This window comes from Calypte anna, chromosome 6 (genome assembly GCF_003957555.1).
Source record: "Calypte anna isolate BGI_N300 chromosome 6, bCalAnn1_v1.p, whole genome shotgun sequence".
NCBI classification, from domain to species: Eukaryota; Metazoa; Chordata; class Aves; order Apodiformes; family Trochilidae; genus Calypte; species Calypte anna.
Window position 1 is genome coordinate 31,944,531 of NC_044252.1, and position 120,315 is coordinate 32,064,845.

A 120,315-nucleotide genomic window follows, 5' to 3' on the forward strand; every position below is an offset into this window, starting at 1 on the left:
ATGCCTCCTGCACCCTGTACAACAAGAGACCAGAGGAGAGGACTCAGTTTGTGATTTTCACTGGGGTCTTTCACAGCCTCAGCTTCCTCCTCTCCCTCGTAGTCCTGTGTTTCACATATCTCAAAGTGCTGAAGGTGGCACGGTTCCACTGTAAGCGGATTGACGTGATCACCATGCAGACCCTGGTGCTGCTTGTGGACATCCACCCCAGGTAAGGTGTCTGTGTGTTCAGAGAGTGTTCACAGCCAGAGTTGTGTTCAAGACAGCCTGTTCTGTGTCACAGAGGAGGATGGGGAGGGGGAGAAAAGAAGCATCCTTCTTGTCTGTTTCTAGTCTGCATGGTTATTTTAATTGGGGTGATTTTTTCCCAGTTGTAGAAGCAACACTTCATTGTTTTTTATGCTTGTTTGGGAGGAAGAGTGAAAGAATGGACAGTTTTCCCTGAGCATGCCCTTCCCTTGGAGGTAAGGAGCAGATCACTGCCCTTTTCCTCCCAAGATGGACTTGACAGTGGGTAAATTAGCATTTTCTGGCACTCTGAGCCCAAAAGGTCACCAGATCCCCGAGAGGAAGCAGGCTGAGGCTGCACAAGTCCCTTCTGACAGGCAGCTGGACACCCTGTGCTGCTCCTGTGCTCAGCAGCTTCCCTGCTGCTGGGCTGCCTGGAACTTTATCTTTCCTGAAGGCAGGATTGCCAGGGACTCAGATCTGCACAACACATAACCAGGAATGCCTCTGGGGAAATCCAAGTGAGAGAGACTTCGGTAATTAGACAAGCAAGAGATGGACAAAGTTCATTGCAAATGAGGTTTTAAGGAAAACCCCTCATGCCAGGACACAAGAGAAAGAGGAAAATGGGTTTGAAGGGAAGGACCAGAGGGGGCTGAATGTGTGCTGGGGTGATGTGCCAAAAAGTCACATCAGGGATTATGCACAGAGTATAAATCTTGTTTGAATAGGCTGTGTCTGGATCTGGAAGGGATGCAGATCTGGCTGGAGGAGAGACAGTTTTCCCTGGGTTGGGAGCAAGAAAGCTGAAGGAGGGGAAGCCTTGGTGGCTGGAAACCTGAGGGCTGGCAGGGATGCTGGCGAGGAGCTGGAGAAGGTTCAGCAGGGAGGAAGGGATCAGGGTGGGCAGTGTGGATGTGAGGGCTCTGCCCATGAGAAGTGGAGAAGAGGAAATGGATAGGACCAACACAGGCATGGCTGGAAGGACTTGGGAGCAGGAAGGGAGCAGCAGGATGAGCCAGAATGATCTGCCTGGAAAACAGGAATTTGAGAAACGAACCTGCAGAGCTGAGGCAGGATGGAGAGGGACAGGGTTGCTGATGGATCAGCATGTCCTGGCTGAGAGGAGTTGGGGTGGAGGGGGCTAAGACCCAACCATGGCTGGGATGGGGTGGTGGAGTCAAGGAGTGAGCTGTGGAGAGGGAAAACAGGGAAACACTGGGCACCATGTGGAAAGAAATCAGAAGTTTACTCAGAGGAACTACTTTGGCTCTAGGGCTCAGTGAGGCTGGAGCAGGTGATTGGGAAATGGAGAATTTGATGTATTTGCCTGAAAAAAAAAGGAAAAAAAAAAAGGAGAAAATAGTTTGCTGGGGTAGGGTGACAATGCTGCTGTGTGGGATGGGTGTGCTGCCTGGGAGACAGTCAGAGTGGATCTGAAGGTTCAGACTGTCCCTATTAGAGACCAAAGAGAAGGGAAAAGTCTTTCAGAAAAATGCTGGGAGCTGGCAGCACAGGGAGGTATCTGATACAGAGGAAGAAATCTTCCTGCAAGAGAGGAAAGCTGAGAGCAGTCCCACCCCAGAGATCCCACCTGACCCCTCTTGCTCTCCTTGGCTCTGCCAGAAGCAGAGCTGTGGGATTGGAAGCACATGTGGCTGTCCTCATAAAAAGGTCATATTTGGGGGATGCCTAAGATGAAGGCAAATAAGTCTGAAAGGATCAGGGCAGGACAGCACACTGTTAAAGGAACAGAACATTTGCTCAAAATGAAGCTGTTTGATCTGTTTCTTGACTGAGAATGTAGATCAGAACTTTTGGGTTAGACCCCGTCCTCTTCTTGAGAAACACAAATATAAATCCTATAAATTCCCTAATACAGAGTCACATAGAGGAGGAAACACCCCCCTGCCCTGCGTTGCTGTCTGATGGCTAAAATGTACCTTGACTGGTCTTGGTTCCTGCACGTACCATGAGATGTGGTGGTTGATGCCAGGGCAGTGCCACAGACCCACTGGGGCTATGAAATAGCAACTCTGATACCCAAGGCTTCACCTGTGCCTGGAGAGCACAGTAAAAGGGCAAAAATCCCAAAATCTCACTGGTATTTCTCCTCCTCTGCATTTTTTCTGGTCTAGGTTAATTTGAGGCTGTTTCTGCACTTTGTAACCCTCTCACAGAGGGGTGGATGCAATGGGGTTGGGGGAATTAAACCTTTCTTCAAAGTAGCACAGGGACTTGGCTGCAGTAGCCCCTGATCCTGGCCATTGTTTTTCTCTTGTATCAGCTTATTCTAATGCTTCTTTCTGAGAGCAGAGAGTTTTAGCTTCTTTTCTTGACTGCAGAAGCCAGGACTGATTCAGTAGATGGGGGTACTGGTGATGGTTCCCACCAGTGAAAGAGTCAGACCTTGGGTTGCTGCAGGTCTCAGTGATGATCACAAAGCTCTAACATAATAAAAGCATCCTTTGAATTATACATGCAAATATAAAAATAAACCCATACAGGCAATTTCAGTGAGATCTGAGAGATCTAAGAGATTTGATGTGGATGCTGGGAGAAAGCACATGGGAGAACAGTTTGCAATCTCACCTTAGACTGCCCTGACTTCCCTGTTTGGGGTTTTGTTTGTTTTTCACGGTTTAGTTTCAACCTTGAGAAATGTGTAGGGACAGTTTTCTGCTTCCTCTGACTCAGAATCCCCCCCAGAAGGGGGTCCAGTGACAGGCATTAGGGCAGATGGCTTTATTACCTGTGACTGGGGAAGCCAGGAGTGAGCTTCTGAGGATCATTCGAGATGAGTTGAAAGGAAACCTCTAAATGCCACACAAAATGGTGTGAATATTTAAGGCCTTCCAAGTTAGCTTAGGCATTTTTATCAAATCCTGCCTTTTCTTGACTTTATTAAGACCAGGATATGTTGGGTTTTGTGAGAGGTTTGGGCAAGACTTTGCTTAAGTGCTTAACCTGTGTATTTCTTAACTCCAATTATCAATGCTAAATTTTTGGTGTATCCAGCTTTACAGATCTTAAGGTCCAGAATCTCAGCTTCACAGATCTTAAGGTCCAGAATCTCATAAACTTTGTTTAAAATACCAAACCATCAAAGGGATATATCTCAGATTTTCCAGGATATGAAAATCTTTAAATGGAAGCTTAGTCAATAATCCAGTTCTAACACTTGTGTCACTATAGGATCTTACATATATGTTCTTATCTTGGAGCATGAAAGTGTGTGCCAAAGCAAACCACTCGTCTGTGTACATTGTCTGTAGGAAGGAATGAGATAAAATACCTTTTTCTGGGATGTGGTATTTATTAGCTGCATCTGGAAGGACTGAAAAAAAGAAATTGGTTGAAGTTTATCAAGGATTTCCCAAGTCCTGTGTGAGCTCTGGGTGCCAAAGACAGCTTTGTATATGCCAGGAGGGAAAAGATGTAATAGGGGAAATGATTGGAGACAAAAAATACACCATCCTAACAACATCCTTATAGAATCTACTTTGGAGATTTCTTTTCCTAGATCACTGTGTGCCTGGAAAAATAACACAGGTTTTCAGCAAAGTGTCAAACCTTTAAGATCATCTGTCTGCACCTAAAAATAACTCCAAGTCCTCCAGCTCCTGCAGAACAGAAAGCACACATTCTCCTGAAAAGCTGATTTTTTTTTTCCCTTTTTCCTTCTCAGCTGTCTTTCCTATCTGTAAATAACTCAGACACAGAACATGTAACACTTTCAGATGTGTTTTCATGCTGCTTAGGAATATTCTTTAAGACGAAGATGATTTGTTATTTCAAGGAGAACAAAATTTTCCCCTGGTATTAATTTCATTTTGCACATTCCGATAGCTGCTGTGAGGACTGGAAGTGTAAGACCATATGTAAAATGAATTAAAGAAAACATTTTCTTTAACACAACAGAAAGGGAATATTGGATCTCACTGCCACAAAGAGCACTGAAGCCCACTGAGATCCTCAGGACAGAAAGTGTTTAGATAATGAATAAATATTTGCAAATAGGTGAGGTTATGGCCACAAACCTTGTAGCTTTTAGCATGTGGGAGTATGGAACCTGCCACCAAGTCACCAATCCCAGATTTATAATAAAAACAGAGAGATAGAGCCAAGCAGTCACAAGATGCAACACACGAGCCACACCATTACTTGTCCAATTCCCTCAAAACCAGAGCCAGAACAGGAGTTACATGAGCAGGTAGAGGAGGAGGATGGATTTTCACATTATTAATCTTTTGGCAAGCAAATGTGAGGCTTTGTAAGGGGATTTCCTGCGGTGGAACTGAGGTCTCAGCTCCATGCTCCCATCTTAGCAGCTCCGTGGTGGGCTGGTGAAACCACCCCCAGGTAACTGAGGAGAAACACTTGTTCTAAAATACCACAGGTAGGGAAAAAAAAACCCAAAACAACAGGATATGACTAATTGGTACCTGTTTAGTCAGGAATACAGTTGGTTTGAGGCAAGGAGTCAGAGCATCACAACTCTGTGGGTTTGTTATATGATTCCCTGCTTTGCAAAGCGCTCAGCACAGGAAGCCAAAAGATTTGTGGCCTCCCTGTTCACAGCTATGGAAAACTGTGATTGTTCCAGCATTGGGATGAATGTGCAGAGTGTGGTTTTTACTGTTCTGATTTTGCTGTATTTTATTGCTTAACTTGCTGGGGAGTTTCTCCTCCCTAAGACAGGAGTGTTGGGGTTGCTGTTTGTAGGGAAGCTGCATGCTGCCTACCCCACTTGGGTTATTTTTCCACCTGAGGCAAACTCTGGCTTGCAAACCCAACTTTCAGTAACTCCAGAAAAAGAGCTGCAGATGAATTTAAGGCTGAATCCCACCATTTTTGCCATATAGAAATCAACATAATGGGGGTGTGTGTGTATAATAATGTATTTCTCAGTAATCCTTGTTGGAGGGTAAGATGCTCATGCACTGCATTAATAGTTGGGATTGCCCCATATAAGAGTACCTGCTACTGGTTTATGCAAATATATTTACTGGAACAGCTGATTTCCATCATTCTATAAGTAAAGCCATTAAAATCTGTTGCCTGATGTTATGATTCATGTTCTTGTTTGTGTTGAATGTCACACAGTGTAAGAGAACGTTGTCTAGAAGAGCAAAAGAGGAGGAGGCAGAGAGCAACAAAGAAAATAAGTACCTTTATTGGTACTTTTGTACTCTGCTTTGCACCTTATGTCATTACCAGGTAAGTTGGAACCTATGTACTGGAAATAGACCACTGAGATGTACTCTTTAACATGGAGAAGTAGGGCATGTTGAACCAGAAAATTATTCAAGTCTCCTGTGAAAAAAAATTGTGTGCACTGTTCCTGCTCCTTTGACAGAGATTGTGTTTACTGAGCTGACAAAACTGTACAAAATGTCCCAGCAGTGATTTTGGTACAGTCCTGCTGCAGTTTCTGGTCAGTCAGCCCAGCTGACTGATGTTGGTGACATGGCAGTGATTTAGGAAGTCAATTTTGGTGCATTTGTTTCTGGTGAAGGAGTCACCAACTCCTCAGATTCCTTCCCCTGCTCAGGGTGATCTGCAGGGGAAGACACTTGTCTGAACAGGTCAGGCTGCAAAAATCTGGTCAACAAGATCCAGCTATAGTGAGAACACAGTCCAAAGGCTTAAATGATAGTTTTATCTGACCAAAAAGAGTTTCTTAGTCCTTAACATAAAATATCAAAGCTGTTCTGGCTCATAGCTAAAATGAATTCTTGTGATTTATGGTCAGATGCCCTTATTTATCTGCAAGCTTATCTTTGGAAATGGCTCCTGGGGGAAACACAAAATTACTCCTTTGAAACATGAAGTCTTAAAAAACAAGTATATCCAGAAAAGTGTTATATAGTTATTGAAGGAAATTACCACATTTATTCCTTATTAAAAGTCTCTGGAAAAAAATGAAATGCTGCTTTGCAGAACAGAGAAGGAAAAAAACCACTATCAACTAGAAATTATTTGGGTTGACTTTGGTCAAGCTCAGATCCATTGTGAAATAAACAAACAAGTAAAGAAAACTAAAGATCACTGAAAAGTTAAGGTTCAGTATGGACGTGTAGCCAACCCCAAGTTTTCCCTGTTCAGTATAATATCTTAAATTTCTCTTCCCAACAAAACAACTCACAAGAAGGTCTTGTGGTGTCTCAGTGCAAAAGGGAAACCTGCATGTTATGTTGGTTTTGTATCCAGGAAAATAATAAATAATAGGAAGGGACTCATGATGTTCATTTCTACATTTGCAAATACATTTGTTGCAGTGTTCTTATATTTCCCTTCACTTTCATTTAGAAGAGCTGAGAACACACTCTATACTGCACACTGTAAAAGCCTATGAAAGGATTTATAATTATGGATATATTATAATTATAATTATTGAGCCTTAGCTCCCAGGCTACAAGATATTAAAGTGTTTTCCTCATCACAAAATGGTTTAAGTTTCATTTTCTTCTGGGTCTCTGGACTTAATGAAAATTGTCACACTCACAGAATTTCTCACTGCTCCTCCTCGAGTGGCTCTGATTGCTTTAGCCAGGACTGGCAGAAGGATTTTTATGCTCCTCCATCCCAACCCAGCATTTGGACACCACCTCCTCTTAACTCTGTGCCATATTAATTTGTGTCTCAGTAGCCTTAAAATCCTGGGAAAGGTTAGAAAAATCCTGATCCTTCTCCCTTGAGTCCACACAAGGATCACTCCAAGGTTCTCCTCCATCTTCAGTCTCTTGAGGATCCCCAGCCCTGCTACAGTGACCATGAGAAGAGTCAAAATGTGGGAATTTGGATGTATGGAAAGTTGGCCAGGCATTTCCAGAGGGCTGAATGCTCTCCCTTTCCTGACCTTCTTAGTTCTGACACTGCAGGGATTACTGCACATCAGGCAGCAGGGAATTCCCTCTTGGAATCCCTCTGGAGACCTTGCTGGACACCAGGCCACGTGGATGGGCATTTGGAGATGTGAATTCTTGTGCTTCCTTGTGCCCCCCTGACACTGCTGAGGGTGCTGAAGTCAAGGGGAAGTTTTTGAGTAGAATCACAGAAGCAAATATTATATTCTGGACTTTGTCCAGCACTTTGTGTTCACAAGAGAAGAGGGAATCCATCACTTGGAGGCAGTGAGCAGAAGTCAGCCCTTGAAGCGTGTGGCTCAAGCCAGCCCTAACCAGCAGTGTGCTGAAATCAAACATGCCTTTAAGTACTGCATGGACTGAGAGCTCATCTCAAGGCTTTGCTTTAACAGCATCTTCTGCTTCCCTACTGAAACCAAATACTTGGCTTTAGCAACCCCATGAACCAGCAAAGGATTTGTGCTTAGAGCCCCAGCCAGGGAAATTCTTCTCTGGATAATCCACAGTTTGTCAGGTTACTTTATGGCAAAAAACCATAATACCCATCACTTTTATCAAAATCCACCCTTCTACTTATTCAGTGGCTGACCTTAGATGTATGATTAGAATCTGATCCTCCCTGATTCATTGTTTCCACTGTACCACTAGGATGGATTTATTACCCCACATTATATATTTCTAGGCATAGCTTGTTTCTTGGTTTGTAAAAATCCTATTAGTGCACATCTCCACTTTTGCTATGTTTTTCATTACATGACTCAACAGCATTGTTCAAAATCTATTTCCTCCAAGGAGGTTTTTCACAAGAAAAATTAAAGTAACTCACACCAGTTTCTAATATTTGTTTCCAACTCCAGGCACTTCACACTGCAACACAGAACTTTACTCATGCAAGTTAATAAGTGCTGTCAATGTGTGAGGAAATTTCCCTTAAATTAAAAACCCTGAAGTAATATCAGGGAAAAGCTTGTAGCCCCAAGCCCTCGGGTTGCAGAGGATGGTGGCACAGGCAGAGGATGATTGAAATTCTCCTGCATCATCTCTGGGGGACAAGAGAGAAACTGTGATTTCAAACTGGTTCCCTGCCCTCTGTGTGTGCAGATCCTGCTCGGGTAGATGAGCAAGTTCAGAATTCCTCAGCAAGTTACATTCTTGCCTTGACATATTTGAAGAAAGTGGCTTTTTAGTGGCTTTAAAAAGTCTCAGCTGATGCCAGGTGCAGAGATCTTCCTCCTGGGTGGAAAAACTTCTTGGTATGAGCTGGCCAGTGTTGCCAACGTCAAATCTCTGTAGCTCCTTGCTACCTTCCCATCTCTGTGCTCCCAGGTGGGACCTGAAGCTCTGGGGAGCAGCAATGGCTGAAAGTCAAGATTTTCAATGATTTCTACAAGAGATTTGCCAGATTAGCTCCAAAAGTTCAAAAGTCACACTGCTTCCTTAAGAAGCTGGTGAGTTCTGCTTTGTGAACCACTTAAAGGAGAACTGTCAAAGGGTGAACCAAGTAATGATCCCTGGGATGCTGGTTTTGTGTTGAGAAGTAATCATAAAAATAATGATTTTTTACTAGTAAGACAGAATGCAAAAGATTCAGTTGACCAGGCAATAAAGTGAAAAGAAAACCAATTCATCAAGATAAAACTCATGGTCATCTTATTTATATAAGAGCAAGAGCTAAGGTCAAGTTCTGATACCATGGGGCTTGAGTGAAAAAAAATAATCAGAATTAAACACAAACAGAAAAGTTAGGAATGCAAACACTCAGAGCTGGTCACAGTTCTTGGGGAAAGGACTTGCTCGTCCTTCATCTCCCAGCTCCAAAACCTGCCAGCTTTGTTTTACGTCCAAGGAAGTGATTCTGCCCCTATACTCAGCCCTGGTGAGGCCACACCTCGAGTCCTGTGTCCAGTTCTGGGCCCCTCAGCTCAGGAAGGAGACTGAGGTGCTGGAGCAGGTCCAAAGGAGGCAACTGGGCTGGTGAAGGGACTCGAGCACAGATCCTATGTGGAGAGGCTGAGGGAGCTGGGGGCGTTCAGCCTGGAGAGGAGGAGGCTCAGGGGAGACCTCATCACTCTCTACAACTCCCTGAAAGGAGGTTGGAGCCAGGGGGGGGTTGGGCTCTTTTCCCAGGCAACTCTCAGCAAGACAAGAGGGCAGGGTCTCAAGTTGTGCCAGAGGAGGTTTAGGTTGGAGATTAGAAAGAATTTCTTTCTGGAGAGGGTGATCAGGCATTGGAATGGGCTGCCCAGGGAAGTAGTGGATTCTCCGTGTCTGGAGATATTTCAAAAGAGCCTGGATGTGGCACTGAGTGCCATGGGCTGGGAACTGCAGCAGGAGTGGATCAAGGGTTGGACTTGATGATCTCTGAGGTCCCTTCCAACCCAGCCAGTTCTATAATTCTATGATTCTACTCCTGCCCAACAAGACGTTGTAGCTTCTTTGAGACTCTGGCCTATTCAGAATGTTTTCCATAAATCAGTTAAATTCTTAGGTTTAAGCAATGCATGTCAGATATGTTCCCACTTTAGCAGCCTCCAGCTGGATGTATTCCTGATGAACAAAATATTTTACTAAAGTGATGAACTGCAGATGTATTTAAAGGGGTTTCAGTGTGTCTTATCTGCAGAAAAGATTAAGGTCTTATTCTTCAACATAACTTCTCCTTTGTTTACTGAAAGTCAAATAACCTATTGGGTACCTGACACACACTGCAGAATAACAAGTTTCTAAAGTATGAACAAAATAGCACAGCAAACAAGCTTTTACCTTTGAAATAAAAAAGGTATTGAAGATCAGACAGAAGCAGAGTGGTTTATGAAAGCAAGGCAGGGATTTATGCAGCTGATACCAAAGGTTTTAATTTACAGACAGCACTGAAATATTAATGCTCCTTCACTGAAAATGTCTTTTTTTCTTTTATTGTTGAAGCATTTCATGAAAACTGAAGCTATGCACACAGTTTTCCTCATAAATGAGAAAAAACAACAACCCTCTTTCATAGGAGGTTAATATGCTTTGAAAGACTGAGATTGGGTTGTTTGTACACCAAATGAAATTGCATAGCTTGGGGTGTTTCTGCGTTGCTGCTTGATATTTGCAAATGTGATTCACTATCCAAAACAATCCAGAGGAATTGCAAAACCTGAAAAAATACAAGGGACAATTAGGGAAACATAACCCAGGGAAATATTTAAAATTCTGTCAGCAAAAGCAGAGACTTTTTAGTTGATGAAGGTAAAATTAGCAAGTGGAGGCTTGCGACCCTGAAGTGTCTGACATGTTGTAAGTGGAGGTTAATGTCTTGCAGAACTGATTGACAGAGACTCAGACACAAATTTGGCATATTTTGGTGGTTCAAGGCATCTGCTGAAATTAATTAAACTTAATCAAATCACCTCTGTAAAGCATTCATTATGTCGACCGGATGAAATTCAACAGGATGAAGTTGAAAATGCAAAGAAGGCATCAAATATGTGGAGAATAATGAGAAGGATGGCTCATGGCAGATTACAAAGTAAATATGACTCAGTAGATGATTAATTTCCAGCAAGTCAGTTCTCATTTTAGAGCATATTAACGTAGGTGTCATAAGCTACATTTTATTAAAAAGGAGCAAATACATCAGATGAGACCCTTCAGCAGCTTGAGTAGAAGATAATTATGTCTGAGTTTGTATCCTGCTTTGTAAGGAAGATATCAGCCCTGGCTTACAAGGAGAGGTTGAAGGAACAACATTCATTTAGACAAGAGTGCATCAGGACAGGTCCTTGGTATCTCAGAGTTGTTTACAGGGATCAGCTGAGGCAAGAGGCACGAGTGGAGAGGCAAGAGCAAGTCCCAAGTGTTTCCATCAAACATAGCCTGGTTATCTCCTATGTCTCACCCATCTGTGGGCCCAAAGAGTACTTTGGCTAATGTCACCTAAAAGCATCATTGTGCACCTCACTTCCAATGGAAGTGATACACAAAGCCATCAAAATACAGAATCCCAGATTGGGTTGGGATGGAAGGGACCTTAAAGCTCATCCAGTGCCGCCCCCCTGCCATGCCCAGGGACACCTCCCACAGCCCAGGGTGCTCCAAGCCCCATCCAACCTGGGCTGAGACACTGCCAGGGATGGGGCAGCCACAGCTTCTCTGGGAAACCTGGGCCAGGGGCTCAGCACTTTCACAGTGAAGAATTTCTTCCCAATATCTCATCTAAATCTCCCCTCTTCTAGTTTGGGCATCCTGTTCTATCTATTAGCACAAAGAATACAAAACTATTCTCCGGATTAGAATTACTGACATGTGACAGTGGGTAAAGATTATTGACATGTGACAAAGGGGTTGGGGGGCTGGAGGGAGGTGTCATTGTCTTACAGTTGTGCTGTTGCTCCACGTTTTTAACACAAATGGTGACTCCCTCAACCTTCCTCTTTCCCCAGACTCGTCGAATTATCCTCCGTGGTCCACATCAATTCCCACTGGGGAATCATTTCCAAGTGCTTAGCTTACAGCAAAGTTGTTTCAGACCCTTTCGTGTACTCTTTGCTACGACACCAGTACAAGAAGACGTGGAAAGACATCATAAACAAAGTCCTCAAAAGAAGTTCCATCAACTCCTCTGCCCTCACAACTGAACCCCACAGCCGGAACATCGCGCAGCTGAACGAATGAGGAGCCCGGTATGGGACCTACAAGACCCATCAAACATTCTGTGGGGGGGGAGGGAAAAAAAGCACCTGGTCTATCCCTATCCTCAGCTGTCAAGGTTTTGGGAGGCAGGCAGAGGTTGCAGCCCAAGCTGTGTCCCTCCTGTAGCCCATGTACCACCTTGAGGGATGCTTTGGACCTCCTGTCTCCTGTTAGGAGAGCGCTGGGGAGCTGTGGTCCTGCAGGATTCCCAAACACAAATCTCCCACTGGTTTCCATCAGCAGTTGCATGTAGATATGGGATAGAAAAGGCTCATCCTCAGCAGGAGGACTCACAAAAGTAGCAGGAGCAAAATGGTGCCATTAGGAGACTTGTACAGAGCTGCCCAGGGATATCTGGGATTTTTTCACAGGTTGCAGGTAGCAGCACTCGGATGGAGCTGCCAACCTGGCTTTGGAAAAACCACCTCAGCCTGGTTGTTTGAGTAGGTTCTGTACAGAAAAAACACCTCTTACTAGGAGAAGTTTAATAGAAAAACCCTGACCTACTCATGCAGTGCCCAACTGGTACAACCTCTTCTGATACCTGTGTTTTGAAGAGTCCTGCAGAACCCAATGAAGGGAAAAATCACTCCTGAAATGCACCACAGCCTGGATTCAGCATTCAGTAAGGTTTTTAAGCAGCTTCCACAGGATCATATTAGTTTTCTCCCCATTAAATTTGAGAAAAAAAAGAAAATCATAGATAGGATGGAAAGGTCAGGATGCTTCCTGCCTCCCTTCCAGTATATCTGAGCTATAAAGGGATGGATTTTACTCAAAAAATGAAAGAACCTGGTCCTGTGCCCAAGGGAAAAACATATTGAAAAATTCCTTTTTTTCTTTTTTTTTTCCTGAGATGTAATTAATCTCAGTGATTTTTTATTTTTTCCTACAAATAAGTTATTTATAGGAAAGATGGGTCTAAGGTTGAGGCTAAAAGTGTACTGGAATAAATATAATAGATGTGCTCCCTACCAGAAAGGGCAGCTAATAATCTGAATCCACATCCAAACATGGAAATGTCAGAAGGCTTCAGGGTAAATCTTTATAGCACTTTTGTAGCTTTTCATAGCAACATTATTAACATTTACCATGCATCCAATTCAGCCTGCAGCTCTCACAGGCCCAAACACTACTCAAAGTTCCCAAACCAGGGCAATCCTACACGTCACACTTCCACAGACACCACCAAGGTGTTTCCATTTTTCCACTCATTATTTAGCTCACTGTAACAACTACAGGTGGTAGATGGCTTCATGACTGTCATGTAGACACATGATGCTGAAGCCACCCTCCAGTGACTCATGAAGAATTCTCTTCCTGGGTAATTTTCAGTGAGAACACTGCAAAACAAGATGGTTTTTCAAGTATTTCCTTACTAAGATGTGGAATATAAAGAGCAATAATCAATCAGGTGTCCTTTCTATTGCTACGTTTTTTAGGGATAATCCATTTAATAAATCAACTTGCATTTACAAGTGTTTCATCCTCATCAGCTCTTCAAACTATTGCTTTCAAATGCTTCATGTTTCTACTTTGATTGGCAAAAGACTGACTACCAATTCTGACCTGAATTCTGCACACATTATACTCCAGCAAGTGACTTAAAGCTCATAAAACAACAGCCAGTTAACATCAAAAATGAAATTAATTTTTTCTGGATAGATCAAGAAAGCTTCTATCCAGTGGCCATGAAGTACACAGTTTCTTTTGTGAGGGTAAATGGCAAGCAGATACCCAGAGTTTGAATAATCTTGCTTGATAGGGCACCCTAATTAAGCATAATGAGTTTAATTATGGCAGCTTAAATAACAGTTCACATAGCTGGCTATAGTACCACCTATCCTTGCTTGTATTCCTGCTGTCAAGACCATATGGAACAAATAAGGCCTGGAATACTATAAATGTGGAATTACTTTTTAGTTGCCACTTTCTGTGTCACAGTTGGATGTCAGAATCCCTGACAGCAAAACTTAAGGACCTAAATCACTGCATCCCCTATCACTTATGACAACTGATCAATACCTGCCCTGGTGCAAACATTGGCAGGTGCCCACCATGAATATCAACCTTTGACAAAAAATTCTGACAACCACAATTTCCTCTCCACCTTCCCAAACGTGCCCAGTGCTGAAGTTTCTGGCCAGAGATTCAAAGCTCAGAGAGGGAACCAGGGAAGGGGCTTCACCCCAAAGTTGGGTAAAACCTCAGTTTTCAGTCTGGAAAGCCTTGCCAGGAACCCTGCTAATCTATAAACTGACATTGCCACCTGATTTATAAATAGAATTAATATAACACAGGACATCAACCACCCCAGAAATAAAAACCTTCAGCTTCTCTATTCGAGTTATGAAGCAAGAGTGTAACTAGAATAAAATATTCACACCAGGATAGTCACAAAACTTAGGCAAGGTCAAAAGGAATTCAAAATCAGCCCTTAACCAGAAAAAAATAGTCTACCTCATCCTAACCATTTCATTTTTTAAGCTAAACACAATTTTCTCAGGTGCAATAGATAAAACCCACCCAGTTTAAGACTTTTTCTACAGAAATTCAAGTCATTCTGCTGACTTGATTGTACCAGAATGCAGGATATTAGAAAGTTGATTATTAGTGAGCTTGAAAAGATAAAAAGCTCTATATCAGATTGTTATGTTTTACTAAGAACACTTTTATTTAAGGGAATTGCAACAGGGTCATTGTTCAAGTCCACAGCTTTTGGCAACATAATTGGGGCTGCTGACTAAGTCAGTGGGAGGTTTGTACAGCCAGAAACTCAACCCCAGAAGGGCTTCAGATTTTCAACCAGTTCTTCAAATAAAGTGAGCTAACTTTCCAGAAGACAAACCAGGAAACAAAAAAACAACCAACCAAAAAAACCCCCAAACGAAGCAAAAAAAACCCAACCAAAAAACCAAACCAAACCCAAACTATTGTACATTTAGAATGTGAAGTGAAAGATTGAGAAGAATATAGCATTGGACTTGTCTCATTATGCTTGTGTGTCCCCATCAGTCCCTGATTGATTTATGTGTCACCATCAGCAATAAATCTCTCCCCTGGTATGCATTTAAAAATTTGTCTTTCTTTCACAGTGCCTTTCTTCTAGAAACAACCTGATAGCAGAGAATAAATATAATTTCCCCTTCCTTCCATCAGCTCTCTGTCATATTTCTACCACCTGAAGCAAGCAGGAGTTGTAAATGCTGCTAAATGCTTGATAAACAGACTCACCACACCAAAAAAAAAAAAAAAAAATCAAAAAATCCCCCAGCATTTCCTGATGACATTTTCTAAAAATATGATGCTGGGGCTCATTAAGTGCTAGATATTCAGCTGAATTCTTCTAGACAACTGGCAAAACCTCTTCAAGTGTGTGTCTAAGTGATGAATGTGGAGCTGAGTAACTCTGTGTCTGCTGAGTATTACGTCTGCTGTACAATGCTTTCCCTCCAGCGAGTTAGAATTATGGTGGCAAATGCAAGACTTGGTGAAGTGGGGGCTGTTCTTTTGTCTTGCCCATGTGTGGATTTTGTCCCTGTGCTATTTAAATATTTTTGGAGAAGTTTGCAAAGTCTGGCTACAACCTGTGCCCAAAATACAGAACTGCATGTGCAAAAAATAATCAAAAAACAATCCTGTGCAGCTGCTTGGGCAATATGTAATTGTCTGTTTGTTGGGAGCTGCAACCCATATGCAATATCTTTTTCTCACAAGCATGTTCAGATGGTATTTTCTTCCTATCTTGTGAATTTGGGAGGCAAAAAACTGGCAGATGAGTAAGAGAATTGAGTCCGCTCTGGCATTTCACCGATTCTGAGCTTTTTCCTCCCTTCATTTTATAGTTACTTATTATATAAACTCAGAGCTCAAACTGAAAACAGGATCCTGGTTTCTGTGACCTCTTTTGAGTCAACCCAAATGTGAAAATCTCTGTAATGGCAAAAACTAAAGGAAACTGGTAAGAGTTTATGGAATAGGTAGCAGGTAGGAGGTCCTTTCCTGGCATAAATCAGCACAATAAATGGTGTTTTCACCTGAGGATTGGGTCACACGAGATAACTACATCCAGGCTTTATAGATCTGCCTTCTAAACCTGTAGGATCCTGTTTCCATGGCATTTTCCAATGGGAAGATGGACACAGGATTCAATGAGTTCCTCACGTGCCTATTTGCAATGTCAAACAACTACAGGACTTTTCTCTAATTCACTTCTACCCCTGTTTTCACTTTTGGGGTAAAAGATGCCAACAAGTTCTGTTCTTATTGGCTCTTATTGAGACTATTTATAAGCTCTCTTATTTCTGGAAAAAAAAAAAATTAAAAACTAGATATTCAGAAAATTCCTGAGAAATCCTTGTGAGGCCTGATGGCTGCTGCAGCAGTAGCCATGCAAATCACAGCATCACAGACAGGCTGAGGTTGGAAGGAAGCCCTGGAGACCTTCTTGTCCAGCTCTCAAAGGCACATCCCTGCCTCTTCCTCTAGTTTATCACTTTTGTCAATGCTTCTATTAGCTCTGCTGGCAAATAACCCCAGTCCACTTCATGTAACAATAAAACCTTCTTGGAAATTAAAATAATAAAAATGTTGGGAGGGCATCTTAGACTTAATTTCAAAACCAGCTGCAGCAGAACAACTTTAGGAGTGGCAAAAGTGAGGCAGAAATAGATGAGAATGAGAGGCTGGGAACTATCAACTGGTTTTACTGCCCTTGCAGTCACAAATGTTACCTGGCTGCAGAAGCTTTTCCTGAAGAATCTTTCTTCACTCAGAGCCCCCCAGGTCTCTCAGCCATCCACTTACCCCAAAGCAAAAGGAAAAGTTTCTGTCCAAGCTCAGCAGCTGCCATCAGGAGCTTCCAAGAGGCTCAAAAGGATCCTTCCTGAAGTGGGAAGACTCCAAAGGTTTTCAGCTGGGCTATATGGAAACTACTCAATTGGTTTGAATGATGAGAAACCACCTACACCTGCATGAGCCTTACCCTAGGAGCAGCCTAATTCCTAAAGGTTTAGGTAGTTTGAAGAAAATCATGATTTCTTGACCTAAACAGTTTCATATTTTCCTTACTGATCTTAATCCTAAATGAGGAAGGCTCTAAGGGCTCCAAGTCCCTTGTCCTGTCCATTTTTACACGTGCAGTGAACACCTCTGAAACAACTTTTTGGAAACTCTTTGCTTTTCACCACTGTCAGAGGTGTTTTCTCCCTAAATGTGATGTTCTTGTGATTAAGGGAAGCCTGAAAGCCAACCCAGAGACTTCACACCTATGTCAGCTCGTTGCTACTTGACTCTAAAAATCACTAAATAATTCAGCACATCCCATTTGGCACAGAAAGCTCAGGTAGAGCCTGATCCTAACCAAACACTTTTTGTTTGTTGCAGTGGGTAGCCCTGGGTAGTTAGAGGATGATAGAACCAGGGTAACCTACCCAAGACTGAATAAATGAGAACAACAAGATTTTAGCCTTAAATATTAATTTTTTTAATTTTGCTTTTTATGCTTTCAGCATTCAGTATATCAAAAAAATGTTGATGGGCCAAGTTTCCTTATGAAAACCATCCTGCCCCAAATGGGGGTCTCTGCTGGGGGTTATAAAAGTTTACATGGAGGAAAGAGCTGCTGCAGCTTTTGTAAAATGTCTACTTCTTACCTGTAGTCCTGGTGTTATATCCTGTAAATATGTATTTAGGTTTGTGGGTTTTTAACCAAATAATGCTGATAAAATGAACTGGAGAGTTTCTCATATAGGTTTATATTTATAAGATGGTTTGTCCTATAGGCTGCAAGTGCACTTCAGAAACGTGTGTGTCAAGAATCAAATGCATCAGGTGTCTGAGAGCATGCACATGTAGTAATTTTGTAGTAAAATATGGTGGGTTTTGTTGCTGAAGAAATATTATTGCACATGGTTTCAATGTACCCAAATACACGAGCCACAGGGCTGCTTAATAAGCTACAAAAAAAATCTTAGGAAAAGTTTCTCCACTTGGAGTTACTACTGAGTAGTAGGAAATTGGTTTCTACTCCCTGTAGTTAGAGCTTTAAAGCAAAGCTTTAAAAAAAAAATCATACAAAGAGCAAAAAATGGAAAGGCTCCTGTAGTGAAATGAGGCAGCCAGGTGCCACTAATTGCCAGGGAGTGAGCATGAGCTTGTGTCAAGCCCACCTGTGCCTAATTAGGGTGGGACCCCACTGCGCATGAGCAGGACCAGGGGACCAATCCTAATTAGGCACAGGTGGGCTTGACACAAGCTCATGCTCACTCCCTGGCAATTAGTGGCACCTGGTTGCCTCATTTCACTACAGGCTCCATCCTCCTGGGACCTGGGATTGCCAGGGAGTAGGAGCAGTGCTTTCCCATGAAATGTCACTGCATCCCAGGGAGATGCTGGAGAGAAGGCAACGTGGTGAAAAGTTGGCTACAGCCTTCCTGTTGTGGGCTACCCACAGGTAGTCCTGTGCAGTCAGATTGCACAAAAAAAAAAAAAAAAGTAAAAAAAAGTAAAAAACAGCAAAAAAAAAAAAAAAGACCCTGTTGAATATCAGTGGTTTACACTACTTTCTGACCATGAAACCCTTGTGCAAAGAGAGGGAATTTCTGCTCCTCCTGCTTTGCTAATATGACCACTTCACTACAGAGAAAAAATAAAATAAAATAAAATAAAATAAAATAAAATAAAATAAAATAAAATAAAATAAAATAAAATAAAATAAATCTCATGAGCTGAATGACTTCTGCTAGGAAAACAACATCAGTGAAATACTTGGTGGCCTCAGGGTCACACAGCAAACATGGGACAAAGCTGAGGACAAGTTCTCCCTGCTCTGCCATCCAGCCCAGCCTCATTCAAATAAAACTAAAACTGAATCAGGCAGAGTAAAGAAAGGGTCTTTTCAGAATAGAAACCATAGGGCTTCCCAAGTAAAATGTTTGAAAAATCCTTATCACAGATTGCCTTGGAAAATAGAAATAGATAATTAAAAAGGTGCCTTGATTTACCTTTATCTACATACAGGGCATTTTCTAAACCTTAGTATTTTTTTTTTCTTTTTTTCCACAGTGTTTTGATTTACTTAAGATTATTTTAAGATTAAAAAAATCCCACCTATTTGGCAATCACTGAATTCTTACAGGAATGTAACATATTACCAGTCTTGCCAGATACAGCTCGACAGAAACACTGGATTTACCACTGGATTAGATTATTAAATTGACAATTTATTTTGAAAAAAAAAAAATATTGGAGGCTGGTTTTACAAATCCAGCCATGGGGTTGCTTGGATGAGTAGGGACCATTCATATAATGAGAGGTATAAGATGTCTGGCCTAAATAAGGTTTAAAAATCTTGTTTTGCATTGGTTTTTTTTTGTAAATAATAAAAACAGAGGATTTCCTCTTTCTAAAATCACCTCATCAGTCTGAAGAAAGTTCTGATATAACAGAATAGCTGCTGTAGATAGGGCATGTTTTGATTATATTATTTTGAAAAAAAACCAACCCATCACCTTACCATATGTTGCATTTGACTTTTTTCTGTTCCAATGGGATTTAAGTGCAGGGGGTATTCATTTAGGGGAAAAAAGAGGCAATATAAGTAAAATCTTTCTGAATTGCATGGATAGAGATGCACAAACCAAGCTGTAATGACCACATGCTCGAGAGTGCCAGGGGTTAAAATGGACTTTAGGGTCCCAGGTCAGCTGAATTTCAATTGTCTCCCAAGAGCTACTTCAGAGGCAGATTCCTTGCTGTAAAGGCAGATAAATAACATTCTGCTGCATTAGCACCTTGTGTTGAAAGGAATACAACAAAACACCTTTTAATTCTGACTTCAACTTGTTGAATGATGGAGCCTGTGATGTCCCTTCTGTTTACAATGGCTTGTGCTTTGTGAATACATATCAAATGGTGTGATATATTTTTCTTACATAGAGTTAATGGCAAATACAAAGTGAAATATATAGAGGAGCACAGAGTATATGTGTATATTGTGGTTTTGTTAAATTTACTGTTAATGAAATGTGATCCTGATTCAATGACTTTGTGTGAGCTATTTTTTCATATAAAAATCAACGTTTCAAAAAGCCTGCTTCACTTCATTGTTGTTGCAAAAGTTAAACCTTTGATGTTCCAGTCATTTTTGGTCAGTTCCAGTCATGTTCCTGGGCATTTTTGGAAAACAATTACAAAGTCAGTTGCAACAGAGCATCACTTCACTGCTGTCATGAGCACCACAAGTGGAACAACTGGAGAACCTAAGGCATATGTCTATTTTTAATGTCTTTTATGTCTTTTTTTCTGTCTTTTAATGTTGTTTTTTTTTATTTTATTGTCTAATTTTACTACACATGGCCCAGCTTAAATTTAGCTTTATCCTTGATGTCTTGACCTGGTTTGAAACCCAGGTTGGGGGGAGGTGTGGGGCTCCCTGGGCACCCTTGCCCACCTGGAGCTCCCACAGAGGTTTCAGACTCATCCTGAATCCCACCCAAGAGACAAACCCTGCAGAAGGGAAAGAGCTGGGAGTCCTCACAGGGCAGAAATCTTTTTGTTCTGGGTGTTCTTCTGTTGTCTGCCAGGGTTTAACCATGAATTCTGCTTTAATAACAACCTTTTAATGTTGACGCTCAGATGTGGGAAAGCACTCACTGAAATCCACAGTTTCTCCAGCCTTCTCCCTCTGATCTCGAGGCAGAGATTTGAGCTAAAGATTCAATTCCACTCCAGTGCACAGAATAGGCCTCTAAAGGGCTCTTGTTCTTCCCTTACAGGTGTTAAATCTCCACTGTAGCAAAACATGAGACCTCAGAGGAGCTCAAAATCCTCAGAAATTGAAAAATTCCTGATTTAACCAACACAACCAGTTTGGCTGCCAGTCACCCCCTTTATTTGAAACAGCTCAATAAATAAATTTCTACTAAATTTCAATTAAGCCCCATATTAGAATATGCATACACTGAACCATTAGATCTGATCATTAGGATTAATTAAATGTGATGCTAATTTTCAGCATAACACAGGGGAAAGTTCTTGAGAGCTGTCATGTTGCTCGTGGCTGGACACTCCTGTCCAAGTGGAATTAACAGATCCTAGAGAGATACCTTTGTTTTCCTGGTATGTTTTTAGGCCACCTACATCCATCCCCCTTTGTTTTATCAGAGGTTTGAGTAGTGACATCTCCAAGGCTTCAACCAGAAACTTTCTCCAAGACTTCCACCCCAAACTCCTACAGGAGCCACGTGCCTGCCAGGCTCTGCCCCCAAAGCCTTTTAGGGGAAAGAAGGACAAAGTGCCACATGTCCCCAGGGCAGAGCAGTCCCTAAATCACCCTCTCTGTAGCTATTTTTCTATTTTCAGGCCAAATTCAGCCAACCCCTGACCTTAGCAAAGCTCTCACTCTTTGCTTTACTTGCCAGGTTGGCCTCTTGGCAAGTTGGGATCCTAAAAATTCCAGGTTATTTTTGGAGATCAACATAAGAAGGATCCATAAGAAGGATAAGAAGGATGAAAAGATCCTTCTGCACGGTGTGGATGCAGAGAGGGTGGATCAGCAATCAACCTGAATAAAATGCCAGCAGCAGAATAAACCAGGAGGGAAGAGCAAACCTGAGGCTCAGCCTTGATCTGAACTTGGGCAGAAGAGGAGGAGCAGGGAGGGCACTTTGCTTATTTGCAAAATGATTTACTTTCTCAGGACAGCAAATTCTTGTTTTACCACTATAAGGAAAAAAAAAAAAAAGTGCAATTTAAGTTTTTAATGCACACAGAGTCATCATGATAAGTTAATTTTTACAAGGCTGCTTTTCCCTTCCATTACCCTGATCTGCCCTCATTTAATCCTTTTCCAAAATATCTGTGCACACGAAACACTGCCGCTGATCTCATTAAGTGTCTCTTAATAATTGTGGGTTTTAAGTGAGCTAAAGACAAAAACTGACTGAAATTAAGCTTGTAATGAAAAAGAACAAGAAGAAAATGAGTAGGAGGATGATAATTACATGCTTACGGCAGTGACAGCAGGCAAAAGAAAACAGAGGAGCAGATGGTATCTAAAGCTAGAGGAAAATGTAAATGGTTCTCAAGTCAGATGTTTCTCTAAATAACAGTATATTTAGCAGCAGGTAGATGTTCCATCTGAAGAGCTGCTGTCTGATCATTCAAGGCCATACATCCATTACAGGAGGGACACACTTATCTTAGAATCATAGAATCATAGAACTGGCTGGGTTGGAAGGGACCTCAGAGATCATCAAGTCCAACCCTTGATCCACTCCCACTGCAGTTCCCAGCCCATGGCACTCAGTGCCACATCCAGGCTCTTTTTCAATACCTCCAGACACGGAGAATCCACTACTTCCCTGGGCAGCCCATTCCAATGTCTGATCACCCTCTCCAGAAAGAAATTCTTTCTCATCTCCAACCTAAACCTCCCCTGGCACAACTTGAGACCCTGCCCTCTTGTCTTGCTGAGAGTTGCCTGGGAAAAGAGCCCAACCTCCCCCTGGCTCCAACCTCCTTTCAGGGAGTTGGAGAGAGTGATGAGGTCTCCCCTGAGCCTCCTCTTCTCCAGCCTCAACACCCCCAGCTCCCTCAGCCTCTCCTCACAGGGTCTGTGCTCGAGTCCCTTCACCAGCCCAGTTGCCTCCTTTGGACCTGCTCCAGGACCTCGATATTCTTCCTGAGCTGAGGGGCTCAGAACTGGACACAGGACTCGAGGTGTGGCCTCACCAGGGCTGAGTACAGGGACATCTATTTTTTTTTGGATGAGAAATCACTTTATCATCTCCAATGGGCTGCAATGGTCTTTACCTCAGTCTCTTGGCCATCTTTACAGATTTTCTTATCAGTAAACTTGGTGTCTCTCAGTGGTGGTCACACAAAACCTCACCTTCTCTGACCTTGGCAGCCTTCAGATGGCTCCTGGCAATGTAGCCTGAGTCAGGAGGAGCTGCCCTCTAGTTCAGTAGGGAAAATAAACACCCTAAGAGCCAACAAAAATTAGCAGCAGCATTTTAGAGCGTGCTCCCAGGAAGGCTGCTGAGCATCAGAATCAAAGTGTCATGTGAATCAGTGCAAAAAAAAAGGGAAAAAATCAGTGCAAATCAGCTCTCTCCAATTCCCCATGCCCATGCCAGAACATGAAGGACCCAGAGGAGCTGGAGCCAGCAAAGTGCTGACATCCACAAGACTTTTTTTTGGTTTTTTAAAGGATAGAAAGCAGGGCAGGTGTGCAGTCCAAATGTTTTACCAGCAAAAGCTCCTGTGTCAGGTCTGACAAATTCCTGGCTGAAGCAGCAGCTGCCTAAAAGCCTCTTCCTAGCTTGGAATTCTTGGGTGGGTACAAACAGAGTTAATAAATCTCCTGGGTCTTGTTTTCCTCCTGTTGTTGTAATGCTGGAACCAGCAATGTGCCACCACTCTGGGGAGCCAGGCAGGGTTTGGCTAAAGATATTTTTACTCTGACTTGCTTCCTCCTTTGCAATGCAAAAGAAAAGAAGAGGAAAGGCATATGTATCTATGTGTTTTACTTAGTTATATTCTTCTATGTTGCATTTAAATATGTGTTTTACAATTGTATTCCTCTGAAGGAATACAATACAAATACCAAAAAGGCAATTACATCTATTATCTGTTAAAAAATAATCAATTATTTTTAGGAAAACAAAATAGAATGTAGATATTATAGGTACTTTCGCTTCTCATATGTCAAAAGGACCCAAGGAATCCTGCTGGCTGCCAGCAAACAATGAATGCACATATGCAATGAGGTTATAATCACACAAGAACTTCTTTAGATTCTTCCCTCTATTTTTTGGCCAAATTCCACAGACTTCTTCCAAAGACTGGGGCATATTCTTGTCTATGGTATAAGTGAGCCCATGAGATTCATCATTAGAATCTGGTATAGACACACTCTGTGCCTTTCTGATTTTACTTTTTCTTCCTCCATAATCTAAATTCCATCTGTGTTCCAAAATCTCCACTGGTTTTCCAGGCTCTCTTGAGACAGGAAAGGACCCAGTGGGACCCCTTGTGCCTTGCTCTGCTCACCCAGGAGCTTCCCCACCCTGCTCTGAACCCCCAGCACCTATTTCTGTCCTGCATTCTGCTCAAAACCTTCAGCCACAAGGTCCCAGGCTCCTTTACCATCTCTTCCCCCTTTCCATCCCAGTTCCTACCAGTCTATGCCATGACCCACAGACGGGTTAACAAGTTTCTGCTTGATAATCTGGAGACTTTTTCCTTCCTTTAATAGATGCAGGTGCACAAGCTGCTGAAATGCTTTCCCCAGGAGCCCACAGTTCTTCATCATCCAAACAAAGTGATTGTGTATTTTGCCATAATTTTCCCATTAAACTTGTCTGCCTTAACTGCACACACAGAGCTGCTCAAATTGTTTGTTTGAACAGTTGGCTGAATGCAGCTCTGCTTGCTGCTGAGAAATTGTCCCCCCTGCCTGTTCACAGATTTAAGGAGCTGCTGAATCACTGAAGTTGCTCAAGATATTTCAGATATTTGGGGCTGGGGGCATCACAAGTGCTATTGCTTGCAGCAAGATCATAGAATCATAGAATTGGGTGTGTTGGAAGGGACCCCAGAGATCATCAAGTCCAACCCTTGATCCACTCCTGCTGCAGTTCCCAGCCCATGGCACTCAGTGCCACATCCAGGCTCTTTTGAAATATCTCCAGACACGGAGAATCCACTACTTCCCTGGGCAGCCCATTCCAATGCCTGATCACCCTCTCCAGAAAGAAATTCTTTCTAATCTCCAACCTAAACCTCCCCTGGCACAACTTGAGACCCTGCCCTCTTGTCTTGCTGAGAGTTGCCTGGGAAAAGAGCCCAACCCCCCCCTGGCTCCAACCTCCTTTCAGGGAGATGTAGAGAGTGATGAGGTCTCCCCTGAGCCTCCTCTTCTCCAGCCTGAACAGTCCCCAAGATGCTCTGAAACGCCCTGGGGCACTTTGCAGATCAGCACCTGACCTCCTGGGATGCTTGGTCCTCAGCAGCCCAGCAGAGTTTTTCTCAGGATTGATGCACAGAATCTTTACTGAAACATTAAAGCATCAAACCAGATATCAGCCCTGACTTCTGTTTTTGTAAAGCTTGTACCATTTTGCCTTTCCAAGCTCTGATTTTCAGTCTTCTGCTCTAAAAGGTTGATGTGCATAAGGGAGCTTCCATATACCTGTCCTCCAGGCTCACATGATGTGGTAGGACTGGTGTCATTTATTTACATCTCTTTCTTGCCTGGACAGGGGGTAGATTGCAGTGCTCCTGCTTTGGAGCAAAGGGATGAAGACAACAACCTCAGATACATTTTGGTATTTCTTAAAAATCAGTGCTAAGAAGAGGGTATTACCTACCACACTGACCATGAAGACCTCTCATGTTCCTTTTATTTTTTTAAATTGTTCAATATGTTTTTTATTCTGGGCTTTCAAGACCTCTGGGTTTTGTTTTGTTTGGGTTTTTTTGCCTGGCAGAAAGAAATGCCCTTGCATATGGGGTATGTGAAAAGCTCCATAAATTTAATGCCTCCTACTTAGGAATTCTTCTCATGAACCTGAATCCAAGAAATACAGTGCTGCTTTAGAATCAGTCTCTTAGCTTTTGCAAACTCCATTTGTTTATACCATTCAGCTATGTGCATTGTGAAAGCTCATTTAGCTTGCAGAACTTTGAAAATTGCTCCTTTGGCTTCAGAACTTCACTTCTTTTTCAGTGAATTGAAAAAAACCACCTCCCAAACACTGCTGTCACCATCCCCTCCCCTCCTAACCTGCCAGAAAAAGGGTTATAAAGATAAGCACTGAGGATGCTGCTGGGTTTATTTGGCCATGAAGCAGGGTTTGCCTGAAGGGATGAAAAACAGGGACATAATTTTCTTGCTCCCAATTCTTTTCTCCCCGGCTTCCTCTCCTCCTGGGATGTTTCCCACAAACACACTGCCAGCAAGTTTCTTTCTGCCTTCCTTATGTTATTTTATTCTCCTTTAACACTTCTTCTCTCCCAGTCACCTCCACCCTCCCAAAGGATTGCTCAGTTTTGGAGAGAGGGCTGAGGTCCCCATCAGTCCCTACTTCTCCTCACTGTGACACCAATCCCTTGGGACTGGCATCATCCTCTTTTTTCCTTCCTTTTGCCAGCAGAAAAACATTACAAAACCTTTTTGCACCCAAGCAGGGTGATTTTCAGCAGTAACTTAGCCCAGGGGTCTGTCTCTAAGAGGTCAATGCTTAACTCTGAAACTTGGTGCAGACACCTTGGGGAGGGAAGAAAGGGCAAAGGCAAAGGGGCAGGGTGAGTGCCATGGGTAGGATGATCACTTAAATACAAAAAATATCCTTCTAAGCTAAATATTAGTGTTAAACACACAAATTCTATAAGAAAAGCAGCCTTAGGCAGCAACAAGTGAGAAGAAAAACATCTTCAGCAGTTCAGTGTCCTCAAAATTCCTATTCTGGCTCACCCAAAGTCATGAGTTGAGTTGTAAATCAATGACATTAACAGAAAATTGTCATTTAGGGCATTGAGATCTGGCTGTGGCTTCTCCAGATGCTTGTAAACTTCTGATTTTTGGCTTTCTTTTACAAGTCTGAAAGCTAGAAATTTACTTCTTTTTTTTTTTTAAAAAAAATGCAAAACTGAGACCCTTCCAGGGAGATGTGCAGTATAAATAAAAGCATTGGCAGCATCTTACCTGAGCTCTCATTTTTATCTGTTACTTGTTTACAGCAGCAGCCACAATGTGCTGGACCTTTTACAGACATCCAAGTGGGAATGGGTCTCAACTTTTGATGTGGAAACCCCATAATTTTGTCACAGTCAGATAAAAATTAACTCTTGGTGAGCCACAACCACTGCCTTTGAACTACTGAGGAGGAGTTTTTAACAACTGCACTGACAGAAGGGGCTGAGGAATTTTATCTGGGTGTCAGTGGGTTTGGTAGGGCTTCAGCAGATGAGAATTGGGTTTTGCTTCCTCTGTACAAGCTACTTAAAACCTGACTCTTTTCAGAAACACGACCAAGCTCCTAAATATCTCATGCTTTTCAGATACAGAAGTCAGAGAAGACTTTGGAGTTTTATAGTGTTTTCTTTTTTAAAAAGATTAGAAGGATGCTAAAGCCCCTGTTTTACATCTTGAGTTTTTAGGCTGCAGCTCCATCACTGAAACGAGCTGGAAGAGGGATAATCAGGCAAGCTGAGAAATACTACAGCCTCCTACACTCTGCTCTGATTGTTCCTCTAACCAGGGTGTACTCAGAGGTTGGTTTCCCTAATGTCAAACAATTGGCAGCTCTGCAGTGTTGATGCTCCCCAGGGGCTGCCTGTCCCCCTAATTGCTTTTATCTGCTGAAAGGAAACAGATGAAGTGTACACAGCAAGCCCACACAAACACCTCCCCCCCCCACTATTGTTGTGGGGCACAGAGGAGGACTTATAATTTATTATTTTCTCATCCTTATTTGTTTCTTCCTCCACCACGCTCTGAGTTTGTTTTTCCCCTCAAAAGAAAACAGGAGAAAAAAGGAAAAGAGGAGGAAAAGGAAAAGAGGAGGAAAAGGAAAAGAGGAGGAAAAGGAAAAGAGGAGGAAAAGGAAAAGAGGAGGAAAAGGAAAAGAGGAGGAAAAGGAAAAGAGGAGGAAAAGGAAAAGAGGAGGAAAAGGAAAAGAGGAGGAAAAGGAAAAGAGGAGGAAAAGGAAAAGAGGAGGAAAAGGAAAAGAGGAGGAAAAAGAAAAGAGGAGGAAAAAGAAAAGAGGAGGAAAAAGGGAAGGGAAGGGAAGGGAAGGGAAGGGAAGGGAAGGGAAGGGAAGGGAAGGGAAGGGAAGGGAAGGGAAGGGAAGGGAAGGGAAGGGAAGGGAAGGGAAGGGAAGGAAGGGAAGGGAAGGGAAGGGAAGGGAAAAGAAAAAAAAAAAAAAAAGAAAGAAAAAATCCAGACATTTATTTGTTAATTTTAAATGGGGACTGAATAATTTCAGCATCCTCAGAGGTTCATGATACTGCTCTAAAACCTCTCCACAAACTCAACACCTCTCCAGATTCTCCCCTGTGGGACAGTGCTGATTCAGGGCCCTGCCTGCATCTGTCAAGGAATTAATAATAAATTTAAAGAAAGTGATAACCTGAGAAGTGCTCTCTGGAGCTGCTAAGTGCTTGAAAAATGATAGATTGCTTCAGAAGCCAAGGTGGAAATTCATCAGTTAATATGTATGAAGGCTTTCATTAGCAAGAAGCTGGGTATATAGCACTGCATTTACTCCAACTCGGGTATGTTCTGTCCTTAAACTGATTGTTGATCCCCTTCTTAGGTCAAAAGTGGCACAAAGTGAGCAAAAAAACCCTACTGTGAAGTTTCAGTAAAACCTGGAGAACAACTGGTGAACAAAGTTCTAACACTCAAGCAACATATATTGAAATTATAACAGAAAGCATTAGTAAAACCATTTAGAATTAAATTGAGGAGGAAGATTTAACAGCTTACATTTTGTTTCTTGGGGAGCTGCTGATGTCTTGATCCTTCAGTGCAACCACAGGGGCTTGAAATCTTTACAGAAACCACTAAGAATGGCTCTAGATGCCAAATAAAGGGATATAAACTTTGCATTTAGGCAGATACACAGGAGCAGAGTTTGTTTTCCTATTCAGTCCTTGTCAGATTTTATTCTTAATTTATTGGGTCTGTTTGGGAGAGCCTGGGTCAGCCTTGGAGCCACCACTGGTGGTCAGGGAGCTGGGTCCCAGCTGGGGAGTTACAGAACTATCTAGAGAATCCACAGGAATATGAATTTAACACCTTTTACATTAAAAATAAAAATAAAACCCCCAAATAAACAAACAAACCCCACAGCAACCCAAAGCCATGGAATCAGATCCAAATCCTTGTGGTAAGAAACAGATCTCAAATGTAAATTCCTCCCCCCCCCCCCAAGTCTATTCAAGGGAGATTATGCTGCCATTGATCCTTGTTAACCCAGGTATTGGATTTCTGCCACCTCTAAACCACAAAGACTCATTCCATTTTTCATATTTTCACCTGCTGACAATAAGGCTGGCTGAATTATTTTAGAGCCTGGAATAGGAGCTTACCTGAAAGCCCTTTGGGATGCTCCTGGGATAGCAGAGAGTTAATAAGAATGGTTCTGCTGGTAGGTATTGAAGTCTAGAAAGCAGCTGCTGCAAATTAAGTGGAGTTAATGGCTAGAATAATTAGAATATCAGGTGGCTGATATTACTTTATATAACACCAGGTGGGAATCCTTATTGTGATCTCTAAACATCAGAATTTCAGGATTCACAGCACAGCTTTGGAATAGAAAAACATTCAGAAGAAAAGAGAAAAACTTCTGTGCATGATTGTCATTTGGTACTGCTATTCATAAATATTATTTCCAATATGCAGAGGAGGAATTTCCTTGTTTATTTTGCTTTTGGGTGCTTTTTAGTTCTGTTTGGTGTTTGGGTTTGGTTTGTTTTTTCACAGAACAGCCCATTCTCTTTTTTTTTTTAATCACAAACATGGTTGGGCTTCCTCCATGTGGGCATTTCCCTACTTGGCACACTTGAAACTTCCCCCTGAGTTTCTATTTGTATTTTTCTTTAGCTCTGTATGTGCCCTGTCCCATAAACCTTTTCACAGCTTTGCAAACCACTGTGCACATCACTGCAGCTGGGAAGCACCTTCATGTTCATAGCCTAAGTTTTTTCCAGAGGCTTTCACAAATCCCATTCTTGACATGTTTTTTTACTGATAAATACATTCAGCTCAGGTAGTTAGGAATTGAAATGTTATACCAAAAACTGGGCAGTCAATCCAGCCCCTCTGAAATCCATGGAAGGCATAAAAATGTCCTTTTTTTTCTGCCTAACAACTGAGTCACAACTTGGTGACTTCACTGTTCCAGGCACTGTTTCGTGGTTTCATTGACCTTAACCTTTAGGGCTTAAAAATCATATTACAGTGTTACAGTGGAAACTCAAGCTGAATGACCTTTAAAAAAGGAAATTAAAAGCTAGTAAGCACATTAAGCTAAGGGTATAGATGTGACTTCAACTTTGGAAGTTAAGGAACTCCCATCATAAAGGCCAAAAGCTTCTGCAAGTGAATCACTGCCAGCTAAAAATATTCACACCCATTTATTAAGAACTGGAAAGGACTGAGAAAACTTCTTGTTGCTACAAGAGCAGAAAGAAGCCCAGGTAAAAAAAAGGGACTAAAATTACCCATGAAATCAGCTGTAAAAATCATTGACCCCCTCTCCCTGTATGCAACTGCCCTGCTAGGAGGTGGTAGGGGAACACAGAGGAGTTTTTCCAGGAGTTTGCTGCAGCAGGAGGTGATGCTGCCACAGTTTATAGGATTTGTGATTGTGTATTTCCTCCCTAAGGCTTCTGATGTTATGACTGAATTCAAACAGAGACTGGCATTGAATATAAAAGGTAAAGAGAGACTTTTTTTCCTCCAGCCTTGGGCATTTTCAGACCCATGGCAGTTCTGTGATGATTTTTTATAGCTTAACTAGTGAAAGGCATTGATGTGAAAGCAGTTGTACCCTGTTTGGAGTTAACTCATCTTTGTTCCAGTGTTTCTCAAAAGGGTCAACCCCCTACCACAGCATGCCAAATAAATCTGGCTGGGTAACTCCATCACTGCCTGCCAAAATCCACACTTTGGGAAGATATCCCAAAAGCACTGAAAATAATGAGCTGAAGTTAGAGGGAAAAAAGCCCACAGCCTTACAGGGCTAAAGGAAGGGAAAGAAGTTGGTGGCAGAAGCTGAACACATCTGACAGGCTGAAAATATCCAGCCAAAAGCTGCAGTTCTTCACCAGCATGGTTAATAACTTCATTTACATTCCTTTTTTTTCAGTTTACCCACACAGAGCTCCACACCTCCTAGCAGAAGGGATACTCAGACAACTTCTAACAATCTCCTGCTGCCAGCAGATTAAATCTGAGTGAGAGACTGCAAGGATTCAGTGCACCCATCCCAATGTGTGCCAGTAAATACATTTTTTGTAGCTCCACTTTTATTGGCCTCAGCATTCCCAGGCTGCTTTACAGATAACCAGAGCTGGCTTTGGGAGATCAAGGTACTTGTAGTTACTAAGATAGATGAGAAAAGCTGAGATATGTCTTGAGAAAAATGATGATAAACATATTAAAAAATAATAAATAAATGAGTATAACACGATAGGGATAACCAAGGAGGAACCAGCCAGCTCCCTCTGTATTTTATGATTACCAGGGCTCTGCATGGGAGCAGATGACTGACAGTTGGTATTTATTATCAAGGAGAGGGGAATATGTCCTGTTTTAACCTTTCATTTGTTTAACATTTACTGTGTGGGTGAGCTTGGGCAGCTGAATTACTTGTATTGGAAGGGGTTGTACTTTTCCTTTCAGAGCAGGGGTGAATAAAGTTAAAATAGAGCTGTAATTATAAGAGCATTTTATCCATCCTTAAGTTTTATTTTCAGTGGTTTCTGCAGGGTTGCCTTTTTTACTGCAACTCTACAATAAGAAGAGATTAAACTCACAGATTTTAGACAAAATTACCTGTTCTAGAGAAGTAGGAAAGGCAGATAAATAGAAAACATTTGTCTGGATGTACTGGTTTGTGATTTGCAGCTATCTAGAGGTTAAATAGGTGTGCTGCATATTTCAAAGGGCATGAAACTTTCAACTCCTGAGTGCATAACTAGAGCAGCAAACAGGGCAGGAATCAGCTCAGCATCTTTATACTCAGAGCAGGCAGCAGCATCTTATCTCAGCACAAGATATTCCCACATCTGCAGTTCCCAGGACAATCCCTTTGAAGGGGAGTGTTTTCCAGTGTAATGGGGATGGGCAGTCAAAAAAAGAATTGCACAGACAAGTCCATTTGACAGCTATCAGGCCATTTATTCAGGAATCCCTGGATCTAAAGTGGAGTGAGGTCACCTGCATCACTCATGGCTCTGCTGTGCCCATATGAAGGGCACCAAGGCCACTGCCTTCAGCATCTGAGGTCACTGAGATCTTCAGCAATCAGAGACCATCTAAGATTAGCCAAGAGACATCAGAGAATTTCCCATCAAAGCCACTTCTTGCTCTCAAGTAAAAAAATACCCTCATCAAAACATACTTGAAATGCAGAAGGACCTCCAGGTTGTGTCACTTAAATCTCAAACTAGCTTGAAACATCATTTCAAGGTAGAAAGAACAGACCTGCCAGGGCTAAGATAGTGGTTTCCACTTGCAATCTGATTTAAAAAGTGATTTTAATTTGACTAGTAGGCTCCTTATAGACCCCTAACAAGATGGGTGGACACAGGCACTCCAGAGAGAAGCCACCTAAGAAATTCCATCAGTTCCTAAAGCAAAAAATTCATGTATGACCCTGATCGCTTGTGGTGATGATAAAGTCTACAAACACCAATGAAGGAGCCAAATTAAATTGCTAACAAATTGTCTTCACAATCAAAGATGAAATCCCAACAATCTCTGCACAAAGGATCACAACTCCTGTCAAAATACCCCTTTTCTTTGGCAAGTTTGCTGTTCCATTTGCTGTACAAAAACATGTGGCATAAAGAACATTTTAAGGGTGGTAAATAGAGTGCAATAAGGCAAATATAATTTTCAATATTAATGCAATGATTGCCTGATTTTTTTACTTCTATTAAATGATGCTGGATAATTTCACTTACAGAAAATCAGGTATTCACTCTTCTCTTTTCTTTGAGCCCTGGCTGCTGAATACACTGCAGTTTTTAATGGTATCTACAGAAAAAAAGCATGGGCTGGAGTAGTCAGAGAAATATAAGAATACAGCTATTTATTATTCAAGGGTTCATGATCATATTATTCACTCTGCAATCTTTTGCCTTTTATGTGTTTACAAGATTTGTTGACAGGAAAAAAAAGGTTTTGTCCAGATGGCAGGTGGCATTTCTACAGTCAGCTTTCTAGTTGCACTTTTTGGTTTTTTCCCCAGTTTTGAGTGATAACTTGGAGAATGCCTTTTCCAAGAATCGGATCAAATAGGCAAATAAAAAAGAAAAAACAACCACAAAGCTGTACTAGTAATTAAAATGTTTTAAACAGCACTAGATTTGGAATTGTACACTAGAGCCTTTCTACAAAGCATATTAAGAATATATTTATTTTGCCCCAGATTTTTGGCTGGCTGGAATCATCTATCTGGCCCTTCCTTTGGTGTAATTAAGGTCATAGCATTGAAGCTAATGAAGCAAAGATGATTTTCACCAGTTGATAGCTTGACCAAGTGTTTATTTAGCTCATTCTTTCCTAAATCCCATCTGCATTTTTCCTGAAGCTCAACCCTATCATCCTGCTGTATGATTTTGGTATTTAAAAAGCACAAATCCTGCTCTCAGAGGGGCCAGAAAAGCAGCAGCAGCCAGAGTGAGGAGGTGAGCAGAGCACACAAGGAAATAAACCCCTTGGACATCATGGAAAACAGTGGCACAAGGTCTGCAAGAGCATAAAAACCTTACAGAAAGAGCAAAAATCCAGAAAATAGGTGATATCAGTGGATTTGTGAACTATACACACACACACCAGTGACCAAGCCTTTCCTTTCATGTATGATAAAACTGGATGAATCCATAAGAAAAATCTTCATTTCAAGTCCTCCAAGAAGGGGTGCAGTGCCACAGTTGTCCTTTTCTTGTCCCATTTTCCTTAGGTTTAGTTCAGGAAGTGAAAACTCAGCCTTAAAAACCATTGGAGGAAAGAGTTCCTGGCACTGAACTCTGCTGTGTCCAAGACATCCTTAAATATAAAATACCAAGGTGGGTTCTTCACCTCAGCTTTCTCTCCCAAGTATCAAGTTGCTTACCAAGATGTGGGCTTTCAGGGCAAAAGGGACTGAAATTTTGACACAAATCTGAATAAGATTCAGCAGTTCTTCCTGCTCAGCTTTCCTCCTATAAGGGAATAAAATATAAAGAGCATGAAAACTTTTTTGACTTGCAAAAACCAGACCAGTTTTATCCTTCTAGAAACAATATGTTTCAGTATTGCAGTTAAGACCACACCTCTCCTATATAAGCACCTCTTTTTTTTTCTTTGATCTATTTTAAAAGAAAACATTCCTTTTTTTCCTTTTCTTCTCTTTTATCTATTTTAAAAGAAAACAGACTTACAAAGCATTAAATAACCCAACAGGCAAAAAAATCTCATTTCGTCTTGACTCAAAAAGAAACCAAAATGCTTTCTTACATTCTTCCTGCCTCTCCCCATCAAAACTGGGGGCTTTATTTTGGTTCACCTGGTATTTTACTTTTTTTTTTTTTTTTTTTCCTGATTTCTTTTCACCAAACTGCAAACAAAAAAACCCCCCAAAAACCACACAAAAACCCCTCCACTATTCAATCCAGCTCCACTGACAGAAAGGCCTCGTGCAGAGCAATATGCATGAAGAGATGGGCTAGGAAATTCTGACTATGACTACAGCTGGGCTGGTAGAAGCAGAGCTGGTGGGTGCCATGGGTCCCCCCTCATTGCTGCCTCCAGGGCCGAGCCCTCTGCCTGAGCCTCCGGATGGGCAGGGTGCTGAGGGGCTGCTTCCCAAACTTCTTCATGATCTCCTTGATTCTCGCCAGGTTGGTTTTGGAGATGGTGAAGTCACAACGGGTGGCTCCCATGTCGTAGCCCACTTCACAGCTCTTGGTAGAGGTGGTGTAGCCCTCAGCCTTCACCCCCACCACGTATTCCCCTGGGTTCAGAAGGCGCCAATAATCCCCATCAGGTCCTGGGAGGAAAAGGAGATGGTTTTCAGGATGCTGGATTGGGAGGTGGTGTGGATGGGAAGGCAGAAGTGCTGGCACACGGATTGGAGGAGAGCCCTGGGGTCCTCAGAGCTGGGGGGTGGCAATGAGGATGCCCCCATCACATCTTCCCTCCCACCATCGTCCTGCCAACCCTACAGAAAAATATCCTCCCCCCCCCAAAAAAAATAGTGTTTTCCAAATGCTACTTAATGGGTTTCAATCACATGTGAGGCTTCTGCCAGCTGAAGTCAACAAGAACCTGAGGCAAAGACCACTTTGTCCTGGTTGGTGAGTCCTGAAGGGTACAAAGCTTTCCCTGAATTAATTCTACTCAGTGAAGAGAACCTCCACATCACACTTTTGGTCCTGGCCAAACCACCTTGAGAAGTGTTTTGGTGCTATTTAGGATTCAAAGCATGTGAATGCACAGTCAACCTGGAGACCTAAGTAACTATCCCCTCCCCTAAAATCTTACCTGGAGCTTTATTGTACTCATTTTCCTACAAACTCCAGTTCCTCGTGGTACTTCACCACTCACTGAACTCTTAATGCCTGAACAGAGCTCCCATAATCAATGAAATTACTCAGGCACAAAGCAAGATGTGTTTTAATACCTCATTAAACCAGGATTTTGTTTCTTCCCTATACACAATCCCAGGTTTTCCATATGTACACAAGGATGCTTTTAGACTCTTAAAATACTATTTTAACCAACAAGTCTGCTTAGCTGTGGACTGAAGAAGGTGAAGAGTTAAAATATTTAAATATTAAATAATTATATTCCTATATTACTATTACTGAATTAATATTACTATTAATTGTATTAATAATTATATTACTATATATAATCTTATAAAAAAAATTTTTTTTTACACTCTCTTGGGAAAATCCACTGTGAAATGAAAGCATGGATTTGAATGCATAATTCTGTATCTTGGTGGTTCTTAGCACTGATGAGAACTGACAGCTTTACTATCACTGGCCTTGGGTGGCTTGCAGTGCTATGTGTCACAAAAACTAAAGCTAATTGGCATGAAAATATATTTGGGGGAAAGAGCAGGCTTACTAGTCTGTGTTTCAAGAAATAAGATTTTCTTACAAAGGTTGGTAAAAGGAAAACCAAGTGTCAACAGAACTGAAGGTCAACTAAAACTGATATTGCAGTCTCTGAACATCACCCTGAACCTGGGTACCAGGCAGGTCACTCCTTGCACCCCAGCCTGCTCAGGTTTTTCTTTCAGCTGCTTTGATCTTGCTTGAGGTGATGATCAAGGTCCAGATTTTCTATTTCTGAGGCCTCAGGAATTCTTAGGAAGGGCTCTCTGAGGAGCTCTTTCCTCAGTTCTCCCTCACTCCTGTGCCCATTGGCACCTCAACCAAAACCCAAGACATGAAGCTGCTCATTTTCCTCAATTTATCCCCAAGGACTCAGTTTTTAGCCCAGGTGATGTGACAAGGTTGACAAAAGGCATTGTCTGGGAACATGTTCCTGTATCCCTGCTCAGAGGTTGCTTAAACTCCTGGACTCCAAAGTGACCCACATTTTTTCAGACACATTTGCAACCCCACACAGCTCCAGAAACAAAAAAATATTTGGGGGAAAGAGCAGGCTAGCTCTTGAAACACAGACTTGTGTTTCAAGAAATAAGATTTTCTTGCAAAGGTTGGTAAAAGGAAAACCAAGTGTCAACAGAACTGGGGGTCAACTAAAACTGATATTGTAGTCTCTGAACATCACCCTGAACCTGGGTACCAGGCAGGTCACTCCTTGCACCCCAACCTGCTCAGGTTTTTCTTTCAGCTACTTTGATCTTGCTTGAGGTGATGATCAAGGTCCAGATTTTCTATTTCTGAGGCCTCAGGAATGTTTAGGAAGGGCTCTCTGAGGAGCTTTTTCCTCAGTTCTCCCTCACTCCTGTGCCCATTGGCACCTCAACCAAAACCCAAGACATGAAGCTGCTCATTTTCCTCAATTTATCCCCAAGGACTCAGTTTTTAGCCCAGGTGATGTGACAAGGTTGACAAAAGGCATTGTCTGGGAAGATGTCCCTGTATCCCTGCTCAGAGGTTGCTTAAACGCCTGGACTCCAAAGTGACCCACATTTTTTCAGACACATTTGCAACCCCACACAGCTCCAGAAACAAAAAAATATTTGGGGGAAAGAGCAGGCTAGCTAGTCTGTGTTCCAAGAAATAAGATTTTCTTACAAAGGTTGGTAAAAGGAAAACCAAGTGTCAGCAGAACTGGGGGTCAACTAAAACTGATATTGCAGTCTCTGAACATCACCCTGAACCTGAGTGCCAGGCAGGTCACTCCTTGCACCCCAGCCTGCTCAGGTTTTTCTTTCAGCTGCTTTGATCTTGCTTGAGGTGATGATCAAGGTCCAGATTTTCTATTTCTGAGGCCTCAGGAATTCTTAGGAAGGGCTTTCTGAGGAGCTCTTTTCTCAGTTCTCCCTCACTCCTTTGCCCATTGGCACCTCAACCAAAACCCAAGACATGAAGCTGCTCATTTTCCTCAATTTATCCCCCAGGACTCAGTTTTTAGCCCAGGTGATGTGACAAGGTTGACAAAAGGCATTGTCTGGGAAGATGTCCCTGTATCCCTGCTCAGAGGTTGCTTAAACGCCTGGACTCCAAAGTGACCCACATTTTTTCAGACACATTTGCAACCCCACATAGCCCCAGAAACAAAAATATATTTGGGGGGAAGAGCAGGCTAGCTAGTCTGTGTTCCAAGAAATAAGATTTTCTTACAAAGGTTGGTAAAAGGAAAACCAAGTGTCAGCAGAACTGGGGGTCAACTAAAACTGATATTGTAGTCTCTGAACATCACCCTGAACCTGGGTACCAGGCAGGTCACTCCTTGCACCCCAGCCTGCTCAGGTTTTTCTTTCAGCTGCTTTGATCTTGCTTGAGGTGATGATCAAGAAGGTCCAGATTTTCTATTTCTGAGGCCTCAGGAATGTTTAGGAAGGGCTCTCTGAGGAGCTTTTTCCTCAGTTCTCCCTCACTCCTGTGCCCATTGGCACCTCAACCAAAACCCAAGACATGAAGCTGCTCATTTTCCTCAATTTATCCCCAGGGACTCAGTTTTTAGCCCAGGTGATGTGACAAGGTTGACAAAAGGCATTGTCTGGGAAGATGTCCCTGTATCCCTGCTCAGAGGTTGGCTTAAACTCCTGGACTCCAAAGTGACCCACATTTTTTCAGACACATTTGCAACCCCACACAGCCCCAGAAACAAAAATATATTTGGGGGGAAGAGCAGGCTAGCTAGTCTGTGTTCCAAGAAATAAGATTTTCTTACAAAGGTTGGTAAAATGAAAATCAAGTGTCAGCAGAACTGGGGGTCAACTAAAACTGATATTGCAGTCTCTGAACATCACCCTGAACCTGGGTACCAGACAGGTCACTCCTTGCACCCCAGCCTGCTCAGGTTCTTCTTTCAGCTGCTTTGATCTTGCTTGAGGTGATGATCAAGGTCCAGATTTTCTATTTCTGAGGCCTCAGGAATGTTTAGGAAGGGCTCTCTGAGGAGCTCTTTCCTCAGTTCTCCCTCACTCCTGTGCCCATTGGCACCTCAACCAAAACCCAAGACATGAAGCTGCTCATTTTCCTCAATTTATCCCCAGGGACTCAGTTTTTAGCCCAGGTGATGTGACAAGGTTGACAAAAGGCATTGTCTGGGAAGATGTCCCTGTATCCCTGCTCAGAGGTTGGCTTAAACTCCTGGACTCCAAAGTGACCCACATTTTTTCAGACATATTTACAACCCCACACAGCCCCAGAAACAAAAAAATGTCTGGAAAATCACTGCAAAGCTGGGTATGAAACTGTTAGCAGGATGCACTTTCCCTTCTTTCCATTTGCAAGTAAGTAGACATCAGTATTTCTGTCAGCTGTCATTGATTGGAATTTAATACCACACTAAAAGGGATTTTTTTTAAAAAGCAGATTAAATGCAGTAGGCAAAAAAAATTTCAGAGCAGATGGCAAGAGAAACACGATTTAAAATAGGGATAAATTTAGTAAATAATAGGTTGGCTAAAAGAATAAGTTCCAGTGGGAGCAGGCTGGAGGCTGACTACATCTGTCTCCTCCTATTGGGTCTGGGAAAGGATTGCCATGTCTACTGAGATAAAATAACAATGCATAAAGATATGAGGGGAGTTTTATTATAAATTGAATGTGTCAGCTGACTCCATAAACACTTCAGTTAAAAGGAACACTCCTTGAGCCTGGTAGGACAGACCTCTGCTAGAGTGAAGTGTCACAGTTGCAGTTAAATGTGCCAAATTTTACTGATTAAATACCTTATAAAAATCTATCCTAATGCTCTGTTGTTGCCTACAAAAGACTGCAGGAAAGAAAGCACCCAATGCATGTGACAATTAAATCTTAACTTTACCAAACATTCAGCCAGGAATGTTAGGACACCAGAATTATGCTGAACGTATCCAAATATTAATAAAAAATTGTATGAATGTATTGTGAAATTAAATTAATTCTGTTTTATTGCAAAACATCCCAGAGAAACCTGCATCTTTCTCTGGGCTCTGGTAGAGGCTGGGATACCAAAGTGTTTCACTAGAAAGAAAAGGTCCATTTCTTCCCCCAGCTTTGCTTTGAGACTCCCAAACTGTGCAATTACAAGAAGCAAGCCACAAAATTGCCTTTGCACCCTGGGGGAAGAGGTGTCCAGGTACATTTGGTCATCCAGTTGATGAAACTCTTTCCAAAAGGTTCTCTCAGAGAGCCAGGTCCCCATCTAAGTGTAACAAAGTGGGATCACTCAGACCTAATCAATAGTTATACCTGCATCAGGAGAAAATGGAATAATTCTCCACAAAGCTCTTGCTCTCAGAATCAATTACTTCAATTAGCCCAGTAATGTTGGTAGCTTAGTGTCAGCCACCCTCTCTTCCCAGAAGATAAATTGTACAGCCAAGAGAAGGTGAAAAATAATAAAGAAAAAAATGCACCTTCCATGAACTCTGATTCTTTTTTTTTTTGTCGACAGAAGGCAAAGAAATTTTCTCAAGCAAGTAAATGTTATTAGAAGAACTCTACAGACACCTTCTGTCTGGCTCTACAAGGGAGTCAATTACATTAATAAATCAAGGAATTAGGAGATACCTGACAGCCTGGCTCACTTTAAACAAAAGCTGCATGACTGGAGAGAGTGGCTTCTTCTACAGCTTGGCTTTTTTCCATATGAAGTAACTCCGGGGTTTAAATGGATATATTTTTCATTTTAAAAGGCATAATGAAAGAGGACTGCTGACAATTTAACTTCTTTCTCTGGAGTTGTATGTGTCATTTGAGCTTTTTGGCTCCAACATCACTTCTCTAGTTTTGAAGGCTAATGAGACACAGGTTGGTATCTATATACTGCAAACCAAGAGAGCACTTTTAGGGTCCCAGCCACAAAGTGATTCCCAAGCAGAGTCTCATCAGGTCTCATTAAAAAGAAGAATTGGAAAGAATTAAATAAGCATTATTATTTTTACTCACAATTACAGATGGCCTCAAGCCACAGAGGCTCAACACTTAAGTCTGAATATAAATAGCTCTGAGACCCCTGGAACATCACAAGGTGGGTTCTGGGATCTTGGGATCTGGGCCCCCTTTCCACATGCATATCTTTAAACTGTTTAATTTTTCTTGTTTCATGTCACCTCTTGCATCTACTTGGCCATTCCCACTGTCATCTCCCAGTGGTCCCACTTTGAGATGTTTAAGACAGAATCATTATTGCCTAATTAAATATCCATCATTCAAGTTTTTGTTTTACAACAGAGACACAGCAGGACTGAAATAGAATTACTGTAAACTAAGTTAGATATTCCAAGATGCAGTACAGGCTCAGATGAGCTACTGTAGCAAATATTAAAGATTTAGAAGTCTCTTATCTGAAGCTCTACAAGATTCTATAACCTGAAATCAGTTTACATGGCAACATGTGCCATAGCCAGTGGCAAAGCAAGTGAAAGCAGCAGCCAGTGAAACACCCAGAATGCCAATGAGGACTGAAATACATGAAATTAATGTCACTAATATTGAACCAGACCCAGAGCACACATCAATAACTGCCTGATTGCTCATCATGATGCTATTTTTCCATGAAAATCCAACAGAAACCTCAGTAACCACCTGCAACCAACACTTGGAGTGCAATCACTAAGGACTCCTGCTAACATCTTGTTTGATTATTACCTTCTTCACAGAATCCTTTTGGTTGGAAATATCTCTGGGTATAAAGCAAGACTGTGCTAACAAGGCAAATAGCTCTTTGTGTGTAGTTTGTTTTTTTTTTAAATAAACATATTGAAAAGTAATTCTCAGGGCTGAAAGCCCCCCCTGCAAAGCAGTGTCTCTACTGAGCCCCATTTACAGGGCTGTGATGCTCCACAGGGGCTCTTGAGGTTGGGAAACTCTCCCTTCCTCTGGACACAGCTGTAAACAACATCTCCAACACTTCCATCAACCTATGACTGTTACCAGCCAGGGAAAAACTCTTTGACCAACAAGGCATTACCTGCAGCCCTGCTTTTCAGAGCTATAATTATCCTGGCTTAGATTTCCAGTGACTTTACATGAGAAAAGGAGCACTAAGAGTCCTTCAGACACAATCAGCATCAAACTATTGATTTGGAGCAGATAAAAGGCAATTTGCTCACTGTTTGAGAAGAGGTGGAAAGAGGAAGAAGGGCAGAGAGGAAAGCTCTAGTTCTGAAGTGAGGCTCCGTATTTATTTATTTTTATTTTATTTTGCAATAAATCTGTGGATTTGCACTGATATGCTTGGTTTGTCCTTCTTACCTGTGCGAACATCATGGTTAACACCTTCTACTGAAATGATGGCATTTGGGATTCCCTTGCCATGCACATCTTTTACTATTCCCTTGATGCCCCGATGGACCTGTTGGGAGGACAAACACACAAATAAATAAATATTGCCCAGCAATGAACAGCACAAGCATCAGAAAAAGACCACAAATAATGAATTCCACATGTGAAGTATGTGGATTCTATTCCTATCTGATGGTTCACACAATTCTGAAAAAATATCATTATTAACCCAGTATCAGCCTTCCAGGCATCATCTGCTTCTGAACCAGCTTGCAAGTTCTGCTCCTGAGGCATCAAATTCCAGAGACAGATGAAATGAGCAGATAAAAGAACAGATGTAAGGAGTTTATTTCCTTTCTAGCAAGCTCCCTAAAATTTTAAGCAGCTTCATTGGTTTGCCCTAAATGAAAACAGCCTGGCTGAAGTGATGTGTGGCATTATTGCCTGTGGGTTTGGTAGACAATCCCAATAAACTTTTGGACATGCAAGGAAAATAGAAGAAACTTTAGTCCCCCTTTCACTCTGACTGGAATAATGAAGTTATTTGGAAGGTGCTCATTCAGTACCTGTTCCATAAAAACGATGAGGGACTCACGGTTGTTTTCCCACTCTTCAGGCAGCTCACTCTCATGGGGGTATTTGTCACAGCCTACGTAGATGGAGAGCTCAAAGCAGTTGGTGTGCAGATAACTGAAGTCATTTATGCCTGTAAATAGGAGTTAAAAAAAAAGAAGAAACTGTTTTACACTGTCTTTTAATCCATTAATAAGATCTGATGGTTGTAAGCAAAGTAATAGATTTTATTTTTTAAAAATGGGTCTTTTTTTTTCTAGCTGGTTTAGTCTGTAGGGCAGAGCAAAAGCTTTTTAGAAATGCCATGTATCCTGTAAGAAAGCATCAGAGAAACATCAGAGCTATCCATTTAACACAACAAAACATTATAGAGAAAGGGGCCCATCAACAGGTTTGAAACAGAGGACACAAGATTGCACCATGACAAGAGAGGCCACTGAGTCACCCAACATCACATCTCCAGTCCCTTTGCAGGAAAGAGCAGTGTCCCTCTGCCACCACAAAACTTAACAGAAGTAGAGATTTGGAGAAAAAAAGAAAAAGGAGAAGGGAAAGAAAAAGGAAAGAAGGAAGAAGAAGAAGAAGGAGGAGGAAGAAGAAGGAGAAGGAAGAAGAAGAAGAAAAAGAAAAAAAAGAAGAAAAGAAGAAAGAAGAAGAAAGAAGAAGAAAGAAGAAAGAAGAAGAAAGAAGAAGAAGAAGCAAGAAGAAGAAGAACAGAAGAAGAACAGAAGAAGAACAGAAGAAGAAGCAGAAGAAGAAGTAGAAGAAGAAGCAGCAGAAGAAGAAGAACAAGAAGAAGAAGAACAAGAAGAAGAAGAAGAAGAACAAGAAGAAGAAGAACAAGAAGAAGAAGAACAACAACAAGAAGAAGAAGAACAACAAGAAGAACTTACTTCCAGCCACGGTGTGCCAGGAGGCCCCGTTGACAGTTCCATCCTCCTTTTGGAAGTCCTCAGTGTGACAGGCTCTCCTCCTGGCATCCGTCATCAGGCGGTGGGTGGAGGCGTAGGAGTAGGCGAGCCAGCGGAAGACGTGGTCGTCAGGGGTAGGTGTGTAGTCTTGGGTCTTCCAAAGTGACCTCACCATATCGTAGGGATAAGCCACCACCAGCTCCCCACCCTGCAGGTTGCCACCCAGCACAAAAGGGATTTTTTCCATCCATGCTATGATGGCCCGGGTCTCAACTGCAACCTGGGAGAGCAAAGGCAGAGAAGGTTTGATGGAGGGAGTGGAGCATCTCTCCTGTGATGAGACTGAGAGCCCTGGGGCTGTTCAGCCTGGAGAAAAGGAGGCTGAGAGGGGATTTTTCAGTGTCTATCAATATCTGAGGGGTGGGTGTCAAGAGGAAGGAGCAAGTCTCTTTTTGGTGGTGCCCAGTAACAGGACAAGGAATAACGGGTTTAAGATGGAACATAGGAAGTTCCACCCCAACATGAGGAAAAACTTCTTTGTTGTGAGAGTGGAGGAGCCCTGGGTTTAAGATGGAACGTAGGAAGTTCCACCTCAACATAAGGACAAACTTTTTTACTGTGAGGTTGAGGGAGCCCTGGCTGCCCAGAGAGGTTGTGGAGTCTCCTTCTCTGGAGCCTTTCCAACCCCACCTGGATGTGTTCTGTGTGTCCTGCCCTGGGTGATCCTGCTGGGGCAGGGGGGTTGGACTGGGGGATCTCCAGAGGTCCTTTCCAACCCCTGACATTCTACAATTCAATTTGGGAAATTCAACCCTCTTCTTTCCAAGGCTGATTAGATGCAGGAATCCTGCTGTGAGTTTTTCAGCATGGAGTCAGGAACCACCACAAGAGACATGGTCAAGGAGAAGGGCTTCTTGAAATCACAGGGCCTGCCAGCCGTGCTTGGAAGGTCACAGAAAACCCATAAAACCCAACACAACCTCAAGACAACCTCCATGTCTGTAACACCACCAGCAGGAACATCTGTGTAGAGCGAGGCCAAAAGCAGCAGCAACAGAGATCACAGCCCATGACACTGCTCTCTCTGATGAAAGGAGTTTCCAAAATAAGGGATATAAACCACAGAAATATTTCTAAACCCCACACACAGTGCCACAGTTTGGTTCCTTCTCCTTGAAATGGAGGCATCTCAGCCAGAACACTTGCCATTATTTAAAAAGCCATGCAAAAATAAGTGAAGTTTTTGGCACTAAGACCCAATAAATGACTTTATCATAAGCCACTGCATTGGTTTTGCAGAGGTCTCAGCATTTACTGTGTTATTTTGAGTAAGAATATATTTAGAATAAGAACAGATTACAAAGCAGCAGAAATTTTATTTCCACTAACAGGGAAGCCCAGACAAGCAGTAATGTTATTTCTCCTACAAGTTACTCATTTCTTAAGAAATGTTGCAAAGCTCATTCTTACACCCTGCCCCAGCCTCTGTGTTCCCCTCTCTCTGGTCCTACTCACAGTGGCATTTTCAGACAGGTACCAGTCAGGGATTGGGATGTGATGGTTTGGAACTTTTCTTTTACTCTTCTTCTGGTCTTCAGACTCCCAGAGCAAAGAGTTTAAATCAGGGAAATTATTGTTGATGTCAATACCATCTTGAGTCCATCGTCCTAAAGACCAGCCTCCTAATTCTGAACCCTTAGATTTAAAAAAAATAAAGGAAAAAAAAGAAAAAAACCACATTAATTCAGAATAAGATAGCTTCAAGATGTCAGCTAAGTCTTTGGGAGTGTGTCAGAGATAATTCTACACAGAGAAATGGAATGATTACTTAATTAAATGAAATTAATAATTGGCTCATGAAAAATTATTTGGGGTTAGCTGAAATATCCTGGTTTGCTTTCAAGGTTTCTGTTTAAGGCTGGTTTCCCCCTGGGTAGCAATAGTGATGGGATCTGTCCCCTTCCATGGCTGTGACTGTGACTTTTGTATTCCAATCCTCTACAGAAACCCCTGGAAGATTTTCTGGTGCATTTGACCAGACCCAGCAGCTTTTCCTCCTGGTGTCTGGGTTCCAGACTGAATTATTGTGATGCCAAATAAATTATGCTCTCCTTAAAGATGGACTATTAAATTTCAGCTGTAGAGGAATGCAAATTTTTAGGTGCTCAACTTGGTTTTTCATGAGAAAGAGAGTGCATGAATGTTCCAATTTCCAGAGAGGTGTTGCCTTTGCTGTATACACCTCAGCACAGTTTGTTCTGGCAGTTTTGGGACCCTCCTCCCCATACACAACTTCCAGGGTCCTGGAGAATATTCTTTATTTCAGCTTTTTGTCTGAGTAAAATGGTTCAGTGGTTTATGTTTGCTTTGATGTGCTTAATTTTAGTTTGAGTGCTTGGGAATTATGATCTTTGGAAAAAAAATATAAGTAATGACATAAAGAGTGGGTTTTATTCATCTCAAAGAACTGGAAGTTCTCAAGGCCAGGTTGGATGGGGCTTGGACAAACCTGGCCAAGTGGGAGGTGTCCCTGCCCATGGCAAAGGGGTTGGAGTTAGATGATCTTTAAGGTCCCTTCCAACCCAAACTATTCTACAATTCTATGGAAATAAGTGACCCATCCAACATTTCCTTACCACTTTATAGGCCTTGTCGTATCCATCAGGGTTGACTGAGGGCAGGAGGTGGATTCTGGTGTCCTCAATGAGATGCACAATCCGAGGGTTCCCAGCCAGGTATTCCTGGCACATGAACTGCATCAGGAGAAGGATCAGCTCACGTCCCAACACTTCATTCCCGTGAGCTCCTGCAATGTACCGAAATTCTGGCTCTCCTGTTGAAAACACAGGGGCAGAAATGTAGGCAGAGCAGCAGCCCAAGAGTCTCTACTGCCAATCAGCAGCATTTCACTGAAAGAAGGCTGGAGGAATCCCTTAACTAAAAAAATGGAGAGATGAAAATGTAAATTTGCAGAAATAAATCTCTCTGCTTCTATCTGGAACATTCTTAAGTGCCGGCGTTATCAAAAACCCCTGTAAAACCTCCAAAACCCATTTTCCATTAAACAGATCTTTAATTATAGCCCTGATTTCAGCACGTTGCAGGTAGATTTGAAAAGTTCTTAAGAGTCTAAAAACAACATGAAAAATACATTGCTGCTATTTCCTTGGGGGAGATGTGAAGGCTCTTAAAAAACAGCAATTATTGTAAATAATTGATCTCTGACTTCACACAATTCTTTGCCTTCACTAATAAAAAACCAGGCTCATGGATAGTTTTCAAGGTGCTATTGAATGTCACAATATTTTGATTCAAAATGCTTCAGATAAGATCAGGAATAGTACCACCTAATAGAAAAAGAAAAAAATCTCCATAATTTTGTTGCCCTTTGGATGAAGAACTTGCAAATATCAACAGGACAGACCTGAACTGGCCAAGTTCTGGCTTCAGCCTAAATCTCTTTGCACATTTTCTGCAGGATTCTCAGACATGGGTAAGTGGACAAGGCAGATGAGATTAATTCTTCTGGTGTTAACCTCTGAGATCCAGAGGCTGCAGCCAAGGTCAGCCCTGAGTCTACTGAGGGGTTAAATCTGCCGAGTTCCATAGCAAAGCAGAGAGATGTCCTAAGAGCACATCACAGCCAATTCCTTAGGTTCCTACAGTTGTCCTAGGGACTATAACAAGATCTTTGTATTCCTCCACAGAAGATCCAAAGGTTCTGAATGAGTTTTTATTCTGAAGAAGCCTATCCCCACAGGAAATTGTATCCCAGCACTCACCTGTGAAAGATGATTTAGGAGATCTGATATGTCTATGATCTTGCATTCAACCCCAGATAAAAAAAAAAAAAAAACCCAAACAGATTTGTATCCAAAGCTACATAAATCCCCACAACTGAAATCCATTCCCCAGGACTAACATTGACGTTTGTTATCATAAAGAATAAACTCAGCATTAAAGAATTTGATCCCACATTCAAAATGCCTATTTGTGCTCAGCCTCCTCTTCCCAATATAGAAATATAGCACTGAAATTACTCCCACATGCATTTGAAATCCTTGCTGCTGTGAATATAATTCCATCAGTGATAATTGCTGCAGATACAGAAAATGAGGATTAAAATAATAATAATAATAAAAAAGCCAAATCCCATCACCCTTCAACAGATTCAGTTAAACTAAATCCTAACCAACTTCGTGCACTCCTGGGTTGTCAGAGATCTCGACAGCATACAGCTTGAGTCCTTGGTGGCTTTTTCCTATGTTATAAATTCTTGTGATATTGGGGCACATTTTATTCACGGTTTTCATCAACTGCCAAAATAAAGGAAAAAAACAGAAATAAATAGGCATAGAGTTAGACAACGGAACATCAAAACAGGGGTGGTAATTTCATTCAAAGCAGCTTAAGGGGGAATGATATAACCCATTTAAACCTGATTTTCCCAGTGAATTCTGATTGCATCTGCTGGGGCAGAAACCAATCCCAACCTTCCTCTATTAGACCATGAAAACTCTCATAGGATGATTGTTAGTTAAGGCAATGTTGATGTGACCAAAGGAGATATAAAGTGGATGACTCCATAAACACAGCCAGAGCTGCTCCTTCAGTAAATAACAGATACTTCAGAATTTGCTTACCAAGTTTTAACAAAAAAATAGAACAAATAATGGAAATACCAACAGCACATGTGAAGACATTCTTCCCATCAAAATCTATTCTGGTCATTGTTCTGCAGCAAAATATAATTAAGTAGCTTCAGTCCTTTCTAAAGTGTATAGTAAAGGGTATAGTCCTGTTTAAACCAGTGGAGCCACACAGATATCATCCAGATAAGAGTATCTGGAGCCTAAGTTATCCCCAAAACTCACAATTTTGGTCACGTTCCAGCTGAATGTTAAACTTTCCAAACAAGACTGAAAATCTGGGTGTTAATCATTAAGAAGTCACCACAAATAGCTTGAAATGGCAAGAATTTATGCCTTGATTTCTGATTTTATTCTAAGTCATTAAAGAAAGGAGTTGACTGTAAATTGGAGCCCTCGGGACTGCTAATGAGCCAATCTTTTCACAAACAAGGGTGGATACACTGTAGAAGAAATCCTGCAGCACAGCAGAACTCTCCCCTCACACACTGTTAATTTAGAAACAATATTGGATGATCACAGGGCTGATGCTTTTTAAAAGTGCAATAATTAAACGTGGCCAATTCCCAGGCCACCATTTAGCAAATCTAAGTGGAAAAACAATTCACATGGGGAAGAACATCATTAAAATTCCTCTGATAAAGGGCTTCACTTCTATTTATAATCATGTTTCAGAAATGTATTTGCATTCTATTTTTGTGCTTTTGTTTCATCTCACCTGTTGGTTTTATGTATATATATACCTATATATATAAATAAATACAATTTCTTTTACAAATCTAACCTCAGCATTGCCTGAAAAACACTCAGTTATGCTCTGTGTACTCTGTAGCTTCATCTCTACTGTTTTTCCCCACTGTCATTACCAGCACTGTGCTGGTACTGGGTTACCCAGACATTTCCATGGAACTGGGCAGACCTGGGTATTTCCTCATGTGTTGGTCCAGCTGAAACACAGAGGTGAAGTCAGAGGACACTGCTTAATATTTCCTAGTGTTTGGTTTAACTAAGTGCTTTTCTCAGGGTTTTGAGATAAAATGCCTTAAATGTTCATGGTGACCTCAACCCACTCATAATGAACCCAAAATACCATCAGTGGAGATGGAGCTACAGAAATCTTGTGAGAGCCTCAGAGACAAAACTCATAGCAGGTTCACAGCTCTGGGATTATGTTCTACTGACAAGAGGATGAAATGCATTATTATTGGATCAGATACAGTATTTTTCTCCAACAGAGATAAATAATACTTCTTTCATTCTGACAGTGAGTAAAGGTACTGAATTAAAGGGAAGCCTATTTAACAGGCTAAAAACATTTTCTGTAATTTACAGGTAGAGTTACTGTCTCAGCTATGTATTTAGCAGCTCCTCTTCCTACATTTTCTTCAAACTGCAGGAAAAATAATCCTATCCTTGCAGGGGAGGTCCCTGAAATCAGTTTCCCTGGAGCTGCAGTGGGCATGGGGATACCCAGAGCATCACTGAGGAAAGTGACTAAAAGTAGGGTACAAGCTGATTACTCTTTAGAAAAATGCCTAGAACCAAGTTCAACATATGGTGGAAATATTTGTGTTGGCCTCAGGAAACTCCCCATCATCTCTTTAATTGTGAGCCTTTGATTGTTTTCTGAGGCAAACAAAGAACCTCTCCTGAATTAGGGCCCCTGTGGCAGACTTCACTGTGGTTCTTTCATACCAGGCTGGATATAGGAATGTTTACATGTAAATACAATACTGGAAATGAACACATTTCATATTTGTTTTTCTCATACCAGCTTCCTCCAAACAGCACAACAGGTCACCTGAAATGTCACAGGGTTTGCTTTCAGCTTTGTACAAACTGTCAAAGACAATTGATGATTACAGTCACTCAGAGCTTTATTAACAACCAGCAGGGCTGGAGAACACTTCACTAACAGTTCTGATTTGACAGTTCCTATTTGTTTGTCACTACCAATTATTTACCCTATTAGGGCCCTGGAACAAGACTGCATGAGGTCTATGAAGAAGCCCCACAAAACTGATCTCTGAATGGCCAACACCTCCATTTTGCAGAAAAAGGTGCAGTAAATGTTGGTCTGATCATCATCTACAGTTAGAGGAGGCAAAAGGCCTCTCAATCAATGTCTTTTGTGGAGATAGTAGAATAATTTGTGTTGGAAAAGAGCCTTAAGATCAAGGACACCGGCTGTTAACCTAAAATGAGAAAGATCTCCATATATCTTGTTCTGTTACAAGCCAAACCAAAAAGTACCTCCTCCTGAGCTTGGAGAATGGAAATAGAGATGGATGAGCTGGCATTGCATGCAGCCTAGGATGGGTATCACTCCACTCTTCTACATTTCATAGTTTCACCCTCCAAGAAGCCTTTTCCATTGGTAACACATACACTGCTCTTCAGTGTTCTGTATTATCCTTAAATTGTGTCCCTAATGTTTGACCAAGAAGAGCAGAAGACTTCATGGATGGTTGGAAAATGGTTTGTCTTAAGGTCTGAGTCCCATCCAGTTGAATGGATGTCAAAATTAACACTTCTTTTTTCTAAGAAACTTATGGTCTGAGTTGGTTATTTTAAGGATAAAGGTGTACACAAAGGTCCATCTTAACTTATTTCTTGGGGTAGCTTTCAGTATCTTAAGAGCTTCCTATACAGCATGAATACATCACGTAAATATTTTGGACTCTAGGACAATCCTGACCTGCACACAAGATACAATGAGTATTCCCATTAATGGAAAAATAATCTTGGATTCTATTATCTTCTTCTTCAGTCTTTATGAGAAAGAATTTCAAAGATCAGCATTTTTCTAAGGTGGTTGGCAATGAAGTAGTGAAGAAAACTGAGAATAATGCACAGTGCCCAAGAAAACCTGCTCTGTCAGGGGGTGTTGGACTAGATGATCTCCAGAGGTCCCTTCCAACCCTAAAATTCTGTGATTCTAGTAAAAAAAAATTAAATTGACTCTGTGACTCTGGATATTGAGAGTTATTGTTCCATTTTACCCTCAGGAAAGAAATTAGAAAGGTCTAAGAGTAATTTTGGGGGTATAAACCTATCGCAACCCAAGCCACAGTCTTGTGGCAGATGAATCCCATTGGAATCCAAGAAGGTCTAAAGAAATAAACTATTTTGAGAGAAAAAAGCAAAGCAAACAAACAAACAAAACCCCCCAAAACACAAACAGAAATTGGGAGAGTTCAAACTGTCCATCTGTCATCCACAGTTGCACATTTTCTACGTGTATGAAAAGTGGAAAAACTCTGATTTAAAGCTGCAGTTTTCTCCCCCCCCAAGATATCTGTAACCTGAGCAACCTTTCAGAAATGAGAATCTAAAATCGATTTTATTTTATTGTTCTTGACAGTAATTATGCCAGTTAAGTTTCTACATGTCTAATCTCTGTGCTAAGAAATACAGGCCATGAAATCTCTACCAAAATAAACGTGTGACTCAGTAGACAATTGTTCAATAAAAATGAATGGTGATTCATGCAGTTTAAATACCCTGAAAATTCACCATACAGCAAATGATTCACTCACTGCAAGTCTAAACATATTATCTTTGTCCTGGGAGAGAAAGTGAGCAGAAATATTTCTTAAGGGCAGCCCACACCTATCCCTGTGGTGATCTGACAGGGAAAACCACTGAAATAAAGGAGATTTCTGATGCTAAGTCAAGGTCAAATCCAAAAGGAGAAGCCACTGGGACATCCACCACTGGTTTAGACAGGGAAGAAAAATGATGGCACCTTCTGTGTCAATATTCCCTCTGCCATGTAGTGTCATCTTAAGGGTAGATGAAATCCAAGTTATGAGTTTGGTATTTTTAGAAATTGCTGCTCTTAATAGACTAAAATAGTAAAAGAAAGGATTAAAAAAGCCAAAAAACAAACAAAAAACCCAACAACAACAAAAAAACCACACACAAACACAGACACAAAACCAAAACCCCAAACCAAACAGACTGCAGACACAGTGTATTAATATTTTTAACAGGTAGAATTAATTTCTATAAGACTTCAAAAGCCTGCACCCAGTAACCCTCCACCTGGGAGGTCAGACACCAGCCTCTGCCTACCTGCCTCATTTCCTTGTAGTTGTGATGCTTAAAGTCAAGGTTATCTGTGGTTGTCATTTCATTTCTTCTGTGGTAATAATTATTTGGGTCTGAGAAAAGAAAGAGAAAGAAAATTCATGTGCCTGTGAATTTCAGATCTGAAGATGTTAAGCTGCAAAGCATGCAAGGAGAATGCAAATCAGAATGTCACTGGCCTATAAGTATTTAAAAAGTTCTTCAATAGCAAAAAGGTCCAGTTTGGAAAATATTTTCTTTCATCAAACAGAGAATGAGAGATGAAGAAACTCAGACCACAAATTTAAACATTCTTGTTTACTACCTTTGGCTGTCTCTCCTTCTTCAATGAGAAAAGACCCTGCAGAAGTGTGGCACTCCCATGTACACAGAGAAATAGATACAGTTTTTCTGACACTGATCTATTCTGTATTACCAGTAGAATTAATTAAGTTTGCTGGTAAAGGTTGCTTGTAACCTTCATAATTTTATTATTTGTAAAGATGGCTGAGGGACTGGGAAACTTTGATGCTCCCAACTACTTCCCACCATGAGAGCTCCAGGAATTGCCCATAAAAGATAGCAGAGAGAACTGACTGCTCAGTGGATTGATGTACAGAAGGGATTTCTCATATATTACAGCTGTACCCAACACCTCCAGCTGATGCTTCCAGTTATTATGCTCCCAACAATATCCCTTGCTTTGTTTTTTCCTCCTTTAATTTTCAGTGTTCTTTCAACTTGGGTGTGAAGTGAGCTTTGCATTGACTTGAAGATGAAATCAACCCTCACAGCACAGTATTAGCAAACTGCTCTCTCACTTGGTAAGACAAAACTCCCCTCCATGCCCAACAGGATTTGTTCATAGGCTCCATGCTCACAGAAATCCTACAGTGGTGTCATCCTGATGGAGGCTGCAAGCTGGGACGTGCTGCTCATGTGATGCTCCAAACAGACAAGACAATGAAGTCTAAGTGGTTTAGATAAGGTTTTAATAAAAAAGAACATGCTAACCTAAACACTTCAGACTGCCTGAAAACCTTCAGACTGCCATTTTGTAAATAACTGATTTGTTCCTTTCCATGTAATAAAAGGGAACTTTGACTTGTTCTCAGAAAACTGAACGAGCCACAGACTGCACGGGTGAGCCTGAAAAATTCCACTGGCAGAGATATCAGAGGTTTGGGATATTTTTTCCACACCAGCTACTTCATGGTGGTCATGAGCATTAACACCACCCATTAAATCAACAATGAAAATGTTCTTCAGCTGTAGATGGATTGTCACCAATGTATTTTGATGTGTAGTCAAATACCAGAGAGTTAATGCCAGCTAAGGATAAATTATAATTATGGCAAGAGAAAACCCAAGCTCTTAACTTGCAGAGCTGCTTCCTAAAAGGTTTTCAACCCTCATCTCTCTAATTATTTCTTACCCTTTGATTCTGATAATAATAGCAATTGTGAGGATTGTTAATAATTCTTCAGGAGAGTATAAACTTCATTTTTATAAATAAAATAATACAGAAAATCTTGTAGTGACAACCACTGCATCGCTGGGGATGTTTCATATCTCTCTGTGGATAAACAGAATACATTGGCCTTTCCCAGAAGAATTGTTGAACTTGGTCTCATTTTTATTCAGCCTCTGCTCAAGCAAACTCCCCCCCAAACTTCACTTTGGCCAGAATTAAGTTTTAGTTTTACAATGACAAAAAGAGAAGCCAAGGACAGGCTGTCAACCTAGGCAAAGCTTTACTCTCACAAGTAGTTCACTGGATTTAATATTGCTGTACACACAGAGATAGATGTAGAAAGTCAGTTTTATATAAAATGAGCTCTCTCCTAGACTGAACCAGGTAGTAGACTGGCAGAGAGAAGTAATGAAAACAGGACTGAATGATGCATCCACTGCAAAAACCAGTTTTCTGGTACAGAGGAGTTCATCTTTTAACTTGAGTTGAAAATGATGATACAATCATTGTACCAATGATGAGGTTCTACATAAAAATTACCAAAAAAAAAAAGTAAATTTCATCCCAATTTTATTCCATTTAAATAATTGCCTTGAGTACTTCCCAGTATAAATAAATGCATGAAGAGCTCAGCTCATTTTCTCTCCTGTCCCTGGGTATATTTGATCATATGCAGCCTCTTTTTTGATTTTTCTTAGGTTTGAGGAAGAACAGGCAAGAAAAGTACATCCATCCCTCTGAGGCAACTGAAAAAGATTGCAAGTGTCAGTCCACATCTATGTAAATACCAACAGTTTGGGAAACTGGAGAGGGAATTAAATGCTGGTGCTTTTGTCCTCTTTTTCTCCAGCAAGAAATGGCAGCACTGATCCTCTGCTACAACAAGGAGTTTTTAGCATCTTTCCTCTACAGATAATTGTTTTTCCCTCGGTGAGAGAGCAAATCCCTTCTGTTCTCTGAAAGTCTAGACTGACATATGCAGGTTTGGGGGGTTTTTTTGTGGGATTTTTTTGGGGGTTTTTTGGGTTTTTTGAGCTTTTTTGTTGTTGCTGTTTGTTTTTTTTGTTTTCTTATTAGATGAACTATGTTCTAGAAAAGGTTGTTTCTCAAAACTAGCCCACAATACACCAAAAATGTATTTTATGAATAATGCATCAGCATTGCCCTGCTAAAAATTACAATAATCTTATATAACACTGATTAGATAACCAGCAGCTTCTCTGTCCCAACTTCATCCAACTTGGAATGAATCAGATGACACCAAGAAAAGGTGAAGAACCCAATGAAAGGGAACTGCAAAAGAGAAGCCATATCCTGCAGGAAGCAAACATACATGGAAGGAACAGTTTTGATTTGGGCTCCCTGGGTGTGATGAACAAAATGAGGGAGAAGAAAGAAATGTCAGATCTTTCCCAGCTCAAAAGATGGGTCAGAAGCTTATCCATTTCTTATTCTTTCAGCCCAATTACACTTGGAATAAATACATCCCAGTCCTGTTGTGTTTCTTTATGAATGATTCTGATCTTTTCTTTCAGGAAGAAACTGAATCAGGTAGTTAATAAATGACTATGATGGAGAAGAAGCTACAGTGTTTCCGTGTTAATCCAAGACTGGAAGAGGTCTCATTACAAGGTGGTGGAAATGCAGATGTATCTTTGCTAACAGAGTGTAAATAACTGCTGAACTTCATAAAAAAGACCTTTCTAAACCCAGACATTTTTCCTCTCTTAAGTACAGGTTTAAGGAACTGAACAGGATTGTAAGGATTTCCCTACAAATTGCTCTCCTAGGTGGTTTGGGGTCATCTTTGTTCAGGTGCAGTGGGAATCACAACCAACCACAGAGCTGGGGTTTTCTAAACCCATGGGTGAAATGAATCAGAATCCTACTGAAAACATCAATATTCACAGACACAGGACACCCCTGGTCACTGCCATTCAGGACCAGGATGGATCCCTTATCCCCAGAGAAGCAGCTTTTAAATTTCACTGGTAACACAGCTACAGAAGAAGTTTTATGTCAATATTATCCCAGACTTCTCTTCACTGGAGAATTAATCTTTCAATGTCCCAGATTGTTTTCGGGGGTTTTCAGCCATGAGTAAACATCTAAAGGACAAAAATGAGTGGAACTGGAGGCATCAAGTTTCTGACCAGCAGTAGAGAGAGTTAAAGCAGTAATGCTAATAATAAAGCAATTCTCTTTCCAGCTCTGGTATTTCTGAAAATACTATTCATGGCCCCCATATGGAAAAAAAAAAAAAAAAAAGAGAGAGAGAGCTGTCCCAAGCTGCCATAATTTAAGATCAAAGAGAGCAAAAGAAATAAAACAGATGAGAGACATGGAATGAGTAGTGGGAAACTGAGAAATAAACATTTTTTCTAATATTTATATACACACACACGTATAAAGACACAAATCCACTATGGGACTCTCAAGGTGCTGCACAGAAACATGGCTTTGCCATCATTTGCAGTACTGAATGCTTTTTTTTTTTTTTAATTGGCCTTGTATAAGGTTTCACCTTGCATATAGTTTAGCAAAACCCTAATTGTGTTTTTCACTTTTAAGAAAAACTGCTCAGACCTGAGGCTTGTGCTGAACATCAGGTTTTGTCTTTTTTTCACAGCCTTTACTGTGGATTGAAACCTTTACCTTCACTTGAAACTCACACCAGTGATGAGTCTGGATTTGATAACCCTTGAAATCTGATTAAAATTCTTTGCACCTTCAACTCCCCTTCTTCCCCCTTCTATTTCAGTCACAGTATTTTCCTGACAATTAATTCAGGGAAATCCTAAAGCTTGTACAACGAAAAAATAAATTAAATAATAATGATTAAAAAGCAGACCATGTAATTATAATGGTTCTTTCTTGCTTTAGAAGCTTCAGACTGTCCCAAGACAATCCTATTGCCTCTCTCAGTAAGTGCACTGCACTTCAGCCTGAACAACAGAGAAAATCTTGTTAAGACCATCCCTGCCACCTTGTTTTATTAATAAAGTCACTTATAGATATTATGTGATTGCATTTGAAGGATTATCCTGTTACTGTGTATCCAGATATTTTTCTTTCTTGTTTGCATAACTCGACTCACCAAGGACAGGAATTATATCAAAAGCAAAGATATCTAAAGGAAATAAAGTTTCTGGGGGAGGCAGCCATGACAAGATCAGCTGAAAAAGGCTCCTACCTGGCAAAGGACACCCCAGGACTTCCAATCTCATGCAGATGCTGCCTTCTTCAAACCAGGAGCGAGGGTTTATCCGGATGTAGCGGGCGACCAGAGGCACCGGCAACATGTTGAGAACTGGGATCTCCTTCTCACTGTTTCCTTCAAAAATCTGTGCAGGTCAAACAGAGGGAAATGGCAAGATCAGTTCTTCAAAAAGCCTTTTAGCAGCTTTGGGAATAGAAACAAAGTCACCCAGTTCAGCCTGGGTTGCTGGTGGTTAATGGGAAGAGCTGCTTTTGGATGAGCACAATCCCCTCAGGAAGAGCCAGGGTTCCACACCTCATCTCCAACAAAAGGCTCCAACATGGGCATGAGATGCCCCCAGGGACCAACAGGCTGCTGCTAACCCTCACAGGGGCCATACAACATGAAACATGTCACGTCACAAGCAACACCACTGCCAGGGTGGCACTGGCATCCCTAGGTGGACACATGCAGGTTTGTCACACAGGATGTCCTGTGTTCCTCTCTCTGTTATGTGATATTAAGATGAGCAGGACCACTGAGAGATGTCATGTTATACTGAGTAATCTGACAAATCTAAACTCCACATGGACAGTCCTCCCTCTCCCACTTCTGCCCATCTTCACCAAACATCTGCTCTGTGATACTGACCACATCTCCAGACTCGTTTCTGACTGCAGTCCAGGCATGGCTGTCATTGCTCACCAACACTCTGTAGGAGGTGACCCAGTTACTCCTAGAAAAGACAAGAGTACCCGAGTTATTTTTTCATAATTTAGAAGGGCTGTAAATCAGATTTCATGTACCAAAGCTTGTAAGACTGGTTGCAGTGGAAATCTCATTTGTCAAATCCACGTCAACTTGGCTGAGAAAGTGCCAGTAAACCTAGATTCAATAGATAATTAAAACCACCTAGAACATAGAGGCAAATAAACCATGATAATATTCTGGGATTCCAGGAGGTAAGGGATTACTGATCTTCTTTCCTTTTACATGCAGAGTTTGGGATAAATCTCATTTCATTAGAAACAGATGCACACAGAGTTCCAAATCACCTTTTCAGCTACAGACCATTTATTATTTCTGCTGTTGTTATCAGAGAGGATGGGAAAAACCCAATAAATCCTCTAGGATGCAAAGCCCATGAATATCAACCAGCAAAATTTCCATTTCTTTCAATGCAAAGATGCCTGGAGCCTGCAGTCATCCTTGTATTTATAAGAAAGAAACAATGAGACAATTCTGTCCCTGCAGAGCAGAGTCCAACTGATCACAGTTCCAGTGCACTGCTACAATATCTACATCAACCTTCAGCAGGCTGATCTTTAATCTAAAAAAGCATCATCTCCATTGCTACTGAAGTTGGGTCTTGTCTGTGCTCAGCTGAGTAGGAATAAAACAGATTCCTCCTTTCTGAGTGGAGTTAAAAGTGTGTGTGGCTTTTACACCACCTGAGCATCCCCTAGGGCAACGTCTGTATAGCTATGGAGAAGGTCATGTCCTGACTCTCCTCTCACATTTCTTGGCCTAAAAGGGCAGCAGAACTTTATTTTTTTCCCCCCCTAACACCTTCCTGGTTTCACAAGGCAGTGACTTGGAGGAGAGTTATGGCTTGGGGGTATCTTTGTACCATCAAGTCAGTCCAGGATGATTAAATTCTACTTGTGTGTATATGAACTGATGGTGTGGAACCAGAAATCCTCCAGAGCAGGATACACACTGTCCAAGGAGACTGCTGGGAGTGAAACCAAGGACAAGGAAAGCTCTTGAGACTAAAAAAAAAATAAAAAATAAATAGGGACCATTTGGGCAGTTATGGGGCAAGCAGCAGAGAACATGGGAAAGAGTTAAGGGAGTACCTGGAAGGACACACACACCTAAGAAAAGCTTCCCCTTGAACTGCACCCATGGAAATACAACTTCATTTGCTTTGCTTTCTCTTAAAAATCAATAATTAAGGTAAATCAGCTGTGAACGCACCTTGACATCACTGTGCTTATGCTGAAAGGGACAAACAAGCTTTCCTGTGGTCACTAAAAGGGACGCAGGCTTCTAATGAGGACTAAAAAAGGGGCAGGGATGGAGCAAGAGGAAATTCATCAGCCACAATATCAGGAAATGTTCACCCAGCTTCATCTGGTGCAAAATAATGACCTTCAAATAACACTTAAGTCAATGCATGGCAGCAGAAAACATATAATTGTCTAATAAAACTCCAGGAAAAAGAAAACTCTTTCTGATTCAAAAAAAGAAACAAGATTGAGAGCAAATCTCATGGGGTTTTTTTGTTTTGTTGAATATTTTTTAAATATATAATCTTGGTCATTTTTCAAACAAAATGGCCAAAAAGAGACAATGTCAAACACTAAAAAGCCATCATTGCTTCTGAAGTATTACAGAGCTTTTCTCACTTCAGCTGCCTAAATAAGATCAGGAGGACAAACACAACACATCCATATTCATTACACCCAAAATAAATTCTTAATCAGAGTATCACAACCACCTGAAAACAAGAGAACAGTGGACATTCTGTATGACTGAGAATTTTGGAAGAAAACCAGGGTGCACACAGAGAGATTTGAAAAGAACCAGCTCTTTTTATTAGCCTGGAGAAAACATTGCTGTTACACTAATACTTCAAATTTAGGGCTTATTTTATTTACCATACCTTAACTTTCTCACTCTCTACAGTTTCAAAGGTTCAGACTTCCCCAAGTAAGTTGTTTTTCCAGAGGCATTTTGCCAACAAAAATACAGATGGGATCACATCCAGACATGGACACCTGGAGTGCAGAAGGACTCCAGAGGGTCATGGAATGAGCTAAATCAGTGTAACCTTTTAGGTCCCACTCCGCATCCTCTTAGCTCTGCTTGGCTGGAAAGAATAAGCATCCACTTTGCATCTCTTGAGATGCAGAATAAAACCATCATGGAGGACCAGGAGCCTTCTGCCCAAAACACAAAACTCTCAAGTTCTTAAAGTTCTTCCTCCTTTCTTCCTAAGAAAAAACCAACACTTCTGCCAACTTTTAAAAGGCTGCTGTCAATTCAGATCCCCCCTCAGAAATGGCATCTTCTGCCTTCAAGCCCCATTCCCCATCATGGGGAAGGAGAACACTGTTCAGAGTACCTGGAAAGCTAGCAGAAAGCAGAGTAACCTTAAATCCCAGACATTTTTACAGATCCAGACCAGCAGAAGAGGCATTCACATCCTAAATCTTCTAGAAAGCTGCAGATTTTCTCCACATATGGGGCTGATGACCCCAGGAAGATGGATGTGCTGCACGTGCCACAGCCAGGGGGTTCCCAGTCAGCATGGGGCTTCCTGGAATGGAGGAGTTTAATCCCTACATGTGCTGGGGTTATTCATGCAGACACAGAAATCTAAAGCTTTCAGGGAAATCCATCACAGAAACACAGCAGCTGAAGGCAAGTCTGGTGCTAGGAGAAGGACTGGGGGATGGCAGCTGCTTCATGGTGGTACCTGATGAGAGGAAAAGCCCAGATCTGGGTTTTGCAGACAGGAATTGGTGCTCCATGTCACATCAAATCTCTTCAGGGCCCACCAGCACTGAAAAAAATAAACCTAAGGAAAGCTGAAAGCACTTAGGATGTCCCTAACTTGGTTTTAGAGAAGCTCTTCTGAATTCACTCTCTGAAACCTCCCTGAGACCTGTTTCTCAGATCTGTGCTGGGTTTTTAGAGTCAAGGAGACTTCATTCAGGCAAAGCCCTCTGCCAGCATTTGGGAGACACTGTTCTTATTATCCAGCTTCTCTTGTCAGGAATCTTGGCAATGCAGGAGTCACTGTGTGATGGGATCTTGAAAAGAATTGGAGGTTACCTCCAGTTCATTACCCCCTGGCACAGAGTGCTCCTTACAGACTCCCCCATCAAGCCCAGCAGTGCTCACAAAAGGATCACAAGGCACCCACTTGATAGGAATCATTGGGATTCAGGTGCTTCCCATTTATAATCCTTTTTAAAAAATTCATGGCAGCCTTATCCCTTCAGAAGAAACCTATCTGGAGAAAAAAAAAAGTCTCAGAATCTATTGCCAACATCAATTCATTTCAGAAAAAGTAAATGCAAAATATCAAAATGTGTCAAATTCACTTAATGTGATTGATCTTTTTATTATGATTAATTTATCTGTAATGCATTAGCTTTAGATGAGGCTTATTTGAACATCTTCAACTTTAAATTCAGTTTCTTGTTATGCATGGAAATGTCCAGCTTGCCCATTTCCATTAGAAAAAAGCAAAACACACCAACCAACCAAGCAACCAAACCAGAGGGATTAAGTGAGTTGCTCAGGGACAGGGAGCAAACCTGATTCAAAGCAGGGAATTAAAGCATCTCAGCTACAGCCTTGGCAAATCCTGAGCAGAGAATCAGCTTTCCCTTATCTAACACATCACCAGGTTACAGACACAGGGACAGACATCCTGACAGCACCAGGACAACAAATCCCCTTTCTCCCTGGATAATTTTCTTTTTTTTTTTTTTTTTTTTATGGTTAAAAGGAGGATTCCAACTCAGGCCAACCCCCAGGGAGTGCTAAACAAGCAGTAGTGGAGGGATGCCAGGAGTCTGGCTGCTCAGCCTCCAGCAGGTGAGAGGCTCTTTGGATAGGGTTTTATTTTGTTTGAGCAATATCTGCTCCTTGGAATATTTTAAGGTTTCAAGTAATTTTAAGCTGGATTAATAACAAGTGAAATAAAGATTATAGTTTTCTCCTAGGCTCTAAGGATTTTTTTTTTCCACATCAGTCAAGTTGCACAGAAATCAGAGAGGTTGGCAGGTGTCAATCTGGAGAAGTTGAAGCCCAAAGTGGCAGAAATTCTGGGGATGAGACAAGAAAACTCTGGCAGAGTTCTCATGAGCATCCTCTACATTAGACCTTGCTCCAGCTGACCACTGTATTCTTCTGCTGCCATTGCAATCTGATTTATCTGCAGTACAAAACTAATAGGAAATAGAGCCAGGCAGGCACACAGATATGTATCCTCTAATAATATATAAACTGACAAGCCAAAATATTTGAAATAGAAGAATCTCTGCACCAAAAAAAAAAACAAAAAAAACCACAACTTAGATTAAACTGTACTCATGCAACAAAATCAACTGCCAGCAATTAGATGGCTTTTTGCTTGGGAAAAAAAAGTAATTTGCAGTCTTCTGAAATTATAGGAAAAACCATTAATATTCCATAATAATATTTATGCTGGTAAAATTTTAAATCACCCACTGTGTGACAGTTTCAAAACCAAGCCAAGTCAGAAAATGCTTGGGCTAACCCCAGGTAGCTCAGCAAGTTTTACAAACTAATTAAAATAAATGGGATTTAAAAGATGGAGCTTGACTAGCAAGCAGGGCTATTTTCTTTTAATAATTAAAATCTGCATGTTTAATTTTTTAAAATTGCTTCTAGCTGGCTTAAATGAAAACACTGCTGTGAAACCCAGGCTCTTCAGAGACCCTGAAAGGAAAAAGCTCAGGGCCAGAATTTCATGTGCTCAGAATGAATTAAGCCCAGATTTTCCAAAGCTCTCTCCCCAGGGAGGAGGAGTTGGGTGGGAATCTCATTTGCAGCCCCCAAAGCTGCCACTGAGAGCCAGGTTTTTACAAGGTTTTAATCTCTGACTTCCTGACCTTTCTAGAAAACCTACTGCATCCAGAGAGTAACACCTGGAGGTGCCAGATCCCCTGCCTGGGGTCAAATTAAAGATTTTATGGGCTTAACACCTCCATTTCAGGTCACTTTTTGCAAAGAGATCTGCTGGTGTTTGGAATTCTTCCTGTGTCAGAATTTTCCCTTTTACGTGAGCTGGATAAAACATCACTGAATTTTTCAAGTTCCAGCAAGGTGTTTTTCCACAGCCTCTGTGTGGGGATAGGAGGATTTTTTTGCCTTCTTGCAAGCAAGGATGTTGAAACCCAACCTTGCAATCCTAGAATCATAGAATTGGCTGGGTTGGAAGGGACCTCAGAGATCATCAAGTCCAACGCTCGAACCACCATTGCAGTTCCCAGCCCATGGCACTCAGTGCCACATCCAGGCTCTTTTGAAATATCTCCAGACACGGAGAATCCACTACTTCCCTGGGCAGCCCATTCCAATGCCTGATCACCCTCTCCAGAAAGAAATTCTTTCTCATCTCCAACCTAAACCTCCCCTGGCACAACTTGAGACCCTGCCCTCTTGTCTTGCTGAGAGTTGCCTGGGAAAAGAGCCCAACCCCCCCCTGGCTCCAACCTCCTTTCAGGGAGTTGGAGAGAGTGATGAGGTCTCCCCTGAGCCTCCTCTTCTCCAGCCTCAACACCCCCAGCTCCCTCAGCCTCTCCTCATAGGATCTGTGCTCGAGTCCCTTCACCAGCCCAGTTGCCTCCTTTGGACCTGCTCCAGCACCTCAATCTCCTTCCTGAGCTGAGGGGCCCAGAACTGGACACAGGACTCAAGCTGTGGCCTCACCAGAGCTGAGCACAGGGGCAGAATCCCTTCCCTGGACCTGCTGGCCACGCTGTTCCTGAGCCAGCCCAGGATGCCATTGGCCTTCTTGGCCACCTGGGCACACTGCTGGCTCATGTTCAGCTTCCTGGCAATCCAGACTCCCAGGTCCCTTTCTGCCACTCTGTGCCCAGCCTGGAGCTCCCCATGGGGTTGTTGTGGCCAAAGTGCAGGACCCGGCACTTGGAATGTTGAACCTCATCCTGTTGGAATCATCCCAACTCTCCAGTCTGTCCAGGTCCCTCTGCAGAGCCCTCCTGCCTTCCAGCTGATCCACACTCCCCCCCATCTTAGTGTCATCTGCGAATTTGCTGATGATGGACTCAATCCCTTCGTCTAAGTCGTCGATAAAGATATTGAACAGCACTGGGCCCAACACTGATCCCTGGGGGACACCACTAGTGACCGGCCGCCATTTTGATGCAGCCCCGTTCAGCACCACTCTCTGGGCCCGTTCCAGCCAGTTCCTAACCCAGCACAGGGTGCTCCTGTCCAAGCCACGGGCTGACAGCTTTTTCAATCTTCACATGGAGACTGTCCATAAAATCTAAGCTCAGCTTTTGAGGAATCAACAGTGAGTTTAGCAATACATTAAAATCTGGGACAACATTTTGGGACTAAAGAGCAGAATATCACAGCACCAAAATGAGAGGCAACTCAACTGCAACGACCTAAATTTGGTCTCAGGTCTGGAAGGGACCCAGCTTGCTACAGACCTGCAGTTCCCTAAGAACACTTTGGCATGGGGGGTGCTGGCTTTCCCTGGACACAAAGGAGGCCAAGGATGATGGTGTACTATAAAACAAACCAAAAAACAAAAAAGAAAAACAAACAAACAAAAACCAAAAAACCCTAAAAGCAAAAAACAATAAAAAACCCAAAAACCCAAATAAACAAAAAAAAAGCAAAAAAACCCCAAACCGAAAAAAAACCAAAAAACCAAAACCAAAAAACCAAACAACAAAAAAAACAAAACCCAAAAAACAAAAAAACCCCAAAAACAAAAAAGCCAAAACCCAAAAGCCAACAAAAAACAAAGAAACAAAAAATAAAAAACAAAAACTAACAAAAAAACAAATAACAAAAAACCCCAAAAAACAAAGAAAAACCACAAAATACAAAACACAAAAAACCCCCAAAACCCAAAAAACCAAAAAGCCCTAAAAGCAAAAACCAAAACAAAACCATAAACCCAAATCCAAAAAAAATCCCCAAAACCCAAAAACCAAACAACCCAAAAACAAAAAAACCAAAAAACCAAAACCCAAAAAAACAAAACCCAAAAAACAACAACAAAAAAAAAGCCAAAAAAATCATAAAAAAAACCACAAAGAAAAACCACAAAATACAAAACACAAAAAAACCCCAAAACCCCAAAAACCAAAAAGCCCTAAAAGCAAAAACCAAAACAAAACCATAAACCCAAATCCAAAAAAAATCCCCAAAACCCAAAACACCCAAAACAAAAAAAAACCAAAAAAACAAAACCCCAAAAAACCCAAAACCCCAAAAAAACAAAACCCAAAAAACCACAAAAAACCAAAAAACAACAAAAAACAAAGAAACAAAAAATAAAAATCAAAAACAAACAAAAACCAAATAACAAAAAAAACCAAAGAAAAACCACAAAATACAAAACACAAAAAACCCCAAAATCCAAAAAAACAAAAAACCAAAAAAACCAACAAAAAAAACCCCAAACAAAAAAACAAAAAACCAAAAAAAACCCCAAACAACCCCTGCAAAATCATTCCCCTATTTCTGCAGCCTCAGAAGCCCATCAGCAGTTCTGCAACACAAATTTCTACCCAAATCACTTTGAAAATTGCCACCCTCCTTTTTTTTTTTTTTTCCTTGCATAAAATAAAATTTTTCCTGAGTCTAAAATATCTTGAAGGAAATCTATTTGGGAATAAATCTACCTTGATTTCATTCTCCAACTTGGAGCATTTTGTTTTGGAACCAAAGCATCCCACACATTGCTGTCATTTTTCTGTTTCCTGACAGGCAGTGGGACCACATAATTTAAGACAGCTGAGAGAGTAATCTTCATAAAATGCACGGTCACAAACACATCTTGCTCACTCAAACATTGCATCCTCCTCTTAAAAAGAAAAAATCAAAACAAATTGAAGCTTTATGTTACAGTCAGCACACACAGAGTCTGTTTAGACAAGGGGGTTTTTCTCTTGGGATGAAAGAGGGTGCTGGATTATCAGAAGCTAATTTCAGAAACGTGCTTCCTGTGCTGGTTTGATTCTTGCCAAAATGCTAAGAGTGATTAATATTTTCTTTCTGTCCTGGTTTGGGCCAGGATAAAGGTGATTTTCTGTCTGGTACTTTTGCTTTTAGCTCAGTCTCTTGTAAGTAGTTGCACTTGATGAAATTAACAGCAAGTTTCTCAGACAGTGTGTGCTTCTAGGACTGATAACACTTGATGTTTGTAGTTACTGCTAGAGACTGGTGTGCAGAGCCAAGGACACTGCTCAGCTCTGAGGAAAACTTTTACCCTCCAGAAGGAATAAAGAGGTCCCACCTGAGCCCTCCTTTGGGGAGGAACAGACAAGATAGATGCCAGAATTGACCAAACAGAGGATTCCATCCCATACACCTCATACTCAGTATAAAGTTGAGGGATCATGAGGGCCAAGCCATGATTTCCTGATTTCCTGCTTCCAGCTGCCTGCCCTTCCTGCCTTTCCTGCTTCCCTTCCTTCACCTGGCATCCTGGAAGGATTCCATCCCTTCCTCTGCCTGTGCTCCTGATCCATCCCAGCCCATATCTGTGTGTTCCTGCCTCCAGTTCCCAACTGCTGCCAACTCCAGGATTCCAGCCTGGACTTTCCCAGGGCTGCCCTGCAGCCTCGGTGGTGACGTGAGAGTTATTGGGGGAAAGGAGGGAGGAATGTGGTTTCCATTTTCCTGTATATTTGTATATATTTAGTAATTTTTCCTATTTATCATTACTGTTTCTTTAAAGTTGTGTAGTTCAGTTTCCAACCCATCAGTCTCTCTCCCTTATTCTCTCTCCTTTCTTTATCAAGGAGGAGAGAGAGATTAATAGAGAGCATCTGTTACTCGGTTTAATTGCCAGGCCAGGGTTAAACCCTGACACTTTCCCCTCTGTCAAGTGCATATTTTGAGCTAGCACATCCCTGCTCTAAATACAGGGCACAGTTCCACAGTGATGCTTCCAGTGTCCCACTCAACAGCCTTGAACTCTGATTTAAAGGTATTTGGTTCCTACAACTCAAAGATGCATTGGCAGGAATATTGAAAAATCCCACAGTGTGTTTCTCCCTCAGATATTTAGCTCTGCAGCTCAGCTCTGCCACTCAAATAATTCTAAAATAACTATTTAAAAATTCACTTATACAACCTAGGAAGGCAAAAAAAAAATCCCACTGCCCATCTGCAACCACCAGATAATCAGGGGGAAGCAAGGTGGTATCTGTGCTCATCAGAAAAAGGCTCTGAGCTCCAGATCTTTTTTGTACAAGAGGAATTATAATTTACTCCCTCTCAAGGTGTTTTCCATACCAACCCACACTGGTGGCACCTCTGCATTTTACAGACTCATTATAAAGGTCCAAAAGGAATCCAAATTTGTGCAGCTGGGACCCACTTGATCTGAGAAATTCCCCATCTGCAAATCTGGGTAATCTGAGCAGTTTTTTTTTTATTTATGATGTTCAAAGAGCACTCTGCCATGATTTCAGGTTTGGGCTTGAGGTGCCTGAACAACCCCTGAGCCCATGTGCTTTCTCTGGCTGGTGGGAGGAAAGACTCTTTAAATTCAGTTCTTGCTCAAACCCCTTTTTTTTTCTTATTAGAGGTGGAGAAAAGCAAAGCAGAAAGATGAGATTTCACGTGGCCCTCATGGAATTCACAGCCAGGCAGTTCAAGCACAAACTTTGACTCAGAAGTGTTTTTCCCTTAGAAAGGAAATGATTAAACAATCCAAATATTTGTTACACCCCAAACATGGTTTCCTTCTTACTCCAGTCAGGCCACCTGTGCTCTCCAGAGCTCTTTTTGTAGCTTGGACTCTTCCTGTTCAAGATTCTCATGTCTCAAGCACAAGAGCCAAGACAGACAAGCTTTGCCTGGGGAAGACAGACAAGAAATAGCAATTTTCCAGGTGAGATTGGGAGTGGAATAGCAGAGGGGAAGCAGTTCCTACCACTATGTGTTCTTTGAATTGTATCAAGTGTAATCTTCAATTCATCCATTGCCTATAAAGCTCAAAAAAAAAAGAACCAAGCCACCCATGAACAGGGCTGGAAGTGAACAGGGTGCCTCTGAGTGGGGAAAACCATCAGCAAAACCAAACCAGAGTCACCAGTGCTGCTAGAGAGGAGCAAAGAGTTGTCACCACCACCACCAGTCCTGGCTACAACATGGAAATTACAAGAATCAAAGGCAAACACTCAGGTGGGGCAGCCCTGGAATCAGGAGCAATGATATTTGCTGCAGGAGTCCTTGCCTGCCCTCCCTTGTCATCTTACACATCCTCCCTGACTCAGGATTAGGCAGATAAAGGGATGAGGAGAGGGACAAACCTGATCTAGGCAGCAGCTCAGAGACCTTGCAGTTAACTAATTTTTTTCCACTTTTTTGGTTAAAGTTTCTTTTTCAATAGAAAGAGGAAAAATATTTAAAAAAACCTCTTTTCTGATTCTTTATCACTAGCACATAATAGCACTGGTGAACTTAGCACATCTCTTGGTGCCTTGATTTTATTTTTATTTTTCAAATGTACTGCTGGGAAAGTCTCCAAGGTTTAAATAAAAACCTTACACTGTCTCTCAACCTTGGCAGGCTTTTGCTTCTAATAGAGCAGAGATCAGAGGGACGTTTTTGGGCTCTCCTACTTGAAATAATTTATTCTCCAATGTACCACTCTGTTTGTCATGAAAGCACTGTATCCTTGTCACATCCCTTCAGGAAGTTGGGGAGGTGCCTCAGGCAACAAATTGTCATCTTTTTGTACAAACTTGCACATCAAAGTCCTTTTTTCTGCCATTGCAGTCAGTAGTTCAGCATTAGAGGAAGCTGAGGAGTCCCCTCTCTCTCTAGTGCCTGTTATAGCAAAACAGTCACAAAAGAACATGTCTATACCCCCAAAAAATATCCTACCAGCCTCTTTCTTCTGGGCTGGCTCTCCAGTTTGCCACAAGTCCCAAAGCTTCCATCAGTGCCTCTGGACACCTCCCTAAGGCAGCTTCTGCATTGAGCTCAAGGTGTCCACAGCTGTCTGGCTTCAGATTCCCTTCATCCAGCTCATCTTCACACCAGGATCTCATGGCTTTACTTTCCTCACACTTCCTTGACTGCTAAAGGAATTAGAGTAGAAAGTCCTACCAAAAAGATGACTTTTCAGATGCCACAAGAGGATTAATTCTTCCTGGATAAGATGTTCCCAAGTGCTGAGATTCTGGAGGTCTCAGGGACACAACTCTTGGCTCAAATGAGAGCTGCTTCATCAGCCTGGACTCTTAAAAACCTGAACATCTGCTGTGGTACCTCAGCATGGTGGATTTGGCAGTGTTGGATTTGAGAACCTTAAAGGTATTTTCCAAAACAAAATTGATGTGGGGAGAGAGAGAAAATGAGATGAGCTCCAGGGAAGCCAATCCCACAACCAAAGCTGTATCAAGAGATGCCAAGTGAGATGGAAATCATCAAAGCCTGACCAGAAAAGTGACCTCCATGGAAGTCCCTTGCTGGAGATAGGGAAGGAGGTCACCCCTTCCCATGGGGAAGAGCCTGGGCAGACAGAAGATGTTTTCAAGGAGTCATTAACCTGCCCCAGAGTGCTCCTGGTCCAGCTGAAACCATCTTTGCTCCTACAAGACAAAAACGTGCCTGTTTCTCTCCAAATCCAACTGGTTTCTTTCCTAGCACTAACCCTGCTCTTGCTGCAGGTTCTGCCCACCAACTCTTCATGGGGGAAGAAGGGAAAAGCAAGATACAGCAATAGAAAAACCAACCAAAAATAAAACCCAAGACAACTTTGAATACCAGCTTCAAACAGTGTCAGGTCCTGCTGTAAACTTGCAATGGAGCTGACCTAAAAATAACCAAACAAGATGAAGAAGCAACCCAGCACTGGTGTTGATAGGAACAGAATGTCAGGGGCATGGATGTAGGAGAGGAGAAGACTTTGCTACAGTAATTATATCCACCTAGCACAGAGCAATAGGGAATAAATATAGAAACCTTATTGCCAGAAAAGTTCTCACTCCCACAGCAATGGTAAAAGAACTTAAAAGGCTGAAGATGAAAACGTAGAAGGAAAAAAAGCAATCAAACAAAAAAACCAACCCCCTCTCTTTTTTCTAGCTATTGTGGTATTTTTTGGATTGCCTGGCACATTTATTTTCTTAATTAAGAGCTTTGACCAGAAAGGATCCAAGGCTGGGAATCTCCTGGATCCTCAGAGCAGCACAATTGGGATTATTTGCTCACATAATGCAGTGACATTAAAAGAGAAATTAAGAGACTGAAAAAATCACTATGAAGATCAGGAAAGAAAATAAACCACCCCTTTTATCTCCTGTTTCTGTTGGTTGATTGCTCTATTCCTCATCTACAGCTCTCACCTCTTCCACACCCATTGCACTACAGAGAAATTTGGGCCTCTGCTCTCAGGAACAGCTCACAGAGAATCCTAGAATCATAGAATTGGCTGGGTTGGAAGGGACCTCAGAGATCATCAAGTCCAACCCTTGATCCACTCCCACTGCAGTTCCCAGCCCATGGCACTCAGTGCCACATCCAGGCTCTTTGGAAATATCTCCAGACACGGAGAATCCACTACTTCCCTGGGCAGCCCATTCCAATGCCTGATCACCCTCTCCAGAAAGAAATTCTTTCTAATCTCCAACCTAAACCTCCCCTGGCACAACTTGAGACCCTGCCCTCTTGTCTTGCTGAGAGTTGCCTGGGAAAAGAGCCCAACCCCCCCCTGGCTCCAACCTCCTTTCAGGGAGTTGTAGAGAGTGATGAGGTCTCCCCTGAGCCTCCTCTTCTCCAGCCTCAACACCCCCAGCTCCCTCAGCCTCTCCTCATAGGATCTGTGCTCGAGTCCCTTCCCCAGCCCAGTTGCCTCCTTTGGACCTGCTCCAGCACCTCAATCTCCTTCCTGAGCTGAGGGGCCCAGAACTGGACACAGGACTCAAGCTGTGGCCTCACCAGAGCTGAGCACAGGGGCAGAATCCCTTCCCTGGACCTGCTGGCCACGCTCTTCCTGATCCAGCTCCTGATATTACAGTTTATTTGATTATTGCTTATGCGTTAAAGAAATCTCAAAGATTATTCTTAAGATGATGAAGTGATCATGTTCATCAAGGAAAATAATGAAGAAGTTGGACACAAGGAATTTTGACAAGGTGAATATGAATATGTAACCTGAGAAAATCATGCTGATGCCTTTCTCAGATGTAGATAATGCTTACAGAAGCTTCCTACCCTTAAACATGTGTTTTATGACGTGTAAAACCACTTTGCCTTTTACTCTAGTCAGTTACTTGATATCACAAAATATTTCCATTCTTTTTCCTTGAGAAACCAAAAGATAAAACATTCATTCCTTGGTCTGGAAGCTGAGGGTCTTGTAGAGAAAATTAAGGCTGTACTTACGACCAGAGGGAATTCCTTCCTTGGGTGATGACTCCAGTGAATTTTGTTAGCCTTCGAGCATCCACTTCAATCCACTGGTATGGGTCATTTCTTCCTGCACACCAAGCACCATCATAAAAATCATTTTCGTTAACACCTGCCTGAAAACAAGGCAAAACTCTCTTCATAAATCAGCACCAAGAAACTGAGGATCTTCCGTGGGGAAAAGGAAAAGAACACAGGAGGTCATCATGCATTCTGCTGACTCCTCTGGGGCCAGTTTGAGCCCCCCAAGGCTGTCATGGAGCCTCCAAAATATATTCTTATTAGAAGTAGGGAGGGGAATTCTGCATAATCCCTTTAAAAACTAAAAACCATGAGTTAGAAATTGGAGTTAGAGCTTCAGTTCAGCTCATCTGTGCTTGTGGATAGAGCCTTTATCCAGAACAAATTATCCACATCATCTCCAGAGTTCTGAAAGTCCCTAAAAAGTCAGCTCCAGTCCATGTGAATACTGAGCAGTGCCAGAGCAATTTCCTTTCCCCTGGAAGCAGAATGAAGGGTGTATGGAAAGAGTAATACCATTTCCCACCTATTTTCAATCACAGAATTCTTCATTTTAATCACTAGGGCTATCCCAGCCTTAAGCAAAGGTTAAACATTTCAGGAGCACCCAGCTGTATTCCACTTGTCCACCAATCTATACCCCAGTTTATGCTGGCAAAAAGCCACCCAGCAACCTTCTCAATATTTTCAAAGAAATAACTGCAGAGTATTTTGAATCATTTCTATGCCAAATACATCTGAAATAGCATTCATAGCCTAACATCTAAGGACTTGAAGTGCTGTCAATCTTATTACTAAAGCCCAGGAAACGTTTCACACCAAGCTGGCTACTGCCTCAAGAGCACAGCAATTTTTCCACATGGTTCCCTGAGCTTAAATTATGATATTTAATCCGTGCTTAATGTGGATTTATCATTCCAGCACATGCAGCTTGAAGAAAGGATGTTCATTTTTTCCAAATTATGAAAGGAGAGCCTGGAAAGCTTTGTAAAGTGTATATTAAAGAGAGACCATCAAGCTCTGCTATACAGTTATTGCATATTTTTTGTGTAGTCTCAGTCGGTGCATTCAGGTACAAAAGATAAAAAAGATAAAAGATAAAGATAAATTCAGATACAAAAGATAAAATTCAATTTTCTGAATTCTCTCAGCTTCCCACAGGGCAGTACTAGCAGAAGTTACAGCAAGGAATGGGTTCTGATGGCAGAGATAGATGGCAGTTTTTCTGCCTCTCTCTTTACAGAGTTTTTCCCCAAATTGGGCACTGGGTGGGTGCAGATCTCAAGAGGATCCAGCTCTTCATCCCCTGTCCCAGTGGGGGTTCTGGTGGCATCTGAAAGAAATGCTGCAAAGCAGAGAAATTCAGCTCCTCAAATTTCTGATATTCTCAAATCTGAGGGAAGGCAGCTTAAAAACTTGTTTTCCTCCAGCTGCCAAATTGACATTAAGCCTCCCACTTCCATGTCATTAACTCTGATGTTTTAATGTGAGCTCAGTATAAAAGTCAAGGTGCAAGAGAGAGAGGAAAACTCTCAACAATGGAAGATATTTTTCTCCAGAAGAGCTGAACAATGGGAAAACATCTGAAAATAACCATGATCCCTGACCTGAGGTATAGCCCTCTCCCAGAAAAGGTTCCAATGCATCTTTAAATAGGATGTAATTTGAACTATTCCAAAAGTATATATATATTATTCATATATATCTATTATATATACTTCATATATTTATATATTATTATTAAATGTAGTGAAATGAGGCTGAGCACAAGGGCAGAATCCCTTCCCTGGACCTGCTGGCCACGCTGTTCCTGATCCAGCCCAGGATGCCATTGGCCTTCTTGGCCACCTGGGCACACTGCTGGCTCCTGTTCAGCTTCCTGGCAATCCAGACTCCCAGGTCCCTTTCTGCCACTCTGTGCCCAGCCTGGAGCTCCCCATGGGGTTGTTGTGGCCAAAAGATCCTGCTGCTAAACTGCTTTCAAATGAAGAACAAGATTTTACTTCTCTGCCACAAATCACCTAAAGGAGCAATAAAAATATACCTAATATCAAACCATTTCTGCTCTAAAGTCTTCTTTGCCAGCAGGGTGATCACAAAGGTTGTTTTACCATAGGATGTTTGGGAGGAAAAAATAAAAAAAAAAAAAGGGATTAATCATTAGAGGTATTTATAGCAATCACTGCCAGGAGGAAAGAGGAGAATTAAAGCACAGGAGCTGACAGCAGAGCTTCAATAATTCTGTTTTGTGCTTGTGTTTTGATAAGGAAGCTTTTCAAAAGAAATGAAAAGACAAAAAGCAACCCCCATCCTGTCTGCATGAACATGGCAGCATTGCTTGCTTAGTCTGCAGTGCTAGCTGGATTTCTCCAGCCAGGAAAAAAGAAAAAGAAACCCAATTTGCCTAATTATTTCAGGGTTTAAGCACTGCTGATTACTGTACAAGTGACAAGCACTGATGGCATTTATCACTGAAGGCAGAGCATCTCACTGAGCATTATTTGGTGCTGGGATTTTTCCTGAGTATATTAAATTACTCGTGGTTGGGCCCCTATTGCAGCCTGGGTCTCCACCACAAAATGCTCTGCAACCCAAGAAGCTCCTACCCTCAGGAGGCTCCATTTTGATCATCACATTCATCCAGGGATTGTGGAATTCATCCAGGGAGCAAAATCAAGTCCTACACCTGCCAGGTCACAAGAGCAGCAGATCCTAGGTGGTGTTATCCAGTCCTTGGAATAAAACTGACCCTCCCCTGATTCATTCAGATAACATAAAAAGAAGACAAAAAATCTTGAAAAGCTTCATTATTCTGGGAATTAAGGTAGTGCCAGTGACCTGGGGCTTCTCAGCTGACTTTGTAGTGGATAAGGAGGTTTAGAGGGGTAGAGAGGGGAGGTTTTCTTATTTCTAGGAGGAGCACAGCAGTTACAGGAATATTGGGATGGCACTGTGGGGATACCCAGCCCATGCCAGGGGGAAGCAGTCCACATAATTTCTCTTCTATTAAGCACAGTGCTCTGCTGGAGCTTTTTGGCTTGGGCCAAGTGTTTTGCTTCATGTGCAGAACTAAACAGCATGAAAACACAGCTGCCTGAATCCCAGTGCCTTTTGCCTTTCCCCAGCATGATCCAACCTCCCCTTCTGAGCCCCAAACAACTCACCAAGGACCTCAATCCCCAGCTGACACTTCCATCCCCTTTAGTACCTCTCTTCATGGTTATAAGCATATTTTTTTAACTGCTACCAAAATGCAGAAGTCTTCACTCAAAGGAAAATTTAAGCACTGAAGCCCAAGTGATATGGAAGAGATGTGCAAATTCTAAGAGGGTTTGAAGAAATTTAAAGTGCAATTAATTTTTAGCAATTCCAAGGGAAGCAGTACCTAAAGAAAACAACTGCAAGGTCAGACTTTTAACTCTGTCAGTCATAGGGATGACTCTTAATTGGTCAAGGGGTTGAGGGAATTCCTGTATCTCTACACAGCTGAAACTGCAGTAACAGTAAAAGCTTTTGATTTGAAGATTATGAGGATTTTTTATTATAAGCAAAGATGCAGCAGGAAAAAAAAGGCTGCATCTAAATCAGAAAAGGAAGGAAGAGAAGTCACTGCCATGAGCCAGGTGCTGTGGGGTTATTGGTATGAACCTCACACAGCCCTGGGAGCAGGTGAAGTCCCTGTCCCAGACAAGGTTAAGAAAGGTTTTGGATAATAATGAGAATTAATACATGGAGATTTTGTACAGCTCCAGAAAATGACAACACAAAAGTCTGTATCAAAAAGCCTTCAGTCACAGGAGAAAAAAACAAAAAGAACCCCAAAAATATGACACCATCCTTTGAACAAAGAAGACTAAAGCCCCAATTTGCACAGGACAGGAGGTCTTTTCACCTGAGATACCACAGAGATCAGCAGCCTCTGTGTTGCAGAGATGGAGACCTTATTCTCAGCAGAAAATGCAAAATAACCTCCTGCCCCAAGAGCATTCCAGGCTGAGCCACGGCTGCTCCCCAAGGAGTGAAGGGGGGAATGGGAGAAACTCTCCCCTTGGCTTCCACTGGGGATTTGGGACTGCACAAAGGGGAAACATCATCCATCCATCATCCATAGCATTTACCATTGTTATTTTAGAGCAGTGTTAGTGGTGATGAGAGAACACCAACCTAGATGGACTCCTGGTTTGACCCAAAACGAAGTTAAATATTCCTTGAAGTTAAATAAATGGGACTTTAACACCAGCTTGAAAACCAGAGTCAATATAGAATCCAGAGGTTCACATCACAGGCCTTGGTCTGATGCCATTATGTAGAAAAAACTATAATAAAATTACTAAATATTCCTACAGAACCCACCTGCATATTTTCTTTATATTCCTGAGGGCTTTTTCTCCTAGCAGAGGACATGAAGCAAACTGCCTCAGCCAGACCTCAAATGAAATCAAACCTGAGGGCTGCAGGTGAGACCTCACATCTCACCCAACCCAAAACATCTCCTACTGGGTTGGGAAGGGGGGTTTCAGTTCCCCCCCCAGTACAACCACTCCGCTCCAGCTGCAAAGTGCTTCACTGAGCCTTTGAACCAAAATCAATTAATTTCATAAAAAAATATGTATTTTTTTTTAAAAAAAAGGATACTTCTCACTCAAGAAAAGAAAAGAGATGCAGAGGCAAGAGAAGAAGGTGAAGCAAAGGAGAAACCAGTTTGCATGGTGGGATTTTAACCAAGAATGATCCCTCCTTCCAGCAGGTGCCCCCCATTATATTGAGTGGGCACCATGAGAGTGATGAGAGCCCATCCTGCCTCATCCCAGCCTCAGTTCAAACCACTTCAGCTGGAAAAAAACCCCAACAACCACACCTAGCTGAGGGTTTATTGATGAAAGGTAACTTATAAATGAAATTAACTTCAGAGATTGTTCTCTGTTGGCTCATCTCTACTATCCTATTTATGGCTTAGGGTTCTAAATCTTGAGTTTTATTATGAAAAGGAACATTTTTACATTGTAAAGAAGACTCCAGTTCAGCAAACATCACTAAAAGTGGAAAGCAGAAGTTAATAACATCACTAAAATTAATAAACATCACTAAAAGCAGAAAACAGAAACACAAGGAATGGGAAAATAGAATTTGTTTCTGCAATATTCAAGAAAACCAGGCTGTATGCTAGTGATTTGTGAACTGAAGCATTTTTGTTGTAACACAATCATTACCTCTGAAAAGCTGCTTGAGGGCAAGGGCTTCACATGAAACCACACTTCCAATTAACCACTGTCATTAAGTCCTGGCAAAACACAACAACAAAAAAGCAACTTGCTGTCTGAGCTTCCTTCCAGCCTGATTAATAAGGGAGCTGGGCTGATTTCCCAGGAGCAGGGAAGGGAGAACTTCTGGGCTTGCTCCTTTTTGGCTTTGCACCCTCAGCACACCAAGCTGGGTTTTATTTTTATTTTTTTTTTTCCTAGCCCAGTCCCATGAATCCAAAGGTATCCATCAACCTCCCCCATTCCTGCAATGCCAGAGTTTCCCCTTCATTTGAATTACATGAGCTGACAAAGCAGTCAGAACCAATAACCATCCCAAGGTTCTCTGCAGGCAACAGTACAACCTGGAGCCATTTCTCCCACTTAGGAGGAAAATTGATGTTACCTGAATATTGAGCCTCCCCCTGTGAGCCCCAAGGCCGTAGCGTTTGGTTGTGGAGGCGTGGAGCTGGAAGTCAGTGATTTTTAATGTCTCCAGACCAAGTGGAGGGCAATCTGCAAAACAAAAGATTGATTCAAATGTAATTAAAAAAAAAAAACAACAACCCCAAAAAACCCCCACAACAAACTACAACAATTAAAAAAAAAACCCTGGTGAAGTCCATGAGAAATGGCAGCAGCTCTGGTGAAATCCATGCTGATTTACATCTGGTGAGTATCTGGAGTTGTGAGTGGCTCTCAAGAGTTATTTCTGTTTGCTTGATGCTTTGGGTGTGTTGTTCAGCCTGGAGAAAAGGAGTTTCTGAGGTCACCTTATAGCAACTTTCCAATATTTGAAGGATATAAGGTCCTACAAGAAAGCTGGGGCAGGGCTTTTGACATGGGTGTGTAGGGAGAGGACAAGGGAAATTGTTTCAGGCTTGAAGAGGGGAAATTTAGGTTGGAGATTAGGAAGGAATTCTTTAATTTGAGGGTGCTGAGCCCCTGTGCCAGGTTTCCCAGAGAAGCTGTGGCTGCCCCATCCCTGGCAGTGTCTCAGCCCAGGTTGGATAGGGCTTGGAGCAACCTGGGCTGTGGGAGGTGTCCCTGGGCATCCAGGCTGGTCTTGAAGATCCCTTGCAACCCAAACCCTTCTGTGATTCTATGATTCAAGTGCTCATCAGTACAAAATGTCAATAAAATGGCTTTTTATTTTTCTTTTTTTGCAATATATTTTTTTCTTTTCTTGTTTTGATTTTTTTCTCCCCTTTACTCATTCCAAGCTACTGTATCAAGTGATGTTTCTAATTAAAATCTGTTCTGGAAACTTCAGTCCCAGGCCCTGCTGTTGCACAACAACATCTGCTGAGAGGGCTGCACAGCTCTGCAGAGGTTGGGAGTAAGCACAAAGAGGGAAATTTTGAAACAAGAGGCCAACTTTCCAGTCTCCAAAGCCTTCAAGAAAGAAAAGCAGCTGCCATTACGTTAGAAGCTAGCCAGAGATGAAGCAAACTACAGCCTGGAACTTGGAAGAGCTCTAGACCATCCCTCCAGTCCCCAGATTGGGAGAGAAGCTGAAACCCATCTTGTTTGGGCTGCAGTTGCTGGAGAAGTGTCAGAGAGCTCAGCCCCAAGCTCAAGACCTCCATCCCTCTTATATGGGTGTTTTTAATCCCTCATCCAAAATGCCACGAGGGTGCAGAGCTGAGAATCCCAGCCTGGCCATGTCTAACTTGCATCTGAAATTTGAATTACCAGGAGCTGACCGGCAAAGCTCTGAGTTTTCCTGTGCTCTTCTACAGCCTAAAATCCCTCAGGAAAGAGATGACACCCTGGCAATTCACACCAAGCTTGCTTTGTGCATCCTTTGGAAAGTTTTTAGGGCCAAAATTCCATCTTCATCAGCTGCAGGAAAGCAGCATGCTGAATATTAATGCATTTTCTGCTGTCCCAGCAGTGATCTTTGTCTTACACAGGAGACAAAGTGCAGACAGATCCTCATTTCAAAGAGCTTCCAATCTAATTATCCAAACCCGAGAAGAGACAGGCTGGAGAAGGAAAGGCAGAGGAAGGGATAGCTCAGAGGATTTTTGTTTGTTTGTTTCACTGATTGTTTTAATTGCATTTCTTTCTCTGGTGTTTCATCTTCCATCCTACTCAGGCTCTGACAGGGGTAAATGGGAGAGCTGGGAACTCCCTGCCTGTCTTTAACAAGTGCACTCCTCAAGACAGGTTTGGGAAGAATCTCATGGTCTGATCCTGCAAACTCTTTTCCACCTTGGTAGATTTTGCTCTATGAAAGTATCACCATTTCCAAGCTCCCCAGAGCCACCCAGAAGAGGTCTGAGCTAAAAAGGAAAGCAAGCTTTACATCCTTGGGTCATAAAATAACCTTGAATTCAATGTTTATCCCACACCTAACAGGGATGAGGGGCAACCTGCAGGGATTGCTTGGAGTTTATAAATAAATAAATAAAAATAAAAAATAAAAAAATAAGATATTCCCCACAAAGTGAACACTCAGCTCCATCAAAGCTTGGGCCAACCAAAGCTTGATCTCTCATCCACACTCCCATCCATCACCACCTTTCTCTTTTCCACCTATTTTCCTGACACCTATTTTGTTTTTTTTTTCAGGAAACCTGTAGGAAACATTATTTTGGAGCCCAGCAGACCTGGCTGAAGTTTCCTGATATGACAAACACCCATCACCCCAGATGTGGGGCAGGTTTGGTTCCAATGGAAATGCCACTTCTTTCTTAGAAGACTGCAATAATCTTGGGTTGCCTGTGGACTTCAGGGAGGGTTCCTTAAGATGCAGGATGGGGGTTTACAGGCTGAAAAAAAAATTGCTTGCATATATTTGTCTGCATTATCTCTGTTTCTAGAGAAACCAAAGCCTACTAATGGGCTCAAACAGATTTGTATGGATCTCATTTAAACATGATTAACTGCTCTTTATTTTTTAAAAGATGAGCTGTTTGCATTGTCTGTGAACACATCAGATTAAGAGGCCAATATTATGAAATGTTCAATTTAAAGATATTTTTCATTGTAAGCAATCTGAGGCTCTAGGAGCAGCTAGGAGTTATCTACAAAGGATAAATATTTTTGATGAAAACTGAGCAGTAGGTTTTTAGCAACACACTGTCCTTTCTCAGCCTTCCCAGGCAGTAAGATATTTCAATTGAAGCCTTTAGGATCTTTGCCATTCATTCAACAGCAGCCAGGAATTATTTTTTACTGTTATTTATATAACTAGTAGGAGAACATCCAACTGGTTTTCTCTGGAAGTGAACCAAACTTCAAGCTGTCACTTCCCTGACTTACCAAACACATAAAGAATTTTTTTTTTCTTTTAACTTGGTGAAAAAAATCGAGTATTTTGCTCCAATACTTGACTGAAAATTAATGAAAAGCTTTCCCTTTCTCCAGTGCCCATCCCAAGCCAGGAACAGAGCAGCAGGAATCTCTGCACAAGACCAATGACCTTTAGATGTTTCCATCTGTGCAGCTCTGCCCAGGGATGATGTTCTTGGAGTCATCAAGACTATTGTTTGCAGCAGCTTTGATGTATGGAATTTGTACTGTTTTCCACAGGAAAAGACCTTTCATTTTGCTTGTAAATGGAATCATGCCTTCTATTTCCAGCCATAATATTTGACTCTTGACAGTTTAGGGATATTCATCTTTTCCTTGTGCACATGAATTCCATCCATCAGGAAAGGGAACATATTAGACCCCACTTCTTCAAGCTACTAGAGTTAACTTTGGAAAAATATACAGGAATATATGACATTTATGAGGTCTGTACTTTTAAAGGCATTGCTTTAATGTATTTCATTTCAGAAATCTTCCATATAACAATGCAAACTGCCAGTCAACAACTATCTCCCTGATTTTGTGTTGTCCATACTAGTCTGAAGAACACTTGCAGAAGGTACAGAAATGGGGTAGCATCAAGAAGCAGAGCAGTTCATACCTTATAGATTCAACTGGAAATGACCCAGTTATACTTGGTCATTTCTTTCACTAGTTGGAAAAGAAATTATGCTAAAATAGAGGTGGCTTTGAAACCCACCTAGTGAGTACATTCCAACTTCCTAACAAAATACACCTGGAGGGTATTTTAGGGAGACCAAAAATCAAGCATCAAGCTTGGAGTTGCAGGGAAGGGGCTGAGTTGGGGACATTTCTCTCTTCCTGGCCCATCCCCTTCAGACTTTGCCTATATGAGGCAATATTCCATATTTCTTGATCTCCCTGAGCTCCTTTATCAAACCAACATCAACTCAACTTGCAGTCTCAGCCTGGCTCTGTGTCCTGCTGCCCCAGCATCTTTACCTAAAACTCTGGTCAGAAACCCTCTGCAGAACCAGCCTGGCTGTCCTGACACCTGCAGCTGCTCTGCTGTTCTTTCTGATAAAACTGTGTTAGCAGGAATTATTAGAAATATATTAATTCCAGAAGTATCAGAGGTATGGATGAAGAAGGCAAGAAAAGCACTTCAGTTCCTCATTGTTGGCTAAATTATTCATTTATTTTATTTTCTCCTGGTCTAAATAAAGATTGTCAGGTAAGCACAGGCTGCCTTTATAGCTTTTGTATCTAATAAGGATGCATTTAGGAAATCATTCTGCACTGCTCTCTCAGAGGCATCCCAGACAAATTATTGTTTTATTTAAAGAATATTTTCCATCAGCTTAGGAATATGTTTGGGTTTTTTAATATGGAAAGAAAAAAAGAAAAGAAGCATCATGTTTCCTTTCCACTTGTATTTTTAAAAGCCATACCTATAATCCTTTTCAATTCCCCAAAGTCTCTTTTTATCTAACTCCTCACAGACAGTGCTCCTCAGGTCTAGAAATGCTGAAATATCAACCTGACAGTTTCCTTGACACTGAATGTCCTCTGACTGTTTATGTTTTTATGATTCTAAAGGTTTCAGCTCTAGGAGCTTTGTCTTTTTAAAATATGTAGGAATCCCCTTTCACTTCAAAACCTGGATAAAGCAAAACACTGAAACAGGTAACAGAGAAGTAGCAAAGGAGCTGTGGGACAGGTGGGATGAGCACACAAAACCCCATATATTTAGGGGGGGATGAACACTTTGATGCTTATTATACTATTCATGCTGTTCTTATTGCTTGATAGTCTAGGAAAACAAATCTTAATGTGGTCAATATAATACATTTTCCTCTATCAGCTAACCTCAGAGCTTTTCCCATGAAAACTTCACCTTCCAAGAGCTCTGGCAGCCTAATTCCTGTCTCTCAAGTAATGTTTAGCTCATGGGTGTGCAAAGTATTTTTATTGCACCTGAAAGGTGAAATAACAGCAAAAAAAGCACATTTCTGCTGGCCTGCTTAAAATATCCTCTGGTTGCTTTGCTGTGATTGAGTCTTTGAGGGTTGAATCAAACAAAACTAAAAAACTTCTTCATTTTCTAACCAACTTTTTGTATTTACAGTCTGGGGGCATTTTAGGGGGGGTTGAGGGGAAGGTGGCAGAGCTAAATCTTTCTGCTTTGATAATGTCACCATGGAAGTGTGAAATCCCCCCCAGATGTCCAGGAGTCTCACTCTATACTTGGGATTGCCCAGTTTTGCCCTGGAACCAGGTCCATGACTTTCTGGGGTTTATTTCACACATCCCAAATGTTGCTAGCAATACATCCTGGTTTCTTTTCTGGCCCAAAATCAGGCTCCCAGCCCCAAGCACCCCAGAACTGGAGCACAAGAGGAAGCTGAAGATTCTTCAAGCTCCCAGAGTTTAATTTGCTTTTTCTTACAAACCCATTCCCAGGGCACTGAAAGAACAAAGCAAGAAAAGTGTACTTGAAACAAATCCCCTATATAGGATTTAAAATAGAGTCCCAGATTAAAAATGTTCAAAAAAGATTAAATAGATGACAAAATATCCTATCCTAAGACAACATTAATTGTTCTCTAACGTCGCATCAAAGCTGCAACAAGCAGTAAACTCTGCAGAGGGGCTGAAGAGGTTGGGGACTTCTCTGGGAAGGAAAGAACAGAATTTAGCACAGCACTGAAACATCCACTTCTCTTTATGGCTCCTGCTGAAGTTTTTTTTCCAACCAAAAAAAGCCACAAACACTTCTGGTTAGAAGCCACAAAACCCACCTCACTTAAAGATCTGACCCAAAGCTTCCCTAAACCAGGAGGAAATGTTTTTCCATGGGCTTCAAGTCAGGATGAAGCCTGACTGAGGCTGCCACAAATGTCACCCATCTGCTATCTCAGAGCTGCTTTTGGTGAGCAAATTTGCCTCTTCTTTGCAACCAGCTTCTCCTCTGAGCCAAGGAGTTTTGGTTTGAAAGCCTTTTAGCTTCTGGGAGGGAATGGGCTTTTTAATCTCAGCCTTCTTGCTTTGTTTTCCAGGTAAACCCACTTTGTAAACCCTTTCCCTGCTTGGAAATACATGGATTTAGTCACTCAAAAAAAGACACATTATTCCCTTTAATGGCCAAAAATATACAGCCTGAATAACACCATCTCAGTTCTCAGTTTTTATTATGAGTTTTGACTAAGGCTGAATTCCATGCTATTCATTTTCAAATGACTCTTCTGATGTTTTTCTGAAGCACAGGATGAGGACTTTCTGTAATTCCAGCTAAAGCCACAAAACTGAGTCCAGGCATCAAAAATGAAAACCCTTTTTTTTTTTTTTTCTCAGAGCCAAACTGGGTTTAGCCAAACAATGGAGAAAAAAACCCTGAGATGCTCACAGAGTGCCAGGGTATAAGACTAAAATTACCATTAAAAACTCCTAACTGCCCTGTGTCTTCATGCCTGAAATAGCTCAAAAGATCAAATCACTGAAGTCAACTGCAAGAGCAAAGATCCTGCAATAAGGATGTTAATTTTAGCCCTTAAAAATTAACATTGAAACTTGGAATGCAAGTACAAAATTAAGACAGAAAACAACTACAAACTTCAGATATTACCCTGGCTTAATAAATGAGACCTGAAAAATGCTAAAGTTTAACTGCTTCAACAGTTCCCCTGTATTTTTCCAAAAATAGTATGACTGCATAATATAAATATAAAACTGGCTGATGATGCAATTAACCACCTCCCTCTCTATGAAACTTTATATAGAAATAAATGTATCCAGAGTTAGGTATAGAACAGTCACCAGGCAGTTGCAAAGAGGGAAGGCATAGGCAGGAAATTCCTTAAACATAAATAACCTGGAAAACATCCATAACTTTGGGCCCTGGAAATATAAACCAACCAAGAATTCTTCCAGCATTCAGGGTTCTTGCAGCAGAGCCACCATGCTGGAGCAAACCAAGGGATCCCAGGTGGCACAAGGGAAGGATTCTTATGGGAGGCAGAGGGAAGGGCTGAATCCTCCATCATTAGGATCAGAATTCCACACCTGGGGCTCTAGGAGACCTAGTGGTGAAATAAATATAAATGCCTTCAGCAGTTCCCTAAAAACACCTGATTTCACTCTGCTACCAACAGTTTTCACCTTCTCTCTCTCCTTGGCACACACAAGAAGCCCACATGCATGGAGCAGAGAGGTTGTAAAGGTCTCATTAGTACTAATGAGCCATGAAATTAGATCTACAATACCCACATCCATTCCCCAAGTCCTAAATTGATACTTGAAGAATGAAGTGAACCACCTCCAGGTCAGCATTACTGAAAGCTGTTCAACTTCTCATCAAGTCAAGCTTCAGTATAGGACAAAATATATTTGGAAAATTATACCAAGAGAGATGCAGCAGCTTCCTTTGATGTATCAGTAGTCCAAAGCCCAACACAAGGAAGCCAGGGATGAAGTCAGAATCACTTTGCTGTTCATTTCCTTGTGTCCCAGTTGGCTGTTTTCTACCAGTTCAGTTTGCTGGCTTAGCTCTCAATGGGAGCCAGGAAACTTCAGAGCCAGCATGAGGAAGTAGCATGAGCTGTGCCTTCAGGCAGCAGACACTTATTTGTCATCTTAGCAGTGAGCTGAAATGTCAGCTTTCATTTTTTCATGACTAAACCCAAAAATATGCATTTACCAACAAAATGCAGGATTGGAACAGTCTATATCTGCAGTGGGAGGTGAGTATCACAGGAGCATCTTGCAGCTAAAGGATGAGGGGGAATGGTTTTAAGCTGAACAAAGGTTGATAGTGGTTTGATAATAGGAAGAAATTCTTTGGTGTGAGGGTGCTGAGCCCCTGTGCCAGGTTTCCCAGAGAAGCTGTGGCTGCCCCATCCCTGGCAGTGTCTCAGCCCAGGTTGGATGGGGCTTGGAGCAACCTGGGCTGTGGGAGGTGTCCCTGACCATGGCAGGGGGTGACACTGGGTGATCCTTAAGGTCCCTTCCAACCCAACCCAGTCTGGGATTCTGTGATCCTAAGGCTCAGCTGCTGTTCTAGGAGCTACTTCATAAAAGCACATACATGTGCAAAGAAATCCCAGGCTCCCTCCTGTTAAAGCTGTCTGGTAGGGGTGTCCCTGGCTTTGCAAGCAGGAGTCCCTCTCTGAATTCCACACAACATTATTTCTTTCCATCTGGAAATGTGACTGGGTTTTGTTACCTATAATTTAAAATTAAATAGTGAAATCATTTTAAATGAAAGGGGAATGAAGAGTTACAGTTTTGCAGGAAATTAACAAAAAAGCTGTGGCTGCCCCATCCCTGGCAGTGTCTCAGCCCAGGTTGGATGGGGCTTGGAGCAACCTGGGCTGTGGAAGATGTCCCTGCCCATGGCAGGGGGGTTGAAACAGGTTGGTCTTTAAGTTCCCTTCCAACCCAACCCAGTTTATTAATTCTGAATTCTCTGAATCTTCCCAGCAGTAATTCCTCACCTGTTGCTTTGTGAACTGCAGCAGATATTGCCCAGCCAACCATCATACCCCAGCACCCAGATTTGCTCATACTCCTTAAAATGAACATCCCTCCTCCTACTGCACCTCCTGCTGCCCACAACCTTGGAACATCAGGTTGGATATTAGAAAGAATTTCTTTCTGGAGAGGGTGATCAGGCATTGGAATGGGCTGCCCAGGGAAGTAGTGGATTCTCCGTGTCTGGAGATATTTCAAAAGAGCCTGGATGTGGCACTCAGTGCCATGGGCTGGGAACTGCAGGGGGAGTGGATCAAGGGTTGGACTTGATGATCTCTGAGGTCCCTTCCAACCCAGCCAATTCTATGATTCTATGATCACTGAGAGGATGAGAACCACTGCCCAAGCCTCAGAGTTTATTTGTGAGCTCTCATCCTGCATGGGCTGATCCCAGCTGCTGCCTCCCCATCCTCCAGGTTGCACATCTGGGCTGAATATTTGACCTATATAGAGAGCCTGTGACAGGAAATACCTAAAAGCAATCCAGCTTGGGTTTAAAACCTTTCATAAAGTGGAAGTCTCAGTTTTATGGAGACCTGGTGTGGCTGCTCTAGCAGGGAGTTCAGGCTTTTAAATATTTGGACTTTTGGGTGGTTTTTTTCCTAACATTGCATCTGGTGTTGTTATTATTTCATATGAAATAAGAAGAGGAATGAATGAAAACAAACACTTCTCATCAAGCACAGAAGTCAGCAAAGTGCCTGGAGCTATTGCTGAGGGAATGATTTCAGAAGATGTGTGGTTACAATTAATCTGGACTCAAACTTTGTGCTCCTTCCCAACCCTGAAAAAGGAATCAGTTTGTGTTTTCTACAGCAGGATAAAGGACAAAAAATAAGTCCAGTTGGCTTGCTTGCTTCTCACTTATTTTTTCTTTTTGATGTGTTTTGGTTTTTTTTAATTATGTGGTTGATTCACATGCAGCTTGACAGAACTGAGGAAATCAAAGGTGGCTCATTCATTTCAAATCCCAAATAGTGGAAAAAAGCCTTACTGAAGGGATAAAAAATTGGCAAAGTGCACATAGAAATTAGCCAGAAGTTCTTTGGATATACCCAAAAGTCCTGAAAGCATTTAAGAACTCCCCTTTCAGAGCTGTATTCTTTCCTTTAAAGGACTATGTGCAAAATGCTGCACCCCTGAGAAGTTAAAATTCATGAAGCATCTAAATCTTGAAGACTTGAGAAAATAATATCCAGGCCTGGGTTGTAATGTGAGTACCCTCACTGAAAAACAAAACTGAACAAAAAAGCAACAACAAAAAAACCCAACAACAAATAAAAAAGGAATTAAAAAATGATGAAAAGGAGTCTAAAAAACAGAGGAGCAGAATGAACCTCAAGGAGAGATTCAGGAGGGATTCTGTCCCTAGGAACAGGTCTGTGAGTGGGGTTTGGGCTCACTGGGGGGGTCACGAACCTCAGGATAGCACAGGAATCCCACTGGAAAATGCACCACGGATGAAGAAATCAAAGCAGAGCATCCAGCTGGCACAAAGGATTAATTATTCCCCCCCTAAAAAGTTCCCATATTTCACCAGCTGGGCTGGGCAATATCAAGCCTTACTGGATCCAGCCCTAATGCAGATCTGGGGCTAAGTCATGGTTTGGAAAAGGAAATAATTCCCTCTTCTTAAGGCAGGACTCAGATATCCTCCTCCAGCTCTGCCCCATGAGCAGTACCTCACAGAACGTTTTACAAGGCATTCCTGTAAATGATGTTTTACAGTGCATTGGGCCTGATTCCCATTTATAAGACACCTCCTTTAAACACCCCTCCAGAACCAAAAAGCCACTTAAAAGACTCTTTTTGATCAGAACAATGATGTAGGTCAGTGGAAATAAGGAATGAAACCCTTATCTTTATCCTTTTAGCCTATAATAACATGATATGAATCCATGCTTGCCAATGTAAGTATATTACCCACCAGAAGGGAACTATTTCATGTCCAGAAGAGGTCTTAGATATCTATCAGCATCTCACCAGACTACCCTTTTGTAATTTAATTCAAACCAGCTAGAGAGATTAACAGCTCCAAAGTTCCCCACATATTTCCTCTGATGTCTTCATCACCACTCTGACTCTCAGAGTCACCATCTGGCATCTCTTCATTCCCTCTCTTGTTTTTCTCACCTTTTTTTTTTTTTTTTCCATTTTTAGCTATGGATAGAAAAGGGAAACAGGTTTCCTCTTACACTTGTCAAGCTGATTTAGCACTGCCTGGTGACTACAGGAAGAATAAAATGCTCCTTGCTCCTCCTCTCTGGTGGGCTCCATCCCTTCCAGCTCACAGCAGACCCCCTGCCCTTCCCCATACTTGGATGATTAAACCACAGGGGATTGGAATCATAAATGTTCCTTCTGTTCTGCTGCAAGGGAATTAGAAATGGGTTTGCATCAGAAGCAATAAATGAACATTGCAGTGTGTTTCAGAGAGGTTTAATGTAGGTGCTACCTGTTACTTGATCAGATAGGCAAAAACCACTCTAGAAATCTCCTAAATTCAGCAGAAATAGGCAGAGAAAGGTTAGGCAAGCCTGAAAGAGGCAGCTGAGGTGCTCAATAATCAACATTATCTGTGGCTTGGGAGGAGAAATCCTCATCAGGAAAATACTCAGCCAGCAGCAGCATTGGAGATTTGTCCTGTGGCTGGCCATAGTGTCCTCTAAATCCCTTTATTCCATTGTCTGGGCACTTCAGTCTTGCCTGGAACTGAACAGTGTGTTCAGGCAGGTTACTGAGAAGAAAATTCTTGAGTGGAGATGTAACTGCAAAGATATGATGGCCATGAACACCCCTGAATGAAATCCCATGCAGAAATAAAGGAAACTCAAGTGGTGTCTTTGATTGATGGCTGAGTGGGTTGAACAGGACCAAAGTGTCTGTCAAGGTGGCTCCCAGAAGGATTAAAGGTGATTATTCCTAACCTGGGTGGTTATTCCCATCACCTCTGCTTTCTCTTGGTGAAGCTGAGCAAAGCCCATGGAGCATTTTGCATCTGTAATCACTAGAGCTTAAATATTAAATAATTTTGGCTACATCAGAGCTTGTTCTTAAGTAACCAAATCCCAGTGTTAAAGGCAGATATTTATATGTTCATTTCAGAAAGCCTTGGTTTATAAACCAAGCAGTACCAGAGGACATAACCTCACCACAAGCCTGACAAGAGGACCAGACCTGATGCATCCTTTGGATAAGAATACTCCAAGAACAAGCAGCCACTGTGTGTGAAGATGACAACTAAATCTTAGCTCTCTACCCAGACAAGAAATCCTTTGGTACTCTGATTTTAAAAGACAAGGAATTGGGCAAGGTTCAAAACCCAAGGAAGGAAAGGCTCAGATGTTGAAAATCCAAGACATTGCTGCTTCTGCTCCATACCTTCCACTACTCCACCTTTTTGGCAGATTCTTTGTTCACATGGCCAAGAGATTTTCATTCCAAAGCAAAAAGAATTAAGTAAAATTTGACTGTGAAGCATGGGATTGAGGTGTCTAGCCAGCTCACTGAACAGAGAATTTAAACATTAAAAACCAAGAATGAATTAAAATAACAAGGGGCTGGTAAGATGCTGGCATTTCAGAAGTCTAGAATTGGGTTCCTACTATTAAACTCTATTCATTACAACCATCCCTTTTTAAAAAGAGATATTTTTCTCACCTTAAAAATGAGTTGGAATTCAGGGAAAGCTGCTGGAAGGATTATTGTAGAACAGAGTTTCCCCTAGCATAATCAAATGTGTTTATTCTGCTATCATTTTTTTTCTTGTGTTACATTATTCAGTGAAGCCACAGGTAAGGAAAGATGTTAATCAAAAAGGCTGGGCCAATTTTGAAGGCATTTCTCATTATTCATTCCTAGTCATCTTTTGTCCTCTTTTGTTATGACATTCTGTAAAAAATGGGCTCTTAAAGGGAATGGCTGGGCTACCTCTCATAATTCTACAAGAGAATAGAAGCTGGTAGATGAAAGCAACCTCATTAAAAGCCACATGTTTTCAGCTTTCCTTGTCACATCTGGCAATTAGGATGTGACAGAGGTCATATTAACATTGATGGGATATACATCCAGGGACCAATGAGCTGGTCCTTAAAAGATGCTAGGACAAGGAGTTCAAGCAAAAGCTTTAAAATTACAACGTACCTGCTGGGTCACAGGAGGGTTCCACTTTCTCTGGGCTTCTCAGAAGGGAAGCCAGCTACGAGATTTAAAAGAGAGGACACCAATAGGCTAGAAAACAGCAGCCTATGGCTACTTCTGTGCTTATTTCTTAACTCCTATATAAATCACTGACCACCAGACAGCCTCCTCTTAAACACCAGCCCACGTACACAGACATCCCCCACCTTACATTTTCCCCTCCAATTCAGTTCCCTACCCAAAAGCCTGTTTCTTGTCCTCTCTGAATCTCTATTTTCCCATCTCTTGCCCCATTTCTCCCCCCACCTTTCCCTCCAAGCTCCCTGCCCAACGTGGCTGCTGCCTCCACTCCCTCCCAGACCCATTCTGATCCCTCAGCCCCTCAGCTTCCAGCCCTCACCTTCCACTCAAAAGCACCTTCCCAACCTTTTTAATTATTTCTTCCTAGCCAGAGCTCTGAGCCATCACTCCATCTCCAACCTGCCAGCAAAGTTCAACACCCTGGGCTTCAAATATCTTTGGGAAGCTTTGACATTGAGGGCTCCCTTTGCTCCCAGACTTCCTCCTGGCTAGGTATGCCCCCAGCTTGTCTGTTTTCTCACCCTTTTCCATCTTTTCTCTGAAGAATCCCATCCAAAACCACAGTTTTGGCAAGCCTTGCTGATTCACAGACTACCTTTTCCTCCTCTGTTTCCTCCTGTGTAATGAGCAACCTGATGGATCCTGGTGACCTCCTCCTAAGTCCTTCCAGCTCTGAGCTCAATGTCTCTGTACATCATTTGCTCTTATCTTCTTCCTGGTGAACCAATTCATCATTCAAATGCCAGTAATACCATAAACCTCTCAGGTTTTGAACTCCTCAGGTCTCCATCACCATTCTACAACAAAACCTTTCCAGTTATTCCTGAGTAACATCTCTGTGATCCAGGTTTTCCCCCCCGTGCACTCACTGATATCTCCACTATCTCACAAATGCCTCAGTTTGTGTTTATCAGTCTATTTTGATACATCCAAATTCTTTCTGCAAGATGATTTTCAGTGCTCTGACCATTTTATCCACTTTTTGCCTTCCCTCACTGACTTCTCCTCAGACACTTGGTCTAGGGAGATCTTGACCCATCCAAAAGATTCCTGGGGCACATGTAAATGAAAAAAAAAAACAACCCCACACCTCAAACCAGAACATTTAAGAACTATATAGTTAAACAGTTGGAAACATTACCAAAAAAGGGGAAAAAATGGAGCAAGAAAACAATGATGCAGCTGAAGAGTTTCAAGCTGGAGAAAGCAACAGGTAAGACAAGACAAAGGAAATAATGAGTTTAAGAGATCAGACACTGGAAAACCTGTGAAATACAGAATAAATGTGCACTAAAACCCTTTCTGAGCACTGCCATTAAAATAAACATCACTTTTCTACTTTCTGAAGGCAGTCAGAATGTGCATGGTCAGCACAAAAGCTTCTATAAGAAGTGTAAGTTTTGAAAATCACTTCAAAATTATTACAGATTTAATTGAGGTTAATTTGGGCTTGATAGGAGTGGCAGTGACAACTGTTGTGTCACATCCCAGGGCACTGGGCAACACTGGGAAGTGTTGCTGGGGATCCCAGCCCCATAAGTGGAGCTGTTTATGGGGTAAATTGCTGTTTGTATGAAGACTCCTAAAAAAAAAACCATCTTCAGGTGTCTGCCCCACAGATGGGGGCTGAGACAACATATATCAAACTCTATTAAAAGCCTTATAAAAGAAAACCTTTGATGTTAACAAGGCTCTTTCCACTGATTTGTATGGATCTTGGATAGAGGCCTAGACAAACAAGGATGGAATTGGAAAATGGAAATATGTATATACAGAAGCCTCTCAGTCCCACTGTTTACCTTCCAAGGATGACCCAGTGCCACTTCATTTCTGAGCCATTTAAAGGGCAAGGAGGCAGGCTGATATCTTTAGTTAATATCTGGATTAAGTATTAAAAATAGTTCTGGTGTTCCCACCATAGGAAGGACACAGATCTGTTGGAATGAGTCCAGAGGAGGGACACAAAGATGATCCAGGGGCTGGAGCAGCTCTGCTCTGAGGAGAGGCTGAAGGAGCTGGGATTGTTCAGCCTGGAGAGGAGAAGAGTTTGGGGGACATTAGAGCTGCCTCCAGCCCCTGAAGGAAACCTACAGGAAAGCTGGAGAGGGACTTTTCATAAGAATCCAGCAACAGGACAAGGGGAAATGGGTTTAAACTGGAGGAGAATAGGTTTAGACTGGATATTAGGAAGAAGTTCTTTAGTACCAGGATGCTGAGACTCAGGAACAGATTGCCCAGGGAATCTCTGGCTGTCCCCTTCCTGGAGGTGTCCAAGCCCAGGTTGGATGAGCCTTGAGCATCCTTGTCTGGATGAGAGGTGTCCCTGCCTATGGCTGGGAGGTTGGAGGAATGAGCTCTGAGCTCCCTCCCAACCTAAACCATTCCAAACCTCCCACACTGCAACCCCACTGGCATCAACAGGGTTTCCTCCTTCTCCAGTGATATTTCCCAGCTTGAAGATATCTGTATCCTCACCACCTTCAGGAATTAGCACCAAGCCCATGTCCTTCTAACCTTTGCCTGCAACTCTGATTCAAAGCTGGGGCTGATCAGTACCAGCTGCTCAGCCAAAGGGCAGATCACACATTCCCTTCCTCCTCTTTCTCCATCCCAGCTCCCAGCCAGCCTATTGTTTGTTACAACTAATTAATCCCTCATGCCCTGCCTGCCAGCCAGCCTCACAAAAAGCAGGGTTTTTTTAGTACTTACTGCATGTCTGATAAATTAATTCCAGCCCTAGATAGATGCATGAACACATATATGTGTCTGTCCACAACACAGATATTTACCCAGCCAGATTTATTGGGGCTATTCACAGATACCTGTTTGGCAGCTGGCATCATTTCTAACCAACCTCTTAACAGGCCAAATGTGAGAAATTATAAGGGTGAATTATTATTTAAGCACCTTTGTGAGGTGCCAAATTGCCACATCTTCAGTTGAAAGTGATGCCTGGTGACACAGTGAGGTGGCACTAAGTGTTTGTGTCACTGCACTGGCAGGGTTCAGCCCTTGCCTGCCTTTGGGAGAAGAGAAAGGAGGAATTTCAGATATTGTAGGCAGATCTTTGAGTGCTGCCTGCAGTTAAAATTGCTAAAACCCTCCTGTTGTCATGCACATCTTTAATGACTGTGAACTATTCTCTTTGCTGGGTGCCTGCCCCAGGGCTTATTTATGGCTGTTTCATTTAAACCAGTTCAGCTGCTCCTGAGGATTTTCCCATATTAAAGTAATTCTAACAACCAGTTTCTTGAGTTAGGAGCAAAGCTCCATATGCTGGAGCAAGGAGCAAAGGTTTGGTGGAGGGGATTGGTTGGTTGATTTATTCTGGTGATTTTTTCAAAACATCAGAGGCTTTAAAAACCTCTTATGGGCCCTGTCTGGTGAAAGTTTGGAGCCTGGTAGCTGGAGCTGTATCACAAGACCACAGCCTGCTGGGGAATATTTCCATAGGCTGCTGGGGAATATATTGCTGAGGTATTCCCAGTTTTTTTGGTGGAGCATCCTGAGCCTCTCCTGTGCTCCCTTTGACCTCCTGCTTGGCCATGCTGAGAAAGGGAAGGAGGCTGAGGAAGGACCTCACCTGGCTGAATGCAGGAATAAAATATCTCCATGGGTTCAGAGAGTAAGGCAGAAAGAAAGAAACAGTGAATTAGATGCAACCTGGACGTGCCAATTTGTGGGCACACCATGGAGGGTTTTCTGGGGAAGGTTTGAATTCTAATCCATCATTACTTCTATAGATAAATAAAAAGATAAACCCATTTGTCAAATCAAACATTCAGACTACCTGTAAGACCTCAGCATGTTTCCCTGGCAGGTCCTGCTGTATTTACAGTGCAGAAAGCAAAGAGCTCTGGAAGGGATGGGGCTTGCACTGTGAGGTTGTTATCAATCTGGGTGCTGCTTTCTCTGCACCTTTCAGGAGCTCAGTGCAGCAGGTGGGAAAGAAGGAAGAAGCATCTTTGTGAAGATGGATGAACTTTGCCCACATGGCCTGGATGCTATCCAAATCCCTGTTGTGGTGCTCCATGTTTGGGGGAGCAGCTGGGATGCCCTGCTGCTGGGGAAACTGGGAAAAAGCCAGCAGGGAAGGTGGAAGCAGAGGTGAACTGTGGAGCATCCCTCTATGGGCTGGGAACCTATTGCATTCTGTGTTTCCATGGAAGAGTTCAAGGCCAGGTTGGATGGGGTTTGGAGCTGGTGGAGGTGTCTCTGCCCATGGCAGGAGTTGGGACTGGATGAGCTTTAAGGTCCCTTCCAACCCAAACCAGTCTGGGATTCTGTGATCTGTGACTTGTGCCTTGATTTTCACCAGCAATGCAGGCTGCCTGCCCCACAGATGGGCTCCCAGATTGCAGAAATATATTTTCTCCTCTCTATTACTCCAAAGACTTGTATCTTCGCTAATCAAAGCCTAATTAATTCCTTTTTGTGCTAACATCAAATTGTAAAGACCCGATTTACTATCTGCTAGATGTCACCAGGAAAAGTCCAGAGGAGCAACCCCTGCTCCTCTGCTTTGCCACCACCTCTGGTGCTGGCTCTAAACAGCAAACTCTGTGCATTTGCCCCAGCTGATGACATCCAACTTTTCCTCCTGAAGTAAAGGGGAATTCAGCTGTAGAGGAGTGGGGTTTGGCTCCTCTGAAGTTCCTCACACAGCCCAATCTCACCCCAAAATATCCCAGACCCGTTCAATACCTACCCCACATTTAGGAAAACCCAAGACAAATTACTCCTCTCTCAGGGTGCTGCAATTAATTCATATATATATAATTCATATAATAATTCATAACAGATGGGTGGTAAAAGCTGATCAAGTTTCTGCAAACTTTATTAATTGCATATTTTCATGCAGTCCAACACAGAAACTAGAAAATGGGATTAAGGGTGGCCTTTTCTTAATAGAAGGCACTGCTTTTTTTTTTTTTTGTTTGTTTGGTTTATTTTACAGCTCAGTAATTAAGTTGAGCTTGTTATGGTTTGGACTTTTACAGGAAGATCTTTGTTTACATCTCATCCTCTGGAGGGCTTTAAAGGGAAACATCAAAGAAATGCACTGCTTTGTGAGGAAAATTAATCCAGGAGCCTCTCTTAGATGAAAAGGACAAGGGATAAAGTAAGGTGTTACCATCCACAATCAGCTTTTACCCCAGAACCTTTCTACTTTTGGTTATGGAACAGCAGCTTTAACAGCAAACCAGTTGTCAAGTGCAATTAAGGAAGAAAAGTTGATATACAAGCTAGAGCACAGCATAATTAATACATTGGCAGGCTGAAATCTCTCTGCTTGATGAGGAGAGGGTTAAAAAGGGTTAAAAATTTAGAAAAGTTCTGCAGATCTGTTCTGTGGGATATTAAAATTGAATGTGTTGTCATCATCATCACCACGAGCACATTTATGGTTATTAATACCCAGGCTGCTGTTCACTGGGTATTCATAAATGGTAAAAGTCAGAGTCAGCATGAGATTCAGCAGCCTCCAAGCTTTGGAGAAGGAGGTGGAAAGTTACCTGGTGGAGTTTCAAGAATGGCTTTTCCCTTTTTGCCGTTTTTCTTCGGTTTTAACTCTTTCCTTCTGGGTTTGAACCCTGGGTGCTCCTCTCTCTCTACAGCCCGGCCGGGTCCTTCTTCTCCAGGTTGCTCCGTGAAAGGGAAAAACTCTTCACCAGGATAAGAAAAAGAATAATAATGATCTCTGTTGCTAATCTCCTGCAGGTAATAATCCTGATCATCCATGGGTACAGCCTGGGACACATCCCCCACCAACACCAGCCCAAAGGCACAGACAGCAAGGCAGAGCAAAGAACATGAGCTTTCCTTGCTGAGGGCAATCATAATCCTTTGCTATTTTTTTGATTTTTTTTTTTTAAGAAACCTCTTCTGCAAATCCCAGAACTTATTTTTTGGAAATCGGGGGAGCAACCAGAAACCTTCTCCTCCTATCTCAGCAGAGGCAGAAGAGCTCGACTGTAAATAAAAGAAGGAAAAAAAGCAAAATGCCTCCGTGTTGGGCGACTTTCACCCAAGTTGCGAGGAGCCGAGCGGGACGGAGGCTGGGGAGGAGGGAGGGGGAAGGATGCATGTGATCCTCAGCCTCTCCAGCCAGCCAAGCTCTCCTCTCCTCCAGCCTTTGGCAGGTGGGATCTCCAGCACGGTTTAGCTCACTGCTTTTCCTCTCCTGCCTTTCATTATTTTCTTTTTGGTTCGTGCTGCTTTTGTCCAAAAAAAAAGCTGAGTTACAAGAGAGTTTCAGCTAAACCCCTCTCACCCCCTCCTGAAGTTTTTCTTTAGTCTTCCCGCCTCCAGCTGATCCAAGAGAGCTTTTATTCACACAAAAGTAAACTTGGCAGCCAGCCCTTCCCTCCCAGCCTGTGTCCCAAAGTGTTTCCCTCCCCTCCTGGGTCCCAAAGTGTTTCACTCCCCTGGGAGATGCTGTGCAGATGGGGGTGGGCACAAGAGCTGGGGATGAGCCTTGCATGTACTGAAATATATGTGCTGGTGTCCCCCTTGTAGCAAATAACTTTTTTTTGTTTGTTTTTAACGTTTGTGTTGTATTCCCTGTCAAGGTTTTTTGCTGTTTCATAGGGGGCTTTTTCAGCTTTTAAAAAGTAGGATTCCTCTTCAGGATCAATCTCAGACTCCCTTGGTTATATTTATACATTTATAACTCTTGTATAGCTTTTATATGAGTTAAATTACTTACATATACTTTATATATAAAGAAAACTATATATATATATATATCATATATACTAAATATGTTTTAAAGTCCAATATATGTTATATATAACTAATACAGCTCAACACATAACATATGCCAATTTACAAGAGGCTTCTTCCAGGGTACCTGGGAGTTCCCTGGACTCAGCCCAACTGAAAACAAGACAAGACATGTTCCAGCAGCCCTTTTTCTTCCTCTTTTGGGGATGGATCCTGACTTTTGTTCTCTCTGAAACATCTTCTGAGCAGATGAGGATGCATTGTGCTGGCAGCTGCACACATGCAACCCAGAGTTGTTAATGGAATCAATTTGTCTGAGAATAAAATAATCACCTTCCATCTTTTTCCTACCTCTAAAGAAACCTTCAGTGCTGAAGGTGGTTTTAGAAATATAATTGAAATATCATATTTCAATGAAAATATCCCTATTTTCATTATGTATATTCTATGTCTTGCCACTGTCCAGTCAGCGTGGTGAAAGGATTACAGCTGTTACCCCACTTTTTATTCTCCTTTTGCAATCCTTTTTCGTGTGTTTCTCATAACTTTAACACCCTAATAAGCCTAATCTCATACCTCAGTACCTATAAATTTTGTTATATCTCTTTTCCAGACTGTGGAGGATCCAGTTTCATATATTTTATGATAATCCTTCCTTTCTTACTCCCAAAGTAATGTAGTGACAATATTGTGTCAATATTATCTCTCCATTTATACAAACAAAACTATGTTTTCACTCACAATTCTATTTCCATCCTTTAGTTTTACATTTTTTTAAAATCTGAAGACTATGATTTTTCTATTTTAAATACAGTTTTCACTTTCTAGAACCAGAATAAAATAAATCTACTTTGTTTTTGCAGAGATTTACTGAACTGGTCCTACCTTCTGAGGGGAGAGCACAAGCTACAGAAAACATGGATAATTCTGTTCCCATTTGCAGCACAGTTACTCCTTGGCAAATATTTTGGGCAGGCACAGACCTAGAGAGGGAACAGAAAGAGATTTTTCCATGACATCCTTAATGACCTCTTTTATGGGTAACTAAAGGGGCTTGAGCTGCAAATTATTATTTAACTTCCTGCAGTAGTCAAAGAAGGATACATAGAAACAGAAGATTTGCATTTCCAAGAAAAACACAAAGTATTTTCATAAAAGAAAGACTCAAGTGGAGATTACTTGAGGAATGTGGTTTGGGGGAATATTATATTATTTTGTAAACTTCACATGTGTAGAGTTCAATAATGTATGCATGTAAACATCCTGTGTTTTCTTTCCCATACAATACCCTTTCTAAAAAAAAACCACTGTACCTGCATGCTACAGCAGCAAAAATCTTCTCCTGCAAGTATCAGACCTCTACATACTTAATAAATGTAAAAAAAAAAAATCCATTTAGGTGATACAAATCCACCCAAATATTACCTAGATGACCCATCCCATTACCTTATTATTCAGGCATCCAACAACTCATTGCTTTGTGTTCCTGTTACTTAAGTGAGGTGGTGATGGTAAAATTAGGGGACAAATCATGTGCCAGCAGTGTTTCATCTCATCCTTTCATCTCTCCCCTAATATGTTCTGCATTTCCTGGCAGGTTACAAGCAAAGGCCCCAAAGCAGTGAAGATCCCAGTGAAGTTTCCGTGGATTGCTGTTAACTCAGAGTCCCCTCTAAGGGGCTCCTCACCCAGTGGTCTGAGATGCAAAACCACCACAGGGTTAAGGGTTGGACTTGGTGATCTTAAAGGTCTTTTCCACCCAAAAAGATGCTATGATTTACTTACCTTAAGAAAGATCTATTCACCCAAACGTACCTAATCAGTACCTATTCCTGGCTCTTGATCTGTGTTGATTACCAACCCCCCAGTGTTTCTTTCTCTTGGATTTCCATACATTCTGGGTATGCCCTGCTGCTCCTTCCAGACTCACCTCTGGTTCTGAGAGTGCATTCAGCCAGCTGGGGCCACACAAACCTCTGTCTCTAGGCAAAATTTTGGTCTTCCTCACCATAAGATGTTTTAGCCATTTTTTTCTCTCAGTCAGCATCCTGTGAACATAGGAAAAGGAGGTGTTTTTTCTTCTTAGAGTTGCACTGGAGTATTAAGTTGACTGAAGCCTCGGATGTTTAGCCTGTGGAGCAGCAAGACAGCTATTAAAAACTTGCAGCTGGTGTGGAAGGAGATAAAGCAATTTAATAATTTTGTAGAACTGTAACCAGCAATATCCTCCCCCCTGCACTGACTCCAGTAAGAACCTCTACACTTCACTTAAAATCTTTGTCCTGCAGAAGAAAAACACAAGATACTGCTACCTGCAGGGCTTTCTCCCTCTGCTCCCATAAAGTATTTCTTTGCAAGGTGAGGGTTTACCCTCTAAGCTAAGATTTCTCAGTTTCTCTGTATTTTGAGCCAGTTTCAAGACCAGCTCTGGCAGAGGAGCCACTCCCAGCTCCCCCTCACCACGAGACACAGGCAAAAGGTTTATCTCCAACCCCCTGAGCTGGATGTCCTGCCCTATACTTCCCTGCCACTACTTCCCAGGGAAGCAGTGGATTCTCTGTCCCTGGAGATACTTCAAAAGAGCCTGGATGTGGCACTCAGTGCCATGGGCTGGGAACTGCAGCAGTAGTGGATCAAGGGTTGGACTTGATGATCTCTGAGGTCCCTTCCAGCCCAGTCAATTCTATGATTCTATATGAGCCACCCTGTCCTGCCCTCCTTATGCCTTGCCATGCTGTTTCCCAGATCTTTTTTCACATCTCCCATTTTGATGGTAAGCAGCTCCAGCAGAATTAGTGGTTCCTCTTTGGGTTCTAGTCCTCACTGGGCTCTTCTCCTCTCACCTCTGCAGTCTTGTTTCTCCCTCCCAAGTTGTCCACAACCCCAACTTCATGAAGTTCAAGATTCAGGGATGCATTTTTACAGAAGGGATGTGGAGGGGTGTGCAAGCACTGTCCTGCTGCAAGATCCTCACTGGTATTTATACTGCACAAGGACCACACCTTTGTGCTTAATTCAACCTCTGAGGGCTTCCAGCTCCTCCAACTTCTCCCCTGGAATATGGGCATAATTTTAATTGGAGAAAAGCCTTGTGGTTGGAAAGAAAAGATGAAGAAATAGGCATTTCTCTTTCCTTGCCATTCCAGGGTAAGTGTCTGAGGTAGCACATAAGGTTTCTATATGCCTTGGCAACACAACAATGCTAAAAATAACTTTTCCTTCCCCACACCAATAAAGTTTCTGTTCCTTTTGTACTGCAGGTCTGTAGTAAATCACGGAGCAAGAAAATGGAATTACCCTTCTTAAACAGTCATTTTCTTTCCCTCATAAAGCATTTACCCCTGCTGTCAACAAGGTCAAACCATCTGGGAGGGAATGGGAACCTAAAACTGGCCCTGGGGAATACAAGATAAACTGTATTGCAGATTTCTGTGTCTCTCTGTGGCCTCTTTCTTACATATGTAACAGAGACAGCCACTAGCTACCTGTCCTTCTGCTTCCCTGCCTCCATCCCTGGGCTATCCAGGTGTTTGAGAGCTTGGGTGCTCTTGGTGGGAAGGCAGAGCCTTGACAAAGTGGAACAGATAACAGATTTTTCCCATGGAGACATTTTACTCATTTTTAAAGAGGTTTCTGCCTTTAAAAGAAATCTTACCAGGTGAGGAATGCCAAAAATAAATGGGGTTTTCACATTTGTCTCTGAGCATAACCAAGGATGGTAGAAAATGGGAGTGTAACGAGGAGCCAGCTGGGCTCCCCTCCTTCCCAGGCTGCTGCTTCCTTAAGGAAAAACAGCTTTTAAAATAAACTGATGGCATTAATGAAGGAAATTATTTCTTTCAGCAGTTGCTTGTTTGAACTGGTTAGAAATGCAGCATCCATCCTGAGTGGGTAAATTAGCTCAGTGTATTCTCTCAAACTTTTCTGGTAACAACATGACCTTCAGATAATCATTCAGCATCTTGCCTTTGTGCTTCTGGCTGAAGAAGGAGCTCAGATTGCCATGGAAACAAAAGTTCCTTGTTTTCTTCTACTTCCCTGAACTATATCGTGTTCAGGATATGAACTTTTTTCTTAGCATGAAATGGAATTGTAGGGTTTTCATATTTGGAGCAGCCCAAAGTCATCACCTGAGATGATGTCTCAGTTCACAGCAGAAATGTTTTGAACGTGGAGCAGATGCTGCACCCATCACTGTTTTTATTTAGGGATATCTAGATCAGATACCTCTGCATCAGTCCATTTCTGCTGGAAAAACTGAAAAAATCCCAATAGATGCTTTTCCAGAGGTTTTTTTTACTTTTTCTTTCCTTGCTGAGCAGACCAGAAGTAACAGCAGTTTAAGGCAATGTTAACCAGTGACAAAAAAACCCCAAAAAACCCACAATAGGAATTCCTGGCATTTTTGCAAAGAATGCAATAGTTCTTTTTCTTTTTTTATATGATGGGAATTACATTTCTTCATGTCCCAGACAGCCTGGAGATTTTATATTGGCAACACAATGCTTTGGCATTTGGCAGCCACCTCTGGGTCAAAGCCAGCAGGATTATCACTAGGAAAGGGACTGAAGAGGCTCCCTTGTGATTCAAAAAAATAGAAAAACTCTAATGCTAGCAGGGCAAAAAGAACAAATAGATTTTTTTTTTCCTAATATTATTTAGTTTTAGTTGCTTAATCAGCATTTGAAAGACTGTAGGTCTGCCTTAGTTAATGGTTTAGAGTTTTTGGGGTTTTTTTTCATTGTTCAAAAATGAGCAAGTTTATCATAGCATGTGGTTATTATTTTAAAATTATGATTACTATGAGTTTAGGCTGCATTTTATTTCAACTGTGAGACTGAGCCAGCATTAAGAGAGCAGAGATGAGTGGATGACAGTGGTTTTATGATCTAGTTGGAGAAAATGGGACAAAATACCCCCCCCTGTGCACACTGCCGGGCTGTGGGTGATGTGTGGCTGGAACTTCATTTTTGGGTAACTTGTATGAAAAGAGCCACTTCCAGCAGATCCCCACCAACATCACCTGCCTGCCAACATTTGAATTGCAAAAAAAAAAAAATAATGACTCTCACATTTCAGTCTGGTATTTCCTGGACCAAAAATATTGCTGAGCGTGAGCCGTGTGTTTAACACATCCCAGGCAGCAGCAGGGAAACAGAATGCAGAGGGGTCTGAAAGCAAAGCTACACACAGGACATTTTTCCTGGGATTCATGCACTCTCCACAGCCTGAGAACTCATGGACAATAGTCTGGTGGGGACTGAAGATGACACAGAAATTCCTTAGTCAAGCTAAACACAACAATCTGGCAAATGCAACAACTTCAGAGAGTAGTCCTGAAAAATTCTGGATTTAAGGATTGTGTTTTAAAGACAGAAGAGCAAGGAGTTATTCCTTCTGCATGCCAGCAGTATTTGTGTCTGTGATTCATTTGGGCAAATAAATCTGTAATGTGGTCCTTCAGATAACTCTGTCTCTGCAAAGCTTACATCCAAATCCAAAGGGATTCAATGGAATTTAGTGAAGTTCCATTATTTAGAGTTAATCCATTGATTTGGCAGTGGGAACATCTGATTTTATTTACATTCAGAATCACCTATTTTTGACAATATGGTGGAAGCACCTCCCATAATGTGTTCCCAATTGTGAAAACAATGAAAATGCAAGAATTCATGGGGAAGAAAAGCTCTGAAATGAGTTTCCATTTGTCACACAGAACACATCAAGGGTTCATCTCTGATTTAAATTACCAGCTATGCCAATATAATTTCACAGCTGGGTAATAATCTTGTTCTAACTTGACTTATAGCCATTAAAAAGGGCTTGTGCCAGCACATTGGACAAATCTGTTTGAGAGGTGAAGTGGTGGGCTCTAAACAGGCAGTGAAGCTTCAATGCTCTGCAGGTGTTTACTAAAATGCAACATAAGAGAAATGGCAAAGTTCATCTCACAAATGCACCAAGATGTTTTCCCACCTAAGTCTTTGGCACTAATTCTGCCAAGGAAGCAAGAGGGTGAAAATTGCTTTCCATTTTTAAATACATCTTAATTACAGAATCACAGAATGGTTTGGAATGCTTGAAAGAGACCCTAAAGATCATCAAATCCAACCCCCCTGCATGGGCAGGGACATCTCCCACCAGCCCAGGTTGCTCCAAGCCCCATCCAGCTTGGATTTGAACACCTCCAGGCAGGAGGAAATCAACAACCTCCCCAGGAAACCTATTCCAATATCTCACTGCCTTCATGGTGAAGAATTTCTTCTTGATACCTAACCTAAATCTGCCCTCTCTGTTTAAAACTATCACCCCTTACCCTATCACTACCTGCTTTGGTGAAAAGTCTCTCCCCAGTTTCTTAGTTTCTAAAAAAAACATAGAATACCATAGCTTGAAAGGGAACTTTAGGAGACCAGAATCTCCCCTTTTTAATCCCCTTTATAAGTGTAAACTCCCAGCTCTCTATGGCAGGGTTTATTTTGCACAGTGTGGTTGTACATCCCACCCCCTGATGGGATCAGCACTGTCAGAGATGTTATTGACTTCAACAGTTACATTATAAAGAGTATCACCAGCATTGGTTTTACTGAATTTGAGTTTGGGGAACAGGGAAATGTAGCTAAGCACACTCTGTAGTGCAGCTGAGATGGGGTTTGCTTGTTTAAAACTGGTTATGGAAAATCTGGCTCCAAGCTTATGGAGCCAGATAAGCTTGTCAGCTGGGTAGGGAGTCATTTCCATGAGCATCCATCAGGACTTAAATGGCTTCCCTCAGAAATAATGGTGATAACAATAATAATATTATTTTTTAAAGGAAATCACTTGTGACTAACAGTAAGAAATGCTGTCTCCTTTGCAACAGCATCCAGCCCAGTGATTTTCTTGGTTCTTTTATTGCTACAGCTGAGTAGATAACACAACCAGAACACAACACAGCTTCTGCCCTTTGCATGTGCAAGAGACAAAGGTGGCAAGAAATTCCCAGAAATGCCCCAGATTTTCTGGTGTGTGGTTTCCATACCCTTAAGAAGACAGAGGAAGAGGAGGAGGGCAGACTGCCCAAAGCTCTTTCTGAACGAGCTTCCAGACACACAGGCAGCACATCAAACAGAAAGGGCTTTTATAGGCATCTGTGATTTAAATCCCATTTATTCATCTGAAGGGCAGAGGAAAAAGGAAACTTCACTCCTGATACCTGTCCTACCAATGAAGTCACCACGTGTGGAGTTCCTCCTGCAGCTGAGAACATCTGGGGCTTTTCAGCAGCTGTGGGGATGTGCTGTGACTTTTTCATCAGCTGATACCAACACAGCCTCAGGCAGCAAATCTCCTGCCCTGGATTTTTATGATGAGCCAAGCTGTCAGCCACTTCTTTCTTTAATCCCTAAGCTGCAATTCATTCGTTTCTTGATCCAGCAGATCCAGTCTGCTTCCAGACCTCAGTGAGCAGGGTGGGAAAAGTCCCTTCCTGTCCTTCATTCCTGAGTGAAGGACTCTGAGCCACAAGGAGGAGAATCCTCAGGTAGACACGAGGCTCCTCAGCAGCCAAATCCCTGGACACCTCCTCCCATATCTCAACAACTCCCTTCAGGGCAGTGTTGGTTATTCAAGACACCCAAGAATCATCTCAGCCAAACCAAGGGGTTCCCAGTGTGATATGTTCCTGGGGGAAATATTTTGTGTCCTGTGCCATAACCACAAACATCTATTGCCTCCAGAGTTCCACAAGGAACTCTGAGCAACCTGAGGGCCAACACAAGGAGAGAAAAGGACAGGATGTCTCTAGAAAGTTTGTAGCAGTTGTTTCTTCACCTGATTAATGGGAAATCAGCTTCGGAAGTTGAGGTCAGCTAAAGGATCACCTGCAGCTTCTTTCTACAAGTTTCATTTCCATCATAGATCCCAGGCTAATGGGCTACAGCAGAGCAACTTTAGCTTCACCTTCCTTGATCTTGGAAAATCTGGGTAATGGTATGAAGTGGGGGTTTATTTCCCATAAATGATTTCTATAAGGAGGCCAACCTTGTAACTGCAATGGAAAGTATTTGTTTCTTGTTATTTCACCCAATCGTGGGTACATTCCTCCTGCCTAAGAATGTCACAAAAGAAAAAAAAAAAGACTTAAAAGGCAATGTTGAAAACACCCTGGAAAACACCAAAAGCCTAAAGCGAAGCAGAAAGGCAAAGCAAGACACTGTGAATTCCAGACAGGCAGCTGAATTCCACAGATAGTCATTAATCTAGGAAAAAAACAACTTGCAATTTCTAAGACTGTTGGAAACAGGTACTGGTTGTTATGAATTCAAACTCTCCAGCATTTAAATACTGACCCCTACACAAAGACCACAGCCAGGGCTCATCTATGGCAGGAGAAAGGAACCCCATGCCAGGCTCCAGGTGCAAACCACAACCTCATCCCACCTGTGACATGGCAACCATCCCTCCCAGCTCGAATTTACAAGCAGTTTCTTTTCAAAAAGCTCTAATGAGATGGTGTTTACAGAGCCCTGCTTGGGCACATCATGGTTCCAGGAGCCCAAGCACTGCCCAGCACGCAGCCCCACAGTGCCAGGGCAAGCAGCCAGCTCTGGGCTCCATCAGACCCCCAAAACCTCCTTAATTTGCATTAATTAACAACCCCCTGTATTTCTATCTCAATTCCCTTTCAGAGAACAGTTATTTGATTGCTTGGTCCTTAATGCCATCATTTCTTCCTTCCATTTATCACAGCACCTCAATTTTTTCCCCAATAGCTGTTTGCTTTTTTTTTTTCCTGAGAAAACAGGATGAAAACAGAAGGTTTTCTTATCAGCCCAACAACAGTCTACTGAGGTAATATTGCCTTTACAGACTGACATTATTTCTTGGTCTGTCAGACTCCTGCATTTCTTTGTCAGAAAATAAATGTCTGCACTCTAAAGAAAAGTCTAAAAAGGGGCAGTTGTCATTCTGGTCTCTTTGGAGTGGACTGTAATTTTCTTCCCATAAATAAAATACCCAAAAGCTATTAATTCTGGAGAATCAGAAGTGCATGTTCCTCTTTAAACAGATAAGCAGAAACTGTACACTCTGAAAATCAGATTTAGGACTTGAGACAAGAAAACATTTCCCACCCCCTCTAAGTTTCTCCCTTTCATCCAGACACAGCAGCTCCTTATAGGATTTTCCCTTTCTCCTGATTCTTTGCACTACCAAGAATCCATGGTCCAGGTTCAATATTATTAGAAGCTGTTGAATTAGGAATATTAATGAATAAATTGTCTATAAGGGGTGCTCCATCACCCAAACAAGGAGAAGGCAGGAAAAATCTTGGCATCTCTTAAAATAGTGTCACCTTCTTTCAGCCTGTTGTCCAAATCCTCTTGAAAACCCTACAGTTTGTAAACTACTTCCCAGTTTGACAGCCATCCTGTATAAAAAAGGGACTGTGAGATTCTCCCTCCTCCTAATACAACTTCTGAGGTCTCAGTGCAAATACCCTGGCTAAAACGATGATAAAACACAGCAGCAGTTCTCCTTTGCCACAAAACAAAACAAAAAAACCCCAGGTAAGTTGCCAACTATATTAATAATTGATTCAGATAAAAGTCACATTCCAGAGTAAACGAGGCAAAACTGAGTATTTATACTTCTCACTGAAATAAGGATATTTCCCCATTGGGGAAATTCATGCAAAGTTTGGAGTTATACTCAAAATATAAGTTTCTGCATACGAGTGCATTCTCTGCATGTTTATAGAAAGGTGTAGGATTACTTAGTGGTTTTCTAAGAGTTTTCTAAATTTGCTGATGTGTACTGTTCCTAAATGTTCAATTATATGATGGGGGCTCTTTTTAAATGTATTTATATATTAATTTATAACTGTACATTTATTTTTATGCCATAGATAGAACATAATACAGATAATTAGGGAACACCTGTAATAGATAGCATGGATGAAGGTGGGAGCACAGAGGTGGTGCTTGGAAATCCCATTATCAAAGCTGCTGCTGGAAGACAGGTTCTTGGATAGACCTTGGGAGAGGGAAGGGATGGATTTAAGAAGGAAAGGGAAAAGTTTTCTGAAAGCTTTGCAGTTCCTGAATTGAGTGTTAATATCACAAGAGGACCACATTGGACTTCTCACAGGTTTTGTCAGGGCTGTTTTCTCTTGAATTCCTCCCATTTCTGATGTTGGGGAAGTTCCTAACCCTTTGCCCAGCAGCAGGACAAAGTGCTACAGCCAGAGCTGGGGCTGCCCCAAGCCTGATGCTCAGGGTGCCCCTGGCTCAGCTGGACCAGGCACTGCAGAGCATCCTGACCTCCTTTGGGAGAGCTGCTAATGAGCCCTTCAAAATGAGGTCAGGGATTTGGCTTGTTTGGAATTTAATTTTTTTCCCCTAGAAAAACACACAACTGATAATGATGTGCAACTTCTTTCCCCACACTTATCATTAATTCAGGCTAATTCTGAAGAATGGGCTCATGATCTGGATGGTAAAAATTGTTATAATTGGATATTTAACTCCCTTTCCAGAAGCTCAGAGGAACTGAGCCCTCTTGGACAAAAGCAGCAGAAACTCTTAAAAATGGGTTGACATTCTCAAAGGCTGATGTCACCATGCAGCTTTTCCTAATAAAAGGGTGATGTGTGTGGGCACCTACACTATTAATTAATTCTTCTGTCTGCATGGCTGGGGCCAGTTGATGATTATTAACACTTGTATCACATGATAGTGCTCAGAACTGACCAGCTCCCATTGCTGCTGCTAAATAAATATAGACCAGAACACCAAATAATGAGCAGGAACAGCTGAGCAATCCTTGAAGTACAACATGCAGATGAGCTCCAGAAAAATAGCAATTCAGGGTCATTAAGAAGACACCACGAGTGTCCCTCTCTGTACAGGTGGCCATAGCTTCAGGTTTGGGGTTTTTTTGCTTCTTCATAATATTCATACTCAGTCTAAAAACAATCCCTCCTGTCCAGACCTGTCTGAGTCCTCTGTCTCCCCCCCCCTCCTATTCTGTGACAAGCCCAGAGCTGATGGCTTGATTTAAACTGTAAATAGAATATTTAGAAGATGCCTGGAAAAAAACTACCATGTCCTCCTGAGGGGCAGTGAATCAGCCCTGTGAAGAGCCCAGAAGTCATCTTCATGTGAGAATAGCTGCAGGAGGGTGAAAAGCAGAAAAATCATCTGGTTTTTGATTGCCTCCCCCTGAGTGCTGCCTGTCCAACCCCATCCCAGGCTGGCAACAGGATGTGGAGGTGCCTTGGGGCAGATGTGCTGGGAGAGTCACTGGCAGTTCTCTCACTACTCCTGGTTATTTCAAGAGGAATTAAAGGTAGCAGCTCAGGATTTGGGTTGCTAAACACCAGGTTTCCATCATTTCCCTTTTTTCTCTTTATCTGCTGTTGTGGACAGCCTTCTACTCTCCAGGGCTCCACCACAAGGACATGGGTGGTTTGGAGCTCCCCAGTTGCATGAACTGGTTTTCCCTGAAGCCAGACACAAAGATCAAGCCAAGCATCTGCCTCAAAACCAGAACAGAAACTGCAAGTTTATATAACATAAGAACCCATTGCAATAAAAATTACAATTAGTGCCATTTTAGGGTGACCAAGCTGCTTACAGTGTCTTTCTTCCCACAACCAATGCTCTGGTGCCTGTTAACAAGTTGGCTCAATAATCAATAATCTGAAGTTTATAAAAAATAAGAATATGGGAAAACAAATCATCAGTAACTTGAAAGCTCTGCTGCCTCCATATTCTTTGTCAAAATCCAACCAGCCAGGCCAACTGGAACAAACTCTATTAGAGAAAACATTCTGGCAGTATAGCTATAAAAGCCTAATTAATTAACAAAACAGGCTAATTAGAGAATCAAACTGGGAGTTGATAACAACAGCCTGAGCACTAATAATGTTAATCACATGTGCACAATTAATATGCCTTGAAGACTTGGGCCAATAAATCATAACTTTGGACATATAACTTGAACATGAAGAAAAGATGAGGAGGGGACTGTGAATGGGCTAGAACTGTTCAGATGAAGTGTTGGGCATCAATTAATGCAGGAGGCAGAGAAAAGAAAAATCCAGGGAGATTTCTTCAGTGCCAAGGGTGACAACAACTAAACCAAGGTCATCTCGTGTGGCTCTTTAATTTCAGCTTCTTGAACATTTCCTTGAAATTGTCTCAGGTGTGATGAACACCTTTAAAGGAGATTGGAAATTATATTAATGTATTTATCCATTAATAAGGAAAGCAGCTGCAAGGTCCATACATGTTGATGTATGAGATGCTGAGAGCCATCAGTGCTGCTATGTACACTGGGTGTGATGGCTCAAACTCTTCACCCAAGACTGAAGGACATGGAGGAATATATTGGGAATATATTGCTGTAAAGCTGCTGCACAGGAAATTATTATTTCATTCTTGCCTAAGTTTTCCAACCAATTATTTTGGTTGGAAAGGAGTTTGGAATTCATCTTAGCCAGCACCTTTTTTAACTGAGGATGCTTCATAGACTCAGGACCTTGGAAGACAAGAGCAGAAATGAGAGATGTGAATGAGATGCAGAAAGTTTGCACCCTTGGCAGTGGCTGAATTCATCATGACCTCAACTAAATGACTGGCACCTCCATGCTATCTCTATTTTTAGGTACAATTTGTCTTCTCTCAGCAGGTCAAGAATTAGGAAAGTGATCTGATAGACTTTGCATCTAAACAATACAAAGCAGTCTTACTGACTGGGAGACTCTGCACCACTTCTAGATCAGAACTTGGTATTAATGTTTTGTCCTTGGTGTCAAGGAATTTCTCAAAATAAAGTAACTGGGTTTTTTTGTGCATAAAATAGAATCATAGAATCGACTGGGTTGGAAGGGACCTCAGAGATCATCAAGTCCAACCCTTGATCCACTCCCACTGCAGTTCCCAGCCCATGGCACTGAGTGCCACATCCAGTCTCTTCTGATATCTCCAGACACAGAGAATCCACTACTTCCCTGGGCAGCCCATTCCAATGCCTGATCACCCTCTCCAGAAAGAAATTCTTTCTCATCTCCAACCTAAACCTCCCCTGGCACAACTTGAGACCCTGCCCTCTTGTCTTGCTGAGAGTTGCCTGGGAAAAGAGACCAACCCCGCCCTGGCTCCAACCTCCTTTCAGGGAGTTGGAGAGAGTGATGAGGTCTCCCCTGAGCCTCCTCTTCTCCAGCCTCAACACCCCCAGCTCCCTCAGCCTCTCCTCATAGGATCTGTGCTCGAGTCCCTTCACCAGCCCAGTTGCCTCCTTTGGACCTGCTCCAGGATCTCGATATCCTTCCTGAACTGAAGGGCCCAGAACTGGACACAGGACTCAAATCCTTTTCTATGAATCAGGATATTTTCTACAATAAATACCAGCAACAAATTAACTGTTTTATTCATCTGTTCAGTGTGGAAACTGATCAATCTCTGCTAATTATACATTACCTTAATTCATCATCATGGATAAACACCCCAAAACAATCCAGTCATGTACACAGCCTATATATGGGGTCCCTTCATGAGGCACAGGCAATATTTGAATGTAAACCAAATGCCAGCAGCTCTTTGAAATTCATAAATAAACACCATATGGCAAACCTTTTCACATGCCCAAAAAAGCAAACTGCTGTTTTGTTTGCACTGTGTAACCAGATGTTGTTACATAAAACATCTCCCATGCTGAGAGCTGTTCCTGGAGGCTGCAAAGTGCACATGCTCTTAGCCACAGAAATGGGGTTCTGGCCCTTTTTCCTTCTGTGTACAGCAGTTTATAATATTTTCTCTCTTGCTCAGAATGGGTTCAGTCTTGATTTACACATTCCTGAAAGCAGCAGCAGCTAAATTTAAACATTGCCCACTGCCAGCATTTCCATTAGCCCTGAAGACTGCTCCTTCTCCTCTTCCTTTGAGATGTCCCCTTAGAGGTCCAGCCATTGGTGCTTGAAGGTCCCCTCTGGGTTTACCCTTCCCAGGACCAAGGGTTGGCTTTAGGGAACAGAGTTGGAAACCTCACAACTGACTTCAAAGATTTCCTTCCCTTCTGTTTCCAAGGGCCTCCTTCATAAGCAAGAAAAGTCTGAGAAAAAAAATTGAAAATTGTGACTACTTCCCATGAAACTGTGGGCATTTCACTGCCAGCAACCTTCCTGATCCTTTCAGAAGGATGTGGTTTCTCCTCCACAAAGGGATCAGTGGCAGAACCTGCATATATGATCTGCAAATTATTGCAGTGCTTGAACACCAGAACTTTAAAGATTAAAAGCAAACATAGGATGGAGGTCATAGGCTTGGATGCTCAGAGAGGTCAGAACCTGTCTAAGAAGGACCTGTTCTCCCTCTGAGAGACCAAAGCAGATCAAGATCTTGTGACAAAGACTTTCTGCAGATAATTAAGAGTCTCTTATAACAATCTTCTGCCCTGATCTCATCAGCCCCCCTTATCGCTGCAGAATCCTCATCCTATCATTCACATAGAGATGTTTCCAACAATAAGAAAGTGAGATGAGTTCTTCATGGAAATGGCTCTTCTTGTACCATGCAAAGGACCACCAACTGCTGGGAAATTCAATCAGAATGCAGCATTACAGTGAAAAATTAGCCTCCTAAGGAGCACGTTCAGTTCTGCTCAACTGAACAATGTGTTAAGAACCTCTGAGCATATGGCTCCCCTATGATCCCCATTTAAAAACAATCTGAACTGATTAATGAGGGAAATCAAAGGGTACATCTAAGCATTTCCTACAGCTGCTGGAACAGAATTTATTTATTTATTCCCCCCCACACACACAAGCCCCCTATTTTACCCCTTCTATAAAGCCCCCAGCTATCCCAGCATGGTTTTCAACATGCTCAGCAATAGGGGCAGAAGGCCTGGGTGATGCTTATCCCAGAAATTCTGCTTTTAACCACCTACTGGCTTCACTCCTGTTTATTGCCATCAGATAGAGGCTGCCTCTGGGAGTGAAATCCTAATGTATTTCAAATGAGCACCCAACATGTTACTATTTTTATTCCTACTATAGATATCCCTAAGCCCAAAACAAAAAAATGGAAGAGATGTGGAGAGGTGGGGACTCTTTTTGTCCCTCTGTCAGTTTATCTACAGGGTGATGAAACATCATTGCATAGAGTTGTAATTAAGGGAAATGGTTTTGTTCAGCACCAGATAATGGCATCAAAATGAAGGCTTGAAATATGGATGATAAAGTCTCCAAAATGGTTGGGGATTTTTCTGGCCAGGCCACATTGAGAAAATAACCAAGGATTCTTGCAAAGTCAGCTGGTAATTTCATGCATGTAAAAAAAATCTTTTACTAAAGCTGAAGGATGAGCTGTTCATTTGATTCATGACCTATGGTCCAAGTGGAATTGTGTAATACATTCCCTGGGAAGAAAAGGCACCACATGAGCCCAGGCCTAAGGATCTGGAAGGTGAGATAATTGCCTTTTCTGAGCTTCTTAAAACCTATATTCATCATTAGTGCAATAGCAATGCAAGAGTTTTAATGCCAGAGATCTGAATTGTCCTTTTGTGGCCTTTTCTTATCTGTGAGTCACTCCTGACTCAGTATTTGCTTCTCCCATAATGAAGAGTAAAAATCTTTTCATCTTCATAAATACAGGGAAGTCAGGTTAGACTTTCTGAAGTGCTCCAGAAGAAAAGGATGCAGCTCCTTCACATTCCTGATGGAGAAAAAAGCTCTTTGTCTGCTACACATCACCACTCAGTGTTTTAATAAGGAACAACTATTGGCAGGGCAAGGGAACAGAACAACTCTGAGACATCTAGCAGTCACTGGTGACACCTGTGAGCTCTTAACCCAGGATTTTCAAGTCATTTGATGCCCTAATTTTAATGGGAATTGGGACCAAGCTTTTCGATAGCAAAATAGAAGCTCCACAAAGAAGAACTTGCAACAAGTAACATAGAACCCAAAGCCTAGTAAAAAATGGCTTGCAATGAGAAGCTGCACACCAGGTCTTTAAGGAACCCTCTAAATGACTTTTTACTTTCTTTAAAAATTATGACTCTACTTGTATTTAACTTGAATTCAATTCTAGATATAGCTATTTTCCTGTGGATTGGGATGGAATTTTTTATTTGGACATTGAGGAGTATCAATGGCAGAAGTACTGGGTGGTTAAGCTCTATCTTTGGACCCCTTCAGGCACCTTTCTCTGGAGATGCCAGGGCTCTCACTGTGGCCAGACTGGACTTTTTTTTTTTTTTTTTCACCTCCAGGAAGACTCCATTAGGAACTGAATTCCTTTAAATTATTATCTCTAAAAGGGAGTTTTAGAACATGACTAATTCAAGCTCACTTAAACCTAACAGCAATCTCATTCTAAAAGCTGACAAGATTCTCTTCCTGAAAATTGTCTTATGGTTTCTAAGTACCAGATAATTTTTAGCAAGGCTGTTCCATGAATACTTTACTTCAACAGTTTCTTTTCTTTCAGGTCTTGTCTTCCACACTTCCATCTTTTGTCTGTCTTTCCCTTTGAGTTATCTGAGAATAGGGAAAAAAACCAAGGCTTTTATTAAACCCTACCTAGAGCTGCCTGACCTGGATAAGCCCAGATATCAAGGTCATCTTCCTAAATTTTATTCAATCTGTTTTATATATAGAACAGAGCTTAAGACACCTGGAATTTTACACATTGAATTTAGCAAAGTTCAGATCACTGTAAATTTTAAATCATAGAATCATAGAATTAGCCGGGTTGGAAGGGACCTCAGAGATCATCTAGTCCAACCCTTGACCCACCGGAGCAGTTGCTAGACCATGGCACTGAGTGCCACATCCAGTCTTTTTTTAAATGTCTCCAGGGACGGAGAATCTACCACCTCACCGGGCAGTCCATTCCATAGCCTAATCACCCTCTCCGTGAAGAAATTCTTTCTAATATCTAACCTAAACCTCCCCTGGCACAACTTAAGACTGTGTCCTCTTGTCTTGTTGAAGGTCGTCTGTGAAAAGAGTCCAGTTCCCACCTCGCTACAGCCTCCTTTCAGGGAGTTGTAGACAGCAATGAGGTCTCCCCTGAGCCTCCTCTTCTTCAGGCTGAACAGCCCCAGCTCTCTCAGCCTCTCCTCATAGGGCCTGTGCTCGAGTCCCTTCACCAGCCTGGTTGCCCTCCTTTGGACCTGTTCCAGGACCTCTACATCCTTCTTAAACTGAGGGGCCCAGAACTGGACACAGTACTCGAGGTGTGGCCTCACCAGCGCTGAGTACAGGGGAAGAATCACCTCCCAATGCACATGCTTCTGATGTTTAAATAGTTTGCTAACATGCTTTATATATATATATATATAAAGTGAATCAAAGAAAACAAGTTAATCCTTGAGAACTCAACTCCAGTTTTCTATCACAGATAAACAGGAATGTCACCTCATGGAGAGAAATCAATCATATCCAGAAAGCTGAGGAGTGTGCAGAGAGCAGCAGCAGATCTTAAAGTAAAATGTGAGGCTCTAATATTTAAAGAAAATCTAAAACCTCTCAAGCTTTAAATATATAAATATGTAAACACTGCAATCAGCAATTAAGTTTGGAATTCCTTCCTAATTATATATTTTTATACACAACACTTATCTTAAAATAGAAAGACAATATTAATTGATTGTCTGGGACAGAGATAATAAAGACAGTATTATTTTCAATAAAAATTAAGGGTTTATTTTTCAACTGGAAGGTTTTGCCTTAACCCAACTTTGTCACGTTGACTTGTGAGGTGGTTTATGTGCAGCTAAAGGAAACAGTGTGAGCCTGTCCAAGAGGGCATGGGACAATCCATGATGGGCAATTCTGGCAGAACACACCCTTACAAATTGTCCCCTAGCACACCTGGCCAACCCAGAGAAAAATGAGGATATTTCCAGTATATCAGCCCCAATCCCTTCAAGAATGAAATAGGATGCTCTTCAGCAGTCATTAATGAGTGAGCAGCTCATCCAGCTTCTCCAGATCCAGGGATCTGCTCTTTGTCCTCCTAGGGACAAACCTGAGGGGTTGCCCATGAGACTCAGCTGCCAGCACAGCAAAACCCCCAGAAGTGCAGGTGGAGTGGAAGCAAAACTCTGGTGCCAGAGCTGCCCCTTCAGAGCTGAGGAGTGATTTGTCTTCTCTGGCATTTGCTTGAGTGAAATTGAGTTTTCCCCCTTGTACAGCGTGGGAACAGCTTTACATGTACAAATTTGCACATAGGCCCTGGGAAGCAAGCTAAATATTGTTTTCAGCCAGTCATCTGCTCTAAATAAACCCTCTGCTGCCTTTGAAATATGCTCATAAATTTAAATCAATACTGAGCCTGGAGTCTCCACTCCTTGATAAGAGCACATTTTTCATATTGCTGAGACTCTAGAGGCTGAATCCTTGTCTGCTGGCCAACATCTGGGCTATCATTTTATTTTATTTTTTTTAAGGCAAACATTCCAGGTCATTATAAACTGCCCTGATCTCCCTTGTTGAAATTTGCATTTCTAAACCAAAGAGGGATCAGGATGCATTTGTCCTGTCCCATGTTATGGCATTTAACCAGCAGGTTAATTCATTGATTGACTTCACTGCCTCTCTTCAGCCTGCTTTGCCACTAATCTTCCATGCAAATAGGGTTAAAGAATTTAATTCAGCTTTACCAGCAGAAACCAAGTGTTCAGCCTCCCCACCCCCTGCTGCCAGGAGGTAAAGCTCAGGGAATTCAAGGGATAAAAAGAAAACAGCAGAGCTGAAGAAATAAAATTAACAGTAAAATCCACATGCTGAAAACGGAGACAACTAGAAGGAACAAATTGGGGAAAGGAAAATTCCAGCAGCTTTGATATTTAAAAGAGATTTGCTCATTTTCCCTTCTTGTCAGTCAGAAGCAAGGCAGTCAGGCTGCCCCTGTAACATTTCCAAGAAAGGGGAAACAATAATAATAATAATGCTAAAATACTTTAAAAAGGGATCTGAAGAGCTGAGGAGATGAAGTGAGAAAGGGGGAGAAGGTATTAAGGTCTGGCTCTGTTTTCTCTTTCTCCTTGTAGTTTAAATTAGGTTTTTTCTTCCCAATCTGACCCTGTCTTGGTTTGCCCATTCCTGTACCTAGGAAGTGAAAACCTCCCTGTCCTTGTCTCAATCAATAAATATTTAGGGGTTTTTTTCTCCCCCTGTATCCCACAGGGAGCTTGGGGGATGAGTGAATGGAGGCTTGGGTGTTACCAGCTGGGCCTACATGATGTTTTTGTTGAAGAAGATACATAATTTCCTACTAAAATATCCAAAATATATTCTAGAATACATCTCAATAGATAATGCCCAAGGTGCCCAGCTCATTGCAGAATGGGCCAGGGGTGTCAAACATGACCAAAACCCACAGCATTTCCAACCAAAAAGCAACAAACATCAACTAAAGAACCTTGAGAAATAAAATATCATTTGGCAAGTTGGACAACAAGGGTAAATCATGTAAGGGGAGATTCTAGAACATCAATGTACAACCTATTAATCACCATTTTGAATTCCAGCCCTTAAGAACAAAAAAAATTATGGAAACACTGAAGTACAGACCTACAGAATTAGCCCAGGTCCCAGCCCAGGCACCAATAAATGTCCCAGTTTTAGCCAGTGACTCTGGGATAGATCCTCTCTGTTATTCCCCCACCACCTTCCCAGTGGAAGATGAAGATGGGAATAAGGGAGAGAGATTTTAAGGTTGGAAGAGATTACTGGGAGAGGCTTAATGAGGCAGTAATAGTGATAAAAAAATTACAAATATATCTAAAATACCTAAACGTGGAAGTCACACCCCTCAGTTGGCAACCAAGCCAGTCCTACCTGGGAAGGCAGAAGGCGATTGGCTCAAGGAACAGTGTTCTTCTCCAGTGAGGAAACAAAGAGCTGAAGCACTAACAAAAAACCCCAACACAACTAACAAAAAAACCCCAAAAAAACCAAAAAAACAACTAACAACCCCCCCCCCCAGCTAACAAAAAAAAAACCCCAACTAACAAAAAAAACCCCACCAAAAAAAAACCCAACTAACAAAAAAACCCAACAAAAAACCCAACTAACAAAAAAAACCTCAAACCCAACTAACAAAAAAAAACCCCAACTAAAAAAAAACACCCAACAAAAAAAAACCCCCAACTAACAAAAAAAAAACAAAACTAAAAAAAAACCAAGTAAAAAAAAAAAAAACCCAATTAAAAAAAAAAAAAACAACCCAACCAACAAAGGCCCCAATCCAACCAAACCCCAACCAACCCCCTAGCCCAAGAAGCCAACCCAGACCTCTCTTAGGAGCCATTTTATACTGAGCACCATGGGTAGGAATTCTGTGATTGATCCATTTGGGTCACCTGAGCCATCCTGTCCTCCCCATGGGCACAGCTGTTCCTCATATGCATTGTCACAGCACCAGCCTGGCAGCTCCTGGTTCTGCCCCAAGGAGTTCCCCCCCCAAGCCTGGGGTCCCAGCAGGTTTCAGGGACTCCTGAGCATCAATCAGTGTGAAAGGAAACAGCAGCTTTTCTCCAGGTGTGTCCCAGGTTTTTGGCAACATGCTAGGAGATTTTTCCAATAGGTAAATAAAGGGAAAATGAATAAATCTTGGGATCAGAAATAAAGGAAGGAGCTGCTGGGTGAGGAGCTGCAGATTAGGAAGGAGATTGAGGTGCTGGAGCGGGCCCAGAGAGTGGTGCTGAACGGGGCTGCATCAAAATGGCGGCCGGTCACTAGTGGTGTCCCCCAGGGATCAGTGTTGGGCCCAGTGCTGTTCAATATCTTCACTGATGATTTAGATGAGGGGATTGAGTCCATCATCAGCAAACTCATAGATGACACCAAGCTGGGGGGAGTGTGGATCAGCTGGAAGGCAGGAGGGCTCTGCAGAGGGACCTGGACAGACTGGAGAGTTGGGCTGATCCCAACGGGATGAGGTTCAACACGGCCAAGTGCTGGGTCCTGCACTTTGGCCACAACAACCCCATGGGGAGCTCCAGGCTGGGCACAGAGTGGCAGAAAGGGACCTGGGAGTCTGGATTGCCAGGAAGCTGAACAGGAGCCAGCAGTGTGCCCAGGTGGCCAAGAAGGCCAATGGCATCCTGGCCTGGATCAGGAACAGCGTGGCCAGCAGGTCCAGGGAAGGGATTCTGCCCCTGTACTCAGCCCTGGTGAGGCCACAGCTTGAGTCCTGTGTCCAGTTCTGGGCCCCTCAGCTCAGGAAGGAGATTGAGGTGCTGGAGCAGGTCCAGAGAAGAGCAAGGAGGCTGTGAAGGGATCCAGCACGAGTCCTGTGAGGAAGGGCTGAGGGAGCTGGGGGTGTTGAGGCTGGAGAAGAGGAGGCTCAGGGGAGACCTCATCACTCTCTCCAACTCCCTGAAAGGAGGTTGGAGCCAGGGGGGGGTTGGGCTCTTTTCCCAGGCAACTCTCAGCAAGACAAGAGGGCAGGGTCTCAAGTTGTGCCAGGGGAGGTTTAGGTTGGAGATTAGAAAGAATTTCTTTCTGGAGAGGGTGATCAGACATTGGAATGGGCTGCCCAGGGAAGTAGTGGATTCTCCGTGTCTGGAGATATTTCCAAAGAGCCTGGATGTGGCACTGAGTGCCATGGGCTGGGAACTGCAGCGGGAGTGGATCAAGGGTTGGACTTGATGATCTCTGAGGTCCCTTCCAACCCAGCCACTTCTCTGATTCTACGATTTCTTTTCAGAGAGCACTGTGTTGGAACAGCAATCTCCTGCTTCCTCTGGCAATAAAAATCATCTTCCCGGAGATGGTGGCAAAGAGCAATATTAAAAAAAAATCCTTTGCGAGGCCCCAAGTTCCATCTACTGTCTGCAAAGCATTCATTCTCCTTTTTTCTTTCTTTTTTTTTTTCTAAAGAAAAAAAAATTAATACTTGTGCTCCAAAATCAAACTGATGAAATCAAATCCTTTACAACTTTTTTGCCAGGTGAAAAGATGAAAAAAGTTCTCTAATTTTAATGTCTTCAGTTTGGGCATTGCTCTTCATCCTGGGCAGCCTCAATTGGTTTTCTTTTCAGAAACATCATAATAAAATTCATTTAATTCTTTTTGCCTGTCTGTACCTTATATTCTAATAATAGTTCTTTGTTGAAATGCTAAAGTGCAGAATGTGTCTCAGGCCACAGCTCATGCAGCTCATCAGCTTTACAGGCATTGAGTTAATCTTTAAAAAAGAAAGAAAATTGGAAATATTTTCATGGAAAGATTCATTTTCAATAACAATCACCTCTCACTGAAAAAAAAATATTCTTCAGTTGTTTTTACTTTATATCTAAGTGCTTTAAAAATGACAGAATTTTGATAGAACTGCAGAAGGTTGATGTTCACTGGCTCTGTGAATTAGGTTTTTTTTTTAAATCTGTAGAAAATTATTATGTTGTGAAAGCTTTCCCCCTGATTTTAAAAAGAAACTAAATCAGGGACTGATTTAAATTGCCCTGAGAAACGTTTATTCAGTGTTCTGCTGCTTTTCATTCTTTGTCTGACTTCAGGCTCACAAAACCAAGACAGGGAATTGAGGGACATGATTTGGAACCTGGACAAGACAAATAAATGCAAGGCTCTTTTCTGATCTGCTCCAGTTAGAAATGAAAAGCATTGTGCTTTTTTTTTAATATTTTTTTTTTATTAGTGTGTCTGGACAATTTGGGGAGAATACCAAGCCAGAAGAATTAAAATTGTTCCCAAGACACAACAACATAATTGAAGCTGAATTCTCCTATTTAGTGTTCTCTGGGAGGAGCTGGACTTTTCCAGATTATTTTTCTTTTCTTCTTTAGGATCACCATTCAGTGGTAAAGGCTACATCTGAAATGTGAGCAGCAGATCCCAAAGAGCATGTGAATTTAAATATTTGGAGTAGGGAGGGTTCAGAGTTTTAAAAAAAAATCCCAAGTTCCTGGGAAAATGCCACCAGTATGTTTGTGACAGATACAGAAAAATAAATATATTTTGTGTGCAAATAGCACTGAATTCAAACACTCTTGGTGTGGATGCAGCAACTCTAAGGACAAATAACAGTCCCAGGATGGAAGAGGAACATTCATGGAACATTCATGGAAGCCTTTTTTTCTTTTTTAAGGATCTCTGCTCATATTTCAGCAGGAAAAACCACTGTGGCTTCACCACACTCTATAGCCAAGGAGGGCAGAGGTTTTTTAGGTAGAAAATGTCTTTTGTACACTCTTGTATTCTCAGGGTAAGGATTACCCTAGATCTGAATTTCTTGCACTTCCTGCTGTCCAGGCTGGTCTCTTGTGACTGTTTTCTGAAATAAAAAGCCTTTTCTTTAAACAACCTGACACGACTTTCCTGCAGCTGACAAAACAAAAAGTGAACATTTCACTAGTTGGTTGGAGTGGGCTTGGGGGCTTCTGTTTCCACACAGGAATTACTTCATAGAATCATAGAACTGGCTGGGTTGGAAGGGACCTCAGAGATCATCAAGTCCAACCCTTGATCCACTCCCACTGCAGTTCCCAGCCCATGGCACTCAGTGCCACATCCAGGCTCTTTGGAAAGATCTCCAGACACGGAGAATCCACTACTTCCCTGGGCAGCCCATTCCAATGCCTGATCACCCTCTCCAGAAAGAAATTCTTTCTCATCTCCAACCTAAACCTCCCCTGGCACAACTTGAGACCCTGCCCTCTTGTCTTGCTGAGAGTTGCCTGGGAAAAGAGCCCAACCCCCCCCTGGCTCCAACCTCCTTTCAGGGAGTTGGAGAGAGTGATGAGGTCTCCCCTGAGCCTCCTCTTCTCCAGCCTCAACACCCCCAGCTCCCTCAGCCTCTCCTCATAGGGTCTGTGCTCGAGTCCCTTCACCAGCCTGGTTGCCTCCTTTGGACCTGTTCCAGGACCTCCACATCCTTCTTAAACTGAGGGGCCCAGAACTGGACACAGTACTCGAGGTGTGGCCTAATTCCCTAAATTAAATAAAAACAAACACACACCCTCAGTTCAGCTGAGAGATTTCAGTGCTGTTCCTTCTGCTGGGTTCAGTGGGGACAAATGTCCCGTGGATTTCATTTAGGAATGAGCACTCATTGGAAAAGAAGAAAAATCAATCAAATTTTCCAGCTAAAAAACAAATAAATAAATGAATAAAAAATTCTTAAATGCCAATAAAAATGTACATAAATATATAGCATGCTGAGTCTAGGCAAGCCAAGCAAGGTCATTGTGCTGAAAACAAGAAAATATATTAAATTTCACAAATGGAAGTCCTTTAATGTTGTTCCTGTTACTGTTATCTCTGAAGGAAAGAAGGAACAAAAAGAAGAAAAGATGCTATTAGATTTCTTAACATTCTAATGGGTCCTAAGTCAGTTTTTTCTTCTCATGTTAAGGCATTATTAAGAAGGTCATTTTCTAGTAGGATGTGTTTCAGGAATATAATCTTTATATTTCTTTTTAAAACAATTAACACTTGGAAAACTATGATTATGTTATGTGCTAATCCACAATAACTATTGCAGGATTCCCAGAGGCAATATCCTTCAAACCCCTCTCTTTTATTTAATTTAGAATGATGCAGCCAAGAAATCTGATACTCAAACCTCAGGACATTGTGGGCATAGTCCTCATCCTGAGCAGTAGAAAAACCTCAAGTACTTGATTTGTAGATTTGGGGAATTTAAGAAGAGTGGTGATTTAAAGAAACAGTTTCTCAGTTATAAGGAAATTTCTAGCACTGTCAGACACCAAGCAGGATGAGTCCAGACACTGAAAAAACAAACTTTTCATTGGAAAAGAGCCTTCAATTCAGATTTTAGATTTGAATTTTCTTTTGAAAA

At 42.0% G+C, this 120,315-nt stretch overlaps 2 protein-coding genes across 2 annotated transcripts in view; one reads left to right on the forward strand and one right to left on the reverse strand.

Annotated features, from left to right (window-relative positions):
• GPR26 (G protein-coupled receptor 26) overlaps positions 1 to 11,753 on the forward strand; it is a 12,210-nt gene extending 457 nt beyond the window's left edge. The window contains exons 1-3 of the mRNA XM_030453496.1: positions 1 to 211; positions 5,335 to 5,448; positions 11,522 to 11,753. The exon at positions 1 to 211 is cut by the window's left edge and continues 457 nt beyond it. Coding sequence (XP_030309356.1) covers positions 1 to 211; positions 5,335 to 5,448; positions 11,522 to 11,753 — 557 coding nt within the window. The remainder of the gene's footprint in view (positions 212 to 5,334; positions 5,449 to 11,521) is intronic.
• A 22,429-nt stretch (positions 11,754 to 34,182) lies between these two features.
• CPXM2 (carboxypeptidase X, M14 family member 2) lies at positions 34,183 to 97,541 on the reverse strand. The gene is made up of 14 exons (XM_008491750.2): positions 97,425 to 97,541; positions 94,285 to 94,618; positions 76,143 to 76,252; positions 70,452 to 70,591; positions 56,949 to 57,033; positions 56,292 to 56,442; positions 51,631 to 51,719; positions 47,097 to 47,220; positions 45,541 to 45,737; positions 44,420 to 44,599; positions 42,887 to 43,184; positions 41,987 to 42,126; positions 41,391 to 41,490; positions 34,183 to 34,546 (listed from the first exon to the last, which is right to left on the reverse strand). The coding sequence occupies exons 1-14, from the start codon at positions 97,539 to 97,541 to the stop codon at positions 34,293 to 34,295; spliced, it is 2,319 nt and encodes a 772-aa protein (XP_008489972.2). The 3' UTR covers positions 34,183 to 34,292.
• Between the last annotated feature and the right edge of the window lie 22,774 nt (positions 97,542 to 120,315).

Bases quoted from the DNA above. Each gene is read 5' to 3' on its own strand.
- CPXM2 (XM_008491750.2), bottom strand. From the start codon at position 97,541: ATGCTGACTGAGAGAAAAAAATGGCTAAAACATCTTATGGTGAGGAAG. The intron at 44,600-45,540 runs GTAAGGAAATGT...TTTAAATCTAAG, and splicing joins ACGACAAGGCCTATAAAGTG to GGTTCAGAATTAGGAGGCTG. The intron at 43,185-44,419 runs GTGAGTAGGACC...TTGCTCTCCCAG, and splicing joins ACCTGTCTGAAAATGCCACT to GTTGCAGTTGAGACCCGGGC.